General features: G+C 41.0%; 3 protein-coding genes across 4 annotated transcripts; all 3 read right to left on the reverse strand.

The window, feature by feature from the left end:
• Positions 1-4,110: 4,110 nt before the first annotated feature.
• Positions 4,111-13,942, reverse strand: LOC131471074 (terminal nucleotidyltransferase 4A-like). Of its 2 annotated transcripts, none has more exons than XM_058647327.1 (12): positions 13,045-13,942; positions 11,492-11,615; positions 8,839-8,885; positions 8,204-8,324; positions 7,947-8,054; positions 7,729-7,857; positions 6,736-6,949; positions 6,163-6,289; positions 5,942-6,045; positions 5,623-5,810; positions 4,974-5,108; positions 4,111-4,784 (listed from the first exon to the last, which is right to left on the reverse strand). In XM_058647327.1, exons 1-12 carry the CDS (start codon positions 13,749-13,751, stop codon positions 4,407-4,409), a joined length of 2,382 nt encoding a protein of 793 aa, XP_058503310.1. In that variant the 5' UTR covers positions 13,752-13,942; the 3' UTR covers positions 4,111-4,406. The 2 variants fall into 2 exon arrangements, with proteins under 2 accessions (XP_058503310.1, XP_058503309.1); XM_058647326.1 differs by having other exon boundaries at positions 4,111-4,838.
• Positions 13,943-14,806: 864 nt separating this feature from the next.
• On the reverse strand, positions 14,807-24,066 carry ice1 (KIAA0947-like (H. sapiens)). The gene is made up of 20 exons (XM_058647325.1): positions 23,840-24,066; positions 23,595-23,653; positions 22,948-23,059; positions 22,748-22,824; positions 22,618-22,655; positions 22,436-22,518; positions 22,208-22,284; positions 21,965-22,002; positions 21,750-21,832; positions 21,606-21,642; positions 21,366-21,422; positions 21,136-21,216; positions 20,658-21,025; positions 18,066-20,186; positions 17,605-17,773; positions 17,315-17,475; positions 16,658-16,848; positions 16,411-16,511; positions 16,221-16,319; positions 14,807-15,817 (listed from the first exon to the last, which is right to left on the reverse strand). The coding sequence occupies exons 1-20, from the start codon at positions 23,927-23,929 to the stop codon at positions 15,636-15,638; spliced, it is 4,224 nt and encodes a 1,407-aa protein (XP_058503308.1). The 5' UTR covers positions 23,930-24,066; the 3' UTR covers positions 14,807-15,635.
• Positions 24,067-29,130: 5,064 nt separating this feature from the next.
• On the reverse strand, positions 29,131-77,130 carry LOC131470770 (A disintegrin and metalloproteinase with thrombospondin motifs 16). The gene is made up of 24 exons (XM_058646718.1): positions 76,598-77,130; positions 76,370-76,460; positions 73,317-73,675; positions 63,164-63,611; positions 60,323-60,525; positions 58,056-58,139; positions 57,195-57,354; positions 55,552-55,657; positions 55,186-55,323; positions 52,517-52,670; positions 50,000-50,095; positions 46,957-47,105; positions 45,722-45,894; positions 45,290-45,420; positions 44,818-44,941; positions 44,475-44,719; positions 44,214-44,349; positions 42,673-42,799; positions 32,698-32,902; positions 31,522-31,716; positions 31,336-31,392; positions 30,976-31,179; positions 30,692-30,839; positions 29,131-30,595 (listed from the first exon to the last, which is right to left on the reverse strand). Exons 1-24 carry the CDS (start codon positions 76,685-76,687, stop codon positions 30,480-30,482), a joined length of 3,939 nt encoding a protein of 1,312 aa, XP_058502701.1. The 5' UTR covers positions 76,688-77,130; the 3' UTR covers positions 29,131-30,479.
• Positions 77,131-144,179: the final 67,049 nt, after the last annotated feature.

Below are 144,179 nucleotides of genomic sequence, written 5' to 3' on the forward strand. Positions count from 1 at the left end.
CGAGAGCAAAAGCCTAATCTTCAATTTAAAAAATCCTGATGGTGGCAAAAGTTGAATATATTCTGCATATGCTGCATCATCGTATAGAGAGATCTGTGACTGACTTGATGTATATAGACTTGGAATTTGACCTTAAACTCCGTATTCTTGATGTCAGAAAAGAGACGGTTAAAGGTCAAATTCAGGCGTGATTTCACTTGATCCATAGTGACTTATGATCGATAGAGTCCTTCAGTTGTGGCACAGCAGCAGTCGGGTGTCAGACCTGAGATGCACCGACTTGGCTGACGGGTTCACAAATGAGTCTTGGCAGTATAATTTCATGTCATCAGACCGTGGCAACAACAAGTTTCGCAAGAGTCGGATACAATTTGTGTTAGTTGCTGTACGTTGTTTGTGTACCAGACTGGTGCCAGTGCCAGTTAATCTCTCTGTTAAAATTAAATACATTAATCAATAACTTATAAAACTCCCAGATACCCCCCCACTTTAAAAAGGTCAGTGTCTGTGATCTCATTAAGCTCCGGGTTAAAATTTAAGACACAATGATAAATTGGATACAATGTGTGGAAGGGGGCCACACGGTGGGGTAGTGGTTAGCACTCTCGCCTTGCAGCGAGAAGACCCGGGTTCGAGCCCCGGTTGGAACAAGGGCCTTTCTGCATGGAGTTTGCATGTTCTCCCCGTGTGTGCGTGGGTTCTCTCCGGGTACTCCGGCTTCCTCCCACAGTCCAAAAACATGCAATGTGGGGATAGGTAAATTGGACACTCCAAATTGACCATAGGAGTGAGTGTGAGAGTGAATGGTTGTTTGTCTCTATCTGTGTGTGGCCCTGCGATGGACTGGCGAACTGTCCAGGGTGTACCCCGCCTATCGCCCGATGTAGCTGAGATTGGCACGGCACCCCCCGCGACCCTCTGGTTGAGGATAAAGCGGTAGATGATGACTGACTGACTACCAATGTGTGGAAGGTCTTACACTGACCACTGCAGAGCTCTCCTCATCAAAGACACAGACGTCATCATCATCTGCTGGTGATCACCAGGACTGAAGTCTTAAAAAGAAAATAAGAAGCATTATAATAAATGATTGGAATAAAAGATACTTTCACAAAATAAAACTTCAGATTTAATTGACATCTTTGTCCAAACACTCATTTACTGTCATTGGAACAATGCTGTTCGCAAACACTCGTCATCTTCACATCATGATGGGTTTGTTGTTGTGACGTCAACATACAGAGACATACAGCCTGAATGCCTATTGACCTTTCAAAGGAAGATTTGTCTTCTTTTGTGAGTGCTGTTTAGAAAGAACACATTTTTACATTAATGCGATATAAATGTGTATTTTTATCACATTGATTTACATGAAAAAATCATGTCCACAAGAAAAAACGACTGCAGCGCCGACTCTTTAGAGATACTTCACAATTTATGAAAATCCCAGTGTTAATTATTTCTTATTCTCATGAGAGCAATTAAACACCAACACCAACTAGATCTCAGCTGGAGGCGACTTGTTCCTTCTGTAGTTAATCCAATAAATACCATGTTGCAACATTTACAGCTGCAATGTGCAGTTGGTGGGCAATGGAATTCTCATCGAACACACAAACTGCATATCAATTGTATGTTTATGTGTGCTTTTGTGTGCGCACAGCTTTTCAATAAAGGGATCAATTGTGCCGCGCCCATTTAATCTGGTTAACATCTCCCTCGGGAACGAGTCAGCTTTTAACAGTGATATGAACTTAAGCCTGTGCCAGAAGCATCACTACGATTTAATCATCAGTGAAAACTGAGCCAAAAGTGGTGTGACGCCGAAGCAGCATAACATCCTCCCGTCTTAGTCAGCCACTTTGAGTCAAGAGGGTAAAAGGGGTCTCAGTGAAGACACTCTTTTCCCTTGGTTTTAATTGGAAGAAAATGACAACCGTTCCAGCCACTAACCCTCCAAATGATTGAACCTTCAGAGGGCAGATTTGTTTTAAGTCCTCTCCTCTGTCACGTTCCACTTCCCTGCACCCTGCTGACAACGTGAAGAGTAATGGATGAGATACAGCAATAAAACACCAGTGCCCTCATGAGAAGGCACAAGGAACTACAATGCACCAGATGGACCAATGTGCTCCTCTGTTGCACAAGTATGAGGTGCTCTAAAAATTCAGAATGCCAACATGCTATAATCCAGGTTACACTACTGGGCTTAACAGTGTTAGTTGTGAACAAAAGAAAATAAAAAAGTGGATAATCATCAGTATACATTTGCATTAACAATTCCTCAAGCACTATACAGTGTTTTGAGCCGTAGACGAGCACAAGAGAAAACAAATCTTGAAATGTAGGTTTTAAAAAGTTTATTAAAAAAATAGAAAAACTTACATAAAAAACAAGGTATACATCTATACATGTCAGTCATTTACAAATGACAATCCATACCAAGTGACACAGATATGAGCTGGGGGGGATTTAAGTGTTTTGTGGCAAATGATATGTGACAACCAGTTGAGTATGCTTTAGTCGGATTGCTGGAAAGCTGCACTGAAAACAAGGATACAATGGTAAGGATATCATGTTTGTCTCAGCTTATTACAATTTAAAAAAAACAAAAAAAACACAACTTTCGAAATACATGACTTCAAAGTCAAGTTGTCAAACACTTAACCAGAACTTGTGTAACGGTGAATCTGTGACGTCCCAAGCTCAAGTTCTCTCATGGATTGCTATATAATTTAAGTAGTTTTGAAACCTTGTTTTAGACTTTAAATATGGAGACGAAACCCCCTGAAAGGTACGGACTTTATACACAACCGTTTGTAATTTAAAAACCAAAGAGAAGAAGAAATAAAATGAGGAAAGATGTGACATGATGCTAATGCTGGCAATCACCGACTGCAGAGTCTGCTCTTGGAGCATACACTACAAACCTATATGTAAAAATAAGAGGCCAAGTGACCCCGACAGTGCTTACAGAAACTTTGAGAACTTCAGCTACAGCCAGGGCAAAGGGCAAATTTGGTCATTTACAAAGGCAGTTAAACTGTTGCTTTAACAGAATCTACGAAGATATAAGGCAGAAAACAAGACATTTTGCTGGTAATAAGTAGCACCAACTGTTTCTGAAACTTTGTGGAATACTGCTCAAGGTGTGTTTTCCCAGCACAGACTGTGGTCTATCAAGAGGAAATGCACCCAAAGACACAAACCACTGAGAAGTGTGATAAGTTGACAATAAGAACTAGTGGTGGAAGAAACATTTTGACAAGCAAATGGCATAAGTTCAAGTGGTCCTAGTGCGATGGTAAGTTTAACACAAGTAAAATGTTGGCATTAAGGGATTTTTGGCACATTTCTCACATTATACTACAGCTCCCCCTTCAGCTGGAAAGCGGTACACATATACACACAAAAATATGCACATACACACACACACATTCCTTTAAGGCCCTTAATTCCATCTATTGCACAAATCAATGCAGACTAGAATCAAAATGAGTAAACCTGCAGTGGGGGAGAACCCCAAAATTAAACTAAAAAGTGAAATAAATTAAATAAAAGCAAGTCATTGTCGCATATCAATGCAACAAACTTAAAATAAGGTGGCAATGTTTACAGTACAAAAAAACATAGTGCCAACGTGAACAAAAAGAAAATTCCCTCTGTGACAAAAACAGAACACAAGATAATGACCAACACACACACACACAAAAAAAAGGAACACTTAGTACATTCAAACAAGTCATCACAGTTTAAGCACTTGAGACAAGGTCCGTTTTGTGCCGTAACACCGAAAAACATTAGGTCAGCATTGTGCTGCATAGATAGAAAGGTAGTGCTTTGCTTCAGTCCACAAGTACAATTCACAGATGATATCCAAAGCCATAACAGCTCGGAGTCAAGAGCATTCTGATGGGGAGTTGCAAACAGAAGACCCAACAAGACCAAAGAATCCCCACAAAGGTGCAAAGACCAGGCTTGAAAAACCAGTTCACTACTAATGGCACATGATGTTCCCCAAATGGTCGAGTTGCATGGAGTCTGGGAATCAGTCATTCAACACTGAGTCTGTGCTGGTGTACATCAAATTTCAAGGAAGGAAGGAAGGAAGGAAGGGCTTCAGCTACCATCAGACTGATATAGCAAAGAGTTCAGCATTTTATGGTCTTCCTTCACCTGCAGATCCCTGAAGCATCGCACACTGATTGCACAATGCTATGCTAGCAGAGATTGGTCATTCAGCACCATGGGAGACATCTGGCTTTGACTTGGGAATTCCAGGGTGACGTAGGTGCATTAATGAGAGCCTCTAACAAAAACAAAAATAGGCGTTACTTAACATTCATGGCTTCTCAACTCAGAGTCACGGGATGAGCGAGCTTGTCAAATCCTGCACCTTCAGTCTCTCATCTACTTTGGTTGAGAGCAGGAACATCATCCCGCTTTCTGCGTCTCCAGGTGTTTCGGTTATACTGCTGCTGGTTTCTGAAGCCTGGTGCCATGTTGTGACACTGGGGAACAAACCGCTGCTGGGGACTGAAGTTACCTTGAGGGGGGTTTTGGCTTCGGAGGCTGCCACCTTGGTTGTGCTTGAAGCTAAATTTGTGCAGCTCAATGGATCCGTGGGAATTGGCGTACATTTGGTTCTGCTGCACCCCAGCCTGTGTGTGGTGGAGCCGGTGGATGGGGCTAGGGAGGGGGCTTGTGGAGTTGGCGTGCTGCTGTGAAGCTTGTGATGTCTGACGGTGCACAACCCTGATCGAGGGTGGATTCTCGTGGTAGAACTGGCAATCAGAGAGGGAGGGGATGGTTAGGTTTTCTGGGAGGGACATCTGGAGCTGGGGGGGGGGGGGGGGAAGAATATGCATATGTAAATAATACATTTCTGGATTATTTAAAAAGACACGGGGGAAAATCAGACAAAATAAAACTAGCATTCTCCGTTATCTCAAAGATAAATTACAAACACCAACCTGCGGTATGGTGTGGATGAAGCCTGCATGTGCGGCCCTCAGGTCAGTAGCCACCTGGATTACTGGATGGACTGAGGCCAGTGTGAGGGGGTGGAGCTGGATAGTAGCATTACTGATTGGGGGAGAATCAGATTCCTGCGAAAAGATGGACACAAATAATTTAAGTTGCATGGGCTGAAAAAGCGGCAGTGCCTGACTTGGTTAGTCTTGTTGATGTTATTCTGTCTCTGTTTCTGTGTAAACAGAAATGATGTAACATTATTTCTATGCTGCATCCTTCATCTGAAAATGGGGTCTGTCAGGCAAAACTATCAGACCTGACATCCTCCAACATGAAAACAAATCACTTGCCGTGTCGCAGCACAGAAATGTCGCATGGAAAATTAGATCTAAACAAAGCTATACTGAGAAATAGAGAGAGTCATGTGGAGCTTAAGGGCTTAATCAGCATTGTGTGAACTCATCACAATGGTTTAAATATAATCTAAAAAGAAAACATTTGTTTATATTTAAAAAGTTGCACACCACCGTTTTAAACAACTAATCTATTTAAAGCTGAGTAAAATCACAGTTACCGTAATCATGTTTTTTTTGGTGAATACAGGAAAACACACAATGTTGGAAAGGTCAAACATCCTTTGGGTCTTACAATGTCACTCCCGGAGGAGGAGAGCGAGCATGCTGAGGATGATGATGATGACGAGTGGTGCTGGGGGCTGGGAAGAAAGACTGGAGACGGTGAGGGGGAGTCAGCACTGAGGGGAGAGGAGCTGTCTCTCTGATCCTCCACAGAAACCAGCATGAGTCTGGCAAGGTCCTGCTCACAGGTGTCTATATCTAGGACCAAACAGAGTACCAATGTCAAATTCAACCCTTTTGGATGGAACACAATTGTCTTACTTTCTGAAACCGTCACAAACTACAATGATGATTTGAAGTTCACAGTAATTCCATGCAAACCAAATTACCATGGTTCTCCAGTTTAGCATATTGCTTGGCTTCCCACTTTTTGATTGTCCACTCTCTGTAGGCCAACACCTCTGGGCTGACCTTGATGATGCGCCCTAAGGTACTGTAACACAGAAAGGTGAAGGCCACGATTATATATCGGGGTAAAACATGAACGAGTGCTGAAGAAAGAAGGTAAAAAAAAAAATCAGCAAGTTCAAAATGTATTGAAGAATCCAACCTGTCATACTCCTTGTTGGGGTAAGCACGTGCAAGAGGTGACACTCCATGACTCAGCACCATGTAGGCAAAGTCAAACACCTGCTTAACCTGAAGGACGCCATAGGAACTCCTGCCAACATCATTTCCTGTCAAGACAGTGGTATTGATGTTAATGCAAAAACTCAATTACTCATCATCATCCTGGCAATCAGTCAACAGGATTTAATGAGCAAATCAGCAATCAGTACAGTCATCAGCAATCAGTACAGTCCAACTGTGCATGGGGCACTTTTGTTTTATTTGATGTTATGTATTTTACTTGCACATTCATACAACTCATTATGCTCAAATAAACATGGGCAAATGAATGATGACTTATGAAATCACACCTGCATGCATCTCACTTAATTCAAGGAATACATTGGATTATTTTGCAACTTGTTTAGTCGTCTTTAGAATCTGCTTTTCTAAGTGTTTGCCCAACAGCTCTTAGCCCCTTTAAACATTATCTGTCATCCCGTCCTACTACTTACTGTACATGAATGGGTGAATAGATAACATGGTCTATTTACTCTCAACATCCCAGACTGACCTGGCTGGACTGGATCTTCTATGCAGAGCATTGATGGTCTGTTCCCACTCCCCATGGCTTTGAGCATTTCCTCCTTGGACAGGTAGGCCCCTCCACTTTTCACCCGGACGCCCGTTTTCATGTAGTTGAAATCGCGACCGTACAGCTCAAAGAACTCGATCAGCAGGATGCCCAGGTTTATGTTGGCACGTCGCGTGTCGATCCGGGGATGTAACTGATCGACAGGAGAGGGAGAGATTATTACTTACAATTAATGCCAACCAAAATCTATGAACATTTAAACAAAAACACATAGGATCGTGCCACTGAAAACACACACAATGTTCTTGAGCAGTAGAATTCACTGCACTCCTGAAAATAGTGCACGCTTCTTTGTCGTACTCATTTTCAACCCATTTTGTGCCCGTTTAACTTTAAAAGCAAAATACTGCTGTTGCCTCCATCTGCCTTGACAAATCACTTCCTGAGCCTGCATGCCACAACCATTACAGTACTGAAATTATATTTTGTTTAATTACAGTTATTTCAGCACAACTGCATTTACCATACATTTCCTAAAATAAGGACTGGCTTTCACGTTTCCATTCATCTGTTTGACAAGTGTACTTGGCCCTGCAACCACTGAGTCCGTCTGAGTTGACTAGCTAACAGTACCAGTAATTGTTTACTTTTAGGTCCACTTAAGTAAAGCTAAATATCGTACCACTATAGTATATGAGCTGGCGTTCATATTATCATGGGCAACAGGAGTTTTATCCACACATGTATTTTGGGCGCCGCAACCACAGTCATTGTGCAATTATTGGTGACCTTTCTGCTTTTATTGAACGAAAATACAGTCAATTACAAAACTGCATTACTCATCTAGCACAGATCCAACCAAAATCAAAGCTTTTTAGTTTGCCATGGATTGTTGCAATAACAAAATGTTCCATGTTTTGTGACAGATCATTCAGCACGCACACACACACCAAGTATAACAAGTATATTTACCTGCAGGAAGCTGATGGCCATTAGTATGAGGCTATAAGAGCTGATGCCTCCAGTGAAGACTTCGTTCAGATCCCTCTGAAGTAGGAACTGCTTCAAGACGAAGATCAGAGCCGGCAGAACGGTGTATTTCTTCAAAAACACAAAGACAAAGTGTAAGAAAATGACCGAAAGGAAAGACAAGCACTCCTGCGAAAATGGAAAATATGTCAAATGCATACCTTAAGGTAGCTTTTGATGAACTGTGCTGCTTTGACAGCAGTTTCTACATTGAAGCTGATGTCCACTTTCACCTCCGTTTCATGGTCCGTAAGCTTAATGATTGGCACCTGGGGGCAGAAAGTATCCAAGGGTATTTACACAATCAATGCCTAATTATGTGCATTGAAATAATTGTTTTGTTTGTTCTTTTATTAAGCCACCGTTTAAATCTTTATTAGTTATAAACAGTTTGGGCCAAAACATATTGATAACTTACTGTAGCTTTGTCCAGGACCTTTATGGGGTATTTGCCAGCTACATTATGCCTCCTTAGGGCTTGTTCGAGTTCCTGTAGCGGAGGATGCTCCCACTTTCCAAACACCACCAGGTCAATGTCACTAAGAAGAAAAGCACAAAGTACTTAGTACTGAGACGCATCAATGAAAATAAGACAATGATGACTTATGTGGGATTGTTCATGAACACATTCAGTTCATGTTTCTTTTAAAACAAAGTATGATGACGCAGATAATATACAGAACACATTTACGTCAAGAAGAGAGATTAGATCTCCTGTGGTCATCCTAAACGCCTAGTCCAGAATCATATTTAACATGTTGATTAAGTACAAACATTAGCGTGATGTTGAAACATTATAGCAGTAAAAAAAGAGGTCTAATTTCCCCACTTGTAGCAGTTTCTGTCTGGCTGATAAAACCATTTCCAAATGCAGCTGCTTCTGCTATTGAGCTGCAACACAGAACACTGCATCACTGAAGCTGTGGCAAAAGGTAAATATACGCCACACCAAATATAGTGCTCACACTTCCTTAAAACTAGCATGTTGATTAGAGAGTTCAAAGCAGTCTTGTGTAAAGTTGGATATTACATGATAAGTTACAAAAATGTTACCTTGTTGGAAGATAAAGTCCTGTGCTGAAGCTGCCAAATATCTCCACCTGCAGGACCCAAGACAAATGACCCACAACACTGTTGTCAGTCGGGACACATCTTTGTAACCATTATCACTTTGGTGGCTGATGTGTAAACCTGGTTGACCTTTAGTTGTGTAGGCAGGTTGGACACCTTGGGGATCTGAAGCAATGTTTAGCCACACTGCTCGGAATTTCGTACACCCACTTAACACATTTCAACTTAAAAAAACAAAAAAAACAAATCTTGGCTAAATCAGTCCACTTAAAATGTCGATGCAAGAGCTTTGTTTTGTGCGAGTGATTATGCTTCTATGAAGCTCGGGTGTTAACTCCGTTGATATTTTTAAAGTGATATTGACCTCACGCTGATTAGTGCGTTTCAAAAGCAAAACAGATTTCCTTGCCAGAAGTTTGCATTGGATAATTAGGCATTGGCAATGTCATTAATAGTTCTCATATTTGCATTAAAGATTATAGAATACAGATGACATTAGGCATTGCATTGGGGGGAAAAACAAACCGAAAACTGTCAAGACTAAACATAGTTTGGACAAGTGTGCAAGAGTTTAAATAGTTGAGCGTTGAACAGGAGTTTATCATTTTATGCCACCGATCTCTGTAGAGTGAGGCTATTGTTTTCTACATTGGCCTCTGATAAGGGGCCAAAACCCCCCCAGTACAAAAGGCTTAACATCTATGCAGCCACAGCTTGGATGAGTGGCACAAAACAGTCTTCAGAGGAAAGATCTAGCTCCCAGAAAGGCCCTGTTGGACCTCTGTGGCCAGGATTAGTTCAAAATGTTTATAATGGTAACCATTAAAAATGCTGTTTGTTATTAAGCAACATTCTATTGTTAACATAAAGTGGGGGGAAAAAAAATAATTCACTTATGTTACTTTGGGAATACCAGTGACATATCTGGCCAAATTAGTTTGGACGTGTAGTGTAAACTAGTCCGACTACAATATAGTGGCCAAACAATATAGCACAGTAAACCTCCAGACACACTGGCTGCTGGCTATATAAGATAATAACGTTGATTTATACTTTTGCAAACTATTTAACAAGGCAATAAATAAGAGTCGATGCACAACATTAAAACAATGGACTGAAGGCCAACGCTGCATAATAATAAGGACTGGCACATGAAAAAACAAACAAACTGTAATCTTAAATGTAAAATCATGAGTCCTGGGTGGAGGCCAAAGCAGCAGGGGCTGTTGCACGAAAGTGGTATTAAGAAATCCAGGATATCTGAGAAAGAGGAACTTAACCTTTAGCATGACTTTGTCCACTGCATGAACTTCAAACAAGGATATGGTGGTGCTTGGTCAAGCCAGGTATAACTTATCCTGGTGCACATAACAGTTTTTTTTAACAGAATTTTGTGCCTTTGACTTTGTTGGAATTTCATGTTACAAACCAGAAGTGTCCGTGTTCTTATTCATTTTTAAAAATGAGCTCCTCACTTACCACTGGCTCCACAGAAATCATCAAAGTGAATCACTCTGCAGTGGAAAAATCGCCTTCATGTTTGCCTGGGGAACGTTTGATGTGGATCTGTATGCAGTGCACTGAGCAAACGAATGAGGGCGAGTTGTAATGCAACACCAGTGCTCCTATTGCAACTGTAAGGGAACGTGCTTGGTGTAATTTGCAATTCATAATACTGGCAATCGTCTTAAATGTAGCAGGATCTTCTGTGGCCAAGGAAGACGATTGATATCATTGTGGAGTGACTTTTGTCTTCTATAGCAGCTCAGGGCCAGTCCGAGGGTACTCGGTAAGACTTACTGCCTGCGTGAATGGAAGATAAAGTTTCTGTGCCCGTTTATTGATATCCAAAAGATATCACAAATAAATGTTCCACCAATTTCATTGCACACAGTTCCGATCGGAATTGGGTCTTATATTTAGATGTCCCATATCTCCATTTGAAAATAAGATTAACAAAATTAATACAAAAAATAAAGATTAATGGTTCTGTGCCGTGTGATGCTGAATTTGGTGTAGAATGTAGGTACTAGTCAGGAAACGCTAGGGAATCTAACTTGTCACACACTCTCCCATCAGCCTGTCTCAGTATCAGAGCTTCATCATCTAAAACAACAGTAACACCATTGTGACTGAAACACAGATGACATGAATGGGCATTTTACATTATTGCCCTTGGTTCAGTATAGCCAGGATAACTGACATATCCCCAGTTAATCCCTTATCCAAGTTTTGTGCAACAGGCCCCTGCTTTACTGGCTCATAAAACATTTGATGCAGTAATATATAATGAAGTAATATAAAAAAAAATAAACGTAAAATCTCAACTCTTTCTAATACAGTTTATCACTGGTGTTTGAGATCTTGGAGTGTGAACAGAAACAAAGGACGACAATATATTGGGGAATCAGAGGAGGTAATCCACCAATTAAATTAAATATCATTCTCCCAGTGTCCCATAGGCTTGTAAATGTGCCAACACCACATAAAAGTATACGGCGTGGTCGGACAGTTTATAAAAATGAAATACTACTTTGGTGTCTCAATCTGGTAGCAAACATTTCAGGGCGACTGCTCAACATCATGTTACCTCGAGGCTTCTTAGCAGGCATAAGACATTGCATACGGTACTCACTCGTGCTGTGGGCCACAAGTTCTTGATGACACTTTCTATCCTGTTCACCACATCCGTTCTCATGGCCTCCTCCTCTGGTCGTGGTGACATGAAGTTGAAGAAGTCCACTATCTCTTCATGTAGACTGTAAAAGAAAGGGGACATAAAGAATCACAAACGTTTGAGAAGTCAGACATTAAACACAAGGATGGGACCCATAAAAAAATACAGAGAGGGCAATACACAAACTGATGTGAAATAAATTCTGTGAAATGGATTACGAACACTTCAAAAAGTGCTATCTTACGCCACTGTTTCAAGACCGAACCTGATACCATGGCTCCCAGCAGGCACAGAAGGTATAACAGATTTAAAAGGCTCACCTGATAAAAATCTATGCTTGCCTAAGTCTATGAAATCTCAAGAATAGGTTTGTTCAGACAGCCTTTCCCAGGTGAAAACTATCATTTGTGAACTGCCCATTCTTTCAAACCTTGAGTCCATACACAGGAGCTTCAGGTCCACTGCTGCCGTGTCTGTCAAGTTTTGTCAACATGGTAAATGCAAACAATAGATTTTACTTAAACACCAAAGTCACACGATAACAGATTTCTACTTGCTGATAGAGGCAGCTGATGATTAACAACCCGCTTGTGCAGTGATGTTAAATCAGTGATTTTTCTATGTGGACTTCTGTGCGTGGACCAAGTGGTTGACAAACTTCAGTTTCCCGTAAGAAAAAAGGCCGTCCTACGGCAAGAGAGAGAGTAGCCATTATATTTATAAGCTATTGTAGACTTAAACGGGCACAGATTCTATGAGGCAACGTTTTGTGACGTAAATTAATTTTTCCGTCTGCCCCAACCTGGTTCACAGAAACCGCACGTCCAAGTTAGTTGATCATGTTGTCAATACCATATACACGACACACAAAAAAATGCTTAACTCATTAAAAGGTCCAGTGTGTAAGAATTGGCGATGTCCAACAATGAAACTTAAGAGTCCAACAGATGACTCCTCCGCTCCTACACACACTAGAAAAGATGAACGTCTGTCGACACTCCAATGTTCCCATTTCCTTCTTTTTATTGGTGTATGCATTGGGTTTGTGTATAGAACCATTCTTTGCTTGCGTTGCTAAAAGGCGCAATGCAAACCTGTAATGCAGAAACACAAGAAAGACGTCTCTATTATGCAAGGCCCTTGCCTAAAATAAATATAAAAAAGGCTTTTCAGGCGTTAAAAACAAATGTTTTAAATTCTAAGAGATTATACACTCATGCAAACGAGTAGTATATTCCCTTCCTGCCAATATATCACCCAACATGTTACACACTGGACCTTGCAGTTAAAAAAAAAAGGGACCACAGCTGTTTGAGTTGTTAAGAACTAGATGTGCATTTACATAAACTGCAAATGTTTTAATGATACACTTCATACACCACTGTGCGTATTTATTAACACTGCAGTGCTTATTTTAATTAGTGACCTGGTGGACCCTCTGTCAAGGACCGCACTGTGTGCCTCACACTTCACGTTGAGAACCCGTCCATGACTGTACTACATGTCCTTACCCATTAATGCCCGGACTGTAGCGCCTGGTTTTCCACAGGCTACATGAAGAGTCTAAATATTGTCCATTGCAGCCGTAGGACAGGAGCGGGTTGATGCCGTGGAACGTGTTGGCTCGGTTCAAATGTCTCCTGCGGCCGGAGGAGTGGGGCTGAGGGTGGTGTTGGTGGTGCTGCTTGTTCCCATGCTGATTTTTCGTGCCCGTGGGGGTGTGGCCGCTGCTGGACTGTTGCATGCTGCGACAGTGTTGCTGAACGCTGTGAAACGGCGGAGGGGGAAACTGCCGTCTCAGGTTGTTCTCGTTTAGCTCGTGCTCGCCGTAGTGTAAAAAGCGTGTGGCCTCCTCGGCGACGTTCAAATTGTCTATCTGCAGAGAGGAGCCGGAGGGCGAGGAGCTCTCGGCCTCCGAGTCTAAGGAGGAGGAGGACGGCGACAGCGAGCCCTTTCTCCGGACACTTCCCCGGTCTCCGCCGCCTCGCTTCGACTGCTTCCCAAACGCAACCCCCGGGGGCGGCGCTACAATTTTGTAATACTCGCCGTCTGAGTCCACGGAGTTTGTATTATGCGCTGCGAAGTTGCGTTGGAGGTGAAGGTGGTTGTCGATGTCGGAGTTTGCACCAAATCCCTGAGATGTTTCCCAAATGTGCATCCACAGGGAATTGGCAGGTCCCTTCTGCTCCGGCTGTATCCAAGCGGTCCTGGGATCCATTGAACTCGAGTTCACTGAGAGCCTCCTCACGGGAAAATGGCGAGCAATTCGACTGTTCAAAGAGTCTGCACCCGTGGCAACAAAAAAATCCCACCGCTTGATTTATTTGTTATCCTCGAAATGCTTCATGCCCGGAGACTGGTTAAGGTTTTTGAAGCAGCTTGTCCAACTCCACTCCCCATGTAAGTCAACCAATATGGCGCAGGCAGCAGCACGGATCAGCGTCTGCGCATGTCTGAGGGATTTAAATCTGCTTTGAACACACCCCTCTGCACAGAAGGAGGCGCAAGTCAGCCGTACGCAGGTCGGACAGACCGGAAATGAGTCATTTCATCTATGCTTTATATCAAAAATCACACCAAGGACATTTTAACAGCAAGGAGCTGTATTTAATTGTGAACACATTACGACACCATTCAAAACACCAAATATCCAGTCTCTCTATACTGTAAAAGTTTAGCTGAAACGATTTATAATGATAAATATTTAATGTTCAAAAGTTATTTGGGCTTTTATTTCGAAGGCAGGTCCCGGAAATGTTGGTTAGGCCGTTTGACAGAGAATAAATTAGTAATTTGGCTGGATCATTAGTAACTGTCATCATTTTTTTTTTGTTTTTGCAAATAAATATTGGTACTATACTTTGAGGGACACAGAATTACTATTAGATAAATAATTGTAATCCAATTCATAAATCATATTTTATAAAACAGTTGGCAAAAATGCTGTACGGTCAAAAAATTCAATAAGTAAAGGAATGGGAGATTGGAGATTTGCCTCAATGGTTAGAGTAGTGCATGTTTAAACGCCCACACTAGTGTTGAGACTGCTACTAAAATAACCTGGACAGAAGGTCCTTTATTGGACAAAACCTCTTTGAAAAGGTGAATGGGGAGAGCATCTGTAGGCAAACCTGAAGTCTTATAGTCTATGTGACTTCAGTCCTAGTCTTAAATCTATATGACATATGAAATGGACAGATCATATGAAGGAGGTGAGATCAGAGCTCTGAATGACTTGTCTGGATGGTGTGTGGAAGAGAATGCGCACATTAACATGTTTGACCATTTTACTACACTTTCTGCAACACCAATTATTTTGAATATGTAATTTAGCCAGAATGTTTGATAAATGAAACACATCATCTATGCATGTCTCTTAATTAGTAGTAATTATCTTTTGTAACAGCAGAAATTCAGCAAAAAAAAAAAAATTGTCTCAGAATGACCACTGCAAGTTTCTATTGTTGATAGTTATTTTTCATAAAGATGTATGCACGAGTCAGTATATGGCCTTGCAGAGATAGAGGAGAGAGTGCAAAACAGTTCATACAGTAAATTAGTACATTTTAATTTGGAAAAAACATAATTTAATAACCTGTACAATATATTTACCATCTTACTTTTTCCTTAATACAAATTTGAACATATTTAACAACATATTTACACAGAGTTGACATTAAACATTTACAGTAGCACCTAACTGAGTTCAAATACAAATATTCTTAGAGCATTATTACCCAAGTTTAGTAGACAAAGGAAGTTAGACAAGTGCATACACTATATTACATGGTGTGGACAGCTAAAAGTCTTTTGAAAAATCAATTTGACGTATCACAATAAAAAGTGAGAAAAGATTTGCATGAGAATGGAATACATTCGCCTCACGTTCATTTTAAAGCAGAGGGGCACATGGAGAAAAACAAAAAACATTTTAAGTACAGAACTTAGTATTGACAAGACAAAAATGATTCGTGACAGCTCATGTGTCTCAGTGGTAAATGGCTCTATCCTGATAGCAAGTAAAACTAAAATGAATATCAAGATATACAGTGGGATATTCATTCTGCCCACCTTTAACACAGGTAAAGACATAAATGTTCTCTCAGCTCTTGACCTGTCTGCGGATACAGGCTAACTGGTTAATGCAGCTGGTGACAGCAGGAGGGACACTCCGAGATGTTTCTCCTCGCCAACCTGCAAGGGCATCGATGGCTTTTTCTAGGTTGCAGGGAGACAGTTCGTGGATGCAGTAGACAGCTGCTAACTGGACCGCCCAAGGCACACCTAGAGGTAGCGGACAGAAGATTAATCGATATCCTTCAGCTCGATGGTCCTTTTCTTCTTCTCAATAACAAGATGCCAGATGAGTTCATTTAGCACAATTATAATAAATAAACATTGAAAAGAGGAGGGACAGAAGGGGAAGGAGGAGGGGTGTGTATTGGTTTTGTTATGTACAGTGTAGAATTTCAAATTCCTACTCCTACTAGATTTAACAGGGCAAGGTGAGATATGAATTCTGGAATCTGCCTTTATACAAACAGGCAACAATGTGTGACAGATATTATTATTGAAGGATATGAAACAGCAAGGGAGAACAAAGCATGTGAAATAAAATGATAGTGCTCTCAGCACACAATGTATGGGTTACAGCCAAAACAAAAGCAGTGTGTACTCATAAGCATACCTTCAGCCTGTCCATGCCTGCCAAATGCATTGATGACATTGGCAACCGTTACCACAGAAGACACACACTTCTCTTTGATTCCCAGTTGACAGAGGCGTCCTATTAAAGATGAAAAAGATGATCAAATTATTGAGTGTACATTTTAATTATTTATTATTTCAGCCAAACAACTAAATTATTAATAACTGACCTATGAGTCGGAGCACAGTAATGACAGTTGCATCAGAAACGGGTGCTTGTTGATCTCTGGGCTGTGTCACCCATGTGTTCATTAACGGCCACAAGTCCTTTCTGCGCAAGCAAAATAAACAAATGAGTGCAGGTGCACAGAGTAAAGGGATTCTCATTTCTAAAACGGACTTCTACAGTTTTTTTTTATCATTTGCTTTGGAACTGACTTCATTAGGAGCTGTAGGCTGTAAGAGAAAACAACTTACCCCAATACATTTTCATAAGTCCACTTCCACTTCTTGTGTGCACAGAGGAGGTGCAGTGTAAAGACATGTTCCCAAGCCCGAGTCCCCAGGTCGAACCCATACCGACTGTGTTCTATGAGAGCCAGATCTGACCCTGAACTAAGATCAGACAGTGTTCTGGAAACCAGTTGGTCGATGTCACAGGGAGGACTCTGCAGAGACATAAAAGAGATTAGACCTTTGAGGGTCGACTACACTTTTTTGAGAAGACATACAGAATGTTTGTCTTGAAAATGACAAAACCTTTAGAAAAAAAAAAAACAGCTTCAACATGTAACGTAGTGGAGTGGACCCCTAATTTCAATTTTTTTTTCCTACTTTTTTGGTAGCTGCTTTAACTAGTGAATCTCCCTAATCTAAAGTAACTGGTAAAACCTGTGTTTTCCTACTATTTCAAGTCAACAGATATCTACTGTGAGGTTTATTCAAGACATGCTTGTGCATACATCATTCCAATCCAAATGACAATGATTATTGTAGAGAGAGGATGGGATGAAGAAAAACTTCAAACTTAGGCCACATAGGTTCAAAATGACCCAGTGTTCAAAGATAACAACCCCTTAAAAATATCAGATATAAATAGAAGATATAGATTTATGAATAATCTTGTTGAAATACCTTTTCCCAACCGAGGATTGCCGTCAGGCAGCCGAGAAGCTCTTCTTGTGCTTTCAGTTTGGTGACAGCATGTATGGCTTGGCACAGACGGCTACTGTGTGAGAGAATACTGGGCCATGTTGTTACCACAAACAAGATCATCTTGGCAGAATCTGGAAAATCTGCAGTGTGGAAGTTGGAACAAAAAATTACTACTACTACTATTTTTAGGCAAAAACTTTTTTTTAAATATTACACAAGTGGGTGTTGTAAGTGTGTCTCCCAGGAATACAGTTAAACACATTGCTAACCTTCCGTAAGAATACTGTAAGCGAGGATGTGAGCTTTCTCCCAGTAGTTCTTCTGTCTACAGATGCCGATGTAGACTCTACAGAGCGCCTGCAAGTAGTTACTGCTGAGCTTCCTTTTCTCTTGTCTCAGTTTGTCCAGGATTGCAGAAAGCATATCATCCGCTTTAAGCTGAGAGGAAAAAGAGAAACATGTTAGTTCATTAAGTTCGTTGAACATGAAAACGTGACATTTTGTGGCACCAGAAACATACAATGAGCCAGTTCTGACAATGAGAATACAATATTTATCAAAAAGTATGGCAGCTGAAATAATTCTTTATTTATTGCTTCCCAGATCCTGATCCTGAGTTTTGTTACAGTTAATTACTATAAAAAAAAAGTTACTAAGTTCATTCTTTTATTATTATTATTATTATTATTATCATGAGGAATTTTACCGCACAATAAAGCAACATACTAACCAAGCTGCTGTGGCAAACGTTAGAAAGGACCCTCTTCTCCTCATCCCTCAAGACAGGCTTTTTAGGGAGGTTACCAACCCACACATGGCTCTGGATCACAGGTAATAGATCAAAGCACTGGTGTTCGATTTTCTGTAACGCATCAATGACAGGATTCTGCTCTGCAGTTAATAATTCTCCACTTTCCATGGAGGGAGGTGGATTTTTGAGCAACAAACTCTGAAGAGAGGAGGTCTTCTCTCCGCTGTCCGATGAGCAGGGAGGCACCTGGTTGTGACTGATGGATGGCGAGTAGGTATCATCAAGCCTTCGACATTTGCTGTTTTTAGGCTGAGGCAAACTGGCCGCCGGTCTTTTTTCTCCTCTAGTCTCAGTCTTGGTGAAGGCTGTTGCGTTGGAGTTGATGGTCTTGAAGCCAGATGCCTGACTATCTGTGGTTGTGGGTAAGGTAACACTCTCCGAAGTACAAATGCCGAGGCCAACATTCCCCCTAAGAATGGTCAGAGTTCGAGCACGGGCAGACAGCTCTGGATACATAGTGTCAAGTATCCTCACAGAGTTTTCTTGAGAAGGACTAGAGGACGAGGATGGGGAGGAATTCATTGCTGCTACGGGCAGGCGACCTGGGACTGGCACCGCATGTTTGGGAGTGGCAGAGCCAAACTGAAGTGGTGATGAGGGGACTCCGTTTGAAGGAAGTGGACTGTTTAAGGTTGAAGAGTTCAGATGATGATTGTTGGGCGTCACGTTCGCTGTGACAGGAGTGTCAGAAGCCTGTCTTTCCATGGGTGATGGAAACGAGAGCTTTCCAATAGCCTGCCGTGGACTGATTGATTTGCTTGCTTTTGAAAGTGGACTCAGAGGGGTAAGGAGAGGGGGGAGTGGCGGGCCCATTTCAGAGCAAAGTTGGCCTATCCATTCTGGTGGCTGATGTGTAGCTGAAGCTGACGCTTCCTGCTTTCTGATCAGCTGAGGACTTTGGGGCTCTCTCATATGTGGCTCCAAACATATATTTAACCCATTTGTGGAAGGTGTAGGCACATTTAATGAGGCAGTACTACTTGAGTCTGTTCTGTCCTGAGGGGAGTCTTTGGCAACTGCATTTTCAATCTCAACTTTCTGATTTAATTTAGGTAAAGGCTGCAGAGCTCTGTTGTTTGTTTTAAAGTGCTCACTGTTGACATCCACAGTTGATTTCCCTACATCTGTCCTCGTTTCTAAAGCCTGCAGTTTTACAGTGGGTAACAGACACACAGGACTTAACTGCCTGCACAGTGAATGTGCATTTTCTGTCAAAGATTCACAGTTCACGCTATTTGTCTCTTGGGAATCAGAAATGGGAGACCCATGACCAACTATTATTTCATTATTTAATGTCTCTGTTTCATTTTTATGTTTTGAAGGAGTTATGACATTAGCTTTACAAGATTCCTGGCTCTTGTCCCCTTCTTCTACCTCTAACAGTGAAAATGTTTGAGGTGATTGAGGTCCAGTGCCACCACTACCTGTAACTACCTGCTTGTTGCCTGCTTTTACAGAGACCTCAGTGTCGTCAGTTCCTCTTGGTGACTCTTCAGCATCAGGACAAACTGATTTGTCAGTGGTAAAATCACTAAGGTCTAAATCTACATCCATTATTGTAACAGTCTCTGCTTGCCCTTCCTCTGCCTTTCCCAAGGCATTTTCTGTTCCACTTTTGCTGCTGGAAACACTGCAGCAAGGAGTCCCATTCCAGGATGGTTCTCGACTTTCACTAGTTATCGAGGCCCCCTCAACCAAAAGTGAGGTGGAAGTGGAAGATAATGATGACTGCGCTGAGATAACTTGTACAGCTGCTGCCTCTTGCTCCGCCTGTGTGTCTTTTTCAAGAGCCATTTCTTCACCATCTGTCCTGCTGTTTTTGTCCATGATTTCAATAGCATCGCTCAACTCATTTTGTCCCATTTTGGAGTCATTTTCATTGGACATGTGTTTTACTTCCCGTGCAGTGACAACAGGCACTAATGTTGAGGTGACATCGGAGTGTGAGATCTCCTTTTGAAGAGTACTAGAGTCACTGGAGGATTTGGGGTGGTGTCCATTTTCTTTAACATCCGCCTCCACAACTTCCATCTCGGTTTCCTGAAAAACAACGAGTTGAACAACTCATGAAGATCCAAAATATGTAATATTCTTTTTTTAAATGACAGGATTACTTTTTCCAATTAAGAGTGTAATAGTGTATATATTTATGCCCTTCTGTTCAATATGCCATGGAATGATTGGTTTAATTTGCGTAGTGATCCAAATGGATTATGGTTAACAAAAGGGGAAAAAATTCAAGGCCCACTGTGCTGCTAGGTGAAAATGGTATTTGAATCTCAACATAAGAACCATAATCCTGAATCAATGGTATGGCACATATTTGAGTTACTGAAAAGCCAGGGAAAGAGGGAGACAGATACAGGAACCAATAGTTGACATGATTCATCAAATTATTGCAGATTAAAACTATATAAAATATGCAACTGTTTTACATTATTAGTACAACAGAGGAAAGCTGCATTTTGGTCAACAAAGAAAAAAAAAACATTTAAAAATTCAAGTTCTCACCCAGTCTGGTATTGGTGATATGCAGGGAGGCAATGGTTTAAACATTTTTATAATCTCCTCAATAGAGGGTTCAGAGCTGCCCAGGTCCTCATCAGTTTTGGGTTCCTCGGAGAACTGCTTGCTCGTTTTGGGTGAGGCCAAAATAACAATTTGCTTCTTGCCCCTTGAACCCTGAGGAGATGCTTGCAGCTTGGTGGCTTTCTGCGCACGAGAAGTTTTCATCTGTGGATAAGCAGCTTTTGTCTGCGTTGAGTCATTTTGAGATTGTACAGTGTTGTCACAAGTAGACTGGGATTTATAACTCCGATCTGAGTGCAGCCCGTTTTGCGGAGAGGAGGGTACAACCCGCTTGGAATTGGAGAAAGGTCCTGAAATTGCAAAAAAAATTTAGATTTCATCAAGGGTGAAATAGTGGAATAAAGTCAAAAAGAAAAATCAGAGGTCGCTATTGACAATTAAAAAATGAGAACAAACTCACTCGTTGATTGTTGGTTTTCTGAGTGCTGGTGCTGAGGTTCCACACATGCCCACAAATTCTCAAGCAGGATCCGGACCTTTTCTGGAAAACACACAAAATATTCATGCAAAAGGTAATAATTGTAACTTAATTTTAAATAATTTTAATTTACAATCTGCTTCTGAAGTTACTGCATGTGATGAGCTCATTTAGGCTTAAGTAATAAATAATAACAAAAGGCAACTGCATACCTTTGTCAACTTTAGGCTCCTCGGGTGCTGCTGCCTGCACTGAAGCGCTCCTATATTCTGTTAAGAAATAATTCAAAAAAAATTAAGTCAGAAAAAAAGAGAAGGTCATTGTAAAACACTTCTAAAACATTACAGAGAAGCTAAGCTCCCAAAGGTATAATATGTGGAAAAAGTCAAATAAAAAAAGAAAATCAAGCTTTAATTATCACAATGCATTAACATTTTATTCCATATTTTTACCTTTACTCCGCTCTCTTTCTAGTTTCATCAGTCTCGCCTGCAAATGAAGATAAATCCTGAAAATTAGTCAGTTCAACGGTATAAAAAAATATTTTTATTTAATTTATATCACCAGATTGTCATCCATAAAGGTCATTACTGCACCTGGAGATCATAAATGTTTCTCTCCAACAGGATTTTCTCTTTGGTTAGTTGGGATATTTGATGATTTTGTTTGCAATATGAATCTGAAATACAAATAGACACCTGAATTAATATGTGAAAGTACACAACCAAACAAACATTGCCAAACAACTCGAGACATCCTTATGAACACAGTCACAGTCTATAATATGTAATAAATTATTTTATATACCAACCTTCTAGCTGATGAACTTTGTTTTCAAGGTTCTCCTTTCTGTGGATGAAAAAGGAATCATCTATCATAACTGGTTTGTAACTTTTTTCACACAAGCAATATTAATTAAAAAAAAAATATATCATATAGGTCATGAGAGAAAATAGTACTTGATGTTGAAAAGAAAACAGAGAAAATTATTTGATTATAATCTCCAACTGAAATATAAGCAATAACATCTCCAATACAAGGCTGAGTTTCTTACATTTTCGTTGTCTTGGTGTTCTCCTCGGTCAGTATTTCAACTTGTTGTGCTTGTGCCTGAGATTTCTTCAGCGACATCTGATGAGTAGGGACAAAGTTAGAGAGGTGATAAAGTTTCCTTCACTGCATTTCTCTAGGTTCTACATACAACTGGCAGTATGGGAACAAGAGTCAGTAACGAGATGACATACTATGATCTATAAAAGAAAAGTGTTCAACTGTTGCTTACCTGTGTTTTCAGCAAATCATTTTCTACTACAGCCTTTTCCCTCTTCAGCTGTGCATTCTCAAGTGATTGTGTTTCAGTAAGTTCTAAGGAATTAACAAAACCAGTCAGCATGTATAATAAAAAAGACATATAATTACAATATGTGATTTTCTTTGCCAGATATACATTACACAGCAAATTACCTTTCACTTCTTTTAGCTGCTCTTCAAGCTTCTTATTGCTAAGGGATACAAAACATAGTAGTTATTGCTGTACCAGAAATATACAACCATTATATGCAATGTATCAATTACAACTCCTAACATCTCTTACTCTGCTATTGTCTTGCTCTTATCCTGCTTCAGTTTTTCCATTTCTTCAGACATCCCTCCGTAGGCCATAAGAGCACGCTATAGTAAAATAAACAGTGTAATATAAGTATGACAGGAGAATGTTACATAAAGAGCGGTGGTCAACATATTCAAAGACAAACATAATTTGTGATATGACATTTATTTACAGACAGGACATACCCTTTTTTCTTCCAGTTCTGCTTGAATAATGTCATAATCAATAGTCCTTTTCTCCAGAGTAACCAATCTGATCTGTAGCTCTTCAAGCTGTTGCTGAAGCCGGATAGTGTCACTGCATGAAACATGTGAAGCCAATGTATTAATACAGTTTCAAACAACATTATAAAATACATGACAATATTTGCATGGCACAGTAGACTCACAAGTACAAAAATATAACATTGCGCAAATGCCAACCTCAAATATAGGTTGACATAAATTGGGTTTTCTATGGCCAATGCATTTATCAAGGTTTTTAGAATAGAAAAGCATAATCTTACATGAATATGTAATAACAGGTCAGTTAATTACATAATGAACGACGAAAAAATTATTTAAAATAGCTAATTCGGTCTACTTCCCAAAAACATCATATAATTAAGGTGGTCAACAACAGAAAACAAGGAATAGCATACTGCGAACCACTGTCATGACAGCTAATACTAGTGTTGACCGAGTGGGGGAGAAAGGGGGCGTGCAATGCAGACACCTCCTTTAATGTAGATTGTTATACAACAGTCATCATATCATATGCAACAGTACAGTTAAAAAGTAAAAGGGGTTCAAGTGACAAAATTAAAGTGATGACAACTCGTAAAATAACTCACTCTGAAACTGTTATCTTCTGTTTCAGTGCAAGAAATGATGACACATACTCGGTGAGACTCTATAGTGAGAGAGGAAAAGAGACAAAACAAACAGGGGAATTCACAGTTAGTAACAAGTTCACTGTGGGTGATAAGGTAATAAATGCATAATGAATCATGTCCCTGTCGGAGAATGTTTATATTCCCCATTCTGAGACAAAGCACAACTATTAATAGCAGTTTCTGTCAAAGAAAGATGCTCTGACCTGGTGCAAAACAGAGCAGTTCTGACATTTTCCAACAGTGGCGTCCGCGCCGATCGCCACCTTTTTCGCCTGACTGTCCCCGGGCATCATGGTAAGACAATTTCCTCTAGTACCTCAACACCCTTTACTTATTCTTAAACACGTTGTCGACCATGTTGCTGTCAAACAAAAGCAGCCATGGCACCAAAACAACTTCACAATTTCGCGTCTCCCACGTTGATGAAAGACCCAAGCAAAGACCCCAAATGAGGAGCTTCGTGAAATGCCGGTTAAGAAGAAATTACATATTACTCGGTGATACCGGCTTTTTTTTATTTTGTATGAAATGATGGTAATTATGGGATAAATAGTGAACTATGAATGTACTAAGTGGTGCATTTGATATTTTGCGTTGGTGTAAATGTGTTTCCTGCCATTCGGCATTTATTTCAGGCATTGCATTGTAACAAAGCACGCACTTAAACGTCACACGCCACATTCCGTTGACACTGTGTGCACTGTCGACCTCTAGTGGCTAGAGTCGGTAAAACATGGTATCCAACAGAGACACACGTTTGGATTTTTTTTTTTAGAAAATAATTTACTTCTGTTTGTCGATCATTTTGTATCTTAGATTTTGTTTTTAATCAGACGAAACCGCTTAACAATATTGAGATTGAGATTAAAGAGTAAAATGTCTGTAAAAAATGTGTATCTTTTGTTGATTTTATCATGTATAGCACTTTGTGTGACAATTTATTTTGTATGAAAAGTGCTATATTAATAGTCTGATTGGTTAATTGATTGATTGTTCCTGTTATACTACCTTTAGATGAATTGTCTTGATCAGTGGCTCACTACTTTATGTGCATTATGTGTTGTCTTTATGTCTCCAACAGAGGGTACTGTTGTACAAATGACAGTTGGAAATGTTGGCCGCATATTTTACAATGTTGTGATAAAAATGCACTGTCCCTGCAAAGAAAAAGAAAAATACATGTGAGGGCTTGCTGTGACTACAACACAGACACTGACTGACTGTAAGAGGCCATGGCTCTAAATGTTGTAGATGTTTGGACAATACTTGTTAGAGGTTGCTGCTCTTTTCCATTTCTACTGTGCAGTGAAGTATCAAGAGTAGACCTTGCACCCTTCATGTTAAGAAGGAAATGTGCATTTGTTGTTGGCATTTACTCTGAGCCATGCAGTCCCTCAATACTGTGTTCCATTCTGAGGGTGTATTGTATCCCTGAATTTGAGAAGCTTTGTAAATAAACTGAGAGCTACTACTTTCTGTTGAGTGAGTGCCCCAGTTTGCTGAGTTGTTTGTTGTGGGTTGTGGCGTGGCAGCAGGTTTGTCCCACAGCAGTGGTAATGCAGAAGGTGCTTGATGGAAAGGTAATAACCCTGCAACTTCAGATGAATCTCAGGACGGTTGCCTCAAGGCTGACTCTCTCCAAACAGATGCAATCAGAGATAGCATATTTTCTTTAAAGTGGAAAGGGGAGTGTTGAACATGCTTTTCTCTCTTCCTGTCTCTGTCTGACAGATAATCTCTTCTTTTAGCTGACACAAGTTAGGTAACACTTTAAATGTTGCCGGATTTGTCTAGATCACCTTCCTTATCTACAGGAAGCCCATCTCTGATCTCCATCTTTGTATAAACAATACTTTCTTCAGCCTAAAGTTGGGCTTTCTCCTCCACATTTTTCTTTCTTAAGCTGCCATAGCATCTGTGTAGTACATGGAGCAAGGTGAACAGATATTATTGATGAGTATAAACCACTCAAGTGATACGTTTTTGTTGTTGATACAGGAATTTCAAAAGTGTGACAAAAATGGTCATCAATCTATCACAGGGCTCGATAAAAGGAGGAAATACAAACAGACACAGCTATGGTGGAGGATGTAAACACCAGCAATGAGACATATGCCATATACTCTCAACAGCCACTATATTAGGTACACCCGTTCATTCATTGTCTACTACTTTATCCTCCACATCAGGGTTGTGGGGGCCACTTGAGCCAATTCCACCTGAGACAAGGGGAAAGACAGGTTGCCAGTCCACAACTAACAAACTAACATTTGTGTGGTTTTGGACTGTGAGAGGAAACCAGAGTACTCAGAGAAAAACATGCAAATTCCATTAAAAAAGGCCCTCGGCCAGATTGGGTCGCTAACCCAGGTCTTGTAGGTGTGAGGCAACTCTGCTGTGTGACCCTGTCCAACTGCTTGTTAATGCAAATATCTCATCAGTCAAAAACATGGCAGCAGCTCAGTGCATTTAGGCGTGTAGACATGGTCAGAGTCAGGATGAAATATGGTATGAGTGACTTTGAGCTCTGCATGGTTGACGGTGCCAGACGGGCTTGTCTGAACATCTCAGAAGCTGCTGATATACTTGGATTTTCTCTAGGGATTACAGAGAATGGTTTGAAAAGCACCTAAAAAAAAAAAAAAGGTCATTTAAATTACAACTCATTACAGCTGAAGTATACAAAAGAGGGACGCGGATGGGCTTCACCAGCAGCAGACCACTGAGACTTTACAGGGTGTCCTGTGTACCTAATAAAGTGGTACTTAAGTGGACAATAAAAGTTTTGCATAGCCACATATTTTATTCAACAGTAATGTAATTGCTTCCATTAAAATAATACAACAACACCGTGATGTAAATTGGAGATTGCATACAATCTGTGTATAAGGGTGATCGCAATATTTTCTCTTCCCTTTTCTTGATTGAGTTTTGACTTGACTGGGTGCAAAGCTGATGACAGTACATTCCAGGACCTTGCCGGGTTGGGGGCTTATAGTAATCTGAAGCTTTGTGTGTGTGTGTGTGTGTGTGTGTGTGTGTGTGTGTGTGCAGTACCCAGAGTGCAGTGATCAGTTGTGAATGAACTACAGAGAAGTAGTTGACAAGTAGGAAACCCCCTTTTCCACTCTGCTCTGTACCCACCTCTCCCTCTGGCTCACACACTGTATTTCTCACAGCATTTTTCTATGACAGCACCAAATACACAGATGCCCAGTCTTCTCCCTTTTCTCTTCCTCCTCTTCTCACACACTCCGTCTCTCCTCCCTTCCTCTCCATCTCGGGGCCTGATATCCGTGCCTCGGGGATTCTGACAATGGCCATTTTGTTTTGGGCATCTGGGTCTCCTTGACTTGTTGAGAAATGACTAAGACCAGACACACGACGTCATAGGTGTTGAAAGGACTAATGCCATATTGGCATTACTGATTGCCAGGCTGTTGGCTGAGATGCTACACTCCATTGAGAAGGTCTCAGTATTAGGCTCAAGGGGATTCGCTTAAATACAAGTTGACATTTATTTTTGAGGATATTTTGTTATGATACGACTTGCAATGCTCCTCAACCCACTCAGGTCACGGGTGAGGAGAATGAGGTAGGGTTTGGAGCGTTGCTTAAAAAAACCCTCATTAACTGAAATGAGCTTAGTTTTTGTTTTTTTCTAAGCGTGTTTTTTGGGTGTCAATCAGTTACTGTAACTGCTGCAAGTTAACATTCAGGTCTGTGTTTACAGGCTAAGTATTAGAAATAAAAATGTTACCATTTTCCTTTTATTTGTTTTACACATTTCAGGGTTCAGGTTCGGGCTTTGCATAAAACAACAACAGCAAAGGAGGGAGTGAGTGATGCTGCATTGTAAAGACAAACAAACACAAGCCAATAAGAGCACATAACTTGAACATTACAGGGATAAAACCATGTTTTGAGTTCCACTGTTGTTCATGATGTGATATTCTGACACAAGCTATTGCTGGTCCTTGTCTCCTAAAGGAAACGGTTCTTCCGTATTGGCTTTAAAAGGTGATACTAGCTCCATACTGTTCTATGCCCATGTGGCATACCAGACATTTTTCTGAAATTGTCCACAGGGACTAGAATGCAAATGTTCAAACATGTTGTTTTGGACATTTTCCATAACCACCACTTCCTAAGTATAATAGGGAGATGATGTCAAAGTGGGTGTCAAATCCCCTGCGTGCGTGACCCAGGTGCCACCTTTCTCCTAAATGTTGCAGACACTGTCCTCCTACGGTTGTCATATGTGAACAGCAAACTCAGTTCATGCGTGTCTGTCTGTAGTAACTGAGGTAGCCTAAACCTAGCCTGGCCTGCACTGAACCTAAAGTTTTTTTTTGCACTGTGGATCACTCACAATCGCCCTGTGAGCACTAGTCTAGCCCACAGGACCCTGAGGGTTTTCTGTGGGCTGAAGAGTGCACTCACTCTAGTATAATTCTGATAAACATCAGTCTGATTTCACGATAGAGAGGTCTTTTATCTCAGATTTGAGGGACCCCACCTGGTGAAACCTTAAAGCTAATGTATTGGTTCGACATGTACGGCAGAGATACAGAACAGTGTCTCCTATGTTGCAAAGAAAGACAGTGAACGGCTTGTTTCATGTCGCAAACGTGATGACTTTAACAGCTCTCCAGTCTGAAAGTTACAAAGCTGTGTATCTAAGCCACAGTGTCTGATACACAAAGGAGCCACTCTCTGCTATTATGGAGGTGAATCAACAATGACGATACTGATGATAATCACATGTTTATGGACAGACAAGTCTTTTGTCGGAGCATGATGGCAACGCCGCTGTAATTGCAGAGATCAAGTTTCCTCCTGAGCCTGATATTAACATCCATCCTGAGGTATTCTAACACTAGCGGACAGCGTCAAGCGGGACTGTTCACACCTGGCGGTACAATACATCCTTCATGTGTCTCCTGTGTTCTGTAACTGATCTTACTTCTCTGCGCTGTTCATGACTATACAGATGTGCCTAAATTGTCTATGTGTACTGGTGAGTGGAAAAGTTGAGTGAATTAAAGCTCTAGTCAGGCTGCTGTAACATGAAACAAGCTCTTTTATCCTTGGAGTAAAGAACGTATGTGTTGATCACTGTTGATCAAATAAATCAGTGTATGAAAAAAGCTTTCTGTCGACTTTTAAACTGCAGCCAGTCTTGAATATCTGATATTGCATGCATTCAGGACACATGCGGCATGTTCTGACTTATACATACCACGTTAACTTGAATGTATTGTATTGATAGGCCTGTTTGTAAGTGAGTGTTCAAAACAGGTCTCTCTTGTGATTGAGACCTTATTTCTCAATGAGAATAAATAAAAACTGAATAGTGCTATTCAGGATGGACGGTAAAAGCTGGTTTAGATGTGGTTTTTAGTCTTTAGTATGAGTATTATGTATTTAGCTCCCTCCCCAAAGGAAAACAAAATTCCACCACACTGACAATTACCTGCTGCGCTTGAGATGCTGACATGACACACATTTGTTTATTGTTTCATTTACATTGTAAAAGTCACAGCCATCATCTGTCAGTGCTTGTATCCATAACAGTACGTAATGCATTGTTTGATTTCCATTTCAATGCATGCAATAGATGCCTTGAGTATGACATGATGATGTAGGACACGGTGATGTGAAACAGAGAGCAGTGTCTCTTCAAACAGCGTGCTCATACCTTTTATTGACAAAGATTTCCGTTCGCGCCGCTGCTGTAAATGCTCACTTTTGTACGGTAACACTGTTGAATTGGGTTTTTGCTTCCAACATAAAAATAAACATTTTAAGTAAGAAAGGTGCAGTTTGTCAGCATGATATCCTACGAAAACAATACAAAATATAAGAGTAATGGGCTTAGGGTTGAGTAATAAAAGGACATATTTATACTGCTTATTAATACAGTCTTCCAGCAATGCTGTATTGTAAAGCCAATAAATAAAACAAACAATACTGTACATGGGTCACACAATTGAGTTGTCGCCTCCTGAAACTTGAGGATTTCACATTGGTTTGATGACAAAAGGCAACACTGTAGCACCACTGAGTACGAAAGCCAGTTTACACAACTTAGACCCATTGCAGGATACTACTCATGTTTCTTCTCATTTTTTCCCCCCTTTCTTTCTTTCATGTGACAACACAGAACATTCTGCTATTGTCCAGCTATTCAGGAAGCCCACTTATTGATTATTCCCAGTCTGTTTTGTATCAAGCTTCAGATTAAAATGATGTTGTCCTACATGTTTCTTTGAAACATCCCTTTTCATTATCAGACCCCGGATTTCCAATTCCTCCAGAATTGCCGCCCCCACACACACCAACAGGGCGTGTCACGTGTTGTTGCACGGCAGAGCTTGAAAACCTCGTCAGCCATATTCCTCTGTTGATGTGCCATCACTGGCCTTTGGTTGCCTTGGAGATGTTGGGTGTCCTGGGTACAGATCTGTTCAATTACATACGGTATATAAACAAAGCTGGGATTTTTCAGGTTTTCAGTTTCTTTTGGACATGTCAGTCCTATTCACTTTAATCAAGATTCCCATTTTGTTAGTTCCTTCCCATAATTCTCGACTTTATTTGTTCTGTCATGATCATTTTCACGTGTAGTGCTGTCAGCATCGAGTTCTTGCATCCAGATGTCCGGCATCGCAGAGAGAGGAAAGGGCAACTGCAACTGCACTTCGACTGAAATGTCCTCTGTTTTCCAGTGCCTGCCACACGCTCAAACAAGAACACTGTCTTTCCAAGCACGGACGTCAAATATAGTCTTTTGTCTAACTACTGATCTGTTGGTGACACAGGCAGAGTCATTTCATGTGATTATAGGTTTGAATTCGAACAGGACTGGCAGCACTGCTTGCCATAGAACTTGTGGTTGCAGACTCCGTGCTGGGGCACCAGGTAACACCAGTTGAAGTAATCCCTACAAGCAAGATCTGTGTGGGGGGGGGGGGGGAAAAGGAATGGATTTTCAGATTTAAATGAAGTTTCAGACTAGACATAAAAAGAAGCACGATTGTATGCTTCAGTACCTTTCTTCTCAGGCTGTGGGCAGAAGTTGGTATTGCAGGCTTGGGACATTGCGGGTTTAAGATGGAGGGCGCAGCCAGCAGAGGGCTTCCCCTGAGCCAGACATTGGACTGTTCTGGCCTGCACTCCTCCGCCACATGTCACAGTGCACTGTAGAGCATGAAGAAAGAAGCAAGACCTGGTTGGTGATTTCATTTGACATGTAAAATAACCAGCATTAACACAAGTGCAGACAGACAGTGTAAAATAGTGGTCTTTGAATGCGTAATAATGCAATATAATTTACCTGAGACCATGGAGATGGGTGCCACTCCGGTCGGGACTGAGGTTGAGGTGGATAGGTGCGAAGATTCATGTTCCATCGGTGGACTGGTGGCGTAGTGTGGACAGGACACTCAGCCAGGATGCAGGGCCTCTGGAGCTCTACTGTGGGCTTAGGGACATGGTGGCACTTCTTGGCTGCAAGCTCTCTGTATTTTCCTGCAGTGTCCTTTATGGTGGAAATACAAACGTATTAATGTCAGGCATCCACATGTCATCGTAATACACAAAACCCTTAACAAAAGAAGTCACGATTCAGTTAAAGTTACTAATTTAATAAATAAGATACAACAGAATTTGAGTCAACGAAGCAAATATTACAGACCTTCTCTGCACATTTAACGAAGCGTGTCTGATAGCCACGACCACAGGTTACTGAACACTGAAATTGGAGGAAGAAAACATGTTCACATTTGGCAAAAAAAAAGAAAAATCATACTGCATGACTACTGCTTTATTCAATTTAATTTCATATTCTTTTCATTATTCTTCATTACCGCTGGAGAATTACCTCTTGCCACGTGGAGACAAACCACTGGACTTTTCGTTGTTTCTGGCACCGTTTAATGAAGCAGGATTCTTGACCGACAGGTTTTGGCAGGCCTGCGCACACACTGTCTGGCAGCGTGCGTGTCTGGACTCCTGGGTTGGTGCTCGAACACAGCACTGTCCTCTTCCGAAGGCCGTTGCCACACTTGCGAGAACACTGTCAAGTAAAGAGGAGCATGGAAGTGATGGTTCTTGACAATTTGTCTATGACTATATATATATATATATATATATATATACTTCATAATAAATGTCATAAAACTAACATGGTAATGGTCGCAGAAGGGAAATTCACAAGATAAATTCAATCTGTGTCAAAATTCAAATTTGTTTCCCTGATAATTTCCTCCGAAAATTATATTGTTCAGCAACAGGACAGTTAATAATGAATAATAATGGATGGTAACTGAATGGTATCAATGTCAAGTACATTTCTAGTATATTAATCATTTTAGAGTTTGTCTTTCCACTTCCACTTAACCAAGAGTAAGGATTTATAAAAATTAATTCAAGATTGGACATAATGGGGCTATTAAATGACTCGAACATAGCAAGCCTCAGGCAAAAGAGCTTAACAAGCCAAGTATGCTCAGTCTGTTACATACACTTACATTACTCACATGGCGACTTATTGTGCTTTACTTCCTTTATAATTCGTGTGGAGGGCTAAAATTCTCCAATATTCCCTTTGAGCTGATGCACTCATCTTATGGCACAGCCTAAATAAAGATCACTTCTCTGGGTAAATGGGAAACTAGAGAGTGTGTAAACTAGAGAGAACGTGAACCGGACACCTTTTGTGACGGGTAGTTAGGGACAAGTGAGGTAAAAGAAGTGGTTTCACAGTGAGACGCAACTTTATATGAATTGGACCGAGAACAAAACATCAGTGGGCACATTCACGTTTCTATGGCCCTGAGATCATGGTTATAAAGTGTGGTGAAGCCATCAAGGCTTCAAGGTCCACTTAGCAACACAGTGTGTAAAGCAGATTTGCAGCTTTGAGCTTTTTTTTCTTTTTCTTTTTTTCTCTTTTCCTCCCGTGGAGAAACGTTTCGTGCCACCGCCGCACTGCGTCGTCCGTACATCAGTGTGCATATCCTTCATATGTGGCCAGATCACTTTCACACATGCTCACCTGTGACCATGGCCCAGTCGTCCACACTGGGGGACAACTATGTGTATTGCAGGCTTGTCTCCTGGCTGGGATGGGCTGGGCACACTGAGAGTCAGCCAGGGCATCCGTGTTGGCCTGGTTGGTTCTCTGGACACACTGGACCTGTCGGATCTGCTCTCCTCCTCCACAGCTTCGGCTGCACACGCCCCACTCTCCTACAGACCAGCTGTGACAACACAACACAACACCACACCTCGTCAGTCACTCACTCAGACAGGTCAGCTGGAATCTACAATTCAGTGACATGATAACCGTCACTGAAGACTCCACCTCTTCTTTCACTGCCAGTTACCTGCAGTTCTTTCTGCAGGTCACTCTTCCTCAGACATTTTCAAAATAGAAACATACTGCATGTACTATATAATAATAATAGCAAATCACGCTTATTAATAGCCCCGACATCATTTTTAACACCGGCGCTCATATATCGCTGACATCAGACACTGTTGCAGGGTCCAGACCAGACGTTTGTTCATGGCTCACTGGCTGCAAAGCAAGTCACAACAGCAGGAAAACACCAGACAGTAATTTAAACCCCACTGCACCATTTTAAGCCACCTCAAGCCTAAACTTAGCCACCATTACTACTAAAGCTACACGACACACTTCATTTATATAATTAGTTTGTGCTGACAATGTGTTGGCACCTCCACAATAGGCTGTATATTAAGCATCTTTTATTTTAATGCTTCTCCAACACACACACACAGTCCTACAGTCCTGACAAAGTGTGAGGTTTTTATTTTTACTTTGTTTTGCTTTCAGCACTGCATGCCACACGTCACACGCTGCCAAATCCTCTAATCTCCCGTCCCGTCGCTCTTCCTCAAAGCTTCATTGTATCTACACCATCCTCGCATTTACTTCACACCGATGAAGCAGCACACAGTGACCTGGTGCAGTATCAATAACGATAGGTGGATACATTTCATGTGTCCTCATCGTACGGGACATGACTTTTCAGGAGGAAGAGAATGATCAAAGGACGTGGGGAATAGAGAGATGAGGACTCCGGTTCAGCTGCTCAAAGGGGTTGTCATGATAAAGATTTCCAAGTCAGTCAATATTGTTAAATATTGTCACAAATGCTAGATGCTTTGCCGTCGAGTACAATTTAAAGAAATAAATGAATTGTGGTGATGTTTTTATGGAAAGAAAACAAACACAGAAATATTCACACATCTAAGGTAAAACAATTTAAGGGATTACTGTGATACTTATTAGCCGTTGGCACAGAAATAGGAGTGAAAGCATCATAAAAATCCAGCTTAAGTCAGTGAATTTTTTCCCTTTTTTTTCATGTATGCACATTTGCTACAGTATGCTCATCATATTTCATAAGTACTTAATTAGCTCTTATTCTGCTTTTTGCACAGAAATGTCGAGTATATTTATCTGACCTACGATGCAAAAGGTTGCAACGTGGCGCACGATGAAGGCGACACTTCAGAGCTTTCCTTTTTTACGGAATGTCATTAACTTGTGGCACTGATTTATTCCCCTTATGACCTCACTGAAATGACATATACTGATAAAAGCAACATCAAAGTATAGACCACCATGTGATCCATCCGGTGGATGAGCAAATAGTCATACCCTTTGGACAGAAGCAGATGGGATCAGATTTAATGTGGACAGAGTGTCAAATAGCCTCTGTGATCTAAATGAATCTGTCTAGATTCTCTCCAGGGGCATTAAATAACCTCCGAGCAGTGTTTATGGCAGTGCGTGTTTGCACTTTCGTGTGCAAGGGTGCGCTTGTTTCTGCACATCCACTCTACGAGACAGAATGATATCATGCTCTAAATGCAAGTGACCACCGAAAACCTTTTTCCATGATGTAACGCTTGTCTAGTCCAACTTAGTGGGTGCAGACACAGCAAAATGAAGTGCAGGGCCTCAGAATAGTGTGACCTGTAGAGATGGACTGGTGACCACAGCCAGTCTGTCAGTCTAGACGAGTAAGCATGTTTGGGTCGCTCCGGCACATGTTTTGTCTTAGCTCAAAGTTCACGCACATGCTTAAAGGCGCCGTAAGAAAGTGATGCGTTTTGAAAAACGTGTCCGGAAACATAACGATTGGATACTATGTTTGTCATGAAGCGTCAGCTTTGTTCGTGTTTTTGTTCTGCTTAGTTTAGTTATCGAGTTAGTTTAGGTTTAAAGTCGCGTTAAGTTCATGTCACTTTTGGTGTGGGTTTGATTTTCACTTCCCCTTTTATTTTGGTAAATGTCATGTCTTCCTGTCTCATAGTTTCCTCCCCTCATTCCCTCATGCACTTCACCTGGTGATCCTTAAGTAATCAATAGCACCTGCCCTTGATTCCCTCTCCCCTATATAGTTTCCCCAGTTTTTTGTCCTTTGCCAGTGTGTCGTTTATGCTCCTAGATTTTCACGTCAGGTCCCAAGTTGGTTTCGTCTTATTCAAGTCAAGTCTTGTTTGTTCTCCTTCTGAAAAGAAGTGATTTTGCTTTTTCTCCTAGTATAGTCTAGTTTAGTTTTTCCGTCTGTAAAGAAGTGATTTTGTTTGTGCCTGCCTTTTCAAGAGGAGAATAAAGACTCTTGAAATCAGTCACCGTGCCTCCTGTCTCAGTGTATTCCCTAACAGTGTTTCAGTTAAGTTCAGCAAAAATGGCTCCTTACTTGAGCTGGCAAGTTCCATGATTAAACCATAAAACTCTGGTAAAGTGAAATGCACAAATTAATGTGACCATTCCCAATCCCAAATTATGAACTTTTGATGCAGATTTGAATCAATAAGGAAAAGACGAGTTTTCTAATATTATCACCGTAACTGTTTGCTGTAACATGAGAATTCTGCTGTGTTCGATTCGGAGCTGGATCATTTTGGGATTTAATAGGGTTGATGAGGCTTCAAGCCAGTCAGAATGCATTCAGATAACTGTCATGATTTGATAATAGGTTCCTCTCACCGCTTTAAGAATGTAGTGCTGTAATGTAATACATGAAATTCCTGGGTATTCCAATAACATCGTGTAATTTCACTGACTGCATTACTGGAGTATTACTTCAGAACAGCTGTAATACACTCAGAGCTACACTCGTCTGGGTAAATTTCACATATTTGAGGTAAATCGTGATTTCCAGAGGCGTTCACTAAAAACATAACTTCTATTCTTCTAAAACAGCAGTGGGGCCACGCAGTGCCTTTCTGCATGGACTTTGCATGTTCTCCCTGTGTGTGCATGATCTTTCTCTGGGTTCTCTGGTTTCCTCCCATAGTTCAAAAACATGCAGAGGTTAAATGGACACTCTACACTGGCCATAGGGCCACACGGTGGTGTAGTGGTTAGCACTCTCGCCTTGCAGCGAGAAGACACAGGTTCGAGCCCCGGTTGGAACAAGGGCCTTTCTGCATGGAGTTTGCATGTTCTCCCTGTGTGTGCGTGGGTTCTCTCCAGGTTCTCCGGCTTCCTCCCACAGTCCAAAAACATGCAATGTGGGGATTAGGTAAAATTGGACACTCTAAATTGACCATAGGAGTGAGTGTGAGAGTGTATGGTTGTTTGTCTCTGTCTATCTGTGTGTGGCCCTGCGATGGACTGGCGAACTGTCCAGGGTGTACCCCGCCTATCGCCCAATGTAGCTGAGATTGGCACAGCACCCCCCGTGGAGGATAAAGCGGTAGATAATGACTGACTGACACTGGCCATAGGTGAGAGTGAATGGTTGTTTGTCTCTGTGTGCCCCTGCGATGGACTGGCGACCTGTCCGAGGTGTACCTGCCTTTCACCCTATGTCAGCTGGGATTGGCACCAGCAACCCTCGTGTGGAGGATAAAGCGGTAGATGATGAATTGAGTCATTAAAACTAAGTAGAAAAGCTTGAATCACTTGTAGACATGCTTGTGCCTCCAAGACTCCCAAGACCATCGTGTTATACCTTTAAATACAATTAAGGCAGGGAGCACTGTACCTCAGTGTTACATTGTTAAATCGTTCCCCTATAACGTGACTGTTTAAACAGATGAAGGTCCCCACAACATTCAGGTTTCCTGGAACACATTCACACACACACACACACAGAGAGAGAGAACAGAAACGTGTGCTTGCACACAGACACACTTTTTAACTATGCAGCACCAGCTGCAGATAATGAAGGAGGAAGGCCAAAGAGATGAGTGTAAACAATTGTGAGGTTACTTTACAAACACGATTATCACTCCTTCCTCAACTCAGTGTAAACACACACATCCATTAGTGAGTGAAGGCTGATAAGAGCAGTGTGTGTGTGTAACTTTGTAACGGTGGATTAAGAGAGAGAGAGAGAGAGAGAGAGAGACGGTGAAAGAAAAAAAGTGGTGCAGCGACATCTAAGATAACCTCACGAGAGCGGGGGGAGCTGTAAAAAACCAAAAAAAAACCAGCATATTTATAAATGACTTTTAAAAGTTACAGACAGCGAGACAAATAAGCAGCTAGTGTGTGTGTGAGTGTTTGCCATTAAGCCACAATCCCATTAATCCCTGCTGAGGGATTGGACGTGCTGCAACTGGAGCCCAGTTTAGATTGAATGACATTTGGTGGAAGCAGTCGCTCTCTCTGTGTATGTGTGTGTGTGTGTGTGAGAGAGTGTGTGAGTATGTGAGTGTGTAAGCATGTCGCAGGTCACAAAAAAAAAATCACATCACATTAAAGTGTCCAGGGTTATTCCTCTGTGTGTGTGTGTGTGTGTGTAGGGCTGAAGCTGTCTCACAACTGACCTCAAAGGCTTTAACGGGGCCTCAGCAGCGACAAACACTAAGGTTGTTGTACACTAAGGGCAAAAAAGGGCAAAAAAGGGCAAATATTGTGACAAAAGTGTATACGTGTGTGTTTTGAGCCTCTGTCTCTACAGGACAGTCCTCAGGGACACGGTAACTCATTCATTTAGATGATCCAACACACCTGATTCCAATGGTCAACTCATCAACAAGCTTTATGCAAGCCTGGTAACGACCCATTCATTTGAATGAGCTGTGTTGGAGCGGGAAACTTTCAGGGGCAGTGGGTCCCCAGCACCAGGATTGAGTAATACTGTTGTAAGAGGTGAGTAAGCATGTTAAGTGCTGACATCTCTGAAGATGAGACAGCCACTGTCTGAGGCTGCCAGGTAATGACAGTGTGATCGCACACCGCACATGTCTACATAAGGTTTGAATTGTTTGGCTTGTTGACACAAATAGAAAAAGCATGAGCAAGAGTTTCTTTATTTTTTCCCCCCTGATCTACAGACTATCCTTCTCTCTCATTGAATTTAAAGTCTATACATTTCTTTCTCCACCAATAATCAAGTTTTCCAGTGTGAAACATAATACAAAATGACATTTGTAACACAGGCTGACACCAAAGTTAGAGTTATTAAGCCTATAGATGTATTTATCAGTAAAGTAATGGATTACTGCAGGAAGTTATGACCCCTTTATGAACAAATTAAATGCAGCAGAAGATTTGCCCTCAAAAACTGAAACTGCTTTTTATTCAACATTCTCATCAGTTTCCTTCCAAATCCAAGTTAACCTGCACCAAAACTGCCCAACTTTTTTAATTGCTCACACAAGTCTAACTTGCCACTGTATTTATAAGAGTGGGCTCCAGACTTTGTGTTTGCCTGATGCGCATACAGTCGATAGTTTTTCTTTTCATCTGTGCCACTTCACATATTGTTGTGATTTCTGAAGCTAACCCACAGAGCTCAAATATTTACATGAAGTAGTCCTTTTGTCATCTTATGTCAGTGGTGAAGTTTATAAAAGTAGACTTTAGGTGATTTTCAGTAGTAGCCGTCCTGACATAATTTCTTGTAATCCTGGCAGTGGTGCGCTGTACTCACTGTACCAGCTTTTGCAAAAGTGTGACGGTGAAATAAAATAGAAAAGACGGCACAATATGACAAATGACTACACAAAATGACACAACGAACCACAGTCGTGTCATCATGATTTTTAAAATGCCTTACCTAACACACTGGAGGACACCGCCTCCCTCTCAGACAGCTTTACATATGTGTTTTCCGTCAACACCATCACTACTTTTATATGAGTGATTATGAGGCAGCTCTGTGGTCATCAGACACAGGCCTTTCCTAGGATACCTGTTCCAAAACGGAGACATACAAAAACCAAGCGAGGGGGAAATATTGACATTCGTAGACACTGCTCGGAAATGTTTTTAGCAGCTGTTGGTTTCTATAAAACATGAGATAAATGGTATGTCACTGGGATTCCATGATTTCAGCACGATTACTGAATACTGATGCCTTGTAGATAATGCATCCCCCCGGTTTTTTGAAGCAGGTTTTTTTTTTCAGCAGGTGCTGGGACGCCTCCAAAGGAATGCATATTGAGAGAGGGATGACTTCATAAGCAGAAGGGGAGGTACTGAGAAAAGCACATTGGCATCTGGGCTAATAGATTGTTTTGGCTTTGGACTTGTGACTGCACTGATTTCAGGGTGGGTTGCAGAAGGGACACTTAAGAGTGGTTTGATGAGAAAGTTTGGGGGTGAGGGTAAGCGTCGCAGTAACAAGACACCGCCTACTCCCCTGCCTCGTGTGTGTGTGTGTGTGTGTGTGTGTGTGCCAGACAACAGCTGATGGTCAGTCACTCTACTCTTGGCAACATGATGCCAACATCACAAGAATCAGACATCATGGCCGTGTGTATGCTGTGCACGTTAAATTACGTATACTTGGAAACAGAATCGATGTTGCTAATACAGAAATGACTAAACCACACCATCTCATATTTCTGACACCACTATTAACCATTGAAGCAACATTCGAGGTACTCATTTCCACCAATAAAGATGCAAACAGGTGTTATAGTGCCGGTCTATACCATAGCCTTCTTATATAACAAGAGTTCACACAGCATTTTTAGTGGCCTGGCTTGGCTACAACAAAATGAAACTACATGCCGGGGACAAAGTCACATTTCGACATTCAGCACACGTAGCACTGACAAGGATGAGGTCAGTGCCTCGGCAAAGCTCTACTCTTCACACAAAAAAAGAGGTAGAACTTGTCAACACTTTCCATTTTATTTGCAAGAATTTGGCTGACATTTCCGACCATTACTGATAGTGTACATGGGAATAGGGAGAATTGAGGCACATAGGAATTGACTCTTAAACAGCAGCTGTCAAAGGCCTCTGGATGCCTTCTCTACTTCTCTGTGAGAGATGAGCAGCTGCATATGTACGACTCCTTATTTATCCATCAAAATCATGAGTCATAATTGTCATTTTTGTTTCTTATTGCAGCGAGGAATTCCCTTCATTTGGTTTGTAGTGGTCCATAATAAGAACGCGAAGCATCAAATCATAGAGGAAGTGCATGGGAAAAAACATTATCAGGCATTTATTCCCTTATTTCAGACGAAGTATTGGATAATCAAATGATTGCTAAACATTAATGGCATGCATGGTTTGTCTAATTTTAGCTTAACATCAGTGACTGGGCACATTGGGCATTTAACGCGTTGGATTTCTCTAAACCAGTGTTTCTCAATCCTGGTCCTGGGGACCCACTGCCCTGCATGTTTTAGGCGTTTCCCTGCTCCAACACAACTGATCTCAGCCAAAAGCCTGGTAATGACCCATTTATTTGAATCAGGTGTGTTGGAGCAGGGATACGTCTCAATCATGCAGGGCAGTGGGTCACCAGGACCAGGATTGAGAAGCACTGCTCCATACAATGAAGCAGTGTGCATGGAGTTGTAGTAAGAATAATACACAGCATTTGGAAAGTTGCCATTTTTCAAAACCAGAAACCGAAAAATCAGTTATACTGTGTGTTATATACCCCAGTGATAGCATACCACATTACTTACATTAGAGTATTTACAATTTTATTTACTTCAATATCATAAAGTATTTTTATATCCATGCAGTTTAGAATATAACATACTGTGGGAAGGACTCTCCCACATCACATTTAAGATCATTTGTTGGAAATGGTGGCCACAAGAGAAGTAACCTGTTATGCATCCTTATGGTATTGCACCAGTGACCTTCTCCTGCAAAAGTTATATAGCCCCGAGAGATTCAGTTAGCATGATTTCTTGCAAAGTGTTATCCAACTGTACTTGAAGAAAATGCACTCAGGGGAAGTAATACCTCATGCAACAGCTGTTGTAGGAATGACACACTGCATCTCCACTTGTCACTGCACTGATTTGAGGGGTATTTAGAGGTTCAATGGCCAATTATCCGTTATAAATTTGATACAACTACATCCCCAAAAATGATCAAACCAACATTTCACGTCACGGTTGATATATGTGCATGTTCAGCTGTTACAAAAAAACATGTTCATGAAATCTTATCATCAGCAGCAAAATATCAAATTTCAGCGATTTGTTTTCTGACCAGGATTTTACCCATCGTGACAAAGTCCAGAGCAGCAGAGACAAGGGAGGGACATTCCCCTGTGTGTGTGTGTGTGTGTGTGTGAGAGTGTTAATACATGTCCTGTCTGTCAGTGGGTGTACCACTCCCTATGATGTCCACAGCAGTGGACCATGTTGACTGATCTTTGTTCCTCTGCCCTGTCCCTGTGTGTCTCTGGTATATAGACAGTGACCGAACCAACTGAGCTGAGCCAAGATCCCATGGAACCACGCCTTGAAACCACAGAATCATTTATGGGTCTTGCTCCCACTCTTGTTCCGTCTGGTGTCTTCATAAATCATGGAGAGACAGCAGGGCTGTTATACAACATGCTGAGAATCCCACTTGGCCACAGCAACCTGGTTGAACCTCAACCTATGATAACATTTCCTATTTTGGTTCCCAACTGCAAATGGATCTTATGTTAAGACTCACCAACTTTGGAAATGGACCAACATGTCCCACCATAATATCATCATCAGTGAAGTTTGTGAACAGAAGAGTCCAAGCATACACACACACAAACACATCTAGAACTAAAAAAGACCCTTATAGGTCTTGACAGGTTCAGGGAACTAGAGTTCTGTGAGTTTTGGTCCCACAGTGATGCTACAAGTGAAGTGATTGACGAGTCCTTGGCCTGTTGTAGTGAACTAACACAGAATCTAACAGTTCCTGACATTTTGTGGGGAATCATTCTGAAGTGGATGAAGACATAAGCAGGATAACAAGTAGAACTTCCCATGTCTTTGCTGTGTCTCACACGCAAGTTGTGGCCAAAATGAAGGAAGACAGAGGAAAATGTCATCATGGTAGAACAGGTGTTTGACTGGGCTGGGAATGGGTGGAGGATAAGGTTACTGCTGGCTGACAGCCTTCATTCACCTTCGTATGAGCAGATCGGATGGGAAGTTTGGAAGAGCTGACTGAACAGATAAACTGCTTTTTGAGGCAATTGCATGTCAAGAAATTACAGAGCAGATGTGTAGGTGTTGAAGACCACTAACACTTGGAGAACATGAGAATCAAGGTGAAGGGAGCATGGAAAATGGAGAGAATATTCTTGACTAGCATGCTCAGCTTGGTGAACTATCTCAAGCTTTTTGGCACATGGCCCCTAAAAGTGAACTTCTGCCTTCTCCCAGCATGAACATGCATGAACAAAATGTTGAGCTCCTGCAGCCAACAATCTTTTTGGCTACCACATAACCCACTCAGGACACGTTATAGCTCTTCAAATCGAACAAATTAATAACTGACATACCCTGAAGTTTCAAAGTCCAGAGGGACCAGACTTCTTGTCATATTCTATCCAAATAAGAAACAATAATGAATTTTCTGCATGGTCTAAATAGTTTTTAATCAAGTTCAGATTGAGTAAAAAAAAAAAAAAACCCTGATATGTTGATAAGGTAATTTACAAATATTTTAAACCATAAACAGATCTTCAACCTTTGACTTTACTATGGTCTGCTCCACAGCCAAAGGATTCTGTTACTACAGCTGTACACAAGAATAATATATAATAAAAGCTTAGGGTCTGACCTGGCAGGACATGGTTGGGTGCTGCAGGGCATCAGTCCAGTAGATGGTCTTGATCTGGGATTGCAGTAGGAAGCGTTGACCTGCACTCGCAAGTCTTTGTAACAGGCAGACCTGGTGTTCATCTGACCTGTATGGGTAAAACGTCGATAAGTTAAGGCACATCACAATACAACAAGAAGAGAAATGAATTACAATCGGAACTATAGAAACATCTAGTGGTAAATTATTTAAATATTAAATTCTGGAAGCCATGAAAACATTTATGATGTCTAAATTGGATTTACTTTCTCAGACAAGAATAAAAATCGTAACATTTGCAATATCTTAAAATTCTGGAATATGTATTTCCACCCAGGTGTTGCCTCAAAGCATAATTACATGTTTGATTTATGTGAACATTTAATTCCAGGTAAACAGATATCCAGGTTGGTATTTGGCCTTAGGTAAGGTCAGTTTACACATCCCAACTCATACAGGTCAGTGAGTCAGTCACACTCTTTAATAACAACCCCCAACTCGTCATAACCTGCAATCAGAAAACAAAGGGGGGAACTGAACTGCTGCAGACCACAACTTTAACCTGGACGGTCAATCAACTGGAACTTCACACTAGGGGCTTTGTTCACACTCGTGAAGCCAAGCAAATGCACATGCATGCACTACACACACACACACACACTTATCTAATCTCTGCCCTCGGATCACCATGTCAGGGACTTCTTAGGTCATTATAACAGACTTTGCATGAGTCTGTATGTGTATGCCAGTTTAATACCAAGCCTTCGGTGGGACAAGGGACACTGGTCAAAGCAATGCATGTGTGCATGTGTGTGCTTGCTTGCTTTAACATATTTGTGTGTGTGTGTAATAGCAGGTCTCCAGTAGAAAAAGAAGAGGTCCCACCAGTTGGAAACAAGAGCTACTAATGTTGCCTCACTAATGATGGGAACGCTCCTCTCTCCATTTAACCTGCAGCTAAAGGTCTTATTATAGATCAGACAGGCCAGACTAAGCTTCAGATGCTTGTCCATTGATCTACAAACGGTCCTTTTGATCTGTTCAAGTTTGAAAAGCGGTGAATTGTCCTTTTTCATCAAAGCAATAGGCTTTGAAAAAAAAAATCTAGAAATATATCAAGGAACGAAAACACACAAAAAAAGCTGATGGCAACGTGTCAGTGCACAACATCTGCTGTGACAGGATGCCCCCAATTTTACGATTCACTGTTAATCTTTATCAATTATTTGTTTTCTTTTCCTCTAGTGTCTAAACTTGCTGAGTGAGGCAATATATATATATATATATATAGAATTACTTTTTTTGAATGACTAGGGTGACACTTTTCCCACTCTGGATTCTGTTTCCAAAAAATATTGTTTCAGGGCTCATAAAACTACGATAAAACACCTATGTGGATTCACCTACACTCGTTTAGTGTGGACAGGCCCTAAGCTTCCAATATATCAATCATTGCAGTTTTTAAAACACATTTATATGAAAATGCAACGTATGTCTAACATTCACGTTTGTACAAAATGTACCTCCAGCACATGTCGCTGAACACTGGGAGCGTATGATGGCCCACGAGTAATTGTGTTTGATGTGATTCTTTTTCTCATCGGCTTTCTTCAGAGTGTATTCCCAACGCACACTGGGGTTCCAACCCTGCAACAATATCTACAAGACACAAGAATACAGTAAGACTGTTGACATGAAAGACGCAAACAAGTTACGTCATAATTGCACGATATGACAATGGTATATTCAAATCTATTTGGTCTGTAATAAACTATGTCACTTACTTCTATGACTAGTGTCTCATTGGTGGGGCCAGTTGAGAAGAGGCTCTCTGGTCTGTTATAGGGTCTCTTATATTCAAAAATGGCACCAGCAATGGAGTGTCGCCCTGGCCAGTCCACTGTCCAGTGTCCGTTCAGGAAGTACCGTCTCTGTGTGTCCCTGACAGCCAGGTATGAGCTGGAGGTATTCAGCTCAACCACGCGGATACTCTGAGCACCTGCCGGGATGGTGACCACTCCATAGTACTCTGAGGAAGACAACAAACAATAACATGATGTAGCTTTTGAAACATGTTAAACATCATGGAAACCAGGAAAACGGAACAATGTAATCTCTATGGCTCACGGTTAGTATAATGTTGCTTGGTGTACTGTCCTTTGTAGATCTTGCAGGTGGAGTTGTCTCCTTTACACACCCCACAAGCATCAGGCACAGCGGAGGAGGCCAACACATGGTCGCATCCAACTCTCTGCATGTGGAACAAAGACATCATTACTTTTTTTCCCGAAAAAAAATGTCCAGAACAAACATTAAATGCAACTTTACATCGTATAGAGTAATAAATTACAACAGCTCAGATCTAACCATCAGTCATCCCCTTACTGACAGCTCAGACGTTTTTGATTTTCATTGGGTTTGAAGTAATAGCGAGAAACAGCACAACAAGGGTGTCTACTGATGTTCTCTACTGCTTAACCGATTCTCAAGATTTATAGCTCGGCTTCAAAGATGCTACACATGATATCATCTTCAAGAACATCCAGTGCAAACTCCACAAGCTTTGTAACGCTCTCTTCCTCTGTTTTTTAAGTATTACCTCACACAGCCCGTCGATGCAGACGTTATTGCTGTCCTGGGAGCAGAGTGTCCCATCCTTAACTTTACTGGCCAAAGCAAAGAAGAAATCATAACCTTCAGCAAAGCAGTACAGCTTACAAACATCTTGATCTGCAAGGAAAGAAAATATTCACAGAGGCCAGAAGCAACAAGCAAATCGTTAAGTACCATGACATAGCTCGATAGAAAAAAAAGAACCTCCCCGACTTCAAAAATCTCTGATGTCATTCGCACCTTCTCTGCGTAATTATCTCCACCATTAAGATAATGTCTTCACCCTTGTTTGTCTGTGAGCAGTGTTACCCAGAAAGAGGGATGTATGGCTCAAGAAAGAAGTGATTCGACTGAGCTGCCGTGGTGGAGGTCTGAGCTCTCTGAGGGCTTTGAATAATCAATGGAGCAAGTGTCTCACCATCCACTCGAGTGTATGGTCTCCAGGTGTAGAACCATCCTCTGAACTGTTTGCCGTTGAATTCGGCACACTGCTGTGCTCTGTAGTCGGTGGCCCCCGGGGGACAGTCATCAGTGTTGCAAAGTTTGTACGACCTGGAGGAGCCCTCGCAAAACTTGCCTCCATATGCAGGTCTAAAGAGAAGAACAAGCAATGAGACATTTACCTTTGTTGTTCGTCATGTGATTCCTATGTGGATTTCTCTCTATGTGGCTTGTGTGTGAGTGGCTTCTCTAATCTCAGGTGAAGAACCCCAGGCTATGTTACTTAAAATGCCTTCCACAGGGCAATTACACCCCCTACAAACCCACCAATTACATCGTAGCAAATCTCTCTCTTGCTCTCAGATCCCCCCCCCCCTCTCTACATCTCTACATTTCATCTCACGTTTTTTAATCCCCTCTCTGTCAACTCTTCTACCCCTTTTTTTCTACCCCTCCTGCTTCCCTTGCCTGTCTTTGTCTTCCTCTCCTCCTCCCCCCCCCCCCCCCCCCCCCCCACACACACACACTCACCATTCTTCCTCCCCCATCTCTTGGTCTTTCTCTTTATTGCTCTCTGTTTAATTTAGACCAACACTTGTCAGGATCTTGGCGTGACATGATAAAGAGGAGGGGATAGGGCCCCCCTGACTGACTGGTAGTGCAAATAATGTGGGGTGAGTAAGGGACAGAGTGAGCTGATAAGTGATGAGGCGACAGACCCATGTGATGGATCGTCACTATTTTAATCATGTGTCTTGATATACTTTTGGCCTTGAGTCAAGCAATCGCAAACAGTATGTGTCACCTCTCAAAAGTGTCTGTCCATTCATCGTCTTTGTGTGCAGTTGTGTGTGTGTGTGTACACAGTGTGGCATGTTCACATATGTGAGCATGTTAAGAGCCACATCTATTATAGCACACTTTACAAGAGAGAAAGTACCACTATATGGAGCCATGGCCATTTGAAGTCGTCCGTTTTGCTGTTTTTACACTTTCACACACGCCAATCAATATGTGTAGATTGGTTGCAGGTGTGCTAATACCAGCTGGCTAACTGTTTCCATTTGTAAAGCTCATTGCCTCCTGGCTCCAGCTCTCTACTGCTTATGCAACGTGCAAGTGTTTCCAAAAATATCTAATGAGATTTGCAGTGACAATAGCATGCTGTGCCGCAGCACATTTATCAGGAGCTGCTCTTGAGTATTTCTGTACCTGGGGTTGTTGCATTGCCTCTCTCGATAGGTGACACCGCTCTCGCAACTCCGTGAACAGGCAGACCAGGAAGACCACGCCGACCACTGGCCATGCTGAGGCCTCGGGCCCTCATCGCCCTGCTTCACACACTGGCCCCTACGACACCACTGGATAAAGACAGAGAGAGGAGTTCAGGGAGGGATAGCAGAATGCAGACATTCTTGCGGCTGCTTAATTGTCTTCATGACGACTGTTGAATCACAGCAGAAGACTGTTAGATGCAGATTTCAGGTTTAGCTGCTTTGAGAAAGGTCAGGGTACAGCGATCGTTATATCTCAGTGCAGTTCCTAAGTGCAGCTCCAGTTGTGCTGCTTTTTGGACTGACTCCACCTTCAGCTGTCATCAGCTAGAATTAACAGAGCGAAGCCAAACACAACTGAAAAGTGAAAGTGGAAAAAACAGTGTCAAGGTTTTTTTTTTCCTCTGAAAATACCACGATGACTATTGTTTTTGCACTGTCATATCAGCATTTCATGCGGCCTAATGCCTCCCCATAATCCAATTTTTCTACTTTTTAAAAGCAGTCCAAGAAAAAAAAAAAATCTTTAACTACAAAAACATGAAAAGGGTTACTTTTTAACTACTTTTGCCAACGATGCACCACAGCAATGCTTCTTCACTGCCGAAAAATGATTAGTTCTGAGAGGAGACATTAAATATCCGCCAAGGAACTGAGATAATTCAACTACTTTCCAGGGCAAATCAGTTAAAAGGGTGGAGTAACTGGCTGTTTGTGTGACTTAGTTTATTAGTATTTATATCTGGTTTCTACCTACATTTTAAAAATGTATTGGGTCAGGCAGATTTTGCATATTCTTTTTAAGAATTTACATTTTTTCCCCATGTTGTCTCAATTTGACAGGGGCAATTACTGGTTGCTTCTAACTTCATCTGTTGGCTTGGGGATTATGCAGGGGGCCACCCTGAATGAAACGGCTTTCCAGCCGTGAACACTTCCTCATGTGATCGATGAGGTAACCAGGCAAGGCAGAAGTGGAATCTAACTACAGTACAAGGAAAGGTATGTGCGCAAAGATTTTTTTGCAGGGCACTGCGTGGAATTATGCTAAAGGAAACACATATCTCTCTCCAAATAAGCAGCAGCTCACTCAAAATCCCTCAATGTAACGTGAGAACACTTTGCAAAATCTGAACTCTCTTAAAGCAACATTATGTCACAAGCTGTTTCCTGGCACTGGATTTGTACGTGTCAAGATAACTCAGTTCCAATATGCACACACACACACACAATGATAGTGGGAGCATGTTCAGCTCTTCTTGATCTCACTGTATGTGTTCATGCCTGCACAAAGGCCTGCAGACATACAAACACATGCACCTCCAACTACGCTTGTGGTCCCTGACTACGAGCAAGAACAGCTGATTTTCCCTCAGTTTTCCCCTTGTGGCTGAGTGCCACAGATTCCTAAGTGGGCCTGTCATTGTTTGTGTTCAGTTAATTGTCCCGTGGAGAGAGAGGGCAGGATTAAACATCAGGTTCAATATATTGAGAAGCAAATGCCGATGTGGGCTGTCAGGGGAGAGAGGGTAAGAGAGAGAGAGAGAGAGAGAGAGCAAGCCTTGGGGGAGAATCATCTTGAAAGGAGGAAGAAAAAATAACAAAGAATAAATAAAGAGCACAGATTGCTTTTTGGCCCCAACCCCAATAGCATATTTTTGCTATGTCAGCAACAAACCAAATGCAGCTGCTCCCTAAGGTCAAATAATGGAGGAAGACTGTGGTACCTCTATTGAGAGGAGAGCTTTTATTGATGCTGCACATAAATGAACTCGAATGTAAAACAAAGTAAAGTCAAACTTTTCACTTAGTCTGTGAGACATTGGTGTGTAAAACAAGGTATAAAAGATTAAAGTGCGTGGAATGGATGTATTAGCATTTAATTGCACTAAAACACTCAATGGATATTACTTTTATAATATTATCTTGATCAATTTAGCCTTTCAACCCTATAAAACACTACTAAGTGTCAATATTTCAACCAAAGTAAATCATCTTCTCTTTTAAAGGGTGTACCACATTAAATGTAGCTATAGATAATATTCATTACCTGCTTTTTATTTTAAAATGGATGCTAATTAGATTGCATTTATATAGTCCTGACAACCACTTATACGGATTTATAGTACAGGTCACCTTCAACCAATTTATTCATATCTCATTATCCTAGTGTTTCACAAGCACTAATGCATCTGTGGATGCATGGGGATTTGATGTGAAATGTCTAATTCATTGGTATGGAGACCAGATAAGCCAGAAACCATCCAATACTACTACTACTTCTACAAAATAATAATAATAATTATAATAGTAATAATAATAATAATAATAATAATAATGGGAACTGTCATGTTCAATGTTTGTGCTACGTTGCTCGTGGGAATTGTCTTACCAAAACTACAAAGCAATGTTTGGTGCCTTTGATTTGTAGATTTATTTGTTTAGACACCACCATGGAGCAATGCATTGGCAACAGTAAAAAAAAAAAAAACAACACACATACACATGCTGTCCTCATTTGACAACACAGGGAAAGATTTTCTCAAAGGCGTACAACAACAACATTAATCGTTGCTCCCTTGGCTAAAATGGAAGAAATGTTCTTGGGGATGTTATGAATAAAGGGTATCTCTAAACCTAATCAATGAAGAAAAAAAACCATGAATTACATCCTGGATAAATAAGTAAACATGCATGGTCCCACTTCATTTGGCAGATTGGATTAGCAAATTGGATTAAAAATCTAGTTAAAGTGGAAAAAATGGTTCTCAAGCCATGAGATTCCACTCTTTGAGGAGACAACGACTGCGGGTGTGTTACTGTACCCTCGCCTCTTTACTCCAGATCAACAAACAATACATCACGGAATACTTATGGTGTTGTGCAGCTCTTGTGGATAGCCCAATCTAAACCAGGACATCTGCAACGTCCCAATCGAAAAACAAACAAACAAACAAACAATCAAAACTGTGTCAAGTCACCATATCAGGTCCACAAGCAGAGCCCTCAGCAGCTGGCATGAATTTGGTCTCGCACTTCCTCCCAACGCGGTGACACCACAGGGCCTTACAGATATCCTGAAACAACATGAGAGAATGTCAAAGGGTAAGTTTCAACGTCACTGTTTATTTACTTTATTTCTCCACATTTCAGAAGAGGAACGGTCACTTTGCAGTGAGCAATAAATGATGGCAACATTTGTTATTTTGCCTCTAGAGGGCTATAGAAATACGCTGACAGAAACTTGGGGGACGAGAGATTGTTTGACTAATATACTGTGGCAATGCATCATTGTGTAGACATCTCCAAAAAAAGTTATGATTAAGTAGCCTGATAACAACATTTAGAAGAGGTAAGTATATTAAATCCTTGTCCAACTGTCAAATAATTATCAGTCATTGATAATAATTAATGCACATCCATTGCAGAATAATAAAACAATAAATTCAACGACAATAGTTGCAATCATTCTTTTTTAGATATACTGTATGTATTTGATATTTTATAAATATTTATTTATTTATGAACAGTTTATCGCAACACACATCTGAATATGACATTAAAAGAAAGAGATAATCCTGTGCCGTATCAAACCTCAGCAGCAGTTTAATCGACTCACTTGGGAACACCACATGGTTTACCTGCTGGTACTGCATAAGAAACATGGTCTACTATATTTCAACATCATTTCTACCAGTATCTGAATGACTATAACAGATTTTGACAACTCAGCGCAGACACTGACAACAAGCAACCCGTTGCCATGGAATTCATTCCAAGGCCTTTAGTATTTGTCCAACTCTTTTGCTTGCTCAGGCCTTTACTAGCAGTAATTATGGCAGTAAGAGCATGGATGATGAAAGAAGTAGACCAAGAAAGACAGGAAGAAGTGATGGAGAAAAGATGGAAGATATAGTGCTATGCCTTTTCTAAGGGTAACTAAGCTCTATCCGGCTACAAACTCCAGTGGTACCTTATCTTGACAATGCCTGCCAAAAAGCTACATGAAATATGATTTCATTACATGGTGAATTACACTGCAGAGGCTGATGCTTGACTGTTTTTTAACAAGTAACAAGTGTCTGGAAGGGCAACGAGCATGAGGGCTGCATGGGGGAATTTTGGGTCCTGTACATACAAAGCATGAGGGAGATACTCTCAGATATCTAACGGCTTAAAGTTATAATTCATGGATGTTTCATTGTTTCGATGAGCAGAAAAAGGTGGATATGTGTCAATCACGCGTCAATCACTTCCTAACACCGGTAACTTTGGCCTTATGGGGAATTCACAGCAAATACAACGCAAATTCAGATTCCATATTAAAGTCAATGCAAATAGAAGCAAATGTCATATCACTTGTGCAGGGCGACACAAATTGCATGATGCAAATTTGAAATTTGTGCAAGGCGTGTGCAACGGATTCTCCCAACATCCTGAGGTTGTAGCAGACATGGTGGACAAAATTACTGATGCTGTATGCTGCACACCCCAGGAGACCAAGACACCCTCCATCCATCCATCCATTGTCAACCGCTTATCCGAGATCAGGTCACGGGGTAGGCCCCAGACTTCCCTTTGCCAGGCCACATCATACCAGTTCTGACTGGCAGATCCCCAGGCGCTCCCTGGCCAGTGAGGAGATGTAATCTCTCCACTTAGTCCTTGTTCTGCCCCGAGGTCTCCTCCCAGTTTGACGTGCCAGGAACACCTCCCCAGGGAGATGCGCTGGTGGCATCCTTACCAGGTTCCACTAACCACCGCAAAGGAGCAGCGACTTTGCTGAGAGTCTCTCCTGAATGGCTGAGCTTCTCACCCTATCTGTAAAGGAGACCCCAGGCTAAAGATCTTGTTCTTGTGGTCATGAGTCTTTACCCCCAGTGAAGGATGTTAAGTTCACTTTGAACATTGTTAACTCTACCATTAGCCTCAGGTGAGCGTTTGTGGATCGTGCCATCAAACACAAATGATCCTGTGGCCAGTAACCAGTAACTTGATGTCTTGACAATATACAATATAGTCTAAAGGTAAATTTGTCTCCACTTTGTTTTTTGGCTGTGGAGAGTTTAAAGTTGGCTACCATTGAACACAAAGATTTCTCATCTAGATGTAACACCATAAAATGCAATAAAACAGTGAAGTTATCCAAAATCCCTACATAGAGCATCTATTAGCAGTAATCAGACAATGGGAGAGCTACAAGAAAAGATTCCCATTGGCAGCGTTCCAGTGTATATATAGCAGTATTGTAAGTCTCACAGTTTGTTTTGTGTGTTTATGTGAGAGTTCAAACATGCATCCTTCGTTCTTCCCCCTTCTCCTCATTCTCATAATCCCCTTTCTTAATTTATTTCTCTGTTTTTCCTTGGCATCAGATTTTCTTTACCACTAATTAGGGCAGCCTCCGAAGAGAAAAGACAGTCCTAGCACGGGATGTTTAACACATTTCTCAATTTGCAATGGGGTGGCATAATTGAGCCAAAATCAATTTTTTTTACCTTCTTGAAATCAAGGGTGCAGAGTTTGGCCTTCTCCCCAAACTGCCATTTGCACTGCGTGTCTGCATCGTACAGCTCGCCAGGCAGCTTCTCGGGATACGGATACTCCTTGACTGCTCTTGGTTCATCTGATAGGCACACAGCCTGGGCAGAACTGGTGGCATGGAGAGGAGTGCAGGTAAATCAGGAAAGGAAAGAGAAAAAAAAATACATAGGGGGAACATTAATCTTTAATATTAAAACAATTTCAGTGATATACAACACACGTGCAATGATTAAACTGATGTAATTCAGTGCCACACTTCATTACCATGATGTAGCTGCTATGTAATGTTCCCTGCTGGGCACACAGATATCCCACAACAGAGCGAGCCAGTCTGTGATATTCAATTGTTTCCCACTTTGGTAAATACCCTTAAATGTTGCCATGGCGACATAACAAGTTGCAAAACTCAAATCTGGAAAGTAATCCTTTCAATGCATCAGGCACTCAATTATGACCAACAGAAAAAAATAATCCTTGCCCATATTGCTCATATCCTAACACCAGTGGGGGTTTCCAATGTTAACTGATATCGTTGACTGCCGTACAAAGATGTTTTACAGCTTAAACGCAGCATGCAGGGGAAATATAATACAAAATATGCCGCAGCACGAAATGGCAAACTATGTTGGAATGGCTGAATGTGCCAGAGAGTGGTCTTGATTGCTTTAGCAGAGTATACTGTAATGTGTGTGTGTGTGGTATGATCTTCCATTGCTTTATTGGCCATATGTGTCTACGGAGAACAATGGCTGTTCTGCAAGTGCAATGTTCTGATACACCGACATTATTCACACAAAAAAAGGCTTTTTGAAAAACACATCATCTCATTTGCAGCACGCACAACATCAGCAGGCTCACCGGGAAGGCATGTGTGTCAGTTGCATGTGAAATACAGTGTGGCTGCTTTGCAGAATCTCAGGATAAAGTCAGGGGTTTTTGTTTGTATTCAGGTATTGATGGCACTGTAAGAGTCCAACAGCACAAAGGAAATCCCCAAATCTTTGTTGTAAGCACTGAACACATGATTAGATTATCATCAACTGGAGATAAAAATAAAGGACTCATTTTTTTTCCAAGACTCCCTGCAGATCTGCTGACTCAGTTCTTCCCGACAAAAACAAACCAAAATACATTTTCTCTCCCATGTGGTTTGCTGATACATCCAATGTAAAAAGGAAAATACTGATATGTGGGAAGATAAGAAGTCTCAAAAAGTCTTGTTGATACATGTCAGTCAAAAGGATTGGAAAGGGGAACAGTGGTCAGAGACAGACTCTCACATCTCACAAATAATTCAAAATGTATCATTCCCACTCTGTGAGTAAACTGGTGGAGCCGCCAACAGCCAGTTTGCCTCATTCAAGACATGCGTGTCCCACGGAACATGCTCGACTCTGGGAAAGGAGAGCGAGCACAAGAGCATCTTATCACTGCCATGTATCACTGATTTTCCAGTGACCTTCGCCAGTGCTCACAAAAACAAATTCTAAGTGGCTTCTAAGGAGATTTTGCTTCCACTGCCTTTCCCCTGACATAACAAAGAAGCGCCTCACTATACATACACACTTGGCCTCTTTGTCATAGCTGACTGAGGAGACGCTCATTTGAAGTGTGATGCAGAAGCTGTGCCGGCTGACACAACGCTTCTCTTCATAGCAGATGATGCTGCTGATATTTAGGACGCCGGGTGATCTCGATGAGAAGCAATCAGCAAAAAAAAATGCCATTTAAGCATATTTTTTTTTTTTTCAATAATTTAGTGATTATACAGAAAGACAACCTTTCGTTGGTTCAGTGCAGAGATTCCCTCTATGTAGCCTCGGGGGGTGATGGGAGTTTAATATAAGGCTGACAGGCCTAACAAGAGTGAGGTCACTCTAGCTCTAATAACTCAGCGAGGAAATACACTGTCTGTCTCCACCACTCTGAGACCCTGACAGTTCAGTTAACACACTGGTAAATTTAATGGAGGGCACTGGCTCTGGGCTATCTGGTTTCAAGTGCACACACACACACACACACACATGCACAGACGCACACACGCACATGCACACATGGACACAGGGACGCTATGTCCGTAATGATCTTTTTTGCTTGGGTGAGCGGGCTGCACGGAAACATATGCACAGCATTCTCCCTCACATGCTTTCATACATGTACAGTACATTACACAAAACGCATTGAAGAAAAGTGGCAACACATGTTCTCCATGTTTGCTAGAGCATTGCAGCCTCTTGCCCAAGTACATGCAACGAAAGCCCGTTTGCTCTCAGTCAGTAATATCAAAAACATTAGTGCATTTATTCATATTACTTCACTATGATCCTTTGAAACCGACGTACCTGCTGTTGACCTGTACCTGATGTCGATTTCATCTATTACTAACAGATGTTGAATAATATACACAGAATGCATTTTAAATCTGTTTTTGGCTATGGGGAGCTCTGTCTTTATAAACTGATTCAGGGCCAAATGTTTTTGTTGTATGAACACTCATCAATATACCATATGGATGTGGTGTGGATCTGTGTTTTCTGATCCTCTTCAAACAGTGTTACCCTTTTAAATGTCAGTCCTAAGAGTGAGTGCTTGTTCACGGCAGTAATGGTGGAAGGCTGCTTACTTGAGGAAGCGGCTGAGGTATTGACGGCTGCACGCGGACCAGGAGAAGACACCATTGTGGCCGGCCAAGGTGGGAGACATGATGTTGCCCTCTGACTTCTTGCAAACGTTACCCTCGCCATCGTGGACCATTCCAAAACTGGGTTATTTAAAAAAAAAAAAAAAAAAAAGTTTTAAAAGCGTTAACTTGCAAGATTATTTGATCAAACATTGTAAAAGCCTGTACCAAATAGAGAACAATCATAAGGCACACTTTATTACTTAATGACGTAAAAGAGTATGATCAGGCTGCAAAATGTACAGATACAGATAAAAAACATGATCATGCTTAAATGTTGTATGAGAGAAAAAGACAAGAGGCTCATACTTGTGTCCGGATTCGTGGGCAATGGTGAACGCAAGGCCCAGGCCCGTGTCTTCATTAATGGTACAGCTCCGGTATTTGCTGCACATCCCACTAATCGGAGCAAAACCTGCACAATATTGGTGAATACGTTTTACATATTGTCCTTCATCACTCAAGTATTCCAACAGGCAGGGCCAACAAAACCTGATTTGTTGATTTCCTGGATTACTGTTGATAGTAAACCAGGTTGACAGTGTGCTTAACAAACGCTAAAAAGACAAACAAGAGCATTATTTCAGATAGGAACCAGATACCTCCTTCAGAACAAACACTGGACAGCACGAAGAAGAAATATCAAGCAGGCAATAACTTGGATTAATTCACTCTGTATGGGGGACCTTGTGGGACCAGTTCCAGGTCCCCTGTGCATCGTTCACTTCACCTTAAAACATTCTTTCTCCGTCTTTACTACTTTCTTACATCCTTCTATCTCTATTAAATCCCCTTTTCCGATTCAGCTCCCTGAACACTTTTCCCTCTCTTTCTGTCTCTCCTCCCATACACACTCGCACACAGCATGAATCAAAACAGATCATTCTTGAGGGCCTCCCTTATTGTTTTTGTCTCAGTGTCTAAGGGAGCATTTAACGTTGTGTTTTGTTATTTTGCAGCTTTCAGTCATTTGCTTTAGTGTGTAAAACCCCTAAAGGCATGTTCTCATGTACATAACTAAATTAGACTAAACATAAGCGGGCAGATTAACTGTGAGAACGTGTCAGAACGAGGGTAGATCATTCATATTATATACTGCTTTAGAAATACGGAGGAAAAATACACGGGATTGAGTAAATAAAGTCCGTTTTTGACTGCACACACGCACACACACACGCACACACATACACATACACAAACACACCAATTAGTCCAACTTTGAAGTCTGGTGTTTGAAGATGGTGTGAGAGAGAGAGGGAGAGAGAAAATTGAAGTTTGTTTCTCACAGTGTGGAAGACAACAATGTGTTGACGCAGTCATTATCACAAACAAGCTGTCGTTAGTTTGTTAGACCGTGTGTGTGTTTAAAGCAGATGAACACAGCTATGGGATGTCAGTGAAAACACAATTTGCATACCTAATCTGTGTTTTCTACACATCTACGTCTTGTCAATGACGTGTTGTTTGTTGAAGTTCAAGAGGTTGAATTCCAGATAAATCAGTCAAACCACCCTCCTGATCTCCTGTTTACTGTTCGAACCTGATGATTCCTTTTTGGTCTGCTGTAAAAGAATATACTAAATGAGTGTCACTGCGTACATATGTGATCCTGTGGGTAAGCAAGATCTGAAAGCTGCAGACCTTTTTAACATCTGGCCTGACTGGTGTGATCCTGTATGACAGGGGACGGGGCCGGGTCGCCTTCCCAAAGAGCGACAGACCACAGAAGAGAATAACCATGTTTTCATCCAGAGCAACAGACAAACAAAGAAGGAGGACAGCTGGTGTACATGCGTCTTTGTCAAAACAGTTCATGAAAAACACGCTAAAGTCACGCTTCTCTTTATTGCAACATTGGGACCGTTGCAAAAGCTGCAACTCATTTCAATCAACTTTCCCTTTCTTTTCAGCATTGCATTACTGCAGTGATGGACAGGGCAATAAAGACGTACCAAGGGTGTCACAGGGTTCATTCTTCCAGGAGCAGATGTCGAGTCCTGTCAGGAGGATGGCATGGTCGTGGCGGCGTCCTTCTCTGGCTCCCAGAGTAGACTGCCAGTGGCAGAAGCTGTTCAGAGTGTGGTCTGCATGGTGGTTGATCACCAAGCCATCCTGTGAGCAAAGTCAAATGAAAGAGAGACAATGTTGTCTTTAGGAAAAGGAGCTGCAAGCACACAAAGTGTGGATTTCAATGAGAGAAATATCAGTCAAATGAAATCACACTATGTTCCTCCACATACATAAATATCAGTCATGGGTTTTTTTTATAAATGCCTTCCAGCAAGCCCAGTTGCCTACTATCTGCACTCTCTAATAATGTCATTTATTGATATTTTTATTATTACATCATCACCTGGTTTATTACCAGTCCTGAGTGGGGACACAGTGGCTATATGAAGAAAAAAGTCTTGGAAATATTTGGCATTCTTCCACAGACATCGCCTCATATGAGCTCTATTAACATTGCAGGTGGATAGGAACCACAATCTGCTGTCCCGGAGCTGCTTGACATTTGACAGTACCCGGCTTGTTTCTTCATCACCCTCTCTCTCTCTCTCTCTCTCTCTCTCTCTCTCTCTCTCTCTCTCTCTCTCTCTTGCTTTCTTTTTTCCATCACCTGCTATCCACAAGCACGTCCCGCCCTAGGTTGCTTAAGGTAAGTTAGTGTATGTCTGGAAATCTTGCTATTGTGAGAAATTAAACTTCAGCTGAAGACAATAATGCATCAAAAGTGCCATCAGCCACTGCTGGGTGTTTGGAAGTATAACGATGTCACCTGATACTTAAGATGGGCATTGGCGTGGGACATTCACCTGCTCTTCATCCAGAAGCACAAGCCCCACTATCACAATGTTGATGTTCCCTCCTATCGTACCGTCTTTGAAGAGACTGGAGACCTAGAAGAAACACGGACATGTGTTATTTATTAAGGGTAACGCTACCACTTAGACAGCAATTTCATTGTTTGCGGTCCATTTGTCACAGTCCTGTCACAATGACTTTTTCTTTTTTTTTCTGTTTACACTCAAACAGCTCTGTAAAGTGATTGTGACTTAATGGCTTGTAAATGTTGGCTGTAAGACAATCGGGGGCATCATCCAACTCTACCGTCTCAGCAGTTTATTCCCAACATGCTTGACTGAGTGAGCAAAAAAGATTTTGACAGCTCGTTGAAACGTTAATGATAATGAGGATAGCAGAGAGTGTTGGTGTGCCATCTGATACGCAGTGATTACAGTCTTAAACATAGATAGACCCGCCCTTAAAAAGTGCCTGAAGTTTGAAAATGCATTAAATTAGATATCTGGCTTTAATGACGTGGCTCATAATGTGAATGTGACCTGAATACTGTGATGTCAAACGTTGATTGTGTAGGTTCAGTTCTTCTCCACATTTGAGAAAGAATAAACAAATGTCCCACACGACTAAAATCATTTCGCAGTTTTAATGGTTTTAAGCCAGTGTTTCCCAATCCTGGTCCTCGGGGACCTCTGCTCTCCATGTTTTACATGTTGCCCTGCTCCAACACGCCTGATTCACATGAATGGGTCGTTATCAGGTTTTTGCAGAGCTTGACGACGAGCTGACTATTTAAATCAGGTGTGTTGGAGAAAACTGAGGACAGAAAGAGACGGTTGAAATGAGGCACCTTTGCTACACTGTGCTGAACATGATATATCTGTGGTCTTTTCTTTTTATGTAGACCTAAAATATAGTGTAGTACAGTATTTGAACTAAGTTTAGTGACCAAGAGTCAGCACACCTTGACATTTTTGCAGATTAAACACACAAAAGCCTTTGTAATGATACTTCTTATGTACAATAGCCACAGCTGCTGTTTCCAATTCAGCAGCTTGTATGTGCACAGATATCAGTCAGAAGAGTTTGGGCTTTGAAAGTGGACTTCTGAGGTTTTCCCCGTGGTTCACTGTCTCTCTCCTGCACCTTGTGAATAACTCAGATACCACTCGCGGAGTTTTTTTTCTTTCCATTCCGCAACGCGCTCATTCGATCCTTATGTTCCTGGTGTTCCCGGTGTCGTGCTCTGACTTATGAGACGGGCACGCGGCTGTGGTTTGTTACGGAATTCAAGCTAAATTCCGAGGTCAAAGAGGCAATCAGAACCACTTAATTAAACTAAGATATCCCCAGAACACTGGTGCTTAATGGAGTTTCAGACTCGCACACTGCAACAGCACGGTTGAATCATTGTTTTCACGGCACTTATTAAACAAAACAATCAATCCAGTATCCACCGAGATTTAGGTGTTCGGAGTTACATTTACAGTGTGTGCATTTAAAATGTGTCTTTTTACTCTGCTGCAAAGGACACATAAATCTCTGCAAATGCTGCAACGGTATATCTGATTTAATTTCAAACAAATACTAAATAATGTTTTATGAGACCCATGGGAGCTGGGAGGGTGTTGGGTGTTTTTTTTTGTGAAACTCTATAACACAGTGCGTTTAGGTGACTCCTCTAAGGCAGGTTGGTCTTAGTTTCTAAACTAAAGGGACCTATGTTTTCAAAATAGATGGATTATCTTTGGATTTGTCAGTCAGTCACTAAGTAGCACAACGAGCGTGACGGAATTTGCTTGCAGATCGGCTTCGAGGGACAGGGGTGACTCTGAGCCCTGCAGTGGTGATCTCATCCACGTATCAGTTTCACATTTTCAGATGAGTGCTTATACAGGAAAATGGAGGACATGGTTGTCCTAAAATCTCATCTATGTCAAACGTGCATGTGTATTTATATATATATGGAAGAAATCAATTATTGCTTAGGTTTGCCCTTACATACAAGAACAACTGTGCAAAATGCACCTTAATTTAATCAGGGAAATGCTATTCTTGTTCCTCTATTAAAGGTTAAGTAATGTAATCCAGATAAGCATCCCAAGAGAAACTGCTAACAAGCTCACAACAATAGCAATGAAAATTGGAAAACAATTGAAAAGGATTTTTCTTAAGCATTCAAACATGCAACCATTAGATAATTAGCAATAAATGGCAGATGGGAATATGGTTTTGCAGGTATTTGGTTAACCTCATTATGTCTGGCACACGTTTCTCTCACCATATTAAGCACAGTAAGAACATAAGTGGTTATGTTCTCATGGCCGTGGTTATCCATCATCTTTCTGTCCACCACCACCAGTGTCTCCACGTTGAGCTTCTGATTGGCCTCGTTCTTCATCAGCACTGCCCTTTTGTTCCTGGGAATAAACTTGTACTCATCTGGAAGGATAAAAACATCCTCTTCTGGAGGTTTGGGCATGTCTGGAAAAACAGATGGGGAAGTTGGAATTAATTAAAGTTAACTGCTTGGAAGCAATATGATGTGGTAACAGTTGAGAACAAGCTTTGCTTTGAGGCAGCAGAGTCAGTGTGATTTTGGATTGTAGGTTGTAAATGATTGATGAAAGACAAAACAATAGTCCATATAATAACAATTATTACCAGCAGTCCTGCTGTCCAACAGCTAAATATGCTGTGCGTTGCAGAAGAATTGAAATAAACCTGTAGCCACTGGATCACCTTTGTTTAAGAGTTTTAACCAGTGATTTTGGCCAGTAGCTGACAGTGATTCTAGATGATTAATTGTATTCTTACTTCCATGATGTCATGGATAAACAGCAAACCGAGCTCTCGTACTCTTGTTGACTTGGCAGTCTCAGTGTTATGCTACCACTGGGTTAAGTGTGAAACATTATGCGATGCATTTGCAGCACCTGCAGGAAGTCAGATTTTCTTGGTGTGTACCGTATAAAAAAAACTGCATAATGTAAATCAGAAACTTTACAATCAGTCGTGTCGTCAAAGAGAGATCTGACCAATCTCACATTCTGCATGCATAAAAACGGATAAACAAGAATGTATAAAGGCCATTTCCTGATTAACTGCATGACGATAAGCATAAATCAAGTGGCAACTGGTTTTGAAGTAAGAATCTGAAGTGCCATTTTCAAGATTTGCCATTTCACCAGCTCCATGTTGAGGTTCCACAAGTTGAAATTAAACAGCACCTGCAACCATGCTCCCATTGAAAGACACCAGTTGTGAAACACACTCAAATGTGCCGTGATTTACGTGCTCTATTTTCCTCTAAATGGGAACATAACTTACAAAATTGAAACCATGAAGAAGAAGAGAAAAGAGTGATTAAGATCATTTACTCCTCATGACATTATAAATCAAGTGAGAATTATACTCATACTCCCATTGACTTCCATTCAAACTGAGTTCTTTCTGCAACCAGTGGAGTTCCCCCCAGTAACAGTATGTTAGTTCCTAATTAGCTTCACCCAGCAAACTGAAAGAATACCTACACTTTTTTAATCTAACTTTGCAGAATAATGCAAATAACAATAAAATGCACAACATTTACAGTGGTTTAACAGCACTTGATAAATAACTTATTCTTGTATCTTATATCAAATGCCCAGTGTACTCCTGTTTTTTACACCATATAGAAAAGGTCAATAGTGCATTTCATTGCATCAAACAAAGAAGGCTTTTGAGGTTATCGCCTCAAATCTCCATATTGATGTTTTAAAGCTGGGGAATCAAAACTTGATACCAACCTGGCTGCGATAAACTACAAAGGTTTGGAAAGTTGCTTTCATAGGTGGAAAGCAGGTGAGCAACCAAAGTGCCCTGTGTGACCAAAACACAGCACAGGTGCTCAGTGATGTCACTCCATTGGAATGTAAACACTACGGTGTTTTCATAAGGACGACAGCTGGAGTTCTGCAGGGCGATGTTGGTGGTACCAGTCCAATATGACCCCAGTGACACCAGCAATGTTAACTGATAGGGTGGTAATTTCTTTAGCGCAAACATGTGTCTACTATCGAACGTTTCCCATAACCTTTCCCCAGGTTAAGCGACTAATGAAAACAAGGTTGAGAAAACACGTCATCGCGTGAAATACAAATGAAAACCCTCCTTGTGTTGCAAAATGTTAGCGGTATTTTAACTTTTAACTGAGTACAAAAAGAAATTCATCCATCTGCTTTGAACAGCGTTACTAGTTGTGTGGCATTGCACTGTAAAAGACAGTTGTGTTGTGCATGTGTTGCCACGACATGGCAACACTAGCGCTCATGAACTTGGGAACGTACTGTGTGTGTGTGTGTGTGTGTGTACGTCTCTGTGCTCCCATTACGCCAACCACAACCCTGCAAGGCTGACTGCCAACAGCACAAAGCCAAAATGTCAACAAATATAGTTTTTATTATACAATATGTCAGTCTTTTCATTTTCCCCGTGACAGTAAGTGGTGTGGTGATTGTGCAACAGTGTCCTAACTTCTGACTAATTTACAGTAAGTTTATCCTGACGTTTTTATCATGACGGTACCTTAATGTAATACAATGTGAGAAGTGTTTTCCAGTGAGAACATCCTTGTTTAAGAATGAAATATAAACCATTCATTGAAGGGGATGATGAAAAACGCAAAAAAAGGTTTGATTTAGTGGGTAAAAACAAGTGGGAGTGGGGGAATATAGATTCAGTCATTACTATAATTCTAATTGTTTAGTTTGTTTGATGACTTTTCCACACAGGTGGTCAACAATGCGATTGTTAGGAAGTTAACTGTGAGTAATTTGAGGATTGCTTTTCCTTTTTTTATATTTGGTATACTTTGCCTATATTTGGTGCCTCATATGTACATTTACTTGGACTGCAGTTCATACTTTATGGACTTTCTCTTCGGATTAAAAGCACAGCCATAATTGGCAGGGTTAGTCCGTATACTATTTCCTCCTCATTCCTCACAATGTATGCATGTGAAGCAAATGCAGAAATCTTGAATGTATAAAAGGTGGACATGTCATGGTGGCAATCTATTATGTAAATACTGCATGTTACATGTGGATCAGAATGAAAAAAAAAAAAGAAAGCCCTTACATACATTTCTTCCTTCTCCCGCAAAAGTGCTGCCTCTGCTTCGCCCCGTGTCTGTAGCCATTCTCATGGGGATGGCTTTTGAGGTGATGGTCACTGCCACGATTCTCCGCCGGGTCAACATGACTATTGTTGTTAATGTTGCCACGGTGATGGCCATGACTGTGTCTTTGTGGGTGATCTCCATCGAGTGTGCTGTGGGTGGCATCAGACGGCGCTCTTGAGGATCTCTCTGTGACAGAGTGTCCGTGGGATTCGCGGGGAGCTGCATCTGTGGATCGTTTCCCGAGCACGCGGCGCCGGTGACCTCTCGGCTCTTTGTCCAGGTCCCTCTCGCTCCTGTAGAGGATGTGTGGTTGGTGAGTGGACGGTGCGGTAAAGTTCTCTCTCTGGGCGAGGCTGAGGGACACAGGTCTCAAGAAGTAGTCGGCATCCTGAGTTCTGATCAAACCTGACTAGAGGCAAAACAGACAAGACGATATTTGACTGATATTGTTGGACATTTCAAAATCACCCAAACAGCACCACCTCATCCACTGAACGTACCCCAAAGGACTGCAGTCATATATCACCAGTAAACAATACTATGACCTTTCCCATCTATTCATTTAGCTTCACAGTCTCTCTCTCTGTCAGCAGTTAGGCAAGATGTCTCTCTGGGGTCACGGCGTACCTGACCCTCCTAAACCTCTCGCAGTTCAATGACTTGCCGTGTTTCTTCATGTTCAACATCTGTTTGGCTGTTCACTGTCAGAGGTTATCTCAGCACAATCTAAATAAGGAGAGGTCAGGAAGAGAGATTTCCAAACAAAAATGCATGAAAAGAAGTAACATCTCACTCATCTACACTATACACTCAAGGTTAAGGTATTCCTCACTTCCTTGAGTGATATCTGAGCACAATGTGTAACAAACCCTTTTCTTGACAAAATATTAGACCATCTGAAGATGTCTTACTATTTGAAACTGCTGCCACTTTAAGCACCGGTGCCTTATGGTTTAAATTTTAGGGAATAAGTTATGGGAAAGCCCGTTATAAATCTCCAAAGAACCGGCAAAACATTTCTACAGATGACCTTATTCTCTCACTCTACCTCCGCCTGCGTCTCTTTGGGAGAGACAGAGACATTTCAGCTTTCATATTCCATTTTCAATAAACTTCTCTCAGCGCAGCCGACTCAGACACTTGGAGATTATTTTCTCTTGCTTTCTGCCACTTCCTTTGTCTCTCTCAGTCTCTCCAAACACGCACCACATCTGTGTTGACAGTCAACTGGCGCGTAGTGTTTGGACTTAAACTGTGCTTGGCAGCAACAGTGGTTTCTCTAAAATATGCTTAATTGACTACAGTTTGGTGTAGTGTGAGTGGAGAGCAAGGTTCCTTCATCACGGCAGACTGACACAGTGGCAGCAGTGTGGCTGTGGCTGTTCTGGGGTGAGTGTGTGTGTGTGTGTGTGTGTATATGTGTGTATGACAGTCTAAAGACAATACAATTAGTGTGTGTAAATGTGGGACAACAAAGAGTTCGAGATTGTTGAAAAGCGATTACACTTGTGGAACTTCAGTGTAAATGTCTTTGAGTGTATGTTTACAGATGTGTCTATTAAAGGCAAGAATGGCTCTCGTTGCAGTTTCAGAGGCAGATCTTAGCTGGGGATGGTTTTGATGTTGATGATTCCCAGCCTCTAAAAGCCCCCCCCCCCGCAAATACACCACAGATCAGAAAACTCCTTAGAAAATCCTTCTCAAAACAGGAAATACAACTATTTACAGACGTTGCATTTGTGCGTTATCGATTCTCGAGCTGCTAAATTGGCATCATTTTCCTTCACAGGAGATTCAAAACCCGTGCATACATCCGCGTGGCTTCTGAAGGGTTAAGAAGTCCCAGCAGTTGTGTCACAGAACATGTGTCTGAATCCCTCTTTTAAATTTTATGCCTTTGCCACAAGCCAGCGTGGAGCAGTTGCTGTTTACAGGTGGCTCTGTGTCAGATAATGATCATTTCCCACAGTACAGTAACTAGTGTTTGACAGACAAAAGCTAACCTCAAACAGACACACAAGAATATATCTGGACACATATTTATAGGCGGAAAAACAAAGTTTTTGGCCCAGTACTTATTGAGATGATTACAATCTTTCAGACCCTTTAAAAACAATGTAAGGTTTATCACGAAGTCCTCGGTGTGCATGTTTTGCTACATCAGCAACTGTCAATTCTGTTCTTTAAGCTAAAATCCCCTAAAGAGCGCCTGAGGATTCCAGACGACTCGGCACTTACTTGCAACTGTGGACGATTGACCCTGTTGCAACAGAGCAGTTTGCTTTGGGGAAATGAGTTTGGAGGATGGAGGGTCAATTATCAAGAAATGGAGAAAGAGAGAAAGAGAGAGAGAGAGAGATATCCTTGCTAATGCATTACCACCTTCCCACTCTGGCCTGCCTGCCAACTATCAAGAAATACAGTAGTCCTTGCCAAGAACCCCTGCCAGTATCATGGGTTGAAATCACATGTGACAACTGGAGCGTGATCCTGTCATGTATGTGGCATCCACCCCAACACGGCATAATCACAGGCGATTGACATGATTTGGTTCCAAGTCACGGTGAGGGCCTCTGACTTGAAATGTGCTGCTGTCAACCATCCAAACTTCACATGCTAAGTATTTATTCTATGTGGGTGGGTGCTCGGAGGTGAATGGAGGATCGCGGTCCCCAGTGAAGCAGCTCGGATCCTAGTGTTTATTTATTCCATTTTGAGTTTGTCATAAGGGGTCAATTTTGGTCAGCTCCTTTCAATGGGCTAAAAAGAGGATATCATTGACGGGAGGAGACAACCAAAGGTCTTACAGCTGTAGCCTTTTGAATGGCCTGTTTAGTTAGGAGTTGTTACAGAAACTGTCAAGATCTGATATATTCTATAAAATAGTCTGGAGTTGAGTAATCTGGCTGACATTCAGACCTTAAAAAAAGTGTGAAGACATGCACCTCGCTGTGTACTTTTTTTTTACCACTTTTCTAAGCTTTATTCCCTCACTGTACTGCACTCTCCTGAGCCGAATGCACATACATTTTGGATGCAACTACGCAGCAAATGAAGCAAAGTAGAACCATGCAAAGGGGGCAGTTGCACGAATGGTATGACTTAAGCCAATCTGTTTTTGACTACTTCACTTGAAGGACGTTGAAGCATCATGATAGCCTTGACCGCATGAAACGGTGACAATGTTCTCTCTCCTGTGCCACTTCTGTCAGCACCACATACTTATGCTATGTTGTGTATGGTTTCTATAGACTGATCTGACTTTTCAGCACTGGTGCTGCGGTTCAGAGGTTTTCTGTTGTCGTCACGTTGGTGCAAAAAAAGATATATTGGTTCTATTTTAATGCGTGTCAAAATGTGCTGGGTGACATGTGACACATGTGTTCCATAATATGGGTCGGGAGTTCTCCAAGGATCCTTCAAAGAGTTTTTATTGGGTCCTTAAGCGAAGTAAAGGATTTCTGGAGATTGTTATATGTTTCAGACGCAATCCGTCTTTATATTTTTCTCCTGTGAATAAGACAAATAAGATATTCATTTTGTAATATTTGCGTGTGTTTATATGCGGCGTTTAAAATGAGGTTTCATTTGTAGAAAGAAACTCGACCACAAATAGTGCAGAGAACGCAGTGTGAAGTGCGTTCAATGAATTCCAAATGTTTCTGCCTTAAACAAAGCAACATGCATACTCTTTGTCTTCCTGCGCGTATAGCTGCGAGCAAATCCCACAGATAATCCCACAGATGCCTTCAGTCTGTAACGTCTGCACAGCCTCACGCAAAACAACATGTATCTGTGTGTGTGTGTGTGCGTGTGTGAGCTGCTTTGTTCAGAGATTAGGTCACACGAGTGCCTGTCCTAAATAGCCGAAGTCATCAGATTACACAGTGCGCTCTACGAGGTGCAAATAGCAGTCATAAAATGCTGAAACACTACTTGGGAGGGCGCAAACAGCTGGACTCTCTGGAGTCAGACACATCCAGACAAGCAGCAACAAGAATAAGATGGTGGGGGTAGAGCCAGGATGGGAAATAATGGTAGGAAAACGGAACTGAGGGGGAGACACATTAGGTGCATTACAAGGTGCACCTGACTGTTTGCAGTATATCGTTCTTGCTTTCCTTTTGATCAGCTTCCTGGTGGAACCAAAAGCCTAAAAGTTTATCGGGCATTGGTCCATTTTGAATTCAGCTCAAGCATATGATAAGCATGACACGTTAAATCATGTACTGTAATACTATACTACAACGGTACAAGTTAAATATATCATGACAACTTCAAACAATCATTTTTTTTGCATGAAAACAACGTAACAACAAATCTTTGGACAAATCTTTGCACTGCTTCCATGGCGGCTACATTTCTTCCAACTGAACGCAGGGACACAAGCTTTGGATCAGTGTTGATTTGGCTTCTTTGAACAAAAGAAAAAATTCACTTCAACATTAGACACCATTTCTTAATCAATTAGAAATGTCACCTCAGGCTGAACCATAGTCGTCTGCGAGTCAGTAATCCACAACACATTACATAAACTGGAGGTATACCAATTTGGAACCTATAAAGAGACTTAATCACATCACAGCCCAAAACTTAATATTTAACTTCATTTAAGTGAGGAAAACATGAGTGATGTTCGCAAACAATAAAACGAGCGATCCTTTACGACGGTTTGATGTGTCTCCTGTTGATAATTGATTACAGCAACCTGCCAAGACCACACTGCACGCTTTTCAAAGCTGCATCACATCAATAGACCATCCTTCATATAGTCTTGGAAATCCCAGAGGTGGGACAAGTCTGCAGCCTTCTATTATTATTACTACTACTACTACAAGCCTCGAGGCAAGAAACACACCCGTCCTTTTACAAGAGGAAAACACATGACCTCCAAGTGATTTGTTGTGGGAGGACATTTAACATTTCCCTTTGGTACAAAAGAAAGGTGTGCATTAACGTCTGGGTCAAATAAGATAAAAAAAATAGACAAATAGTGATGCATGTGACATCCATAGATATATTGTATGTTTAGAGGTGAAACTGAGCAAGAAATACCCCCACATTAATGATTTATTAGTTTACATGACTGATGGCTATGTACTTTTTTATAGAGGCACATTTAAATGAATGGGGGGGAAAACCCTAGATATGAGACAGCCATTCCAGTATTTGTTTTATTGGATGCTCTGCCTCCACCAATCTAAACCTTTTAACACAGCCTCAGTGCTATGCATGTAAATTAACAAACCCTGTGAAATGTTCCAATGCCGCAAGCAGGGGAGTCTTTCCAGTTTGTAGTAGCAGTTTAGATTACTCCATGTGTAATCTGTATCAAATAAACAAAACTTTTTATAGTCTCCACAGAGAGCAAAGTAAGGTTGTGCTCTGCAGAGCGAGTAGGCACATTTAAATCGAACTACTGGATTTCATTTCAGAAGTGCAGTGGACTTTACTTGAATCTTATTTTATGAACAATTTTGTGAGATGAGCACAAAACATTTAAGTTCAAATGCGACTAATGGAGATATCTCGAGTTCTATCACACAAAAATGGGACCACAATTAAAAATGTCACTAAAAGTTAAAAGACAAACTACACGTTTCCAAACTGTGTGCCAATAAACCAATAGTTGTTGACATATTTGCGTGTGTGAGCCATGTTTCTAGCACGGCTAAAAATCGATATGTCACAACTCCCCTCACCCCCCCAGTAAAGCCGGTCTGAAGCAGATTATGCTGCAGCATAAAGTCTCACAGAGTTATATGCCACCGCACATGTGTGCACTTCACTGAGCACAGTCTCAAACCATTTGGCAGGTGAAAAGTGCAGACAGTGGGACTGGACTACTCCTCTCATCCTCGTACCTATGATTTGTTTTATGGTTAAACCCCCCACTGTCATCAAAGCAAGACTAACCGGGAGAAGGAAGTTGAAAAGGCAACGTATATACAGCAGTATATACAACATAAAACGCAGGTTACAGCAGCTCAAAATGCCAGGGAGGAAACAATGACCATTGTTTCTTTTATCCCACACTCATCAGTAAAAGCTAATGAGAAATACTGTAGACCCCTCAACATTTGTCAGATGATGACATTGCTGTTGGAGGTGAGGTGCTATCTAGGTTCTTCTGGTCAATATTTGTCTGAGGCCTGCCAAACAGGAACCTGACCAAAGTGCAAGGTCTTGTATGAGTTACCAGGGTTTGACTGGTCAAAGGCATTTAACATCTGGACCACAGAAAGCTCCAGATATTGTCAGAGCTTATCATACAGTTAAGCACGTGCATACACAGCAGATGATAGAGAGAAGCGTGTTTTGAATGCTCGGTTAGTTTTGCTTTTGACCTGATGAGTTCAAATATGGAGCTCCGGTAGCTGAAGTCATACCATATGGAACACTCAGAACCAAAACAACGCCATTTTGGCAGCATGTCTTTATGCTGTTTTCATAAAAAAGGAAGATGATGGATAGCTAATCGTGCGCCAGGACGCCGAAACAGGATTTTACCAGATATCCCTAGAGACATAAAACATACTCACACTTCATATTAGGGCTGCAACGATTGGTCAACATTGTCGGAAATGATGGGATTAATTGCCAACAAACACTGTGGTCCTAAACAACATATTTTCTTTATACTGAGTAAGCCATGTTGCATATTACGCACATGCAGTGAACAGCGGGAGATGGCAAGTAAATTGTTAATTGGAACTATTGGTTTTACTGCCAGCAGTCTTGTTTACATTTTCAGAACCTCACCTACAAGTTAATGTACAGGTTAAGACACAATATAATGCATCTTCTTTCGATTTTTAGATTGTTTTGCATTCCTGGCATATTGAAGTCTTCAAGGATCAAGGATTACGGATTTATTTTGTCATTCAACATGTAAGGAACATGAGGAACGCGATATGGTAACCCGGACTCAGTCTCCTATACTTACAGGTAAAAACATTATGTAAAACATGGATAAATTAGAATTTCAAAAGCAGTTTTTAAAGTTCAACAGTTTTCTGAAAGTTGGAGTGGCAATGCAACAGTTCAGCAGGCTCTATCTAACTTTTCTTTTTTTAAATCATATATATGCAGTCCTCATTAGAAGAGTAAGGTACTATAGTTTTCTGCAAAACAAAAAGGTACATAATCCATTCCATAATCCATTCCATGTTGGCAGCTCTTCCTGCCAACATGGCGGAGTCATCACGCGAGTCACGTGATGTGCGGAGCTCTATGGCTCTACATCCAAAGGTAGAAATTGGTTTACTTTTTTAACCATATTGCCATTTCATTCTGTGGGTTGTGTTTTAGGTAAGGACAGCAGGACGTTGATTGGGTGAGATGTGCTCACAACAGCAGGAGGATCTCTGGAGGATCCAGGCAGGGAGGTGGTGCTTGGCTTGAGCATGCAAGAAGCAGGACACTCGCCCCATTTACTCGCTGAGGATCCTCCGGAGTTTCTCCTGCTGCATTCTCACATGAGCTCACTCGGACATTAACCGGAGATTAGACTGAGGAGCTGGCAGCAGAATCTCCACAGCGATTTCTGCGGACATCTGCGTTCACACGTACAATCCTCCGCACAGTCTCTGGAGTTTAGTGCACGTCTGAAAAGAAGCTCATGTGATTCCTCATCTATATGAATCGTTATTTTAATTCCAAGTAGGAATGGATGTTAAAACTCATCTTTTATTGAGCAGCTGGCTTGGAATGTGGTCATGATGTAAATATGATAATAAATATTTAGACTGATGAAAAAGTAGACCTCGATTAGACACATTATCATTTTTATTATTATGCCCGTGAGTATGCATTTGCTGATATGACTTTTCAGTTCACATCGGTTCAATTCACATCAGAAAAAGTCAGATTCACTGACCCAGACCATCTTTCACCGGCCTCATTCGTGAGAACCACATTTACAGACTCCACAATCCTGGACCTTCTGGCTGAATCTTTTATTGGGATCTGGTCTTAAACACACACACACAAACATTCTCACGCAGCATTCTTACTGAGGACACTCATAGACATAATGCATTTCCTAGACCCTTACCCTAACCTTAACCATCACGACTATATGCCTAGCCCTAAAACTAGATCTTAACCCCCTGAAAAGAACCTTTAAAGTTGTGAGGACCAGAGAAAATCTCCTCACTTTCCCAAAATGCCCTCACTCTCTATGGTTTATATGTTGTTTTGGATACACATACAAGAACACACACACAGAAGTGTCCCTGGAGATGTGCCATTGCTGTTGTTTTTAGAGGGTAACTCTCAGACACAGCAGTGGTCCGCCACAACAAAAAAATACAAACAACCAACCGGCAATGCTAGACATGGAATGTAATGCAATTAAACGTTTTCATTAAAAGCAAATTGAATTGAAATGTGGTCTAACTTTCATGGTTTTTCATGGTGTTTAATGATTCAAATGGAAACGTCTGCACTACACTGACAGTGCTATAACAAGGTCCTTCATGCAAGACTCATACAACCACTTCCTTTAAACCCGGGAACCTCAACATTGTATTATTACTGAAACACCATAAAGCAACCATACAGGATGTCTCTCTGACTCCAGTGATTGTCGAGTTCTGAAATATGCCAGGTCGAGACTGAGAGGATTAATGGGTATTTATTAGGACTTTGTTCTGCAGCCCAGACTTCTTAGAGGGCTAAGTATAACACTCAGGGGCACAGGGTGGAGCTGCCCCACTCAGACTTACTTAATGTCACTCTTACAGTAAAGTTTCCTTTAGGGACATGCAGCACAGGGGGACCACCAGGGCAAGAACTGAAAACTCTGCCAACTTTCTATACACAATACACTTGAATATGTCCACTCATCCTGCATATTACGACAAGGGCCTTTATCCTGGACGAGTTGGATGCATTAAATGGTCAAGAGATCGAAACCTAACACAACCAAACCAGCCAAACACAAACACAAACCGTTGATAATGCTGTTAATAACTTATCATTTTGACACGGATTCATCTGCTTTGAATTAGATTATAAGCTTGGTAGATTTTATTTGCTTTAACCCAAGCTTGTTACTCTGCTGCTATACAATCACATGCTAGCACGCATAAGACCATTTTGTTCAATTAAGTGTTCCGTATTTTTCCAGTTTGTTATTTATGGTGCAGCTGTGTTAGATCAAGCCAAGACAAATGCTCTTGAGTTGACGGTTGTAAAAAACAAAAACGAAAAATGAAATGAAAGACAAACGTATATCTGTAAATTGCACTTCATATATGTTCATGGCCATGAGAAGTGCTCCAGCGTGAGACTGTATGTTCGATAAGAAGATGAAAACCATCACAACTTTGTTCTTGCATTGTTCTGGCGCGTATCTGTTTTTTGAGGATTTTCCTGGCGTGTGCAACAAACAATCTGTGGTGTTTGCAGACTTGGCTTTTCCATTCATTAGTTATTCATTAGGCTGATTTAGGCAAACGTGTAATGTACATGAAATGAGCGAGAACTAATGATGCAGGGCAGACAAGGAGGATGAAACGCCTGTTCAGGACTTTCCAGTGGGTTTCCAGAATCAACTCAAGTCGAGTACAAACCAATGCCAAGCAGACAAATGCATCTACTCGAGTGCTTTGTGCAAGGCAGCCGAGAGCTGCTTCATGACTGTGTATGTGTAAAAATGTGGTTTCATCTAGATATACTGATAGACTGGAAGATAGACTCACTTGTTCCTGTATTAGTGTCTGATAAGTATCTGGTGTCTTATATCTTCCAACACTTACTTACACACTCTACTCTAATTCACTGTTTTCTAAACTTTGACTTTGAAATCTTAATAGGGTCATGGACCTTTTTTCTTTGCCCCGCTCTGGGTATAACAGAATGACAGGCACACTAAGTGCTATGTTTATATTCTTTAGGTCCCAGAATAAGCCCAGGCTCATTATTTCCTCTAGGTCACTAAGTGCAACTACAATATTCACTTGCTCTAAATGCTGCCAAAGCGAAACTTAAATAATAACGTGCAAGAAGATACGGACTGTCTGAAGACATTTACACTGATGAAAACACACACACACACAATTCATCCAAACGCCTCCTGCAACCGGATCCCATTCACGTTCAAACTCACCATCCCCATGCATGTAGACAGTGCCACTGATGAGTTGACCCTCGACCTCAGTGACCCCTGGTAAAAGCACAGGTCGTCTTGGTGATGGGCCCTCAAGCTCTTGGTGCCGTTCTTTCCCAGGACCTGGATGGTGAAGCCAGGTGCAATCAGGCTCTCCGAGGACGCCCTCAGCTCCATGTGGAAGTCCTGCCCCAAGCCCCTAAGCTGGAAGTGGACCGTGTCACTGTTGCTATTGGAGTTTAATGAGGCTGCATCCGAGGTCAGGGATCTGCGTCGCCGTGTGTGCTGATGGTGGGCAACTTCATGAGAGATGTAATTGCCATGGCGGCTGACCTCATATGGAGACACAATCTCGTATTCTGAGTAGAAAGGGAGGGAGTGGAGGAGAAAACAGCAGGAAGTTGACAGATTATTATTATTATATATAAGTGAAATAAAACTCAGTGATAAGAGATTGAGTGATACAATTAAAGTGAGTGTAGAGACAAAGTCTACGGCTTAATGGGATCGAACTGTGGGAGATACAGCTGAGAAAAATCTGTGATGCTATACTGTTTGTACAGTAATGATTTTATACAATTGTCTTTGCGATCATAGTGGTCAATGTGCACTAATTTATATGCCAGCATAATTTACAACGGTAACTGCATGCCGTGTCAGCGGCTACGTTGGCTGCATCACTGACTGATAAACCATTTCCTTCCCTTTGTAAATTCTCTCTGACCCGCCTCATATACTTTTGCCGGCAGAGTCAAGAAAGAGTTACAAGAAAAGGAAGGATTCTAGACAATTCCGACACAGACCGTTCAGCGGAGAGTGAATCATGTTTGACCTCGTGTTTTACTACTGGTTTTAGTACATGCCAGGCTTGATAACTACAGGTCATAAAGAGGGCTAGTGGCAGGTCACTGGTCTGTGGCCTTTTAATACCAGTTAAATATCTAATGGCGCTGTGGGCACAGAGCTTTTCTTGAAAATGTCGAATCAATAGAGGAGTTGACTCCATTAGCTGCACCGAAATTGCTTTTCTAGAGAAAATCATGACAGCAGCCGCTGATCCTGTCCATCATTTGTGCAGAGAAGAGTTGACCTACTGAAGGAAGGCACTCTATGTCATGAATGAACTAAGCTTGTTCATGTATTTGTCTTGACAGTTGTGGATACATTTTTATTTTGAAGATAAATAGAGTGCAAGACAAAGCGTAAAAATTAAGAATAATATATTTCTTTAGTTTCTCTGGTATGATTGTAACAGAAAGTTCTGGCTACTGTAAGCAAGTACCCTCCTAGAAACTAGAGTATACATAGCTGCTCTATACACTAGAGTCGCCAGCAAGGAAACAACTACATTATCGGTGTAATAATTGATTTTATTAATGTTATAATGATGCGCTGTCTTGCCACGGGAAAATCTAAAAGTGCACAGCGGCAGAGTCAGTTACCGTTCAGTTTGATCTGCCTTAGTGAGTCTGAATAATGAGTAAATATAGCACAGAGACAGACAAGTTTTGGCAGTCTGTGGGTGAAAACATGCAGGGGGACAGACAGTGTGTCATCACTGGCAGTGGTGCATTTCAGGTAAGCTGACTTAAAGCCTTTTCACACAATATGGCACATGTTTATAAGTAGATGAATTTATTTAAAGCACCTTGCATTATTGGCTGCATGTTTTAGTGTGTGTGGGAAGTACACCTCCAACGGCAATCGACTCCTCACAGAGCAACACGACTGCAAAGAGCTGTGCAGACACCAGAGCACTTAGGCAAAAAGGACAAAAAGGGTCTTCTCTATCACTGCTGCTTTGTCCACCTCCCCCGCCAAAAACAAACAGACACTCACACACATTTAAAACCTACTAAAACCTAGTTTGTACCCCCCCCCCCCCCCAACTCAAAAAACCAGCTGCAGTGACCCATATCTGGCAGTATACAAACAAAGAGGCTGCAGGAACAGAGTGCCTGCACACACACACACACACACATGCATGCATGCATGCACACTCACAGACACACACACACATTTGTCAGATGGACAGAGACAATCAACTGCAATGGTTGGCTTGTTGGTTTAGTAGCTCCCGAGAACCATTACTGCTGATAAGGGCTCCAACCATTGGGTACCTCGGCTTAGACTTTTCTCTCACCCACTCTTGTATGAATGTTAAACACACTGACAGTGAGCAGTAGTTGTTAAAGCACTGGCGGCGAGAAGATCTGAAACAGAAACGAGGGCTTCCACTCACTCATGTTTTAGATCATCTCCACATGTGCTCACTGAGTGAGACTTTTTTTTTTTCGAGTTATTTATGTGTATGCGTTTCGTGGTAACTAAAAAAAAAAAAAAGCAAAAACAAAATAAAACCAAACAAAACAAACAACTTAACCAAAACCTCTTAAGAAGAATGCACAGCCAAAGCAGTTGCTGACTCAGCACACCGCATGGGGTTAGATCCACAAAACAAACAACAGATGAAAGTCTCACGTCCTGCTTGCACTAATTACTGAACCGACTGAGCAGCTAAAGCAGCCCCCAGAGCGACATCTTTTAAGAACTGACTTCCCAGTGCCTTACAGCAAATACAAGGGAGACATTATCATTGTTACACAGCAGTTAGATCAATGCCACACATTATTCTTTTGGGTTTAATTGCTTGTTTTCAACGGGTCTACACAAATCAAGTTAATTTACAGTCAGTTCAAATAAAACTACAAAAAGCTTTAACAAGATGAAACATCTTTTGTTTCCCCCCTCCCTCCTTATTATTTTATTGTGGAGCCCAGATTTGAAGCTCCACTGATGCAGCAGGTATAGTGATGACTCTGTGTCAGGGTGCGGGTCGCCCCCTAGCGGGGAAGAGAGGAAACGCACAGCGCAGGTGAGCGCTGTTAGATGCTGGACGGGATGTCGTGGATAAGTCCACTTGTACTTTTTCACCTTGGTCAGCACCATAAACGTGGACCAGCTGATAACGCACGCACACACACACAGTCACAGTGGCGCAAACACTCCTCTCTACAGAAACTTAGTGCGAGACCTGCTATACTACAGCCTACCTGTGTGTTGAGGTAAATTGAGAAATCGCAGTAAAGCCGATGCTTCCTGGTGGGATTCTGCACTGTCAGCACCATTATTCCAAGGAAAGCTCTGCAAGAAAGGAAATGTAAACAAGGGGGAAAAAAAAATACTCCAACTCTAGCTTTCTCGCTCCGAGTGTTGACAAGTTTATGAGCTCTGCATGTATGCGCATGCAGACGCAGCTGACACACAAACATCTGACTTACTTTGCCCAATGTGGTAAAACAAAAGAGATGGAAAAAGACTGAAATCAAGTTTTTTTTCCTCCGTTTAACACAAATCCGGGGTAAATTCATGTCTGTGGATCACCTTTACGCAAAAAAAAAAAAAAAGAAGGAAAAAAAAACAGTTCTGTGTCACACAGCCACTTTGCAACAGTCCAAAGCGCAAAACAGTCCGACAGCAGCAACAGCAGCAGTTCTGTGGGATCTGCAATGAATGCCAGTATCAACCAGTCTCACGCGCAGGCTTCTTAAGTTCTGTCACTTTGTTCTCCATTCATTTCCAAGCGCACTGGATAAGGACAGAAAGACTCATGAAGTCAGGTCCTCTCTCCCGGCAAGTCATTTCCCAACCTCTCTCTCTCTCTCTCTCTCTCTCCCTGTCCTCACACACACTCGCTCAGCCGCTCCCTCTCTCTCTCTACCCGGGGACCCCCGTGGACCATTTTGACTCCCAGTGAAATCATGTGGTTGTCTTAAATAGGCTGCGTGTCTGCTTGGCAAAAGCAGAGCCTGTTTCCCCACGGGAGCACTGAACACAAGGCTGCAGAGGTCTCTCTCTCTCTCTCTCTCTCTCTCTCTCTCCCTCTCTCTCTATATGTCCCCCCTCTTCCAGCCTGTAGCCAATCACACTTGACACCTGTGAGACAGGTTTGTGACCGTCTGCAGGAGATGCCACAGTTATGCGAGGAGACAGAAATCCGATTCTCATATCGGATTTTCAATTCACATCTGAGGCACTTCAGTATGTGGTGCAACATCAGATATACTTTATATATGATATGTGAGCATGCCACATGAGTGAGAATAGTCAAAACGTTTTGCCTATGCATGTGCCTAGTGTTTGTTATCAAACTGCAAGAAACATCAAACAAGAATGTAGAAGATCATCCTCTGTAGATTTAAATCTAAACTAAACCTCACACAGACTGTCATAACTTTTGTTTCTGAATTTTACAGATTATTGTAATATGGTACTTCTAATCTTATATCTCCTGCTAGAAAACCAGGTGGTCTCACAAATATTACTTTTACTTTTCTGTTCTTAACTCATGCTAAAAACGTATTTGTGTACAGCAGATTGCCACCAGGGGGCGACTCAATTGGCACCGAATATGACGTACTCATTCATTCACTCACTCCTCCTCCAGTTGGTGCCAATCCTAGCTGACATAGGGCAAAAGGCAGGGTACACCCTAGACAGGTCACCAGTCCATCACAGGACCGCATGGACACATGACACATGTTCAATTTGCCTAATCCTCAAATCTGCATGTTTTTTGGACTTTGGGAGGAAGCCGGAGAACATGGAGAAAACCCACAAACCATAGCACACATGGGGCGCACAAATATGCAAACATGAACCTGGGTCTTCTTGCTGCAAAGACAAGAGTGCTAACCACTATACATGCCATGTTGCCCAGAACGAGAGGTACATTTAGTAAATGATGTTCCCTTTAGAGAAAGACAGGCCGGAAAGTACGGCACCTGTGAGTGGACACCAGTTTGATTGACAGCTGGTATCATCCAGTAGGTGCCTGTTTGCAGGTGACATTTGTGAATTTGTAAATATAAATACTGATGTGCCGTTGAAATCACAAATATAAAGGCTCCACATATTGAGTTTCTTATACAACCAGAAAACATTTACATCCATGGCTCGGACACAAGACACTGGAAGTCATGAATGTGAACCATCAAATCTGATCTGTGATGAATAAGAGTTGAATGGATGTGGCTAGTTATCTTAAAGTGCGTCTCTGCGTCATGCACCGTATTCGACTCCTACAGCAACCGTTTGTTCCTCACCGATGCAATTGAAAATGAAGCATTTCAATGTGTGCAAACCAGAATGTGTGCACAAAATGTGCATGTCCATCCAGTAGTCTGGATCAGTGGCCCAAACGTGATCTGTGGATTACACCCTGCAGCAGGTAATCAGCAATTTGTGATGGATTACAATCTGCAATTTGACCTCTAACCCTTTTTAATCTGCTCGTCATTCTCCCATCTCTCCTGTATTCCGCAGCTGCACTGATAGGCAGCCTGCCAACATTTCTGAACTCCCTACAATCATTCATGGAAGTGCTTTGGAGTGTGGGAGCCAAAGAATAGGGAGCGCTTGTTTCATATTCTGCAGCATTTCATCCGCCCCAAAAGAAAACCAGATGAGTTTTCTGCTGTGTGGCAGGAGAAATAAATGTGTGACGGTTTACGGTGTGATCTTCTTGGCACAGAGTCAGCGTATCTGGATGAGAGTTAAGGGAATCAGGGGTGATTGTAAATATGACGGCCAACGGAGTTTCTCCCACTTTTAAGATGCCGTGTGCAAGATTTAGCTTGAAATGTGTCTTTTGCATCTTTTTTCTTTAACCCCTACAAAGTTGTAGAATGAGGAAGCTTTAAAACCAGATAAATCAAAGTCAATTTGAGGAGGTCATTATTATAAATGACTTTGTTTTCTAGCTGGCACAGTAGATTGCCTTGTAGTTCAGAGAGTGTAAAAAACAGCACATCAGGAAAAGACACCTTCTATGACAAGAGAGCACTGGATGCTAGAGGTTCAGAGGCTGCACATAAAAGTGGGACGGGACCTCTGAGCTCTCTGTGACACTAACCTGATGCATCTGACATCTGTGTCTGGTTAGATTATCAGTCATGTCTAATTTTTTTTTACATTTTCAATGAAAACAAGGGATACAAATGTGAAAACAATGGCGATATCAAAACCTCATAACCAGCTTTTGTCTAAATAAGAGCTCTAACTACACGTTTGGAGGCTCACGTGTTTTTTTTTCACAGAGAGACAAACACACACACATGATGTCATCACGTTCGATAGTGAAACGTCAACATACTTTAAACATGTTTTAATATATTATCGGACAAGAAAATTATCGTTCACAGTAAAAAATAAAAAAATAAATGATTTGAAAAAAATTATTAAAAAAAGAGAAAAACAAAAAACTATTTAAAATGAGGTGTGTGTTCCACCCCTTATCAGTAGGGGGTGCTGCAGCACCCTCAGCAAGCCACTTCCTGCCCCCTGGTCTTGATCTTGAAAAGACCCTTTAGCTTTGTGAGGACCTGCTTTAATGCCCTCATTTCATATAGTTCCTATAAGCTTTTTGTTCCTACATACATACAAGTATACATATATTACAGAAGCCAGCGCTCTCAAGCTCTCACACATGTATTTTAATAAGTTCACACGCTCACATGCCAAACGTGACATTTCTCACGCTGAGAAGTGATAAAAACTCACCGCACATAAATTAGTAATCTATGAATGGATAATTGCTAAACCAGATTGTTTAGCGTACTCCATTCATACGGCTGTCTTGAATTAGCAACCTATCAGCCAATCAGAAAACAGAATTTCTTGTTGCCGGGTAAAGTTCTGAAAATAGGTTTCCGCTGCACACGTTCTTTCTGCGAATGCGCACAAATGCTCACAAATGCCTTTTTTTTGCTCCAAAAGGCAAAAATAAAACAATTTATTTGGTTTAGCATTTTATCTTCAAACGCTAACTAGCATAAGCTAAGTGCAATACAGCTAAGTATCCCTGGAGATATCAACGTTTGTCTGGTGTTGAAGGTAATTCTCAGACACAGCAGTGGTAAATATTAACAACACACAAGTGTAAGTGACAAGATTGATGCCGCTCACATGTTTCCTCGCTAAATACAAAGCTGTTGCCAGCAGTTGGATAACGGAAGTGCGAATGGTTTCCTGACTTTCTGCTAGAATCTTGTCTTATTAACAAAACAAACAAGATGATGTCTTAACAGGTGAGCTGCAGAGGTTTTTTGTCACATACTTTGAAGATTTGAGGAGACCAAGATGTCAATATTCTCATCAGTCTCTCAGCAGAAAGAAATGTTCATTTGAGTTCCACAAAGGTAGTTTCCAGTCCACACTCTCGTTACAGTTACCTGTCTGAAACTGTCATCAAGGCAACACATGTGTGAGTGCGCATGCGAGTGTGGTAAGCACATGTGAGTTTGTGTGCAAGCTCTCTTATGTGATTTATGAATGTGCGTGTCTGTGTGTTTTGTTCCTTTTGTGTGCATGTATGTGTGTGTGTGTGTGTCTATGTTTGACAGCAGCTGTAAAATTCCTCTCTGAGCATCACAGAGGGGAGGCTGATGAGGGCTGACAGGGAGCAAGAGTGAAGGGAGGTGGGAGTGGAGCAGGCGGTGGGGGTGGTGGTTCCCAGGTAGATGGATGATTGAAGGTGTAGTCAGGGTTTGCAGAAACGCTGCGCTGCTGTCGAAGAATCCCCGCGCTTTTACTGCGATCGCGTCGACCTTTTCAAGTCCACTCCGTGGATCGTATAAGCTCAGTGTGAGACAACTGTGTCTTGTAAATATTTGCAGATGGTGCAGAATCCTGGCTGTTGGACGTTGCTGGAAACATTCCCAGTCGTCAAATTTATGAATCCTTACTAATATTTATTTAACTTCATTTTAACTTACAACAAATGTAGACTGTGTGTGCATAAGGAATGCATCATGAGCCGGCAGAATCTTCACCACACAGGTGAAACAAAAGTGCATGAGGACTCTTTTCAAGACAACTGCCACAAATCATCAAGTTGTGTAGTTATTAAAGTTCGATTTTTTTGTTTGAGATAACAATAAATAATCATGCATTGTTTATTTTAACACAATAGAGCATACGCAATACGAAGTACATACAGCAAACTCACATGCACAAGCTTGCTTGTGATGAAAAAAACTGCACCTGCACATGAAATTTGTTTTTTTCCATCATCATCATCATCATTATTATTATAATTATCATTGCTTCACCTGTTGTTCTAAACATAAGCAAGGATGTTCTGCCCGTGCGTCCATCTGCGTTGACTTGCGTCAGTACACTATGCAGCATATGTTTTGTCTTCATGTGCGAGTGCTGAGCTGGACGAGCATCAACCCAAAGTCAGATGTGTGAAGAAACACGAGACAGGGCTGTTGCTCACTCTTTGATTGCTTTTGCATGGAATGTGTCTGTGCAAATGACAGTTAACCTTCAGAATAAATCACCAATAATTTTCATGTGATAATACCACATGTTGCGTTGTATTCAACGGCCTGACAAAAGCCTAACAGATTGCCTGCATCTGTTTTTTAGTCGTCTGAAAAAGTATTACTGTAGATGATGTTAACCAGATCTTCCTATAAACTGGGCCGACTCTATTTGCGGATTACAGCGACAGCTGTTGAATCAAGACTTGGCTTTTTAGCACCAGACACCAGATTATAGGTACGGTAAAGTTCACCAGAATTCAAGCGGAAAGTTGCACTTGGAACATGTTACTGACGTGCTTCACCCCCTCCATCTTAAACAGCCTCGACTGAACTAGATAATGTATTGGTCATGGCTGAGTGACTCAAGCATTTGTCTTCATAATAACCTCTGATTAGTGAAGTTGTACTGATGTCAGTGCTCTACACCGGTGAGCCTGAGACGTGTTGCAGTGTGGGAGGTCTTGTTCTGACCCCATTTGGTCATGTGAGCGGTAGAAGTTCACATTGGGACACGACGCTGGATGAACCCGACATATTCCTGATTAATGTGATTTATGGTGGCAATCATCGTGTTGATCTATTGCTGTCCAAGTAGTGGCTTTGGCTATTAATCCAATCAGCTGTGCATTATTTTCCAAAACACGTGTCCTGTAAAAACACTGTTTATGCTCCGAGTGGCTAATGCTCTTTAATTACAACACTAGTAGAGTTAATAGTTAAGGTCACAGGTTGTTATTTGACATTTTAGTAATTAAGGCAATTACAGTGCACTTTTATTTTAAGAAACGAAGTACAGCAGCAGTGTCTGCAGTCTCACTTGCATTCTTTTCCAATGCTCTTTGAAAGATTCTAAAAAATAATTGTAATAAAAGATTAAAAAAGGTACATATACACCACGGAATCAGAAAAAAAGTTCAGCACCTAAATTCTGTTTCCTTCATATGTTAGGGCCACCTCCACTTTGAGATTGAACAAGTTTTCCTAGTGGTGTTAAAACGGATAACACTGACTAATAATGCACCCCTCACTCTGGCTTTGAGCACTGGAGATGAAAATGAAAGCCTGGAAAATTGCGCTAATTATTAGTGGTGAGCTGTATGTGATCGCTGAAGCAAAATGAGCATCTCTGTAGGGGTGAAACCTAAAAACAAAGTGGCTAGTCTTATGACACTCTGCAGGGGTGAGAGTCTGCTAAAGTTCACCACCTCTGTATTGTGTAAGCAGCCCTGTTATAATAACCGCCTTCATCTTGGCCTGGAAAGACTGCACAATCATTATCCGAGATGGCAGATGGAAACTCCCCTTTCCACATTAAAAGCATTGCATCGATTCTGAGCAATACAATATTCAACAAATTAGCCTTAACTCCATACATAACAAAATCTCCTCAAATGTTCCTTGAATACTGCAAATATCTAAGCTAAATGAAACACAGCCCGTATTTCAGCAGCTCTGCCAAACTTACCTTTTGCTCTGTACAGTAGCTCTATTTTACAGTGCCAGGCCCAGAGGAAAGCATTTCTCGGCACTCAAACATTTGCATGTCTACAAACTGATGCTGGGGTTTCACTCTGTGGGAACCAGCGTCTGGCCAAGAGTCTCTGACCCACACAACCCACTAGTGTCCGTATGAGTGCTGAACTGGACCTGCTGGCAGGACGACGTGGAAAAGAACAAACCGGCTCATTTAGCAGGAAAAACCCAAGCTTGCAAAATTCTTGCTGAGTGGAGCAGAATTCGCAAACCTGTCAATATAACACTTTGTGGATGATGCAGTATAATGTGTTGAGAGGAGTTTTCGCTCTCGTTTGAGTTTTCTTGAGCGAAGCTTTGAGTAAACTAAGTTAATCTGTATGTTTCAATCAGTAAATGACCCAATTGCATTATTTTTTACACCATTTAATTCCTCTATCAGTGTTCAATGAAAGTCAGGATTTCTTTTCATTATGGAGGGGCAATCTCTTCAAATAATATTCAATTTAACACTCAGCATTCTTCAATTATACATTGCTTGGCAGAGTGATGCTTTAAACTTGCACGTGATTTCACTACCGGCATTTGTGCACCTTGGATTCTAACAGATGAGTTGCTTCACATTTAAACTCAAAGCTGCATTGAGTGAACTTGACGATATGAAACACAATTTCCTTCATTGGCACATAAAGTGCAGAAATCTAAATTCACCAGCAGTCATCGGACCAACGACCCGCCTCAGCCCCACGGATAATCAAAGTACAGAAAGCTCACAGACCACCCAGGAATGACACACACATAGTAGCACTGCACGGTGTAGGAACAAATTGCCCTATATGTGAATGTGACATATTTTTCGAAGAATGTGTGTGACTGTAAGATAAATGTTGAGAGATTATTGCAGGGTTACCACACCTTTTCACAACCACAACATTGATTTATTTATTTATGAGGTGATACATGATTAAATGATTGTCCACTTTGATTCTGCATCTTTGTTGCTAATATAATTAAGTGCTTTTTGGATTTATTTTGAGTCTTGAGTTTAGTTTTTTCCTTAAAAATATGCTAAATTGCTTATTTGTCAAGATGAATAATGAAAAAGTCAGGATTCTGCAAGTAATAAATAATAATAATAAAAAAAATGTTCTTTGAATATCAAATGTCAAGAGTTAAGTAGTACTGTTTAACATATCAACCCTGAGTTTCTTTGTTGACTTAACTACACTCACTTTGCTATTGAATTTGAAATCGGTCCAAATGTCAAATGTCTGTTTTGTTATTGTCATGTTTGTTTCTCTTCACTGTTATGTGATAGCATTCAGCTGTTCGAGTGCATGGCTGGGTTAAGTCCGGCACTGCTGTCAGTGTGCTTGTGGTTGTGCTGCTGTTGTGCAAAATAAAAACCAGGAAGATAATTTGAGAGTGCGGGAGAGGAAACACATGCAGCGAAGCCATTCGAAGAAGGACGTCTGAACAACTGAAATGCTTCATTTCTTAAAAAGTGCAGACAAGCTAAACAGCGTTATACTAATGGCTATTCATGCTGCGGTTTACTCACAGCAATGATTCAGCATTCATGAATGAGCCTTTGAGTGATGCAACAGGTAGAGCGACTTCATCGTTATGGGGGAGAATCATCTGGAGTTGCAGAAATGAAACATCAAGAAGTGCTGGTGGGTGTCTGTGTTCAAAGTACAACCTACATTAGAACAACCTTTTATTTATTCACTTGTGCTGCAGTGAAATACAGTTCCTTTAAATATAGAAGCTCAACCTTATTAACATTTATAGCCTCTTAAGTATGTTCATTTATTTGGGCCAACTAGCACAAAATGAAGAGTGATCACCTGTTATTTTTTTTCCCCAAATGGTTGAAATACTAGAGAAACACTGTGTGCAATCTTTAAATTGACTATACCCCTCCTGACTCCTGTTAAGTCAAACACAATAAACATGTAGAAACATACAGTATGAACACTCACACAGGTTGAACACAACATCATTTGGTCTTCATGCACAAATAGAACATGCATGTGTATTTATATGTAGAGTGGGGAAGTGAAGTCCGGTCATAGGGTCCACTTGTGATTGGATCTCTCAGAATGGATGCTTACACCAGATGAGGGCAGGGCAGAATGGTTTGGAATCTTATGACTGGACTGAGTTGCAGTGGCAAAAAAAGGCTGGAGCCAGGGAAATTGAAGGAACAGTGTTGAGATGCTCTTGATCAAAGTGCTCATTAGAGAGTCTGGGCAGTTGCCAGGTGCAAAAAAAAAAAAGAACCCTCCTTTTTTCGTTTTTAGAAAGGCTAGAAAAACATGTGTCACATTTAAATGACATGAATAAGTGCATTAAGTTGGACACGTCTTCTTCCCAGAGGCACGTCCATTCTCTTACGGCAACAGCCTCGTGTCAGTCGCACACACAGTCACACAAAGAGGAACAACAGCAACAGCGTCCACACGCCATCCAACCGACAATCATCACAGGTCACCACCTCCGTCAGTGTGTGTCCCCGTCAGTGACAGAAGAGGTGACCGACCATAGCAGGAGCAAAGCATTATTTTGTTTGTGAGGATCAAAGGTCCTTCGATGCTAGTTGACTGAAGCTGTCACAGATGCCTGAGTGTCTGTGTCAGTGAACCTGAAAATATCTGTTTGGAGACATCAAACACAGAGAGAAATCCAAAGGTGAAAACTATGGCTGTAGAATGAAAGCAACTGAAAATCTACCCACCCACAGGTCAAACCGCAGGGTGGTGAACACTGTATTTTTTATTTATCTCTTGACTGGCAGTAATTTAAATTATTTAATCAAACTTTACAGCATTCACAACTATTTCACTAAAAATCTTCGGTTGCACATCATATGTTTCGCATCCACCACAGCTCATAAATGTGACCCAGAATATAGATTTTACTTTGGTATTTCTACAAACTATCATTTAGAATGTTTCATTAGAGCGTCAGTGTAATATTAAGCCATTAATCCATCACCTATAAATTGCCTATGAATGTATTTCTGCTGTCATAATTATGACTTTTTTTTTTTTTTTTTAAAAAGGGCCTCCGTTGGAATGTGGTGTGACCTCTGACCCCACAGTGCAGGGAGTTTACATATCCATGTCTCCACTAGAAGGAAAAAAACAACACATTCCTACCTTCGATGTGGGTCAAAGATAAAAGATGACAGAGGATCTGATGCTGACAGGCGAGATGGATCCGACGTTCGGAGACAGAAAAAAATTTCGGACGGCTGAGGTAAAAAAAGAGAAAAATAAAAAAAAGGTGCAATAAAAAAAAACACAAATCAACACGCAGATGTCAAGAAAAGTACTGCACCAAGTTCGTGCTGTGCTCGCTTGAATTATAGCCCTTACAAGTGGCCTTTTTTTTTTTGGTTGTTGGTTTACAACCATTATTTCACATTCCTCTTTTGGATTACATCTAACCCACAATTCTGCATGTGCATATTAAAACACATTGATGAGGCTGGTTGTTGCACATGAATCATGTAGTGCACAAGAATCGCAAAATAATGCATTATGGGAGCGAACAGAAAGGTTTGTAAATAGCGCTGGAGGCTGCTGTCAATCATGAAGCTCCAGGTAATACAGTTATGTAATGGAGATCTCCCACCCCTCTAAGTCTAAGTCTGAGACTATGTGGGCTATCCGGATTATATATTTTTGCTTTAATGCCCCACAGCAAGAATATCACAGGTTCAAATCCCACTCAGCAAACGGAAATAGGTATCGATATCACCTATATGTGTTTCCAAAGGACTCTAAATCAAATTTGATATTACTATTGCTAATTCCTACCTGGTAAAAACATATTATACTTATTTGTACAAACAGCATGACAGGATTGTATGTGCATTCGGACTGCAAATTTGGTGTCTATCAGCAAAATAACATTAAAATACCTTTTTCTTGTGTCTACACATGATGTCGCCGACAAAGAATGTATGTAACAAAATCTTACCAGTCTCTGGAAGATGCTTATTGACAGGAAGTGAGGAGAAAGACAAGAAATATGGTAAAGAAAACAAAAAAAACCAACAGTGTTGTGAAATAATTACTTACCTTAATATGAGGTACTTCCTGTTCAAACAGGATGTCAGAGGCGTGGCCTATAAGTAAACCAATAAGACAGCAGCAAGGTATTGCACAGTGTTCCAGGAAGTCAAATCCCACATGTCAAACAAATCCAGTGAGAGGAAGGTAAATGTAAAAATGGGATTTAAAGTCTGTCATAGTTTTATTCTGGTGTGATAAGCTATGGCTAGTTAGGAAGATTAACACACTGTACCATACGCTAACTAAACTACACTCATGATGGCTGCAGTCGAGTGGAAAGACTGGATAAGATTTAACTATCCCACCCAAGACAAAGACCAGAGTTAAAGAATGAACTGGAATGTAGAGGAATTAACATTATGGACTTACAATTTTATTGTATATCGTCTCTTACAAAATAAGAGATTTTGATTACAAGGATCGAAGAACTACAGGAGTTAACAGTTGCTGGAGATAATGTCCCACATGCGGGGAAATTTAACATTTAACAAGAGGAAAAAGAAGAAGACCGACATCTTTTCTTCACTGAATCTGAAGAATATGGGAATAATTCACAATATTTGCAACCTTTGAGGAACGATTTGGTTGCTTTCAGCGAGCAACAGTGTGAAGAAATCTGAACTTTCAAGCTGAAAGTTTAAGTGCTTCATGAAGACAGCTAAGCTGCAAACCTGGCTATCAGAGTAAGTACAAACAACAACTCTTTTTTTTTGCTGTGTGTTTGATTATTGAAGTTTGTATGGTGTGACAAGTTCCCTGCTTGTGCTTGTTGTGATGCTGTGAACTCAAACTAGCAGTTGGGCCCAAAGCCTAAACTGTGGTTTGTGTCATGCTAATTGCTACGCAATTGCTGTTATTTGATTATTGGATCATAATTGTTGAGGCGAGTTGCACATGTACATGGACATGTGCTTGTTTTTGAATTCTTCTTGAGTCAATTCAGGTGAACACGAGACTTATTTGGCCTCAGCAAAGATATTCTGCTTGGTTTTCACTCTGAATCTCAGGTTTTCCTGTTTTAAACAGTTCACAAATCATCTGATTTGATTGATTGTTTTAGTATATTCTTTATTCCGTCTCTGGTGTGTGTCATCATTGTACTGTATATCCAATATGATAAGAGGCATCGTTATTAATGCCATTATAAATTCTAAAGTGAATTCATTATCCTTGCAGTGACTCCTCAACTGCAATTTTTTTTTTTGGCAGAACTACAAACAATAAGTGTGTTTTTCATCATTTTTTATCTTGTAGTGTGTTCTTGGTTGGCTGCCATGCCACTTATGTGTTGTGTAAAAGGTTGTCACATCTCTATCTTGCACCCATTTTGATTTGTTGACTTGCCTCATGGGATTTTACTGCATGCAAATGAATACATTTCTCATGCATTCCTTGTTTTACACTAACGTGCAAATAATCAAACATGCCCAAGTTGCAGCATTAACTATCTACCGTCTGAATCGGGTATTGTACAAAAACAATTGGGATGAAGGGTGGCTTAGGATCAGTGGTAGAGTGGGTCATCTTCCATGCGCAAGGTTGGGTTAGAGCTCAACCTACATTAGTCTACATACCAATGTTTCCCTGGACAAGACCCTTAACTCCAGGTTACTCCTGACAGCTGTGCCGGCAGCGTGTGAATGAGTTTGATAGATGTGTTATAGAGAAAGCTGAACCATATGAATGTGTAAGTGAATTGATGCGAGTAGATCAATGGCAATCACTTTCAGTCATGAAGACTAGAAAAGTGCTTTATAAAAACATAATGATGATTTTTTTAGGACCACTGCTTGAGATTGTTGTGTGTGTGAAAATCCTAGTGATTCAACAGTTTCTGAAATAGTCCAGTTATTTTCTTTCCTATTCTTAAAATTGGTAAAGAACTGGTATTTTTTTTTTACCACGTCTACATGCCTAAATTCATTGAGTTGGTGCGATGTGATTGGCTGATAATGGTGAAAAAAAGTGGCTGTTAAGTGTACAAAAGTATTTCAGTAATGGATATACTGAAGAAATAGAGAACACTGAGACATGAGTGTGTCAATCAAGGACCTTTCAACAAAACGGGAAGGAAATTAAACTTTTTCAGAGTAATCGCTCCATCACTGTGTCCAGATGCCAAGAGATGAGCCTATATTGCTTGCCTACAACAATGTTTATAGTCACAGTAAATAAACTGTAATAAATCCAATTCAATAATGCCTTCACTAAAACGGACACAATGAAAGCATCAACACAAAGACTAGTAGAAGGCAAGACCAAGACAACCAGTAAGTCAAGGACGGCAATCAATTTACTCTCTAACAAGCCTCTTCTTGTGTAAAAGAGAAAGTATTTTTGTGTGGGCAGTCCCCAAGAAGTGTCACTCTGTCCACAACTGAGACAACTAAAAAGCCCATTATCTGAAAATGGCAAACCATTAGGATCTTGGCACGAAAAGCCCTTCACCAGAGAGCCCACATAAAGGAAGTCTGAAGATTCAGCAATAGGAGAAGGGGAGAAAAATTGGACCTTTTAACATGGATGGAAAAAAAGGAGGGAGGGAATGGGTTTGGTGGATGCAGAGAGAGAGGGGGTGGGGGCTGCGAATAAATCTGTCCTCTGTTTTAGGTCTGTGACAAATCACGTAGATGATGCTCCACTTCCATGTAGAATCTATTGCAGCTGTAATGTGCTTAATTCGCACTACAGTTGCAAATAGTAATTATAATTACCTTCATTAATAGTTTAATCTTTCATTATTAGTTATTGTGACTCACTGCCCTCACCGACTCTCCACGGGATTCCCACTTGTTTACCCCTCAGAGTCCTGGTGGGGAAGTTAGTTGCCCTCTCTTTTATGCTGCTTGAGCTGTCTCTTAAAATACATGCTTCTAATTCCTGGTGCCAAGCATGAACAGTTTTTGGGGAGATGTGTAGAGTATGTGTGCCATTTTTTTTTGTGTCTCAGGAAAACCCTTTTGCTCCCATGGCTCTCATTTATCGACTGACAACTGGGTTTTACTAATCCCTCTCACTGGAAGCAGCCTCCCCTGTGAGCAGCTGCCCTGGCAACACTGCAGCACAGGCACGTTAGTCCTTGTCCATTCCAACTCGGAGTCAGATATTCACTTGGCATGGGCATGTAACTATGCGGAATGCACAGCGGATGCCGTGCAAGTATCGATTACAAAATCATTTTACTCCCTTTAAACACACACACACGTATGCAATTTCTCTCGATCTCTCAATCAAAACAATAACTAAAGACCTAGTTCATTTGGTTCCCCTGTATGTTTGTGCTTTGTGAGGAGAGCTTCAGAGGGAGACGGGTAAAAGTGGTCTTTCAAAGGTGACCCGAAAATGAAATGGTTCATTACCCGAATAGAAATATGGATTTAAGTACACTCAGAAAGTTCTGATAATAAATATTGAATATTAGTCCCTCATTTTTACATAACCTGATCCAGAAATGGCACATATTTTACCTTTATATTGTGGATTCCTCTTACAATGTGAACATATAGATTCATGGACATCACATACTGTTGGCATACAAATGTGTTTTAATGATTTCAAGCCTTAATCTCCAATAAGTGAACTTTGTGATCATGGACAGATTGTTTCCAAAAGTGGTTTGGTGTTCATTGTTGCATTCTGCGGTGTGTATGTGACTTATAATTAAGAATATTCTTTGTGAATAAGCATAATCATTTTTGCCCAGGGTGGACAAAACTTAAGGGTTTTTGTAGTTAATAAATCCATAATATAATGAGAGAAATAAATTGTAATTTTGGGAAGGTAAATTTAACATTAATGAGCTGCCTTTATTTGTCTTTCATTTAACAGAATTTACACGTGTGTTTTGCAAATTAATATTTTTATCAGACCTTTTTCCACCATTTTCTCAGTTGTTTAAAACAAATGATTTAGAGCTCTGCTGACACACTTCATTGTGGTTTGAAATTTGACACAGACAGACATCAGTCCACCACCGATGTGATGAGCATGAGTTTATTTTCCTCATAGTGTAATTGGCCTTAATCCCCTTAACGTGTATCTGGTGAAAAAAGAGAGAAAGTGAAAAGGCTTGTCCAGAGACACCTGTTGCGATGACTAGAGTCAGTTGACACTCATCAAAGGCGACCAGTTGTCTTGCCATGTGTTTTCTCAAGTTCTCCTCGTTCCTCAGGATATCGATTTGTCAGGCTGTGAGATTTCTCCTTGCAATGTGTCGGATGTCGATTTTGTCAGACGGCGACCGTAATCTCAGATGTTTCGAAGAATGATTGGTGGGTGTTGAACAGTGGGTGACTTGTGCATCAGGCAGAACCTTGTAATTGAAACCATAGCACAGCTTCACAGACAAAGACTGTGGGGCGTGTATTTGCTGTCACCTATCGTTCCGTCATCCTAAATTGTGAGCAGGCATTCGGACTCCAAACTTAAGTTTTTACTGCAACCCTATTAGATTTCCTTTTTTTATTTTATTCATTAATCTCTTTAAACTATCCTCGAATTCTCAGAAACAAAATTTGATCACAGTGTACGCTCAGTGTTACGATTCCTGTCCAGTTGGTTCGATGCCCACTTTAACTACATGTGTGGTAACAACCTCTCTCTTTGTCCTTCTTTACTGTCAAAATTGTAGAAGAATGATGGAGCAAGCACCTATGTGTAGTGTAATGCTTCTCCTTCCTCAGTAGCCGGTGCAAAATGTAACACGGACCAATTGACTGTTGACTGGAACTGCTTTTATTAACAAAGTAAATCTGGTAATGTGCTACATTTATAGATTCAACGTTGTTTTAGGCTACGTACAGATTCAGTGACAGAATCCTCTTGCTCTTGAGTCATGGTTTCTCTTCACCACTTTATTTCTATTGAAGTTAAATACGTAATGCATTTTATGTACGTTAAATACGTAACACCTGCATGCTGTGAACAACAGCATTTCATTAATTTGTGTCTATTTTGATAGTTGCCGATATTATGTAACACATAAATACAGGATAAAGCTTTACAGTACATTTATTTTGCAAACTCTGCCTCAGCAGGTGCTCCGTACATGGAATTTTTCTTCTATAGCCAAATATTGCCTCCAAGTGATCCCATGCAGGCTCACACGTTCATGCTTTCCAGTTCTATAGCCCAACTACTCACCTGTGCCAGGTTCAGTGAATAACCCCAAACCTCATCTCTCAGACAAAGGCTCGCGTTGTTAGGGCAAAGGCTCCTCTGTGACTTGCACTGGGACTGTGGGAAAGGGGCCCTGAAAGAAATTGTAGCATGTGTGCAGGTGTCCTGGTATAGTATCCTGATGTTGTGCTGTTCTTTTTCTGATCAGAGAGGAGAGAGAAATAAAGAGAGCAGGGAGTATGAAATGGAAACGGAGAGACTCAAATGGTGTTACAAACAACTTGGCAATCACTCTTAGATTGTTTATGCTTTCCTCATTACAAAAAGCTGCCCACTTAGAGACATCAGTCAGGGAATTTTTAGTGAAGCCCTAGTCATTTGCCGTTTGAAGTACAGTTGATTTTACTACAATTTTTCAGTCTTCTTTCAGAGGGGGTCAGTTGAAAATACACCCATTGATCATTAGGAGTAGATCAAGGGGAGGTTGTAAGTTTTTTTTGGAGCAAGCACAGAAAATCCTGCTCCAGTGATCAGGTTGTTTTGCACCATTTCCTTGTAACTGTCGTTTTATTTTCACCTATTAAAAAGCAAATCCATCAACTTGCACTTATATTAACATAGTTGCAGTTGCAAGGTTTGTATACTTGCCATACACTTGTGAGCCTTGTGACTGAAATATCAATTTACTAGTTAAAACTTCCATTTGGAATTCATGTTGAACTCTCAATATGTAAATGATGCAAACTCCCACATGATATAAATATGGCCATGATGTATTGAAGTTTGTGCTGTAAGAGGAGACACAGGTCAGATCCAGAATGTAAAAGTAGACTCATAGCAGACATGGAATCATTTAATTTTTTTTTCTGCATATGGGCACCAATGATTTCAAAATGCAGCTCCAAAATGGTTAATATTATAATCAGCTACTTTTGTGCAGTCAAATCTACTGTTAAACAAGTGAACAAAGTCACATGCTGCAGACGGACTGAATCAACAAACAACCTCTGTCTAATGAGTGGAAACCTTTCCGTGATAATCTAAGAGTGCATTTCAATCAGTCTAATTAGGACGGTAACAAGTCTAGAGCCTGTGCCAAATGTTTTAAGACTGACAGCTTCTCTTTCTGTGTTGAGTTGTGTTGTAGAAAGCAAGGACACACACACACACACACACACACACACACACACACACACTTAGAGTCAAGCCTGTAATTCATAATCACTAAAAAATAAAGAGGGGCTGTCATTTTGTTTTCAAATGAGAAATTATTATTATCCTATGATTGTAGGATAATTAGAGCTGCTGTAAAAAAACAAACAACAAAAAAAAAAACATGGGCAAGATGAATGACCAGCACCTGTTTAGATGTTATGTATGCGTGCACTGTGTATGCATATTATTTGCATGTGTAATGTGGAGATTAGTGATAAAACCTGATACATGCCCTTGGTGGTGTAAACCTCATCAGCTCAAACATTTCCACTTTGGCATTTAAATGTAATTTTGGTCATGTGGCATTAATGAGGTTTTGATATTTGAGCCAAACCGAGGGCAAGTCGGCACATGTCACTGGCTGCAGATCATCAGTCATATATGAACAAGTAGAGTTTGCACACTGTACTGTATTGCTGCCTTGTAGCTGTACACCTTCTCACCAGCAGAGGGAGTACACGCACACATTTTGAGATAGGACTGAATACCTGAAAGATGAGATTCCCATTCAACAATGTTACATGTCGGCTATTAAATGTGGTATTTACATCTCGAGTTAAACATTGAAATTACACAATCAGTTTAGGTAAATATCATTTGGTATTTAAAAAAAATAAAATAATAAGAAGAAAGCAGTCGGGTTAATGTGAACCTCTTCTAATGTCGTTATGTTGCCATATCTTGATCTTTAAAATCAAACATCGACTACATCCCTGAAAAATTTTATGAAAAACTTTTGTTTCATTTTTGAGTTATGCTGCATACAGACAGACAAATGCGGGCAAAAATGTAACCTCCTCAAGGTGAAGAAGTCCAAATGTTGGGGCATGTTCTCCTCCTGTGCCACAGGAAACAGGCAAGCTATATCCAGTGCCCAAACAGGGGGGAAGGTAAGATAATATGTGTTGGAAATATCAAACTCCCTCAGGAAGCAGGAGACATTGAGAAAATGATTTGAGCTGAGACGGGGCAGGGGGTGAAAACTGCAAGAGAGAGGATGCCTTCCATTTCTTCTGTAGGCCCTGTGAACAGCTGGTCAAGGGCTGTGCTTACACTGACAGACCACTGGAACCACATACGGCTCCCTCCGGATACACTTAAAACCTGTGCCCACAGAAATACAAGCCCGAGACGCGATATCAGTGCAATCTTTCTCTGGTCATTAAAGTATGAATTATGCTGACAAATTGCCCTGCCCTCTTTGTGCATTTATCATCAGATGCCAGGAGAGCTCCATCTTAACGGAAGTGCAAACCTCTTAAGTATGCAACTACAGTTTGTCCTGATTTGGGTAAAGTGGTTCCTGCCGTGAGATCAAACTGTTCGCACCTTTTGGTAAAACTTGCCATCTAAAAGTGGTCGCCGTGGCCCATAGAGCTGTACATACAGGGTTGAGAGTGGTCAGGGACAGAAAGGGTCACCTGACACTGTCACTGAACTTTGCTTGACCCTGAAACTCCTCTTTCCCTTTTACCCCTTTCCCGGTCTCCCAGGACAGAACACCTGCAGCTGGACAGGTCCTTGTCTTACACCCTGCCCTAAAACTAAAAGTGAAGGCTTTGCCACCTAATTAAATGTGATAGGTCAGACAATGGCTACGATCAAGTTTTTTCCTGGAAGTGTTTATGAATTGTGTGCGGCTGTGCTTAGGCTAAGTAATCACCCCAGCAAGGGTCCATATTATAGAGCTCATTCTTTCAATTAACATTGAGAACAACAAAGGGGATTAACGCTCCAAGACTCTGAGGAGAGGCTTCCCCTTTTTTCTCTTAAAAGGTATTTGTTTTCTGAGTGAGTCTCTCTCTCTCTGTGTGTGTGTGTGTGTGTGTGTGTGTGTGTGTGTGTGTCCATTTGGACATAGTGTCATTATCTATATTATAAAATAGTCCTTAATGTCATAGTGTGCATATGTGGGCACTTGAATTTCACACTCACACTTGTACATGGATGGTAATCATTTGTGTGCTTTGATCAGGCCAATTGTTCTGCAAGTTCACTCTCCCTGTCAGAGAGAATAATTTTAAAAGCTGACACAAAAGATGAATCGGACCTGTTGCATCTTACAGTATTCACCATGAGCAAATAGTTTCTTTTTCTTTCTTTTTTTTTTGTTTGTAAAAGGAGCCTTCAGGCTTCAGGCATGAAAAATGTGTTTACCATTGCTAAAATAAAAAAGCTCACCCCACCATAAAAAAGGACAAGGATAGTTATAGTTTTGCTTATGATGGAAAATAAGTAATATGACTTGTATTTTAAATTAGAAAATTTACTCAAACTGGAGTAATGATACAGCATCACAGGGACGTGCATGTCCCACAAATTACTTTAATACAGAATATGTAGGTGTTTGGTGCAGTGTGACCATATCAATGCATATAATAACTTCATTTTTCTAGTGTGAGCCTTGTTTTAAGATTTAAGTACATAAAAAAAGTAAAAAAAGTATGACATGAAAAGAGTCACTGCTGTTTTAATGCAGCTTGAAAAATCCAAACTGGACTGAAACACTGATTTCTGTGGCTGAAAAATTAAATATCTATCATGTGAAAAAGGTGAAAGAATTCCTTCACTAATCAAAGTTTAGCTAAACCTCTAACATCTGGTTTCCTGCACGATTGACTCTCATTTCATTTTGGAATAGATGGTCCAGTCTCTCCCTCTAGTGGCCATTTTCTGTTATTGTCTTTTCAGCAACACACGAGAGAGACTTGTCTGCCACTGTAAATGATATATTTGTTTCTACAAAACATTTATGATGAAGCAAAGTTGTTTTTTAAATAAACCTTCAAATGTAAATATTCTTATAGATTGAGGAATGTATGAGCAGGACTGTGATGGTGACTCATTTTTAACACCAACAAGGGTATTTCCAATCAAACACAGGAAAAACAATCCTGTATCTTCTTGGATGAAGTCACTGAAATTCACGATTTAAAAAAAAAAAAATGATTACACGAGTGGCCTCCGCTTCACTCAGGAAAAGGAGGGGGGGAAAGAGAACATCTGCATGTCTGCGATATCATGTTTGACAGAGGCAGTGAGATGGTAAGTGGCCCCTGATGGAGCGAGACATCCTGAAGTATACAACACCAGTCAGAAGGTCTAGTGGGAATCTTTCCTCTTTGACCCTGCTAGAGTTTCTAAATCAATTCCCCTCTGCTCTTTTTGACTGAGATCAATAGCCATCATTGGAGAAGAAGAGATAAAGGAGGAGAGTGAGATCATCTCCGATAAACTCACCGGGGGAAGAGTCTTCCCCTCTTTCCACACATGTCAATAGCCAATTAATGTAAAAAAAAAAATAAAATAATAATAATAATAACACACGTGGAAGAAGTGAATTTTCAACATGAAGATGTTTATGTTTTAACTCAGTGTCTCCACACACACACACACACACACACATGCCTCTCCACTTCTCACTTGCTCTGTCTCTCCATTCCAAACAAGAACTATCCCCTCTGTGTTCTAATATATGTGCCTCTTGAAATAACAAACACATGATCATTACTTTACCTCCAGATTAATATTTAATGATGCACACACACACACACACACACACACACACAGCCTCAAAAAATATGAAAAATGAAAACTGCTAGACGGGCAGAGTCAGAGCTGAGTAAAAGGGAGGATACAAAGCACTTAAGCCTCCTCATCATTACGATGGCCCCTGGTACTCGGGGCCACCGAGGAATCCCTTAATTCCTCCAGCATTATGCGCTCCAGACTCTTTCATGTCGTCCGTGTGGGAGATGGCGAATGGTGAAGGGAAGAAGGGGAGGGGGTGGAAAAATTCTAATATGTCTGTTGCTATGAAAAAATATGCACATACATTTAGCATTTAAATTCTCCAAGGGCAGAACAGAAGAGATGGGCACATGTCAGCTTCCATATTGTGTGTGTGTGTGTGTGTTTGGATACACGTCCTTGTGTACTGTGTAAGGAGAGCAACCTTAAATGGTTGAGTCTTTATTTATCCCCAGTTTGTTTCTCTGCCCTGCAGTTACCATAGTAATGACTTGGTTTCCTCCACACTGGAAATGAGAAAGGTCATCCGGGCCCTATTTAATGTATGCTGTGCTTAACTGACAGGCAGTGTAGTGGTTAAACCGATGGAGTATGTTGCCTCATCTGCTCAGGTTAACTGGTTTACTGTCTGGCTGACTGAGTGACTCACTGGCTATTTTGAAGTTTAAACTGACTGCCTGGTTTTGGCGGCTGGGAGAGAGCAAATGAAATGACTGGTGGACATGTTGGCATGTTGACTGGCTAACCTGATGAGTGGCAGTCTGGCCGTATAGCTGGTTGGCTTGTTGACTGACTGAAGGATTAGCTGAGTGTCTGATTGACTTGTTGGTGGAATGACTGTCACACTGACGGACTGCTGAGATCCCTGTCTGGGTGGCTTGTTGGCCAACTGTCTGACTGACTGGATCGGCGGTTGTTTGGCTCACAGACTTTAAAACAGATTCAGTTGGCGACTTGTTTTTTTGGTTTATTGTTCTCCCTGGATGCTTATAGAGAAGACCAGGAAAATGAGGAGGGTATATGGTAAATTCATCCATATATGTAGGTTACTAAATGCTAATAATGATCCATAGACTGTTTTTTTTGTTTTTTTTTTACACCCCTTAGCGTAGCTTGTGTTTGTGTGCTTTTGTCATTAAGCATTTCTCAGAGGACATTTATCGTGTGTATATATAAAACACTTTTTGTCATAAGAATAATTGTTGGCTCAAAGAAAAAAAAAAAGAAAAAAAATGATGCAAATGCTGATTCTTTTATCTATGAGACTGTTATGCATATTTGTATTTTGTCCATACACCTCTGTATTGGACTATAAATAAAAAAAAATATATATGTCATGATGTTAATCCTATTGCAGCACATTGTCATCCATCGCACCTCATGTTTTTTTTTTTTCCTAGACATATAAAGGAATACTCCTGTCACTGATTAAGCTCCATGATGCACACCTTTTACAGGATAACAGCATTCAGAGGGACAGTAATTAGGCCTAGACGGAGAAGTGGGAGAGGGAATATTTCACTGCTGTGGCCACAGGAGGGCACAGCAGGCTCATCTCTCACCCTGCTGCTTTATTGAGATGGAGACAACTCAAAAAGAGGAATTATCTTTTCATCTCTCTCTCTCTCTCTCTCGCTCTCTCTTTCTCTCTCCCCCTCATATTCTGCTTGTATCTCAAGCCTCTATTGAAATCTCCCCTCCACTCAGATGTGTTCATAATTAATTACACAATTTTGGATCATTACTCTCTCCCTCTTTCTCTCTCTTACACACACACACGCGCACACACATACACTCACACAGTTGTGTACCTCAGTAGTGCTGACGACTTCATTATTTGTGGGACCTCACATTTCTTGCAGGCTCATCACGAGTATTTAAACTCACTTACTGTCTTTTCAATAACTGTTTCTCTCCCAGTGATCAGCTGATTAGCACAGTGTCCACTTTAATTTTGGCAAACTGGCATTTTTCCACGTTTGTAAAACAGCATTTATTATTATAAACTTGATCACAGACTGTGGTGTGGTACAATGGAAGCATGTATCGAACCAAGACTGCAGTTAAAATGTCCTCAATCCAAAACAATATCACATTTTAATTCAAGATGTCCCCTTTATTATTATCTGTCCTTAGAAATTGGCTGTGCTCAATTTGTTGTGGAAAAAATTATGATATTATTTTATATTATTTGGGCTTTGCCTGAAAACCTAACTTATTTAACATAATTATATATACAGTATGTCACTAAAATCACAAAAGACACCCCATTGAATTGCAGCACATGCAGCTTGGTGGACCAGTTGATCATTTTGAAGTACCTGCACTGAGAGAATAATAAAAAACAGTAACACGTTTCCAGCTTTTGATTTTAAATCAATAACCATGCATGAGGTGCTTTCACAGCATTATATTTTATCCGAATGGTCTATGGAACAATGGCTGGAGTGGATTTATTACACTCTTTGCCCGACATCATGGGCAAACTTGATCAATTACCTCAAAAGGAATTATGTATATTTTACAAAGATGCGCTCAAATGTTCTTGAATCGCCTACATTTCCAACAAATGATGAAAAATGCACGAGGCAGCGACTTCAAGTTGATGGAAAGAAAGTCTCCCGTGTGTTTACCCTACTTCAACTCTTGACTTCTCCCACAACTTAATTATAATGTGATTAATTTTGTCAACAATAATTACATTTTTCATGACAGAATTTAAAGTAAGGGAAGATGCAAAACATTATCATAACAGTCCCCATTATGTTGTTTGCGTCTGTTTGTTTATTCAATTAAATATTAACAGCCTGCGACTAAAACTGATTAGCAGTTAATTCTCTCTCGCAAGTGGTTCCACAGATCTGGTGGATACAACAAACCAGACGTGTCGGTGGAGCAATAACAACAGCGTGGTGATGCAGGAAGGTTCCTGGGTTAACGCATAACAGCGGTGATAGTGACTTATTCATTTCACCGTGAACATGATTGATGAATCAAATCGTTTAAATTTGATTTATGTTTTTGTGTCACGTGGCCTTTTGTGTGAACTGTGAATATTTTTTTTTAACGCAGAAACTGGATACCCGTGTTGTACCTTGGTTGACGAAAGTGTATAGATCGTGCTTCGTGCGTGGTCCTTATTTGATAAAAAAATCCCTAAAAAACAGTTGTGCATGAAAGTGCAGCAAGAATAACATGAAATCCAGTGTCACGTGGTTATGCCATGAAACTATTGACGCATTGCTTTGACAGTCTAACAAACTGGCCGTCACATTTACTGTAACATATGGCTGAACCGTCGCAGTTAAGATCTCGAAAGTTGTGTTCTGTGAATATTAAAGGAACATACAGTACGTCATGTATCCGATGGTCGTGCTTGTCGTCGCGTCAGCTGTCTTTCTCAGGCTGCTGCTTGAACTTGACGTGCAGGTGTAAGCCCTGCACATAAAAACCTTTGCATGCATACATTAATAGGCCGTCCACATAAACCATCAAAGTAGGGGTTTCCTTTTTAGTCCTAATCTAGATAAGCAGGTTTTATTTATGTGTATGAATAATTGAGTATCTATTAGAATATCCCTCACTCATGCATTGATGGAGGTACACATTAATATTTCAATATATTAGTACGACCTGGCTTTACAAGTCTTCTGTCTATATCATTTAAAAGTCCATTTTTACTGACAGATCAGTCTAGTGTTACTTTAAAGCGTGCATTTGAATGACCAGGGTGACGAGAACATTAGTGAAATCTTTCTTTACGTGACATCCACTTTATTTCCTCAGGACATGCCGCGTGTCACTGTAACGCGCCATTTCAGTGGCCGTGTAATGGTTCAGACGGAGCAACTAGGATGCTCGTGTGTATTGGAAATTAGTGTTAGTGTTTTTGAAATAACATGATTTTAAATACCTATTTTTTTTTACTCTTTGAAATAGGGAATATCTTTACTGTCCTGTGGTTTCTGTTGCATCACAGTCTACTGCACATAAGTTGCGACTCTCGAGGCTTTGACTTTGCAACAGCCAGTCGAAAGAAAGGCGACGACTTTTACACACAAATAACTGGATTTTCTCATCTTTCTGTTTTGATGAGGAATAACAGGTGGCTCCGTGGAAGTTTGTAGATGTTGAGAGGAAGACAAAAGATCAAAGGGTGAAGATTTGCCATGGAAATTGTTTATCTCTCTGTGTCCACAGTATTCTGCCAAAGTCAAGACAAGCACGTAGTGCAATTCATTATGCAGGCGCTTGACAGTTGGGTATTGTGAGAGAACACATGGAAGCTATTCCCTAGACACAAATACTGTGTTTAAAACTTAACATGTTGGAGCTGACATAAATTATCACATTTCCTGTCCTTAATCCATTTATGGCATGTACTTTATGCAGTAAAAGCACTTTGTGGGCCCTTATTGAGGCATGGAAATGTGAATTTAAATGCTTCAATACTAAACACTCAAAATCAAAGTAAGATCTGATCGTGTTTTTTTTTTTTTTGTTTCTGTTCTATTTTAGAACAATAATCCAAATCTGTAAACAATACTGGCCTGAATTAATGCATAAAAATACACCCGGACAAATGATAATAATAAAATAATAATACATTCCCATTCTCAAATGTGTGAATTGCAGAGTGCATTTCACTGCTGATATAACATGCAGTGTTCAAATCTATGTGTTTGTTTGTCCCTTTATATGCACATGCACACGCACACACACACACACACACTTGCATGTGCATGATTACAACTAGGAAGCAGGGAATGTATGATTGCAAACCTTTGTGTGTGAATGCACATGTCTGTGTACCTGTGTGAATGTGTGTACATGCCTGTCTTCGTGTGTGTGTGTGTGTGGAGATGGCAGCTGCTGTCACCCAGTGTGGCTGACAGTAGTTAAAGACAGTAAAGCTGTGTGTGTAACAGGCCTGCTGTCACTTCCTTCCCTGTGTTATTTTACTTCTCTCTAATGGGCTTTATTTCATTGTCAGCTGGCAGTCTACCCCCTCCTCCTTTCCCCTTTCTTTTCCTCCTTTCATTCCCTCCTTCCTCATTTTCTCTCTCTTGACACATTACAGGCTGCCTTTGGAGAACAGCAGAGGGCCAGAGACCCCCTGCCAGCTATAATAATGCGGTAAAACACGCCGACAGGTAGACTGTGCGTGTGTGTGGTTGTGTGTGCGACGGATGTGTGCGCACGTCCACATTTGTTTGAGTTTGTGAGTTCACATAGGCATGCACGTTTGCATCAGTGTGTGTGTCCGTTCTTGTCTTTGTGCTTATGCCATGCATATGTCTTCGTCTGTGTGGCTTTTTGTGTGTCCAGGAAAAACCTATCAAAGTCCGCCCCATTAAAAATCCTTCTGTGGCACGTTATTAGCCCCACGTTACAAGGGCAATCTATCTAAGCTCAAACTAAAGGGGCAGGAGAGGGGAGGAGGTCTGGGCATTGGAGTGGTGGGGGAGATTCCTGTCAGTTCAGTGAACATTGGCTGTCCCAGAGTACTTGTAGCCACAGCAGGTGTGCTGACCCATCAACCCCATGCTTTCCGCCCCATCCCTCTCTCTCTCTCTCTCTCTCTCTCTCTGTCTCTCTCACACACACTCCAAAGAAATGTACACCCACACCTAATGTAAGATTTCACATCAAATAATGTGGAGTGAAATCAGTTCCTAAAACACATCCTGAATACATTGTAAAAAGCAATTTTCAAAGATAAAAAAAAAAAAGCTTACAGGTAAAGAGAATTGTATTGAAGAAGAAATTTAAGGATGAGGCCATCGTGGTGAAATTCTTGCAGAACAAGGGAGAAAAAAAAGGCACTAACAGAATCTGAAGCTGCACATGACAAAGTGGAGTGCAGTAATGTGACTGGTCCACGACTTCAAATCACTTAATGGCGGACCATCTCTGTTCATTATGTATATGGTCTCACCGTAACATGCTGTGTCCGTTCTAACCTCACTGTGGCTCCTCTCGACGACACCGCCCTCATTATTCAACCCTTCTTAAAAGTTTGATAATAAATCTTGCAGATTTTAAGTGGATTTCTGCACCACCGGGTCCTTTCTGTCATGCAGATCTATGTGACAAGTGTTTCTCACAATCTGAAATACAAAAAGAAAAGAACAATACTTGAAGACACAAATTGAATTTTCCTGTGTCACTGAATTATTTGATACTCCCCAGATTTACCTTGACTGCACCCTCTACTGCTCATATCCCTCTGCATTTTACAGCTTTCCATTTGACCGTCTCATTTGCTTTGAAAAAGGCCTTAACTTGAGCGACGCAGAGTAGAAAAGGTTGCGCTCTTTATTCAGAATTCCTTTTGTATTGCTATTTGAGTGATTTATTTATTTTTTGTCATGGTACTTTATTAGCCTGACTTTTACTGTCTGCTGATTCTAAAGGAGAAAAGAGCGAGGTCGGGGAGGGGTAGAGTGGATATAGGCAGAGCCAGGAGGGGGTGAGAGATGGATGTAAATGTGGAATAATGTAGCTGGAGTGAATTTGCATGGTCAAATGTCAAAAAAATGAAGCCTTCCCCCGAGCCTTGTCAAGGAAAATAACATAAGTGGCGCGCTCCAGCACTGGCATGCCATTAGCGGTTAGTTCTGCCTGTCATCAGTCGCTGAGAAGAAAAAATGGCCGTCATTATCTCAAAAAAAAAAGAAAAAAAAGCACTGGGGAAGATAGATACACCCCCTTCCTCTTACAAAGAGGCATGTGCACACCCACACACACGTTAGAGCACAAAGGCACAGACACACCTGTATGTGTGTGTGTGTGTGGCACCATAGTTGTGCACATCAATAACACACTAAAACTGTGGTACGGTAAACACCGCCGCGTATAGTAACGCACTGTAAACAAACACACACAAACATGCACATGTGAAAATGCAAGCGAAACAAACAAACAAAGAAGTGATCTCTGAAAAGTAAAACTGACAGGCAGAGAGGATGGAGAAAATGTGATGTTCAGGATAATCATCATTCGGCTGCCGGTAACTTCCCTTTCCTGAGGCTGTTTGCCGCTGACAATATTAGGGCTCACTTTAAAGGAAAAGTATTGATTTCCTATTTTTATTAACATGCTACATACGGTATCACCAACAGCTGGCCAAACAACGGGCAGGCCATGTAATTAAATATGCTGCTCATGGAGACAGAAGAAAAGATAATGGATGAGGATTGAGTACAGATGTATACAAGACGAATCATGCATTTCCTTTGATATGCACACACACACACACACACACACACACACGTTCATCTCACTGAAGGAAGGCAGCTCTGGCAAGCAATTATATAATAAGCTTAAAGGCCATAAAATCTGCAGCAGCCAGGACAATTAGCCATTACATTCTCGGGTCCTGATAGGCACACATTGGTTTTTGAAGATAAAAAAATCCCCTCGCTGCTACATTGTCTGCATACCATGTTGAATTGTCTTAACAAGCATCGACAATTCAATTATTTTAATTTATTTATTTAAAAAAAAAAAAAAAAAGAGAATATGGGACATCTCTGTATTTGCATATTTTTCACAATCGCTGGCGTGTGTTCAAATAAATCTGAGACAAGTTTACTTTGTTATGCAGTCGCTTTGTGCCATCGCTGTAATTTGTCCTTGAAAATATTGCTCTTGACATTCAAGAATGCAATTTCCATGTGGCGATGAGGTGGAGTGGGTAACAATAGCAGAAAACTGAATATAGGTATAAGTATTGAGAAGAAGTCCATGAATTTTAAGACGGGCAATATATGGAGGAGCCTGGCACCAGACAATGAACGAGAGATAGAGAGAGGGAGAGAACAACCGAGCACAAGATCAGCATGGCAGCTAATGTAATGAATAATATCTCAAGTGTAAATCCAGCCAATTGAACCCAGGGCTGCCTTCTCCCTCTAGCTAGGCTAAATGAGTTTCCATGGGAATGTGGATGAAAGCAGAGCAGACGTCTAGGTCAGGCATATTGGAGAGGAAGAGGCAGAAAGGCATTGGGAGTATGAAATAGAGTCCTCAGGGTCTGGTTTGCAGAGATTTGCACTTGTACTAAGCCACTTCAGATGTGAGTGGAGGGTCTAACAGCCTTAGACTTGAGCATCAAGGTATGTGTGTAGGTCTGTTGTTGAGCTGTGTAAGCACTGAGGGCAGGATATGCCCCAGAAGGGGTGAGAGAAATTCATACAAGTTATGCCTCCCGTGTTCAATTCAACATATTGTTGGTGGAGGGCAGTGAGGCTGAGAATTGAATATTGTTGCTGTCAACTTAAAAAAAAAAAGAGAGACAAGCCTTTGTGTACAATGCATACAGAAACGGTCCACCACAAATGTTATATCTCATGAGAAAATGCTTTTGGCTCCATCCCCTTGCATGCCGTCCCTCTCAATACTGTCCCTGGTGTTTGACTCAGCTGGACACCCGTTTCTTCTGTGGTCCTTGTGAGGAACCTGTCTGCGGTACTTTCGAGGGTGTAGTGACCAAGTTGAAAGTGACACATCTGGGACATGTGAGCTGCACATTACCTTAACACGTAGGGCTGTAGAAATTAGCTGCTGTCTGAATTATTAAAATAAAAGGAGACTTTTCATGCGAAGGGGCAGGGGAGGGTTTGCACCCACTCCCCATAATTCTAATTGTCCACTTTAACTAGTTTCTTTGAGCCCTCAGCATCAGTCATTGTAAAGTACTGATTTGCAGATTTCTTCCCTCCCATTAAGGAGGAGGAACAAGGCATAGCTGTCCACGGAGCCCACCTCATTTATTATAATGACCTGCCAGCCACAGACATGAACATATTAAAGTTATAGGTGAGTGGGACATGACAGGTGCACACAACCTTGCCAGATCTATGTTGGTCTAGTTGGCTCACATAGATTGTAATGACAGATAGACAGATGGGTTGCTAGGATGTGTCTAAATAGAGGTATGATTTAATTCAGTATTATCAATATATGAGGTGCTGACATTATTCTTTATGAATCCAATGTCTGTTACTGACTGACTTCAGTGTATAGTAGCAAGCTGACCACGTGATTTAAATGTACACCAAGAATAATGAAATACTCTCTTGAAAGGTATTTGTAATTTCTAGTTTCAGGTTCATTTATGAACATATTGGATGTTGAATACCATCACTTTGAGTTGTGGTTTGTGAGGGATGACGCATGTTGGGTTGGAATAGAAAAAATGTTTAGATTATGAAATTTGCTTAATGGTAGAACAAACCAAATAAGAGAACGGGAAATTGTAGTTTTATGGTGTTTTCAGGATATTTGCAATAATTAGAATCTACATATGTGTGGCATATGAGGCAGGTGTCTTAAATGTGATGATATTTTTGGTCCAATTGAAATATGTCAATTATTGAATGTAGAAAGAATATTGGCATCAAAACATGTACAGTGCAAACAGTTAAAGACAGCAGATCAGTGGAGACAAACGTATACTCTCATCAAGCCTCATACGAGAACAAAAGACCACAGTGTTACATGCAGTTGTGGCAAACAGTTCTGTAATCCCTATAAGATCTAAGTAAACAAATGTAGGTCTTCCAAGTCTGCATAATGGAGCACTGCCTTTACATTCCCCCCCTGTTCCCGGGCTTTACACTTTTATCTGTGAGGACCTTAATGACATGTGAAAGACACAAACATAGGAGCACTTTGAGTTCCTTTTTTTCCCCCTCCCAAAACTAATGCCTGAACTGGACTCTATAATCCTTTGCCATTCTTTTAATAATCTGACACCTAGAGAGGGCAATATCTATTTTCATCTGGTCCTGATAGGATCTCTTTAGGATTTAAAAAGGGGCCTCAGCATGCTGCGCACAGCAGCTCAGCTGTGATCTTGGGCTTTGGGGAGTTCTCATTAGGCGTTAGCAGCCCCCTGATCGAAGAAACCCAGTTCTGGCTAGTGGATTTTTAATCCTCCTATGGCCGGTGTTGGGAGATGGAGTTATTTAAGGGCCTTTGATTAGCCTCACAGCTGCACTTTGATTAAGAGAACTTCTGAAGATCAAGCTGCTGGGCTGTGATTTGGAGGTGGAGGACGTGTGGAGGAGGCAATGCATTTATTTGTCATTTCTGAGATTGAGGATGGCTCGGTGATAGCGTTTTTCTATGGACATGTACGTTATTGTAGTGTGTTCTGTGCATGAACGCCTGTATATTGTGCAATTATGAATACATTTGTTTCAGTAGGCGGATGTGTTTTTACTGCAATGTATTATAGTACAATGTCTCTATTCATTGGATGTGTATTCACACTGTTGACAAATGTTTAATTTTGGGGAAAAGACAATATCGAATGTGTGTCTCTTCATGGTAACTGTCGCTTCTGCACACCTTCTTGAAGCCCTCTGTTTAGTTCATGAGGTACCAAAGCCAGCGTGTGGTACTATCCAGGGCCAACTGTTTTTTTCTTTAGACGCAAGGTAGGTTTAGGGGGTAAGGGGACAGTTCACCCAGCCCATGGAAGTGAGATTAATGGAAAAGTGGAAAGAAGGATTTTGGCTCATTCCAAAATATGCATGTGTGTACACAACATTGCACAATCATGCCTATAGAGCACACATTATAACATAACACATAACCTGGCAGTCACATTGTGGTAATTATGGAAATAAAGAAAGATGGGTATGCTTAACCACTGAATTTCTATTTCTTGAAAATAGGGGCATGCTCTCCTCCTTTGTGGAAGTAATGTACTCATGAGTAAGTGGAGAGTCACTCACAACTGGGTCCCAGTTGTGCCGGTAGCTTGCGATCTCTGTTTTTCTATAATGTAGTGAGCAGATCTTAAGCTGCCTGAGAAATTTGCATGGCTCTCTATACTCGAGGAAGAGAGACATAATGTCTCATGAAAACCTTATGAAGTCTAATGATTCGTAATGAAGGCTCCGGTTTATTTTGAGGAAAATTCATGGCTGTTAAATACTGCCAAGGCTCATGGGGCAAGATGCATATTTATTGCATATACAGTCTCTTTCGCTACCAAGAGAAATATTCTAGTGGCCTAGCATGGGAAAATTGAGTTACCACATGTAAATTGTATGAATACAAATCACACTGTACTTAATGGTCTAGCTATTGGCTATTTTGATAAAGCAGCAGTAAGAGAACTGACAGCGACAAAGTTACGAGTGACTGAATATGATAAAAATAACGTCAATGCTTGTTGGTATGATGCCAGTTAATAATCAAGGAAATTATGGACCCATTCTTCTGAAAGTACAAGGTTTTCCTGATTTTCTCCCGATCAAAAGCTGGAGTAACGAGGTCAAGGCGAAGGAAAAGAACAATATATACATAAAAAAAGCCCAGGTCGTCTGCCCAAAGTACGGAGTGTGAATTTAAGAAAAAAACAACACAGTTCTTTTTGTGAGGTAACAAACCTCTTATCGTTGTAATGAATGTAAACTGCTTTGTTTCTTAGTATGTAGGTACTCACTTCCTTGCCAGGGTCAAAGTCAAGAGTCACTTTGGTTTGTAGTGCAGCGATGTCACTGTTGTGGAGATATGAAGGTAAGCAGTAAGCAGGCCCTGCCACCTCAGCTTTGATTCCAGGGCTAAGTATGTACAGATATCTGAGGTGTTGACACTTCGCCCTCTAAGCCCTATTTCTTTTCCCTGGGATCAGAGAGGCTCACTGATAGCAGATTATCTCTGAGGCATTTTGTGGCCCAGTTGGCACCCTCATTTGTTATCTGCTCACAGATACACTGAGGTACAGTCTGTGTAGGTACAGAGAAATGTCAGAATAAAACATCTTAGACATATTCACTTTCCTGCTTTGTTATTCGATTTATTGTGTGGATATCTGCGAAGTAAATGTCCAACAAAAGCACTATCTGTGGTACTGTGGAGCTTGAACAGAAATACAAGTCTGTAAAAAACTGGTTTGTTGAGTTTTATTTTAAGCCAAAGACATGGGATGATGGATGGACAAACTGTTTAATATTTTTAGATTGTGGATTCAGATTGCAGATGTCTGTGTTGATACCAATGAAGAACGGAAAGTAGTTATGACACATGTTTTCATTATTCATCTATTCATCCATCCATCCATGGTTTCCTTTTCACTTAGGGATTGTTGTAAAAGTGTTAAATCTGGAGAAATTTGTTTGACATTTCACCACTCAAACAAGAGGCCTTTCAGTTCTGACTGACTAGTGGGATTTATTGCCTTTGGTGTGACTCGGTTTGTTTGTGGTTGTAATGACACCGTGCTGGTTGGAGATGCATCCAAAATGTGTAGATCCAAATCATTGAAGAAATGTGCTTTACCCTTCAGGTCTAGGTCTAAGTAAAGGTAAATGATAAAGGACATTACTTCTATGATATCAGTCTTTGTAGAAACACATTTTGGATTAGGGGTCAAATCTATCCAATAGTCTAATATAAACCAAGTCCAGTTGCCCTCCAATTACATTGTGGATGACTGATCAATTAATCTGTAAAAACTTTCAAGAATCTTCTTTGCTTTCTCCTCTGGGTGAGGGATATGGTATTTATTTTGGAACACCACCAAAGGGAGTCTAAAAGCACCTAGCATAACTCAAGAGACACCTTTTGAAAGCAAATTAACTTGGGATTCTGGTGTTACTTGGGGATGACCAAACTCTGTCCTGTAGACTAAATTTTCAGGTTTTTAATCCTGAGAAAGCATAGACTAGATGATCCAGTCAAGACGCAGGACCACACATTTGGCATTTAGCGGTCTGCTTGTGCCTGGGTAGCCTGCTCACCTCGCTCTCATTGGTTACTGCTGGGTTTTGCCCACACCCCAAATACTGTTCAGTCGTAAATATCAAGCATCTTTAATACATAGAATTTGTAATCGTGAAGACTCTGATGCGTCTGATGACATTAAAATCGTAGACATTAAAACGCCTCACACTACAGGATAATTTGGCCAGATAATCTGTTCAAATCAGTCTAAAATCGGAAGGCACCCAGAATTTTCGGAAGGTCCGGATTGGGAAAATCTGGCCAGTCAGTCCTCAACTGTGGGACAGGTTTAATACAAGATGAACGTCATTCATGCTGGTTTGATCTGCTTTCTCTTGTCTATTAACCATATGGTAGCATGTGTTTTTATGACACTATTATGACTGAGTTTTTTTATTGCTGCCTCTGTTCATACATATTCTTACAATCATGACAACATTATGAGAGAATAGTGGAACTGTCTTCCTTATATAACTGGAATCATCACTCTGCAGACCTCAGCTGCACTTTAATATTCCTTCTTTACTTATGTCACTAACTGGAGATCCACGCTGGTGAAATTTCTCTATCAGCCATGAACATTTATGACAAATTCCATTATTATGAACATACACCATTCATACTCCAACCCAAATCACCATAGCACTTTATACTTCAAGGGTCTTTGTTGCAAACCTTTTCTTGATTCACAAAATGCTCAGACCAAATCACCATTCCCAGGACAATACCATTATCACGGAGAGGCTTAAAATCAAATCCACCGTTCCCTGTCGAGGAGGAAATTTGCACTGTAACACATTTTCAACAGATTTATCGTGCCATGATATTTTTCCTTCAATGCACCTGCACTCAGGAGGTTGCTCCCGGAACAGCCACTTATCAAAAGCACCCAAATGCATCATTCCACTTCACTATGTCTGAACATTTTGTAACCTTTGATTCAGTCACTCTCTAGAGTTTGTACTCTATATTTCTCACAACTTCCTCTGTGAAGGGTGAACACCATGTTTGTACACTGGTAAAGTTAGTCCAAGATGAGAAACATGTCAGACCCAATTAAAAGGCAGCCAGAGCGTCGCCTGACACAAAGTGACAGAATTCAGATTCAGTAAACAAAAATAAGATCATCCAAACATCCCAAAGTAGATCATGCTAAATATGTTATCTTTTCTCCCCACTCACACTCTCTTCAATGTGTCCTCTTGCTCCTGTGTTACTTTGATATATGTGGTTGATTCTCTGGAGTGCTGGAGAGCCTTTGATACTAGAGGGGCACAAAATAATATCTTCCCTTTGAAAAACAATTTCAGGGAGAGGGGATCAGTATAAATAGGCCTTTTTATGTGCACCAGGGGCCGATGTGAATCTGATGGGGAACGTGTGATAGGCTTTTTTTTTAAATGGCAATGCAAAATTGATGAGTGAAGGGGCCGGTTCTGTTGTCGTGTGGATGGAGATGTGACTGCATAAGGACATCAAGGCCACACACACAGACACACATACACACACACACACACTGCAAATGCATGAAAATATGGACAGTTAATAAAATTACACAACCACACACATACTTGTACAAAGACATACACACAGTGTTGGCTTCACACTTCACTCCAGTCAGGGTTGAGGGCTTAATTGAGATATAGAGTGAATGCTCAAGAGGAGAGGAGATGATGCTTTGACCAGACATCTCCCTTTCTCTCACCACTTCATCCCTTCATCCCTCCTCCGACAAGAGCCCACTATCCCAGCTATCTGTTATCTCTGCACAGCTGTGGACTGTGCTGCGCTCCACCTTGTCTCCCCTTCACCGACCACCACCACCACCACCATCACCACTACCACCACTGCTTCTTCCAATCTTGATGGGTATTGGTGAATGTAAGAGAAGAGTTCCCTGATAAAGCTGTCTAATGAACATACAGGAACTTTAGTAAGTTAAGCATCAAAACATCGAAGGCTGTTTGAACTTTGACTCCCCCTGCATTAGTGCAGAGTCCTTATCAGGCCTCTCGAGTGGAGAGATTAGCCACTTCCTAATGAAGCGGTGAAATCGTAAAGGTCTTACTCCAAGGCAGAGTGGATTGCTTCCAACATTTTTCACTCCGTTATCTCCAATACCCAGATTGCCATTGGAAAAAAAAAAAAGTACAGGTCCGTCCTCCTTCCTCTCACTTCTTGGGTTTCAGGTCACACACGGAAATTTGACATCAGATCATGCACATACCAACCCGATGTAAATAATTATATCAAATACGGAAGCAAAAAAAATATATATACTCTTCCCTTCACTTCAGGCCTGTTTTACTTTTTGACCTGAATCACTGCTTAGGAGTGGGGATGCATTGTCTAAATGATCCCTTGAGTTTTAGTCAATCAGGGAGCTGCGGATGACTTATAAATCTTACATGCCTCCTCTTCCATACCTCGTGAGGTCAGGCAGTCATTGCATATTCAAAATATGCATTAAGACCCCCACCCTCTTCTCACAGCCCCTGTTCCTTTTGGAGACCCAATAAAAACATGCACACTTTTCATTAACCATTCGATTATCATACAAATAGATGAGATAGTGATATATGCAAATGGGGGAAATATGGTGTGATGATCTGTCTGCATAATGAATGTGGTCTTTGTTCAACGGTCATCAGGTTTACCGCTGTTTACATCTGTACCATTGTTGATGGACATGAGGATGTGATGATGATATTCTTGACTGACATGCACGCCTTATTAATATTCTTGTGAGGCCATTCAGCCTTAACCTTAATCAGCAGATGAAGTCGAATATATAATATTTGAGTGTTAAATTGATATAATGGAATAATTTAAACGCCAATACGCCGTATATTATATATCGTTAGACCTCTAAACTTGAACAGTTTATGTTGTTTATTCTAGAAGTAATGTTTTGTTCATATACAGTGTTTTATCGCGATGACAGATGGCAAACTTATATCACTTTAAATGAGGTAGTAATTGCTGTCCATATCTCAGTTGTATTCCGGCAAACGCAAACTAAAAGCATGCATGTAGAGTGAGAAACCTTTCTAATGTACCGCCCCACTCAGGCATACTTTTTAGTATAATGCATAATCTGTGCCAATGCATTATTCACAAATTAAGAGCCAGGAATTTCAGTTTCCACCTAAAAATCAAGCTTTTCAAACAGACAGGAGAGGCAGAGTACAAGAAGTGTTGTCAGTTCTGGCCAGTGTACAACATGCATCTCAATCCCTGTAATAGCACTCCTTATTCTGACACATGTTAATAATTGATTGTTAAGTGATAAGCCTCACTCAAGCATGAGAAATAGCCGGGGTCCAGAAATAAATATGAAAACCCATCACAGTATAATTCATAAGGATGTGTTCGATCAGTGTAGACGTCTCTCAGGGTTCTCCATTATTCATAGTATAGCCCAGTATGCTCTGTACTTCCTCTTTCTGATTCAAATCATTAATGGTCTTCCCTTCTTATGCTTAGATTTAAAGAAAATTATATATAATATGACCGTATAAGTCAAAATGTGAACTACTGCTTGACTTTATATGGGGAAGAAAGCCGAGTTATTTGTAGTAATACAAATCTACCCCGCACTTCATAGCATATTTTGACTCCACTGGTCTTTCCCTGGATTATTATATCTGTCCTAATCCGCATGTTTTTGCTCTTATGCATCAAGGGAACCCTTTGTTTTACTGTGCTTTTAACGTAACATGAACCAAACTTCCTGCTCGCGTTTGTCTTGAAATGGCTGGGCTTTTCCAAAGACATTCTACTTATCACTACTCATTACACCAATCCTCAGGAGGGCTTCTAAGTTTGATTTGTATCCAATATCAGGAGGTGAAGCCCTAATGAGATTTTTATGGACTTTTGCTCCTAACTTCATTAGGTTTTTATGAGTGACGGGCAGATAGGGGGGCTCTGCATGAAGTCCCCATATGCATCGCAGAGCAAAGGAAGAAGGGTTAGGATGGTGGGATGGATGGTGTAAGTGAGAAAACAGGAATTTTTTTTGTGGCAGGAGAGAAGTCTCTCTAGAGACTCTCACAGATAGCCCTGCGAAAGGCTCCCATCAGGCAGAAGCCGAGGAGCCTTAAGTGTTTTATACGAATTCAATACGGCAGTTAAAAATACCAGAGGGAATATCACATTCATATCTCTGTCGCTCGCCTCACTTAATACTGGGATGGTTGGCTGGGTGGATGGAAAGGAGAGGAGAGGAACAGCGCAGAGAGGGGGTTCTTTTGGCTCTCTCTCAGCCTCTACTGTGGATGTGACAGTTAATTCTTGATGTGGCAGCTGTTGGGGAACTTTAACACAAGCTCTTTATATAATGAAAACATCCCTCTAATGCAATTACCGTAGGACTAGGTTAAGTCAGCAACTCGGATGATATGGCTATTTTTCACAGTAGTTAGCTTAATTATCACATCCATCATCATTCACACAAGTGAATGCCCTTTGAGTTGAAGTTCCTTACAGGGGCCATATTCAGGCGGGGATATACAGCTGCAGTTGTGCATGCAGAAAATACAGTAAGGAAAGGAATTTAACTGCACGTGCAAAATTAGCAGTCTAACTTAAAAGAGTGTGAAACTGTCCTTGTTTCCCTTTGTGCCATAAAAAGAAAAAATAGGGGGTGTGAAAAGATTGTTTTTCAACTCTATTTTTGATTTAGTTGTTGCTCATAACTAATCTCTGTGTTGTCAAATGATGTGGGATTGTTGTGCAAGTAGTTGTCTTTAATTTAGCTGCTTTATGTTACTTGTCAATGTAATGACAATTTAATATTGTGAGAATAAAACAGTATAACAGGTTTGATTAACCTGTTATACTGCTATACGTGCAAAGTGTCAGTACTGGCAACAGAGTTTGCATGCGAAATCCTAGCTTAGGCAAATAATAAAACATGCACACAATGGAAAGTTCATATAATTTCACACATTAATTGTAATCTTTTATAGAACCTAATTATCACAAATGTCATAACACACCTCAGCTGTTTGTGCAAACGCACAGGACTGTGCGGTTTATCAACACCGTCGGTGAGCGCTGACGAGCTGCACCGCCTTCGTTTCCAGTGACACATTAAGCAGCCTCTCTGTGTCTGTGTATGTATTTATTTATGAGCGAGAGACACAGTGCATTCAGCATAATTGCAGATTGCCTGCAAGTCTCACTTTGCTTTATTTAACTCCCTCGATGTTGATTACACAAAGAGAAATGTAATCGGTCCCCAAGCATTGTACCATTGTTTGGCTTCATCAATTAAATTAAACACCATTCCAAATCCTCCCATTGTGCAAACAGAGTGACTCTTATCAGCAACTGTATCACGACAGTCAGGAGAAAATGAGCATCCATTTTCTGTTCTGCGACAATCTCATCATGAAACAATGCATATAAGGCACTCTGCTTTTCTCTCTTTCCTCTACTCGCTGGCTTTTCTCTCTCCAAGCCCATGCACACACAGCCATGTCTTCTTCTTCTCCCTCCTATTCTCCTTCTTTTTTTTTTGAGCTGCTCTTGGCTACTCTCCAGTCTCACTTAAACCCATTAGCTCTATTACTGAAATTATTTCCCTCCCCGTTTATGTCTTTGTGCAGCGGGAGTGAATTTCACACTTATCAGAAACAGTGGAGAAGAGAGGAGAATGGCAGTGAGTCACTGGATGTGTGTGTGTGTGTGTGTGTGTGTGTAATCTGTTCAGTGTGCTCCCTGGCTGCTCATGCTGGTTGCTTCTTAATTAATGCTTCTTTGTCCTGGAGGAGCTATAAGGAGAGAGGCTGGGACAGGATGAAAGAGTGTTATGCATTGACCTCATTGTGCCATTTGAGGGCAGTGCAGTCTCAGGGTTTTGGGTAAACAGGCCCTGTGCTTTCTCTGCTTACTTATAATAAAGTGGCTGATGAAAAAAGTTTTGCCCCACAGTGTGTTTTAAAACAACCGTAAGACTGTAGTTAACTAAGACACTTTTATAGTTTGTGTTCTTAAGCATATTGACAGTGGCGGGTGTGTTATATTTGCATAGATCATGCAAACATAAATTATAGTAGTGGGAAAACACACCTGGTAAGGAACGATTTCAATTGGGTAAATCAATGGTCATAATAGCACATTAATAATCATGTCGTTTTTATCAGGTTACAAAGACAGAGTTGCAGCACATAGTTTGGGGCTTGTTAGCAGAAATTGAAAGATCAAGTGAATAACAATTAAACACTGAATGGCTGTTGATTTTAATTTAAATTTTAAAATCTAGTAACATTTAAAAAAAAAATACAAAAAAAGGTAATATTATAAACATTAATTAATCAAACATCATTTATGTTTTAAAATGTGTATCTACCCTTTGTTGATCCAACACAAATTGTATTGCTTGCTTTCTAAGACATATGCTCTTAATTTTCTCAGCTATTAAATTTATTATTCTTTAAAAAATAAAAAAATTAATAAAAAAATTGGACACTGTAAACCTACACACACTGACGCAGAGTTTCTCTCTTTAAAATGAGAGCAAATAAGCCTGATGGGGGAGCGTGGCCGTGCACCGACATCATACATAATGACAGGCCATTCTTCAAAATAAAGAGTTGCATGGCATTTTAAGGAACTTTTCTAACTGCACCCACATTACAGTATGTATGTGTCAACTTATAGTCTCACAAAGGACCGTGTCTTGACTGTGGCAGCCTGCACATGTGGAAGCTTCTTGATAATAGTTATTTTCACTTCACACAGCCCTGCTTAGGCCCTTTTACGAATAGCGAGAAGATAGTGTCGCCACTCTAAGTAATGTTTTGCTACGAACGAAGACAATTGGTGGTTCTGTGGATATAACCATTGCACCAAATTTAAGTATTTCTTTTTTACACTGCAACTGCCCTGTCGTTGCACTCTTGCACACATTTTTTATTTATTTATTTATTTTGGAGGAGGAGGCTTTTGCTTTGTCTTTTGTTACATTTGTGAAGGAGGGAACAGATGATTTGAATCCTTTTTTGAAATACTAAAAATGGCATGTTAATGCACATGGGTCAACTCTGATTGATACACTGTACCACATCAAAAAAACAAAAAAACAAACAAATTAGAAACAACCAACTAAAACACCACATCTTAAATCAAGAAAAAGTACAACCGACGGTCCCACACACTCGCATTCACAAACTGACGCGCACACACACACTGCATGTGTGACTGAACCACGCTGTATGATTGATAATGTGATCCAGTGAATCCCTCCTGAGTAGCAACGCTGGGCTCAACAGCAGCAGTGGCTCCATGCTTACCCAACCATAACACACCCTGTTCTCACTGGGGCCTTTATCTCTGTTAGTGTGTGTGTGTGTGTGTGTTAACATATCACTTCACAAGATTGAATAGTAGTAAAAACTATAATTTCAAGACCGTGATATTTTAAAATTGCATGGAGAATGTCTGTTTCCTGTAATTGTTATTATATACCACACTATCAGTGTGTGTGTGAGTGTGGGAGCCTCCGTGCGTCTAGGAGACAGAAAGTGAGCCCTAATTCCGAGCACCTCCTTGTCATTGTTGTGTTTTGAATATCACCTCCCTCCCTCCTCCTCCTCCTTTTTGCACCACTCTTTCCCTCCCTCCTCTTCTCTCCACACTTCTCCTTTCGCCTTCCTGCTGCTTGTTTCCTGTGACAGGAGAAGTGGCAGCTCCTGGTGACCCTTGACCCACGGTGGGTCACTTGGGCAGATATGTGGGATGCTGAGGACTTTGTTGCAGGGCGACAAGGAGAAAGGACAGTCCTAATCAGATGAAGGAGGAAAACAGAGGAGGAATAAGTTATTGTTTGTTATTGTGACTTCAGATGGTGCAGGGTAATGGCTTGGATAATTCCAACCACTTTCCTATTCAGTAATTGAATGATTATTAATGCAAACCATGTGCTGAATGTGAGTTTCCCCCCAGGATCTTCACAATTCCTTAACTTAAAAAAAATAAAAAAATAAAATAACAATCATTTTGACTAACATTAATAAAAGTTAACAAATATAGAAATATGTTATGTTTTAAATAATTGTTATTTATTTGTAAAAACCACCCCAAAAATTGGATTGGACGATTCACACTCAAACTGTACAATAATTAATAGATCTTCCACGATGTCTTTGTCAATAATTACAAATGTAAATTGTCTTTTTACCACAAAGCTTCTTCCCCCGTCACTAGGGACAGTGTCTAACCCAGAGTCCCCTCATCATTTCATGGATCCACTCAAACATCAAAAACAACATGCAAAATATCAGTTCACTACGTACACAAACACACCTTACAACATCATCAAAAACCTCCTTTGCCTTTTTCTCTCCTATTGTTTTTGTTGTTTTCCTCGGGACGGTGTCTCAAAGGCTCAGTTAATGAATTCTGGACAATTAGTGGAATTGAAATTTATTGATGGAACAGCAACGAGCCAGCCTGCCTTCCTGCCCGACTGCGTGGCTCTCATTGTCCAGAGTGTTCGGAGCATATGCTATTGAGCTGCGCTGCTTGCTTGACAGCAAAGGGCTGGTTCAATTACATCAATTGCTTGATGACTGAGGAGAGAGCAGCGGGTCCATGCATGCTAGTTTGTGATAAGAGGGGAACTCTGCAGCGCTGTGGCCTTCATTATGCAAGTCCGACAGTAACCTAGAAAACCTAAGGAAGTGTACACAATATGAAGCATATGGTTCTTGTTTCTTTCTTCCCGTTTTGGGAAATTGATTTCAACAAAAATAATGACACAGAAAACATAACGCTGACCAAAGCGGTCCTGACACAAACTACTGCACTGTTTTCTGGGGTGGGTGGCACATTGTTGCCAATGGATATTTCTTTTTAAGTCGGCTGCACATTCATATTCTGTCCGATGCGGATAAAGAATGGAAGCATATGCAGCAAGTCACCCACATAATGACTGCCCTGGGGTTTTACTGTTTTCAGTCATGGATGATTTTAGATAAACTCATTGACGTGATGTCACAGCATACCACGGAGAACTTTCACAGACTTTCTGCTGTTTTCAGATACGACTGCTGACCATATATTCTAAAAACATGAAAAAAAAAAAAAAAAAAGAAGAAGCAGAAACAAAAATGTAATTAATCTAAAAAAGCATCTTCCCCCAAATATCAAGTTGAATTTGGATACATGACATTACCTAATGCTGTACTGGTTAAATCAACAAACTGCAGTTTCTTACTCTGTCTCTGCATACATTTGTATATAAGCTTGTATATATTGTAGATTTTATGGATTTTTTCCCCCCTCACAGAACAACTTGTCTTTGTCCTCTCTCCTTTGATCCCAGACAAAGACACAACACTGTGACATTCTGTATTATTTATGGCAGGCTATGAATTGACTCCTCAGCCCTGCAAGCGTAGTTAGCTAGTTAGCTAGAAGCATTCTGTTTGTGTCAACAGACCCCTTTGTGTGTCTTGAGTGATTTATTATGTAAAAGAGGGTTGGTTGGGGGGGGGAAGCAGGGAGGGTGACACTGACCTTCCTTTAATTAACACTGATGGAGACCAAGGTGAGAGGCAAGATGATGAAGATGGATCTTCCCACATAAATCATCCTTCCTCCAGGCTGCCGTTGTGTGTTAAGTATATGTGTGTGTGTGTGTGAGTAACGTGTGTGTTAACGTCATTTCTAACACAAATAACCTTGTGGTTCACAGGTTAAATGAACGTTTGCGTTAGGTGCAGAACCTCCATTATTTACCCCCGATGGGGTCCCCTTTGTGGTTATTTACTCAAAGGTTTAATTGATTAATCCCTCCACTCCAATTCAATATATTTTTTGTAATATTTCTAATGTGCTTTTTTTCCTCTGTGCCTTTGGGAAAGAAAAAAAGTCCGACATTTTAAATAATGATCAAACGGCTCCAAGCTGCATGTGATTGTATAGCGCGAAGACAGTAATATGTCTTGTACAGCAGGAATAAGAATTGCCTCTGCACCACCCGGGGTCTACATATTGAAGCACCGATCCTGTGTGTCCTTTAATTTGTTTTCAAGGTGCACATATATAACAAGAAATAATGCAGAAGTCAGAAACAAAGGTTTATGAAATATGTTGTTAAAAAGCACTTGTTTCTCTCGCGCACGCAGCTGTATAATGACCCTGACATTATTATTTGGTTAATGCAAATGATATCAATGAATTCCTGTATGGTGTAGTGCATTAGTCAAGAGAGAGTATCTGCACAGGTTTATCGGAAAATCTAAAAGTGGACCCATCTTTTGTGGAAAGGCACTTCTGACAGTCTGGTTTAGATAAGCCAATGTGTAATTATTCAAAGAATCTCCGACTCCTGCAGTGCTCCAAAGGCAGATACAAACCTTGTATGGACCTGTCCGCGATTCCACATGCCATGTCTTATGCTTATTCTTTTCTCAGATGTGTTAGTAATGTGGCCTGACTGGATGGCCCGCCCCATGCCCCACCCCAGCCCTTGAACTGTTACGTCTCGCCTGACACTTCCGGAAAGTGCATTATAACACGCTCTCTGGGCTTCTGCTGCAGCACGGTTCCTACGCTTTGCCGAAAGAAATAAACCGAGAAACACAGATTTATGCAGCTACCACCCTTCTTTTAGCGGCTAACATCTTATTCTTGCAGATTTACAAATTATATTCATGTCAAAATATATTAAATTATGTGAAAATTATATGATGACAATGTGTCAACAAAGGGAAACGCGAGAACCGGTGCTGCAATTGGTCACCATGTTGGTTTTGTTTTTATTTATTTGCTAGTTCCATAAATTTTCTGAGGGCAATTAGTCACCACGCAGCATGCTGGTTGTTGAGGTTGTCACACTGTCAGTGTAATTGTCAGAAATTAAATAATTGAAACATTTCCATCTTCATCATTTCCATCAACATATTTCCAGACTTTTATGACATACATCGAGCGTGGTGTATTATTCTGATTGAGACTTTGTGCCAGCAAATGAGCACAACATATGCTCCAATGTGCATATGCTAATCAGTTTGTTTATCAGTCAGGCAGTTGGTGGGCACGCGCCACTCCGTGTGTCATTTTGCGTCTCTTGACATTTCCACAGCGTAAAATGTTTTATGCATTTCTATCGTTGTTTTCACTTTTTCCCCCCCCTGTTCTTCTTCGTCTTGGTCTTCTTCTACCACCACTACCCCACAATTCATAAATAATGTATTTATTTATCATGAAAATCTGTTTTGGAATTAGAGACTGCTCCCACTTCAAAGACAGGAAACCTTTGATATGTTTGATTCTCTCAGAGTATCCGTTGGATTTATTCAGTTTATGCAAACCACCTCCAGGGTAATAAAGGTGGCATTTGAATACATTTGACTGGACTAAATCATATAATGAGGACAGTTTTTGCCCTATATCAAAACAGAAAGGAGACCCCATTCTTTCAATATTAATAGATCATTTGGCTAAAGAAAAATGTTTCACTTGGTGAACTGACAACAGTGGACAGTGGTGATTAGGTCACGTGGGTAATGATCTATTGCTTAAATTGACTGAGAAAGAAGAGTACAGTCGGCGTGACCCTTTTGTTCTGGTAGCTGAGGATAGAAATGGGGTGCCTTGGGGGAATAAAACAATTCTTTTCAACTTCCTTCTTCAAAACGGCTCATGATAAATTAGACATGACCACATCCCACATATGGTGCCGCGGCAACTGAGCTTTGGAGGTGTGTGTTTCTTCATGTGGATCCATTTTTTTCAGTTTGAGCGAAGGAGAAACTATTGTATTGTATAAAATATATGTATTTTATATTGTTAAAAAGATAAATCAATAATTAGCCAACCAGGCAAGTTCATCTTTTTGAAATTTATTTTTTTTACTTATTTAGTTAGATATATACGTATAAAAAAAGAAATATTAAAATGATAATAATAATTATAATAATTATTTAATCATCTTTAATTTCACCAAAACAACAAACCAAACCAAAGCATTTATATCCAAGTCCTCTGTTGCTTCCTGTCCCGCTGCTCTGAAAGTGTGATGTTTCTATTAGACAGCTAATTATCTGGTCAAGTTTACATGGCATAGTGTCATCATTTTTGTATAATTAAGACAATAAATGTTATGTCCCGTCTCATGTGTCCAGTCCCTGTCAAACTATAACGGGGGAGCGTCAACATGCTGTAGCATTTAGCTCAGCCGGGACATTGGAATCTGTTGTCGATTACCTGACACATTCTGGACATTCTTTGCGATTCGTAGTATTAAAGCCAAATTTCAGGGTCTCCCTCCTGTCCACTCCTTGTGGAAGAGTGATGTTTCCTCTGTGGACAACTAATTATCCAGGTTTGACCCTCAGCTGTCTCCAAGCAGGATCCTATTAGGCAACCAGCAGGTTGAAATCACCACCACGACCCCCTCCAATCTCCTTCCATCTTACATATTTATTTCCCTTCACTTCCTGCTACTGAATATTAAGAATAGATTTTTACATGTATATGTGTGCGCTGAGGATGGGATTGATGGTCGTGGCGAAAGGAGGAGGGTACAGGGGGGGATACTTTGCTGATGGGTGAATGGCGGGCCTGGAAATGACGAGCAGGGCTGACTGAATGCTTGTCCATCACTCCCCATTCTCTTGGTTACAGGTGGTCTCTCATTTTCCCGACTGGCGCATATCTGCCTGCCTTTATATGACAGCCTGGGCTTGCCAATTTGCATGTTCGACAGACAACAAACGGGCCTGTGCATGTCAAAATAGGTGGCGGTGCGTGACAGTTTCTACACAATGCTGTCTCCTTTTGGCTTGACCCTCGACCTCGCGCCATGTCTCCTTTCATAATCAGGGAAAGGGGAAGATGGGGCGAAGAAATCATCCAGCCTTCCTTCCTGCCTCCTTCTGCTACTGCCTCTTTGGAATAAATCTGATACCAATGCCATTAGCTATGCTTTCCCCCTCTCACTTTCTCTTATTCTTAGTCTGTTTTCTTCTGTCTGTCTGTCTCTCCCCCTTTGTCTCTTCAAACTGTTTGTGTTTTTGGCATAAAAGCACTCAAATTTAAAGTCTCTGTTTGTCTGTTGTTTGAAGATAACAGTTCAGTCTTTTTTTTTTCTTTTTCTTTTTTTCCAAACAGAGATAATGAGATCTGCCTTCTCTTGTTGTGACCAAATCAGTGCCAAAAAGTTGAGATTATTATTTTTGGATGCGTGCTTGTTTATTTTTATAAATTGAACCGACTGACTTGAAAAACACTGCGAAAAAAAACAAAACCCAAACAGAATTTGTTTATCCAGCAATTAAAACTCGCTACTTTAAAGCAGACCTGCAGAAACGCATCATTGCTTTCATCTGATCAAAAATCATCAAATGTTAAACAAAATTCTTGCAACAAGTCAGTCACGGGTTCATCCGTCTCATCTTTCATGAAAGCAATATGGTATCTACTATTGAATGCATTATAATGAGCTTCATATCTTCATTTCCATCACTCTGATTAACACTGTGATAGTGCAGGGAGACTAATTGCCTTTTAACACCTGCGACATTTCTCCCGTTCACCTATTTATTTCAATGAGAGTGTGATATCTCAACATAAAATTTGCTAAAAAACTGCGAGCGAGTGCACTCTTTCAACGGGAAACTTCCACTGGACCGACTTCAGTCATTTACATATGAACTTTCCTCCCCTTGTTCTAGAGGATAAGAGGCTGATTTAAAATGGATCACCATGTAGAACTGCACATCCAGGAGAGGGGTTTTAGACTTGTAGGACATAATCACACTGCTTGGTTTATTAAGTCTCATACTTTACATATTTAAGGAGACCGTGACATCATTAGCTGGTGTTGAACGGGTCAGTGTTAAAAGTCAGAGTGATATCAGTGAGAGCTTAACAGAGACGGGGGCAACAGGTATTGAAAAGGGTCTTCCTTCGTCGGCATACTTTAAAATAATCCTAAATTATAATCAGCAAAACTGTAAGGCCATATCTTGGGCTTGGAACTTGTGTTTAAGTACTTCCTTTGATTGGAGCGTGTTGGTTCTCGGTGTAGGCCTTTGTTAAGTTACTTGCCCTAATTTTCTTGCTGTACATGGCTTTACTGCCACATAGTTGGGATATTATTAATATATCTCAATCTTCACATGTCATTGTTATCAATACCCAGGGACTGGGAGATATGTAGAGAGATGTGCAGTACACACACGCACATTTTAACATCCTTATTTGTACTGACAAAATAAACTCTTATTCAGGAGGACAATTTGATCATGTGTACCTTCCCTTAAACATACTGATCTGCCAGGAACTACCGACTGAGTTGGAGCCATTGAATAAGCTTCTGTATCAACACAATACTTATTAAAGTGGTTGTCTAATATTTGAAGTGATGAACATTATGATAAAACCTATAGTTGCTAGGGCACACAACCATTATATAGACGGTAATCTTTGCTTAATCTCTAGTTCTGTTTTGAGGTGGTAGCAATCATGTGTGTACGGGTAATTATTACTCTTGTCATCACTAGTGTCAGTCCAATTAAATATTTGCAGTGTAAACACTTCATACAGGAACAGGTTCCTGTTTGTGATTTGCATGGACCCCATCAGCCCTCTGTTAAAGACACGCTGTGCCGTCGTCTGTTTGTTTTCTTCTTTTAGTTGAGAGGCAGTGTCTGACTCCTGGGATTACTTTCACTGTCGTGTTAATCTGTCCCTTGGAGTCTTGTGTGCTCTACCGTTTGAAGGGATCATTCTTTGATATCAAATGGCAAAGAGAGGAACTCTAAAACCATTTCAGATCCCTCTTGTGAAATGTGTTGTCAAAACACAGGTGGAATGTGAGTGTTGAAATCACAGTGCGTTTCAACCGGTCTCTGTCTCCGCCTCAACAGATTCACAAACGGGTGAGCCTCAGAGAGACACGCGGGACACAGACAGGTACAAAGAGAAAAGCTCTCTCTCTGTCTCTCTCTCTCTCGTGCGTGCACACACGTACACACACAAGAGTGGAATTTTTCCAGGCCTCAGCATTTTACCAAAAATAAAGAAAACTAAAGAAAATGCATCCACACCTGATTTAAAAGTGATAAAAACTGCTAACAATTGAAGCTATGCTCTGGAAACAATACAGTCCCACAGCACGTAGCCTGTGTGTTAAAGGCAGAGTCCCCGAATTATCTGCTAACCTGGTGCTTACAACGAAAAGCGCGGTTGTCCCATATAGCAAAGATAGCTGTTGTGTAGAAGCACTGTATTGACAATTTGGCTCATCGCACTCTTCTGAATGTGACATTTGCCCCTCTAGCCTAGTAGACACTAGCAGTAATGAAGTCTTATTCACCTTAAATGCAAGTTGCACACCTGCACACTTTCACAAGTCGTATTACCTCAGTCTAATCAGTTGATTTCTACTGCAAAAACTAGTGATGGGGAATTTAAAATAATACGACACACATTTCCTTGTATTATACATTACAAATTACTGAACTGGGCCAGGAATAAAAAGTAGAAGGTAGAAAGGTTCTCTTGTTTGAGTATATTAATGATTGTGCTGAAACAAGAAACGAAGGATAGAAGGAAGATAATGTTATTCAATTGTCTGTCTGAATCTCCATCAGCAAGCTCCTGTCCTTATTTCACAGGCACGTTGTCTCATTAGCAATGACAGCTAAACATCACTACGTGTGCGTGTGTCTTTGTATCTGCTGTATTTCCTTGTTCTGATGACCATCTTTCAAATGTAACTTTGCTCTGTTTGTTCTTCTCCCGCCTCATCCGCTCTGCTTCTCCACCCCTCATTAGTGATTGTTTCTTTCTATCAGCGAGCACCTCTTCATGCCATTACTTTCCTCGGGGAGAGCGGAGAGACCTGGACTCTTCTCTAACCCTCTTAAATTGAGTTGAAACAGTCACCAAAACCCCCTTTTCTTTGTCATGTCCACCCCTGTTAGGGTTCAATCAAAGGTGTTTGCTGAGTTGTGCGTGCAAGATATCGGAATACAGCTGAGGATTGATCACACACTCCTTCTATTACCCTTATACTGGTCATTTGCAAATTGGGTGCCAGCCTCCCAGCCAGCATGTCCACGTGGGCCGCATAAGGGTTATTTTTGGGCTGATAATATTGGTGCTTTTCCACGACACGTCTCGACTGTCCACGGCTGGACTGTGCTCATTTTATTTGGCTTTTTCCATAAGGGATAGTACCTTGTTCCTGGTACTTTTTTAGTATCTGCTCCGGCGCGGTTCTGGTGATACTAAAACGTGACAGAGTGTCGTCACTGGAAGAGTCCGGCACAGAAATCAAACTGAACAATGCCAAACTGTAGGTCAGTTAAAAAGTCTCAAAATTCCTGAAAATGTGCATTAATGCAAGTCTTAATTAACTGATTCTAATGATTTGGTGCACCAGAAATAACCGCTTTGCTTGTCACTAGTTTGTGATCCCAAACAAGCCGAGTTGTGCTGGAACTAAAGAGTGGAAAAGTGCCATATTGGGTCCAAAGCGGGTTTGTCCATCGTTTCCATGTGTTTGTTCACTTCAAGCCCACTTGGTACCCATCGAGCTAGCCTGGAAAGGGTATTATTATGATGCATGTCCCATATGGTTTCAGTAACATGGGCCTAGCATGGGAAACCCATGTGGGCAAACATGAGTGGGGCCACTATGGAAAACAAGGACAAACCTGCTTGGGACCTATATTGTCAGCCCAAAGATAAACCTTATGCGGCCCACAGTGACATGCTGGCTGGGCTGTCACACTGCCACTCACCCCTATATATATATATATATATATATATATATATATATATATATATATACACACACACACACACACACACTCATTCAAATCCCCCACTGATACACACAGGAATTTCCAGAGCCCAAAGACAACACACATGGCCCTCCGACATATTTGCCATCATCTTCTTATTAACTCTCCCTGTTTGAACAGAGACACATCAAAAGTAAGCAAAACACATAATTACTGGCATTAATATAACGAGCTCTTGGAGATAAGCCACTCTTCTAAGCCTCCACCCCCATACGTGGAGGGCACGGAGGAGGGGAACCGCAGAGGGAAGGTAGAGCGCGTCTTCAATTAAGTGAGCTGTTCAACCCACATGAACAAACATATTTAGTAGATAATTAGTAGATAATTGTGCAGGTATGTCTGGCACAGGCCGCAAAAGACAGTGTTAAGGTAAGTCGCGGGGAGGCAGTCAAAGGAGGAAGACTTGTGACTCCGACAGACTCCTAACGTTCATTAACTGTAAGAGAACACACGTGCACAACACACGCATGCAAACATCAGCTCCCCATCCTTAAACAAACCCACACTCTCCTCCATCTCTCCCATTGCCCATATCTCTCTTCCTCTTCTCCTCATTCTCCGAAGAGCCCACGTTTTTCTGTATGATGAGCTCCTGGGGGGCTTCCGTGTTGGCAGGAGGCTTTGTCTCTCATACGAGATGAAAAAAAAAAAAGACAGCGAGAAAGATAGAGAAAGGGTGAAAACTTTAGACCCCCAGGGGCACTTCTCTTCACAATGTGAGGATTTGCCTAACAGCTTCACAAGAGGGTTTACATCCTCCTCTGAACACGAGGGGTATAATCACAGATCAAAACAAATTACCTATCTGTAGTCAGCAGAGGTGTCTGCCTGTCAAAAGCCCAGAGTTACATAAGATTTAAGATGGTGGTGATTGAGCCTCTGATTCGGGGCATTGGGGTGAATTCTTACTTTGAAACATTCACATTATGAAAGCCCAGTGGTTACATGCTGATGGTGCATACCACACAGAATGACTGTGAAGAACAAAGATTTATTCTGATAAGTACACATACTCCTCCATTGTTGTAGTTGTGATATGTAATTGAAGCTATCAAATGAATCATTTGTGTGTGTGTATGAAGACAGTGTCAACATATGCCACAACAACTCTGTCTAGTTTGATGATGTGAGTTTGTCTTACAAACCGACATGACAACATCATTGCAGGGAGGGGCGGTCACGCTGTTTTTGCATTGTTTTTTTTTTTTTTTTTAATTTGTGCACGTCAACATCTGTGTTTATAATGGAGCTCCTCGGAAATGCAAGCCATTTACTTTAAATGCCACCTAGTTGCACACCTAGGTTTGAAGTGCGGGAGATGAAAATGTACAGGGGAAAAAGCTACGTTATCATAACGCCAATGACAGTTTCACAAATCTATATGGTAGAAACTCTACTAAGGCATCCAGATCTATTGGGAAACACATTAGTGGGAATGATGGACTCTGTCGCAGCAGCTGTAAAATAATTCATGGCTTATTATCCTATTAGAAGTGTTTATTTGTTTTTCCAGGTGCGTATTATGTTCCATATTTCTGCTCTATCTGGCTCATCTAAGCCCTTTCCACCACTTGGGAGCAGCTCTACAATCTGTCATTTATGTTTACTGGTGACCTTGTGGCCAAGAGGGCCACACAAGTTATTAGGCCTCTGGATAAAAGCAGGGTAGAAGGAAAACACAATTCTTTTCGCCTTTTTTTTTTTTTATTTATAGCCCAACTGTTTCAAACATTTACTCCATCTTTGGACCAGTTATTTTCTTTGGGGTCTGTTTACTTTATATCACGACGTCACAAATGAAAGATATAAACAGTATAGCCACGAGGGCCACACATCTGAGCAAAGCCCGTAAAGCAGTAAAGCTATCATTGCCCAGAACGAGTTCAGGCAAGCACCGAACAAACTAACTAGTTTGTGTTACATGATCAGAGTAATGTGTCCGCACTGTGTGGACCTCAGGAATTATTAAAGCCTGCAGTAATCTTACTTAATTGCTCTTTCCAGGGTGGAATTTGAAAAAAATACTGGCAAAACCATAATTGACTATGCATGATGCCTGTGCTACTCGCAGATTAATGCCCCAGGAAATAAAGGAAGGGATTTTTCTGACAGAGAACTCTTTGAGACATGTAAAGCTCTGGTCTCAGGAATGCGGCTGACAACACAGAGTCACCTCGAGGCACGGAGTGGAAGGTTAGATGAGGTGTCCCACCTGAGATGTCTATATAAACAAAGTCTTTGTTGGGACATTCGGGGTTATTGTTAGAGGATTATGGCTTTTGTCTTTGATGTTCAAGTCAGCTGCTAATGCCGGTGTCGCGTCCTGGTGAAATGCAAGAGAGGGACAGATAGCAACAATGGGTGTGTCCACAGGTCTCTCAGACAATCAGGTAGGTATCAGGGCATTTGTCAGTTAGCTGATCCCTATAATTACCCTCCCATTACGAGACAGTAAACTGCAAGTGAATTCATTAATGCCACTGAAACCTCATACTAAACCGCGGTAGCGAGGGTGTGTTGTGACAGAAGTTCTTTCACGTGTCCAATGCAAACTGAATTGTTAATGTGTCGGAGTACAATGAGATATTGTGTTAAACGCTTTCAATCGTCAACAACATAATGGAAATGAATTGGGTGCCAAAGCACGGTATTGCTCATTGTTGCTGCACTTCTGTTCAAATTATCATGAAGCAGATATATTTGATATGCCGTACAGCCACACATTTTGAGGTTGGAAAATCTGAATTCTTGAAATCCTAGATTAGTGGATCATAGAATCCTTAGTGCTGGTGGAAACAGGCACATCTGGCGATGACTCAGTTATTGTTATAAAAGAGACTTGAATGAAAACCTCATTAGTTTTATCTTTGAGCTGGAATCAGGGGTGCTGTCTGGCATGGATTCCCAGCAGTCAAAACAGAAAACAAGAGCTCACTGTGTGCTCTTTGAGACATCAAGGTGTCTGATCTGAATTGCCTTAGCTTGGAGGGAGAATGGCTTTACCGTCTCTGTGAAACTGATCCGTGAAGTGGATTAGGGATGGTTCTTCTTTCACTCAAAACAACACAGCTTGAGGAGCTAGACCAGGAGGTGGATGAAGCTCTGTTTGTGAGGACAGCCTTTACCAGCACGCAAACGGTACATTTACCTTGATCTTTGTGGTATTTTTTCCAAATACGATGGAACTGTACCGTCCAGAAAATATCTAACTTTACAACATGACACAATAACTTGGAAAGTAACAGGCCTTGATTTACACCTCAGTTTTCTAAGTAGGTTACACATTCCACTTTAGTGTGGTGCTATTGGACATCAAGAAGGCCTGAATGCAAATGCACAGGAGTTGGACATGCTCAGTGAATTCATTTGGCCATTTGCTACAGACAGGCTAGTGAAACAGATGAAAACACAGTAAACCTGATTCTTTCCATCATCATGTTTTCAACAAGAGTTCCATCTGCCTTTGAGAACAAACACAAGTACCTTGTCTACTTCCTCTTTATAGCCCCTATTAGAATATTTTTAGATGCCAATATGGCTCATAACCAAGGTTTTAGTGGATGGGATGAATGAATGGGGGTCAGACTGTACGTAAACACACACACAGAGGGAGAGAAAAAAGAAAAAAGAGAGAGTGTGAGTTTGTCCTTGGCCTGGCATCATTTTTGGCAAGGTAACAGTATGGATCCATAACAAATGAGGGACACTTTAGCCGTGCCAATAGTCTTGGTCACTTGGCCAAGTCCACAAAACTTGTCTCGTCTTCCCAGGAGTTTTGACTCGGGAGACATGGTCATTACTCAGGAATCATAAGAACACAGCCACATGCTCATTAAATGTCACAGTGAACAAGGACAGCAGTTTAATGTAGTTTCTTAAAAATCTACATTGTCATAGAATGTTTTTTTTAATTACATATTTTGACTTACTGTGTTATGGTTGACATTCATGAGCGTATTTCTTCGAAAAAAAAACATAATCAAAGAAAATTTTAAATTTCAAATGCAGTGTTTAAAAATACACTTGAATTGTTTCAGGATGGAGCACTTTTCGTAGATTCTTCTACTTCTATTCTTTATTAAAAACAAAGCAAACTTTATGCAAATGTAGAGATGACTTGAAACATGTTTGTACTTGGTCGGGCACTGAACTAATGGTTGTTTCCAAAATACTCTATGCACTAATTGTTTTCTTTAAGGTTGAGCTTATCACCATAGCCATTAGTATAGGAATGGTATGTTCCTCCCATCAAACTGCATTGTTAAATGTGACCTCACCCTCTGAGGGTGTCACAATCAAGAAAACTATTACCTCAAGAACACCGGATGCAAAGTAGTAAAGGTTTCGCTTCCAGTACAAATTGTTTAACCAGAGTAACCACTGGTGAGGTAGAACACACCTTAATTATCAAAGAAATTATTGCATATTTTCCTCCACACTAATATGTCCACTTACTCCTATATGGCCAAATCATCTGGGTTGCACCTGACTTTCCTTCCTATGTCTGGCTGTCTGACTTCACATTTGCATATGTGATAAACAACTCCATGTGGCACGGTTGTATCACACTGAGGTTGCAGTAACTTTGGTCAAATTTGACAGTAAGAGTGAGGATCAGAATGAAAAATCCTGACTTTCATGATGCAGTCTCATCCTGAAGTATACACTGGACATGTAATGCAAATGATTACAGTGTAAGGAGAGTCACCACCATCTTCTGTTTTACCGAAATATTTAATTCACATTTTGTTTAAAAAAAAAAAAAAAAAAGCAAAGACAATTCCACAAATGCATATTATGCTTACAGCTTTTATTGCCATTAAGATTACCTAATAATTAATGTACAGATAATTTACAACAATTATCACATGAGACGCCTGATTATTCATAAAAGCAAATACAATGATAGATAAGAGATCAACACGCCAATACAAGTGTCAAACAAGTTAATAATAAAAAATATTATTTATTCTGTCAATTCAGTAATTTTTTTTGTCATAAATAGGTCACACAGGATTATAGATGTGATGTGAGACAATATGTGAGGTAATACACCTTCTCTTTCTGCATTGATTTGTGAAAACGAGGCCCTACAATTGTAAATGTAAAGGTCTGTTTCCTGTGAGCTTAAATGGTTCGTGTCTCTCTCATGTTCCAGGAGCAACTGTGTGTCAGGTAGGACAGAACATTTGGCTAGTATAGGTTACAGTGAATTCAGACTTGATTTATGTGCACTGACTTGTTCTGTTCTGTTCAAGTCAAAGCAATCAGCAAAACAATTAAACATATTAGTCTGGTACATCAGGACTGGATTCTAACTTTGTGGGTGGATCTGTGTAATTATTCACTCAGAAATGCTTGGCGGGTGAGTGTAATGCGTAAGCTGGTACACCTGGGGTAAGGTTTCAGTGCTCAGAGGTGAATTGAAACACATACAGCAATGACACGACTGGGGTGCTGACACGTTCATTAGCACATAGGCAGATTTGACACAGCTGGAAGATGTAGCGAGGAGCTGCTGTCAAGGTCTTGGAATGCTGCAAGACTGGCACAAACTAAGGGCTGGATGCTCATCGCTGTGTCATAAGAGACCTGGTGCTGTCTCGTCTGCTTTTTTAAAAAAAAAAAAATAAAATATTTTATTTATTTCCCTCCCTCGTTGAGTCGTTGCAACACACTGAGTGTCATCATTTGCATGGGTTTGACACCCCAATGTCTAGGTTCTTTGTCCTCTCTCCAACTTGTTTCCTCTCTGTCCGTCTATTTCTCTCTTCCTCCCTGTTCATCCAAATCATCTCTCTTCCCCCTCTCTCGCTAGCTCTTTTCTCATTCTCTGCCTCTCGTCTTTCTGCTGATGGCGGCGGTGCCATCCATGCCAATTATGGCAGTCGAGCAGGTGGCTCCTTGCAGGTGGTAGAGGATTAATCCCTGTAAAGACTTCACTTCATTAGGAAATCCGTTTAATGTGGCCAGTTGATTGATAAATCTCCCGGACCTCTCCCAGAGTTGCAAGAGTACTGCCAAGTTTGTCTATTATATGCTAGGTTGACCCTAATGTCAGCAACAGAGAGAGGGAGAGGGAGGGAGAGAAACATGGGGAAATAATGCGTTTGTCTTTTTCAAGTCAAAGTTACTTTATGGGACTTTTATGGCGTGGATCATCCCAGTATTTCATGATACGTAACCTGAATGGCATGACGTAAAATTTAATATGACAATAATATAGAACTGTGACAGGATAAACAATGCACACATCATATGCACCTCACTTTGACCAGCAATGTAGTTTGTGCACAAAGGGAAAAACAAAAAAAAAGCCTTATTAGGTCTACTAATACCGCAGTGCATGTAAGTGCTACAACTATCACAGCATTTAAGAATTAACTGCAAGCACTTGCCCCCACAGTCGCAGACCACCCACACTGTCCTCACCGTGTCAAGCCTCTGCATTTAACTCAAGTATCTCCTTAACTCACCCCTCTATAATTTTCCATCCCAGTATTATCACAATTACCCTGCGAGCCAGGAGGGGGAGGGAACTCACCCCCCCCCTCCACCCCTCGCTTGTGACTGTCTATGTGCCACCCGCAGGCTTGTGGTCGGGTTGGATTTGCGAAACACTGACAGACAACCCCTTCATCAAGCCTGTCAAACAAGGATGACAAATGTGTCTCCACATCCACAAGATGCCTGCACTATTCAAAGGCATGGGAGAACGATGAAGCCGACAGAGAATAGCCCCTCCTGGCAGATGTAAAGTTCAAGCCGCGTCAGGCTGTATCATTCTCAAGTTCTGAGGAGAGACTGCGAGTTGAACCTGATGGCATGTTGACTTAATGATTCTGACCAAGCATATATGGTGTCTGTCTCGGGTTTCGACAAGGCAGTGGAGTCAAAATATATTTACTGAAATGCTCATCAACTTAAACACGGATCGGGTTACTATGCTGAATATCAAATATGGATGTGATTACAGTGTCTTAGAAGTGGAATGTATCTGTTGTGTATTTAAAGTGCGCACGCACACACACACACACTACTTTCTCTACCTTGCTATCACCAAAACAATAGCTTGGAGATACAGTGTGGCTATCAGGCAATCAAACATACAGTCATTCTTCTTCCAGCTGCTACCAAGCATGTAACTATATTTCTTTGCCCGGCGCTCGGAGCCTTGTCAAAATATGACAGAAGATCACACCTTTTTTCCCAGGGTGAGTGCTTTAATTACAGGGTGGCTTCTACCCTTACCACGCCTGTACAAATGTCAGTCCAAAGTTCATTGCTCTTGTAGAAGAGAGATCCTTGAATAACTCTATATATCATGCTGATTGTTAGACACTAGAATATTGTAATACAGAATCTCTGCGTTTGAGGTCACCCCCACCCTTAATTTTTTTTTTTTTTTTTTTTTTTTCTATTTATGACGAGTCATGTGCACCATTACTCATGCTCACTATCACATTTCTTTAACAGTCCCGGCACCGGCACTTTGATATCTAATATTTTAATTGGTGCGGGGTCATACATCTTTCTGTCCCTTGCAACAATGCATGGTTTGTGAAACAATAAGCAGCCGTTTGGAATGGGATAATTCCCTGCACGCAAGTTCGCCTGTAGGTTCCACAATTAACGAACAAAGACACGCAAATATAGTTTCATTATAAAAAAAAAATACTTTATTTAATAAAACATAGAATTGATATACCATGTGTGTTTTGTGTGGCTTAAATTTCAATTTTGTATCATCTTTAATTTAACACACTCTATAATATTCTGTCTAGTGTAATAAATATCTGTTCCCTTTTTTTTTTAAAGTATCCTATGCAGTAAAACAATTAATGTAGTGGATCACAGCCTTCATTTTTTAACGACAACTCATTATGCACAACAACCATGTTTCCGTTATTCATGTAACAGTCACGCCGTCGTTTTAATGAGTTTTGTAGCCTTAGATGAGGTTGATGTTATAACAGTAATTGTGCTCGAGTTTTAGAATACATGACTGTCTTCCCTTGCTACTTTCCTTCAGCAGGACCTGTGTGTCTTTGTTCGTACCCAGAGCTGCAGGTGGCAGCATAGTCTTAGAGGACACGAGAGGCTAGATTCCTGCAAAGATACACTACACACACAGACACACACCACTTAGCCCGTCGAGCTTCTCCTTATTCCCCTGAAGTACACACTTTGACCTTTAGATATTTGTTACCCAGAGAAAGTGACATTAGGAGTCAGCTAGTGGCTCGCTGCTCAGCTTGACTGTCTCCGTTTGTAAGCGGGTGTAATAATTAGCAAGTTCTCGGGCTGTGATTTTTAATGCCCCTAATTTTGCTCAGACAGAAACAATGTTTGTGCTACGTGATATCCGCTGCATTTCTGAAGTGTTATTCGATGAAAGGGCGCAAAGGCTGAGGCAGGTTCTGATATTTTCTTACACACAGTTTTGCATTTCATTACCATTGCTGAGGGACGGTGGGCTGTTTATGATTTCAAAACAGGAACAGGAGGTTGAAGTATTTTGGCTGCAGGGAAGAGTGTTTTTTACACTGATTTACCAGACTTGGAGGCTTGCATCTTATTATTTGGACTATTCTTTAACCTCGGCTGTTCAATTGTCTGTGACTGGAGTGTTCACAACCTGTTTGGGTATATGGTTCCCAAGAGTGTGAGAGACAGGAGAGCAGGACCATAAAAAGGAAAATAAGAAGTAGAATATCTATATATTCTATCTGTCTGTCTGTCAATCTCGGCTCAGTGTATTACCTTATTAAAACTTTTGGGTGTTACTGTGTTACTGTCTTACTTAATTGGATACATAACCACATTGTATGGATACACTTTATTGTCCCTGGAGAATAAGACTGAGAATGTGCACCTTTCAAAAACCGTCTCAATGAAATTCCAATGACAGGGCGATGTTGTACCTGCTCTTACTCAAAATGCCTCATGTGACACAATATATTGTCATTCATTTCTCATTAACGCAAATGGCTTGAAAGTGCCTCAGCGCCGCCGCTGCATATCTTAACAATTCTCTGGGAAATGTCTTGGGTGCCATATTCTGTCAGCTCGACTGAATAAATACAAGTCCAAATGTCTCAAGGCTGTACATTGTCAGTCATATAGAAATAATGTGATTCTTAACTGGTGGTGACCCCACATCTGGCAGAACTGTTAACCTTTTGGTTATGTGGCTTTGAGGTGAAGTGTAGCTCAGCTCCCCCTTCCAACAATCCACGGATTTCACCTCTCTTGAGCTGGAGCAGTGTTAGGGTGCAGAGTGGGAGCCCTCGTGCTGCTGGAAGTGTGCGTGTGTGTATGTGTGTGTATCTAAGCGGAGGGTGTCTGAGGCTGCCCATATGGGAGCAGACCCGAGGTGTTAAACACTGAGGAGCTGGAGGAGATGATTCTGTCAGCTCGGAGGACAGCACGGTCCACAAAGAGGTCACGGTAACACACACGCACGCACACACCGAGTGTTGCTCTCACGTTCACAGTAAGCACAGCGTTGCTTTCCTCGCCTCACATATCAAAAACGCCGCGGTGGGGTGAGGAAAGGAACGGTCAGGGGGATAAAAGGGAACAGTTCACGGAACTGTTGACACATTATGAGTAGTTATAAGAACATAGAGAGTGAAGGTCTGGATGCAGCATTCGTCGAAGCAATCATTTACATACAGTCTCAGAATAAACACAACCTGTCAAACCAGACTTTTTCCACAGTTAGACATCCCTACATTCTCTACAGTTGATCACTACATATTAATATTAAAGCATCATTTCCCCATCAAAAAGAATTGACTAAAAACAAGTGTAACAACTATTGTAGGACAAGGTCAAAAAACCCTTGTTCCTTGTGTAAAACAGTTTGTTCCACTCTGATACAGCCAAAAGACACTCATTAACTATTTTTTTTAACTATTCTGATTTGCATCGTGTGAACTAGTCAATCAGTAGAGCACTTAAAACGTACAAATGCAACACTACCAAATTTCGGCAGTGAAAGTGTATCTGTGCTGGAGGCAAAGAGTAATGATTGTGCTAAAACAAAAACGACTCCAGTGCCAGGCATTTTTACAATGCCATACACACAAACACACACCGGTTTGTGCAGCTACTCTTCTTAGGTCACTGCCTTGGAAAGCCTAAACAACGCATTATCACTATACTTGTCCATAACCAGTTAATGCCTAACCCTGACCTTATCCTAACCACAATTGAAAACTTAACCTTAAACATATCCACGAGGACTGCTGGTCCTGACAAGGTCAGTGTTTATGCCAAAAAGGGTTCTAAAGAGGTAACCAATACAAGCGCACACACACACTTCCTCTCTGTATAGATGCAAGTCAACTTGTCAGCTTGAGATGGCTTCATCAACCATCCATTACTTTTATGGCCTTCCTTTCACCTAAATGGGCTCTGCATATTCACCATGGGACCTACTAGTGCATCCCATAGGAGAGAGGACACACACATGCACACACACACACACACACACACACACACGGGCCGTCAGAGATTGGCCAAGTTAGATTTACAGCCTGAGACCATTACCTGTGACTTAGTGCCTCTGAAATTAGTCACAAATAGCATATTAGGGCAGCTAATCAGGCACGCCTGAGCACTTGGCTTTCTTTATGTGGTCATAAAGGCGAGAGTATATGGGTGCCCTCAGGCCTTGGGGTGAATGATCGTCCTGACCTCCAGTGAACCAAAAGCTGCACATGGCTGCGGAGGGATGGGATGCGTAGGAAGGGGTACTCCCACAAAAACAGTCTTTGATACACAGAGGAAGATGAGTGTGCGGCATCAGGAAGTGATTTCTTTGGTTTTTACTGCCGGCTGCAACGTTTAACTCCAAAAAAAACCACATGATACAAGCACACAAAGAGAGCAGTATTATTAGGGACACATACGGTATTGTACGCCACTGCATTTAAGTACCCACTCTTATAGCGCTGTAATACGGAAGATGTAGTATTATGGTGTGTGTGTGGGTATTTTAAGCGCAATGACGAATATAACCACACGCACATGTGTCAATGTTGACGAACCCAAGTGAAGTTGCTCGTATAAATATCAAGATTTAAAAAGACACGCAGGTATTTCTGATCTCAGATTGGTATTAAAGAAGTGGGCTTTATTTAAAACATGCAACTGGACTCTCATGGTACCCTCTCACAAGTGTGTGGACTTTGTTGGACACGGGAAACTCTGGCACCGCGAGGAAACCTCACACCTTCATAAAATAGTAAAGCAATCTCTTTTGCTCTCTGACTCGAGTCTGTTGAATGAACAGGAGAGGGCATGGAGGTTGAGAAATGCATAAAAGAAAAGGATATGGCAGGAATCAAGGATGAGGAGCAGAGGGAATGAGGGGAGGGAGAGGGATGAGGGCGGGAAAAAAAAGGAGTGTAAGGAGAAGAAGGAAGGAGATCACTCTTGTATCCCTCACACACTTCGTTTCCCGCCAGTGGAATTGTATGTTTTCATATTGGAGTGATTGTTGGACAGTCAGATCCCAGATGGTGATTCAGTGGCTCCTCAGATAATCTGCCCTTAATTGACTTGGTGTGGCCTCACTAAATCCCAGTCTTTATTTAAAATAGCTCTCTGATTTGAAAAAGAAAAGAAAAAAAGATACCATTCTTCGTCTCTCTCTCTCTCTCTGCCCCCCTCCCCTTTTTCCTCTCCCGTCTCCCTCTCCTTTGTGATATACCATAGAGGAGATGAATTTGAAATTTCAATCATAGAGTTGTTAAATATTGATGGGTCTTCTAAGTCGTTAGCGAGGTCTCGGGGAGGACGGGGGATCGGCCCCTGCGTTCACTGGCCGCAGCTCTGCTGCAGCTCAGCCATCTAGAGGGATCCTGCCGGGTCAGGAAGTCACTGTACCCAACCTTAATCGTCTAAATTCTGTGAGATCTTTTAATTTTTTTCAATCAAGGCTCTTCTATTCAACATCACTTCTTCTTACAATACATTAAGGGAAAAAGGGGGAGGGAATCGTGAAACTTTCTAATTATGCATTCTGTGGAGTAGCTTTTATTCACTGTACAGGATGTGTCAATTCTAATAAGAGCACTGGTGTGTGATTTGAGATGATAATAGAAATCTTTAACTGGGTCTCCGCTGACATCTTGTGTGGACTGATCACCGCTCAAAAGAATAAGTGCCTCCGGGCCACCGTAGCGCAAAGCAGAACTCGGATGGTTCAATATTCCACACAATAAAACCAAGATGAGACTTCTTTCATTACTGCAGCTGCTGCCAGGAACAACCTTGCTGCCAGCCAATCAAATGTTATGTACTTCAAGATGTGATCATTACATCTTACAAACAATGTCTCACCAAATAAGATTTGTCTGTGTGGTGGAGGTCCCATTAATAGCTTGTTCTCTTGTTGGGTCTGACTTCAGACACCTTAACAGTGACTAATAGCAGAGGTAGTAGGTAAAGTTGTATTGATCAGACTCTCACTTTACTATGTGTAGAGTATGGATGTACTGTCAATTTCTGTTGGTTCCTGTGTATTGGAATAAAGCTTATACATATAGCTTGTTATTTTTTCAGTTAAGTAATAACAAAATGACAGTTCTAAGTCAAAGCTAATTGTGCCAAATGTTACACAGGCAGTTGCACACTATCGACAAGTCCAAGAGAGAAGTTTCAGAAATAAACTCTCTTCAAAATGTTCCTTGAATAAAATAAAATAAAATAAAATAAAATAAAATATAGTCCCCAGACACAGCGTGCTACAGGACTCTCTTCATAGAAAACAATATATATTCTAACGAGCACTAACCTCAGTCAGTTTGACGCAGGAAAGAGACGGCCAGGCTAGAAGTTGAGTGAGAACCACAGGTAGAGGAGAACTGGTGGAGTAATAATAATAATAATAATACATTTTATTTGTTACGCACTTTATGTTTAACAGTATGATTTTAACACCACATAAACAATATTGATCAAACAATATGGTCTCATTCTCTATCAATATTTCATATATGTGTGTGTGTATATATATATATATATATATATATATATATATATATATATATTAATCCTGTGAAGTGGGTGTCCCGTAGATGTCAATGATGATAATGCAATAAAAACATTTTGGGGGTATCTCCATTTCTGCACTTAGCCTCTTGGAGGTGGTTTGATCAAGTCAGAATAAGCTTGTGACTTTTCAATTCCAGCCATAATTTGTTTCGATATTACATCTCCTGGATAGAGCAAGTGATGGAATTTTTCCTGTCCGAGGCTGAGGCACTGGGGAAACTGACGATGTCCTATAATAGGTTATCACCAACCATATCTTTTGCAAAATAGAAACCCAACACATGTACATCTGTGGCCTAGTGTCAGAGCCTTAAATATACATCAGAAATGCATTACATTTGCTGATTGCCATTCTTTCCCAACAGCATGTCAAGCCCCAAATTTATTTTTGTTACCTGCTTTCCCGATTGCTTTGAATTGCCAGTGGTCTCTCTTGACACAGATGGCTTTAAAGGAAGAGACAACGTTAAATGTATTTTCTGCATCTCTTCATATCCGTGTGCATGAGACTGTACAATGTACCAGTGTTTTCCCTCAGATTGTTTGCAGTCCATCAGTGAAAGCCTGATATATGCAATTTATTGGAAGCACACAGTGTATAGAGACACCGGTACAGCTGAAATACTGATCGCATCTCCGGAGCACCTATAAGTAAAAGCTCTATTTGATTGTCTTTCCGAGAAAATATCCATGTTGAATCCAGCACCCTGCTGACCTGAAATCCCTCTCAATCGCATGTTGCAGTGTGTGTATCCTCCAAGTTTTAGACAAGTGGGATTTCTACACATCTAAACCAAGAATTCTTTCAAGCATAGTGCATAATTCCCATGGTTTTTTTTTAGCTTGATTTTCATGCAGTTTAGTCCAAACACTCTGCTAGTATGTGACATAATCCATATGGTATAATGCAGAGGGTGCAATGCAGAATACATAATTAAAAGAAGCACATAAACAACATGAAACAGTGTTTTGAGGCATGCATATCAATTTCAATTACACTTAAAGCTTTTGCAAGACGCAGGCCAGAAAAAAAAAGTTAATTTGGTTTAAACAACAAACAACCAGTTATCTGTTTTTTTTTCTTTCTTTTTGTGTTCAAGACAAAAAAAAGAAACTCTTTGAATGAAGAAGCTTAATAAGAACCCCGTTTATGACGGAGGTAGCAGGCTATTGACCTCTCTCGAGGCTGTGAGGAGTGAGCACTTTCACATGTTACTATCTATAAATTTCAGCCGTTGACACAGCACCCTATTTCATCAGGAGCCAGGCTGACGTGCCCTTCGGATTGATATCCCTGCTGCCCATTTGTCTGTTTTACACTCCTTAGTGTCTTTGTGCTCCGCTAGACCTGCACCTCTTCGCCATGATTGGGTATTGACAACAAATCAAAGGGGATAATATATGGTGATGTTTGCCAGTTTCCCAACAAGACAAGATAGTCGTACGGCCAGGCCGGCTGGTTTACATGTGTTCTCTGTGAATGTCAGAAAGACTGCATATCGATTCCCGAGCCGACAAAGAGCCATTCTTCTTCCAGTGGCCAATACCTAGTTTAGTTAAATGTGTGACAATGAAGAGGGCTGAGGGCAGAGAGTTGAGAATTAAGCCATACTTGACATGCAATGAAAGACACCCTTCTGTGGAGGGGCTCTTCATGACTTAAGTAATAGACTGGGAACGCAGTTATTGCTTAGCCTTCAGAATTTCATTGGTTGCTTGGTAATGTGTATATCAGAAAAGTTTGTTTTGTGCCCCTCAGGCCTACTCAATAAATGAACATAACAGCAGGTCCTTCTCTCTCCCTCTCTGTCACACGCACACTCGCTCGCTGAGCATCTTTGAAATGGGTTTTGTATTGATTTTTGTAACTACCCTGTTAGATGACGTTGTGCCTTAGCGTGTCATTTCTAGATGGCCCTGCCCCGAGCAGGTCATTGAGGTGCTAACTGTCATTTGGAGGGACAGAAAAGCAATCATAGCTTTTTCATTACTTACTGTTTTTCCTCCCTCCCCCTCCCTGTTTTCACTCTCTTTTTACCTCCAGTTGTGGGATTGCCTGACATATTATGGCTTCTGTGATTTAACTGCACTCTTAAATTAAGTGCTGGAATATCAAGCTGTAGCTTTGGAAAAATAAACTCTGTGTCAAGGGATCAAATACCCTGGAGGTCAAAGTCATGAACTTGTAGTGGTGCACTCATCAATTTCAAACTTGTATGGGCTTGTTCTGTTTTAGGTGTACACAGGAGGAGGAGGAGGAGGAAGAGGAGGAGGAGGAGGAGGGGGGGGGGGGGGGTTGTGGCTTGATTATGGTTATGTGTAGTGTTTTCATTTAATTTAGCAATACCTATATATAATCCTGTCCGATATGGACTTGTGGATTTCTGGGAAATCAACAGAAGCACTTACAGTGATTGTGTTCCTTGATTGAGACTTTGATTCCACTGACAGTTTTCTCCACACTGCCACATGAACACATTTAAATTGTTATTCTAATTTTTCTACGGTAGTGCTACTGGGATTTGATGGCGGCAATAGATGTGTGTCAGATGATGAGTAACTAAAGTTAAGGCTATAGGCAACTAAACTAAGGTTGAAGTTGTGGAAAATTGCAAAGCAAAGGTTCGGTTTGGTGCAGTACGGTACCTTTTTTTTTTATTTCAATTATAAATAATATCAAAATAACCAGCCTCACCCCTTGCATTCTTTGGCACCCTTCCCTCGGGGTACCAGAGTAAAGGGGTACAATCATCAAGGTGGAGCTTGACCGACTCCACCCACAACAATGTGTAGACAGAAAATGACACTCCCCTGCGATCGGTGTACATATCCCATGGAAGTCGAGGCAAATACCTGCAGTCTATTATCATACAAAGCCTGACGTCTTGTTGGGACAAACAGCCACAAACTGAGCAAGAAAAATAGAGCTGCTGGACGTCCTCCATTGTTGTCTGTTGCGTCACATTCGATGTTTGGCCATCTGGCACAGCCCGCACCCCACCTACCAAGTAAAGATACTTTCTCAGCCAAAGTTTACCATTTTACCATTCCAAACCGTGCCGTACTGTACCATGATTGAAACACATCATAAGAGTGGCCCAAATTAAGATCTACCTTACCCAACTGCATAATCTCCCTGCTTTTCATTACACTGAGCACTATATATTTGAAATGATTGAATTATATGTATTAAGCAGCAATTTCCAACACCTTGTTGACAACCAGGCCTTGAACAGTCTGAAAGCTTGTAAATTAAAATATTAGAATAAATATTCATAATATTACTGAAGAAAATACAGATGAATACAGAAATACAGGATTCTAAGTCTGATTTCTCTCAGCTCCCTCACCGTGGCCAAGCCTGACACTGACTATGTGGTGTTCATGCTGGGTTTGAAAAGAATATAAATAAAAACTGTGTTGACTGATTAGTACTGTCGAACACAAATGACCCTTGTACACTGTGTCATGACCGACATTTGAATTGATAGAAGCCGGTGGTACTATCATGATTACAGGACTCATGTGGAGGGGTTGTGATACTTGAGCTTTTTCGTCATTGTTGAGGAGCGCCGTGTCTGAGAACCAGCTGCCATGTTGACGAGGCAATAGTCAAAGGAGGACAAGATCAAAGACGAACAGTGTGCACCAGTTACTGTGACTTGTGCTGCCACCACTGCAATGTGCTTAGGGCTCTCGTTTGGTTTTAATCAATGAGCCTGCTCAATGCCGTGGCCTTGCACTGACTCCCATCTCTTTATAGGGAAGTTAATTACCTGGGCCATTTTGAATTCAGGGGAAGGAGGAATGAGGGTGATGTCACCACTGCTCCTTGGGTTACAGTAAGAGCTTGGGAAGCAGGCCAGGGAGAAATAGTCGCAAACGACCGGTGTGAGGCTCATTCATTTACTTCAGTGAGCAAGTTAATTTACGCTAGGTGTAGAGAAAAGAAAATATAAGGCACCGTTTTATGAGAAGTTATTGCAAAGACTTTTATTTCTACACGTGAACAAAGTAGGCACTTTGACAAATTCATATATTTTACGTGAAATAAAAAGACTATAAATTCTGCCCTAATATATAAACACCGTATATCTTTATTGGCTTCACTCACTTGCCTCCTTCATGGGTCACCGTCAGCCCAGCATTGCACTAATAATAATAATAATAATAATAATAATAATGACTACAGCAAAGGACAGAGTGTTAGGGATGAGGAACAAAGAGATTAGACAAGTACACATCTCTCCCCTAGCATCGTCTACCCGCCCCAGTAAAAATATTGTTCTTGTTATACACTGAGCGGGGAAGAGGAATTGCACTGCCAGATTCCTAATGTCATTAACGGTTAGGGATAAGGTTAGCTTTACATCATATGCTCAATGTGACCCCATTACTCTCCGTCAACTCATCCATCCAGGCGTCCTGTGGACCTGGGCTGTGCCCCTGCACACCCCCTGTAAGCCT

Source organism: Solea solea, chromosome 13 (genome assembly GCF_958295425.1).
Source record: "Solea solea chromosome 13, fSolSol10.1, whole genome shotgun sequence".
Lineage (NCBI taxonomy): Eukaryota > Metazoa > Chordata > Actinopteri > Pleuronectiformes > Soleidae > Solea > Solea solea.

Bases quoted from the DNA above. Each gene is read 5' to 3' on its own strand.
- LOC131471074 (XM_058647326.1), bottom strand. From the start codon at position 13,751: ATGGATCCCAGGACCGCTTGGATACAGCCGGAGCAGAAGGGACCTGCC. The intron at 7,858-7,946 runs GTATGCATTTGA...GTGTTTTTGAAG, and splicing joins TCATCAAAAGCTACCTTAAG to AAATACACCGTTCTGCCGGC. The intron at 5,811-5,941 runs GTAATTTGGTTT...GTTTGGTCCTAG, and splicing joins TGCTAAACTGGAGAACCATG to ATATAGACACCTGTGAGCAG.
- ice1 (XM_058647325.1), bottom strand. From the start codon at position 23,929: ATGATGCCCGGGGACAGTCAGGCGAAAAAGGTGGCGATCGGCGCGGAC. The intron at 21,643-21,749 runs GTGCAGTAATGA...CTTCATTTGCAG, and splicing joins GAAACATTTATGATCTCCAG to GCGAGACTGATGAAACTAGA. The intron at 21,217-21,365 runs GTATGCAGTTGC...TGTGTTTTCCAG, and splicing joins GGAGCCTAAAGTTGACAAAG to AAAAGGTCCGGATCCTGCTT.
- LOC131470770 (XM_058646718.1), bottom strand. From the start codon at position 76,687: ATGAATTTACCCCGGATTTGTGTTAAACGGAGGAAAAAAAACTTGATT. The intron at 52,671-55,185 runs GTAAGCAGCCTT...CCATGCCACCAG, and splicing joins TACCTCAGCCGCTTCCTCAA to TTCTGCCCAGGCTGTGTGCC. The intron at 31,717-32,697 runs GTGAGCATGTGT...TTTACTTGACAG, and splicing joins CGACTGGGCCATGGTCACAG to TGTTCTCGCAAGTGTGGCAA.